The sequence below is a fragment of the Pleurodeles waltl genome, chromosome 10 (genome assembly GCF_031143425.1).
Source record: "Pleurodeles waltl isolate 20211129_DDA chromosome 10, aPleWal1.hap1.20221129, whole genome shotgun sequence".
NCBI lineage: Eukaryota > Metazoa > Chordata > Amphibia > Caudata > Salamandridae > Pleurodeles > Pleurodeles waltl.
The window spans coordinates 102,110,729-102,254,907 of record NC_090449.1 but is presented as its reverse complement, the minus strand read 5'-3'; the positions used below and the strand labels follow the sequence as shown (position 1 = coordinate 102,254,907).

Below are 144,179 nucleotides of genomic sequence, written 5' to 3'. Positions count from 1 at the left end.
TTTCTGGGACATTTACAAGTGACTACAATTGACAAATCTGCCTGACGAGGGTGCTAAATTCCAGTGGAGTCTAAACATACTGTGGTTGTTTGAATGAGAATCAGGCTGTAAAAGACTGACTGGAGAGATAGAAATGTCCCTACCATTTTATCCTTTGCACAATTGTTCCATTCAGTTTTAGTTCCCACAAACAAAAATATTACATTTGTAAGGTATGATATTTGGCTTTGACATTGAGGACTTTTGTAGGAATGTAGGATTATTTAGCTGGAGCCAAAGCTTTAATGATAACATAGTTTCTGTGACTATCTTGTGGTGTGGTCTCCTTGTCCCAATCAAATGTTCTTGTGGCAGCATCTCAATGTTGCAATGTGCTAGTTTTATATTTTCTGGTTCAATATCAACATCCTGGTATCAGTGCCCAATGTTGTTGACCCAGTGATAGTGTATTTTGTGTGTGGTGTGTGAATCCCTCTGTGCTGTAATGCCTGTGTCACTTTGTCAGCCTTCCAATGTCATCACCCTTATTTCAGTGTCACAGTGGCCACAATTCTCTTTGTTCATGTTTCCAGGTCAGTGAACCCAGGTCGGTCTCTCACATCTACACTTGTGTGCTAGAGTGAGTGTCCCTATTGCACTGTCAATGACCCGCATAAAAATTGCATTGCTCAAGGGTGCGTAATTTAATAAAATACCTACTTGTCCACTGGACAAGTTGCTTCATAATTCTATTTGCCCTGTAAAAAATTCTACTTGTCCCTTTGGTGCCATGTAGTGGAGCGACATATTATGGCAGCAATTTCATTACATAGAGCTCTGATTATATACTACAGTAAGATTTGAATACCAGCAATTCCTGTATATTGCCATCTTTTTGCCGATCTAAATACTGGGGCTGGAGGTAGAGCCATAGTTTCAGGATTGGAATGCCCTTTTACGTCTGTGCAAACTTATTAACTTGCATATTTTAGGGTTTTTCACCACCTCTTCTCCAGTCTTTTACCATACTGAAAACATTTGGAAATGTACTCCTAACAAGGGCAGAAATACAGTTTCTTCCAGGGTAGGGAAAAATGTGGTTGGAGGGAAAGTTAACTTCTCCACACTCAACAGATTTTTGTATGAGCATGTATGCTCACGCTAAAATGCAGTTCACAAATATTTTGTGAGAGTATGATTTCCTGGCCTACTTCTGTAAATTCTTGTGAATTCATTAAAGCTGTAAATCAGAACTCATACAAGGACATACACCATGGGTGCACCTCTGTGACTCTCTTTAGGAATTGGGCCCCTAATTAGTTTTAGGGTTAACCAAGACCTTTTGTTTTTATTAAAATGGTGTCTCTTTCTCTATCTATCCATTGACTGGCTTCACTGTGAGTGACGACATTATGCTCTTTCACAAGGAGCATATCGGCATATAAAGTTGTTTTATTCAGTGCCAGGGAAGTTGAGGCAATGTATGCTTTTTGATAACAAAAAATAATTTTATTTTTGTCAGTGTTTGTTACAATGGTGAAAGCCCTGCTGCTGTTTAAAAACCATGTCAAAACAAGACATTCATTGATAAAACCAAAAGGCTGATCTCCAATGTCAGACCTTTTTGTTTTGCCAATATTTGTTTGTTTTCATGTTTTTCATAATCCTGTTTAAACTTGTTACCCTGAATATGAATGTTTTTAGAAATACTAGCATGCATCAACACTTTTACTGAATGATGCTTCAAAAAAACAGTACCTAACATCTCACAGCAGTTTAGCAAAACTTTTTTTTCCCCTAGTTGCATTTTTTGTGAACAATTTATTTTTAAGCAAAAAGAACAGATGACGGACGGAATGCTGAACAATACAAACAGTTCGGGGTGGACTGTTCCCATGGGGAGCAGGGTCAAGACTGATTTGCATATCTCTGGATCCAAACTGGGGTGACGTGGTGAGCAATAAAATGATGGATTAAACCCAGATCTGTGACTGGCGGTGAATGTTTGCATTGTTCAGCATTTCATCCATCATCTGTTCTTTTTGCTTTTGTCCCCCAAGTGGGAAGGATATGCCCAGACATGGATCCTGTGCTCACTGTGTGATTGGATTCAAGCTAGCCTGACTGATGAGGGATCAGGGAGCATCACTGACCCCACCCCACTCAGTGAAGAGTTAGTGAAGGGTGGGTTGCTGTAGGGAAGCTGAGCTCTGGATTCTGCACAGTGTATCAGCTTGAGTTTCAGTGGCCCACTGCGCAGAATCCAGTTCACAACTTCCCATGCAGCTATACCAAGTGCTCTCACAGAATCCAGCTGGATAGACTCTGTGGACTTTAGGAAATCCTATTAGCCCCTTCCTTGACTCTTCCCAGACAATGCGAAAAGAGAAAGCTATGATGTGAAGTGTTGAGGTAGGTGAGCCATCAAACTGGCTCTAAATTCCAGAGCATGACCTGAGTCTTGAGAATATTTGGCAAGCGAAGACTCAAACAAACATTATGCTATACTATGAAGCATTTTCAGAATTCAATTACATGCATATCTTTAACACGTGGAAGTGTTTCAACTTACTGCATCAGATTATTTTGCATGATTGGACTTGCCTATGGGGCAATATTACCAAGACTGAAAAGCATCTGCTTTAACTCCCATTATCTAGGAATGACGCCTAAGGAAAGAAGAAACAAGTGCAACTATACAAAGCACTATCAGACCTCATATTCAGCAAGAGTGTGACATTATTGTGTCATGGACTATATTAACAGCTCTATTTTAAATAGGTGTCTTTACCTCGAGACGGTCATTATTGAGCCTTTATTTTTAGGGGCACATTCCCCATCATTATGAATTCTTTATCTTCCGATGTATCTGGTGATTTTTCAATAACTTGTTTCTTGACCTTTTTGGAATATTTTCTAAACAATAAATGCAGTGTTTGTTGTTAATGTTGGGATTGCAATCATGTAAAAAATATTTATTGAAGTAAATTGTATATGGCAAATCATTTACGTCTGCCAGTTCTTACTTTAGTAGTACAACAGTGCCTCTATAGAAATATTTTACTACATTTTTTTACTATTACAGGCGAACCATATTGGGATGCCTTGTTGGCACTATTGATGCTTCAAATTGTAAGTTGCTCCCTGTTTGAATGATTTGTTGATCTATCCTGCTAGAAGCCATATTTGTTTGACGTTTTTTCTGGACCTAAGCCTAGGCTCTAGAAGGTTATATTGACCTTCACCCTTTCTTAATGTAGAGACTATAGGGCAATCAGGCAGTGTCCAATGGGCTGATATGACAGATCAGTGTGAAGGCCATTTTGAGGTTGAGCATAAGCATTCAACCTCTTGCATACTAAGTATACTTCTGTGGGCTTAAAACGATTTCATTTGCTTGTTTCAGTGCCATTTAAAAAATCCTTGCTTGCTAGTGGTCAGTTCTGCCTCTTTATACTGCCTTTTTCTCTTTGGGAGCAGGGACCCACTACTTTTTAATTGCACTGTTTCCTGTTTATCTCTTCTGTAGGGGACTTTTTTTGTTTTGTTTTTGCCTTACAGTGTGGGTGTGTGTTCCAAAGCAGCCACTTCCTCTGGCAAGGCCTCCACCAGGTTTCCCTCCCCTCCCCAGCTCCCTGTGCAAACATAAAAGCAACAGCAGAGGGGGGCATTTCCAGGGCCTGCTCGCCCTCCGTCTCTTTACCTAAAGCTTCTTCCTAACCCCCTCCCCTCTCCCTCCATGCTCAGGAAAAGGAAACACTTGTTTCATTTTCTTGTTGAACAGATACTTTAATAGTGAGTACTGTAGTTGTATCAAACGCCTCAGAGTTTTCAAAGGACCTGTTTGATTGTATAATTACACAACAGACTGCCGCAGGGTCAAATTCATTAAGGTTGCCTCCTTGCAACTCTGCTCCGGCTGCTGTTATTGCAGAGGAGGTGGATTTCCGTTACCAGGCACCTGTGCCATTTCCTTGGTGTTCCGGCAACTTCCGAGTGTGACACATGAACGACCAAGCCATGGTCTGCCCGCCAGCTATTGTTGCTTTGAAGAAACTGTTTAAATTACTTGATTTTGTCTTCATGTCAGTTTTCCAGATGGTGTGGGGCTTTCTGAAACTGTTGAAGCTTCAAAGCTGCTTTTTAATCTGCAGGCACATCACAAGGACTAAGAGAGCCACCGGCTCCCCGAAGTCTTCGTTCCTCACCAAAACGGCCAAGCTAGGCCCATAATGAAAGCCAGATAAAGGGATTGCCAGAATAAGTAAGAGAGGAAAAACAGTAGTTAATCTTTCTAGTAGCTTTTCAAAAGGGATTCTAAGACAAATCATTGCTTTGGGTGTTTCTTTTAAAAGAGGAGGTAGCAGAGAGAGAGAGATGCTGCAGCGGAATAATGTGACCTTCAGAGGGCTCGACCCAGTGCTTAATTTGTAAATAAAAATGTGCTGGTGCCCAAAGCCTTCCCCTTAAACACACGGCTGCTGCATTTAAATGTGGAGCACGGAATACTGAGGCAGAGTAATCCTGAAGCCATCTCGGGCCTCCTCAATCCATTTAAAGCCACTCCCTGCACTTCAGCACACTCTTGCAGCTTTCTGCTTTCTACCTTTGTGACGCTTTTTCGTTTTTCTCTTCCTCCTTCTTTCCCATGTGTCTTTTGCTCGCAGCAAATGCTTGAGGAAGAAGAATAACTTCCGGCCCTCAAAAATAACTGCCGGTGCTCAGCACCAAAAACAATAAGCACAAATTAAGCACTGGCTCGACCTGGTACTAAGAATGCACGCCCTAAAAGTAAACAATGCATGTTTCTTCTTTCCTGCTAAAGGCGTGCTTGCATAATTATTTGCTTACATGCAAAAGGAAAGAGGCAAAAACATTGTTCTCTGAACTTGCCCGCAGCGGAGGTAATAATAGCTTCGCCTTTTTGAAGAATTGTCCCTTTGTGCGTGCCGTCCGCGCCACAGAGGGAACCTGTGGCTGTCAGATGTGTCTTGCATTTAGTCAGTGTTTTGTGTTTATTTGATATGCCTGTCTGAGGACCACCAGGGGCTATCGCCGTGCTCAGACTCTACATCTCTTTGGTTACAAATGGAGGGGCCCGCGGAGATGAGACGCGCTCTAGTCTCCGCGGGCATATTCGGGACAGAGGGGAAGTGACATAGGGGAGTAGGTCAGGATGTTAGATAAGCGGGGGTGGGTCTAAAATAGGGGATAAAAAGGGGTGCGGGGGAGGGATCGGCCTCTTCCGTGCCAAAACTGGTAGAGGTGCGAAGTTTGACTGGGCGGCCGGAGGGTTTTTTCTGCGGGAGTGAAACGGTGAGAGGAGCGCTGCAGGCTCGCGCTTGCCGCCCCTGTGTTAGTTTTTGGTGCGTTTCTTTGTTTGGGAATAATTAGCGGCTTCGCCGCTTCCGCATCAGCGCCATGGCAGCAAGCCATGATGCTGAAGCTGCGAGGGCTGCGCTTCGCCTGCTCGTCGAAGCCGGCCGAGCCGATCTCCTCAAGCCTGGCGTGCTCGACCTGGCCTGGGTCGGCATGGTGCGGCCGACGCGAATGGCGTCAAGCCGGGTAGCGGCTGTAGTTGCCGTGTGTTCTTCCCCCTTTACGTCCCCTGAGAGGGGAGGGGCCCAAACGGTTAAAAAAAGCGACGGGAGGGCGGGCACGCAGCGTGCCCAGCCCAACACTCAGGTAGTTAGAAGAAAGCAAGGAGCAGCCAGATGAGGAGGCTGGGCAAAGGGTAGACATGGAAGGTATCGGGGAGCAAGCCCCTGGGGGCCCCCTGGAATTGTTGGAAGTCACAGGGCCAGTCCTGGATATGGGAAAGGGTGAGGAGACACTTCCTTGGCCCAGTCAGGACTGGGCCCCTTTGGACCTGTCATGTCAGGCAGGGGGGACAGAGCACAGCCCGGGCCCCCATTTAAAAAAGGGGGCAAGGTTAAAGCCAAGATGAAAGGAGTACAGAGCAGGGCAAAAATGGTGGGCAGACAGGCCAAGAGGGTCAAAGTGTGGGTCAGGATGGGGCTAGCAGGGCAGGTAAAAAAAGGAGGGGCCAAGCAGGCCAGATGGAATCAGAGCGAAGTGGAGGAATTAGAAGCCAGAATTAAGGAGCAGCGCCGCGTGGTGGCAAAAACAGGGGAACGCTGGGCTCAATTGTGCAGGGACAGGGAGGAGGCAGCGACACGCGATAGGCAGTGGGGGGAGACAGCTGGAGTGATAAAGGGTAGGGCCCCCCCCCCACACAGGCATGGGGCCCGGCAGTTGGGTTTGGGTGCCACAGGCAGGGGAAGGGAAGAGTCAGGAGGCTAAGACGGGCGGAGGGCGTTCTGACATGGAAGGTCCCAGTGGCGCACACGGTCACATTGGGCAAGGACATTCAATGCCAGTGGTAGAGGTTGGCGGGAAGACAGTGACTCCAACGGGGCGCAACACGGCCCAACCACGTTGGTCCGAAGCACTAGAGGGGTCATTGGCGGCCTTCTCTACACCGCAGGAACGAGGGGAACGCTAAGGTGGTATGCGCAACAAGGGTCAGGAGGAGTTTTTGGCGAATAAGATGTGAATGGAAGGAAGTGCGGGCCATGCAGGGGAAATGGCTGAGGGCAAGGTGCTTGACCTGGATTACGAGGAAGACATAGATGAATGGGAAGAGGGAGAGATCCGTGAGACAGAGGTGAGCAGAATACAGGGGAGGGTACAAGGGCGCAAGTGCGGCGCAACGCCTGTTTCTGCTTTTGTTTTGCAGGATCCTATGGCAGTTTGCAGACCACTGGAGGTGCAGCGCGGCCCGGCCCGAGGTCGGGGGGCAAGAAAGGTGGCACGGCCGCTGGCCGGTCAAGGCAGAGGTAAGGGGCAATGGTGGACGGTTTGGGGGGATAATTCCGAAAATAGTGAGACCTGCACGAGCAAGTCTATTGGGGGAAGGGGACTTTTCAGTGCACGACCCGGCAGATGGGGCAGGGATACACGGGGCGAAGTGGGTCAGGTTAAGGCATCTCTGACAATGGCAACAAAGGAGACAGGTAATCAGATGGCAGGGGAGGCCACTGGGGCGGAAGACAAGGAGGGGGGGAGGACACAAGAAGAAGCTTCCTTACATGGGTCTTGCCATGCCCTTGGGCTCGCACATAGCGGAGAAAACTAAAGCCAGAATTTGGAAACACGAATACGTAGATGTTTTTAAGCTGTTACATATAGATATTCAGGCCAAAGAGGGCTCCAAGGAGGAGGAATGGGAGTTAGCACGCAGACCTAGGGTACCGATAACGATGGACAACTGGACATCAGCCTTTTGTGATTTTCGCTAGCATATACTGCGAGAAGTTTCCGGACAGGGCCATTGCACTCTTCAAGTATATGGATATCATAAGGAAAGCTCAGATGCATTTTGGGGGTTTTGCTTGGCTGAGCTATGATGAAGAATTCAGGGCCAGGGTGAGCGTCAATCCTGACAAGCCCTGGGGAGATGTGGACCCAGAATTATGGATGCAGTGGATGGCATCAGCACAGTCCACGGCATCTACGCACACAGCAAGTTGTTTGCCTGTAATCTACAAGCCTTTTCAGGCACGTCCCGCCCAGGGAGGGGCGGGCGGGGGACAGCGGTCCCCGGTGTCCACAACAGGAGCTTGTTGGAACTATAATAAAGGTTTCTGTTCCAGACAGCCCTGTAAATTCAAACATGACTGCTCCACGTGCGGGGGTCGTCATCCAGTCACGCAATGTTTTACGCTCTCCAGCCCAGTTGAGCAATGGAGGGCGTCCAAAGGGAGATGCATGCAGGGCACTCCTGCGGCAAAGGGCTCCCACGCCAATTAGGTTGAGGACCCTTCTGCCCTGGTTACGCAAATACCCGGATACTGACGCAGCTTGTAAGTTAGAGTGGGGTTTTAAGGACGGTTTCCGGGTGGGTTACCAGGGCCCGCGAATAAGGAGATGGGCGGATAACCTGCGGTCCGCCAAGGAGATGCCACAAGTGGTGCGAATGAAAGTGGATAAGGAAGTGTCAATCGGCAGAATTGCGGGCCTTACTACGAGTGGCCAAGCGCACGATTGATGATATCACCTATGGGGGTAGTGCCCAAAAAGGCCCCAGGGGAATTTCGCTTGATCCATCATTTGTCTTGGCCAGAGGGTAACTCGGTTAATGATTTCATTGCACCCGAAGACACTAGAGTGTTGTATGCATCTGTGGACAATGCCATCAAGCTGGTTAGGGGGTTCGGCAGGCATGCCAAACTTGCAAAGTGCGACATTCAATCAGCGTTTAGGCTACTGCCAATACACCCGGTCGATTTTGACTTGCTAGGAATGCAATTTGAGGGCGCCATTTATGTAGACAGGGTGCTTCCTATGGGTTGCGCCGTTTCATACGCACTTTTCTAAACCTTCAGTACCTTCATTCAGTGGGTTTTTGTCAAACAGAGCGGTCATCGGACGGTGACGCACTATTTGGATGATTTCCTTTTCGTAGGAAACGCCTCTTCAGGAGACTGCGGGAGGGCGCTAACATTGTTTCAAAACCTAGCACAGGATTTTGGGGTGCCTTTGGCTCCAGAAAAGACAGAAGGGCCACAGTCAGTTTTAACCTTTTTAGGCATAGAACTGGACACGGACACCATGGTGGCTAGACTGCCGGGACCTAAGGTGCAAGAAATGCTGGAATTTTTGGGCACAATAAAGGTACTCCGCAAGACTGACCTGCGGTCAGCGCAGAACCTGTTAGGCTATCTTAATTTTGCGTGCAGGGTCATAAGGGGGGGCAGGACTTTCTGTCGGCGGTTAGGGCTAGCCATGTTGGGAGCTGTGCTGCCACATCATAAGATACGCGTTTCAGTAGGTGTGAGGGAGGATATCAAGGTTTGGGAAACATTTTTGGCAGATTAAAATGGCGTGTCCATGTTTTTCTGCGACACCAATACAGTATGGTAAGTGCAAATTTTTTCAGATGCTGCAGGGGCTGCTGGTTTCGGACTTTTCTGGGATGGGAGATGGTGTGCGGATGCATGGCCAACACAATGGCTGCAGCAAGGGAGGAGCATCGCATTCCTGGAGTTTTTTCCCCTCTTGGTGGCATTGGCGGTGTGGGGACATGAGTTAGCAAACAGAACAGTGGTTTTTCTGTTGGACAACATGACGGTAGTTGATCTGGTGAACAGACAGAGGGCGAGGGATCTCAGGGTTTTGCGCTTGTTGCGACAATTTATGCTTCGTTGTCTATCATTGAATGTAATTTTCAAAGCTGCACACATACCTGTGGTGTACAATGAGACTGCAGATTCCCTGTCTCGTTCACAGTGGCAACGTTTTCGCACTTTGGCACCAGGAGCAGAGCGGAACAAGACCATGGTCCCGGCAGACATTTGGGAGTGGGGGGCGTGATGATCACTGGGCTGGTGGAGATGTCCATAGCGGAATCCACTCTGCGGAGTTACAGGCTGGCATGGTTGGATTTTCAATCCTTTGAGTCCTGTCGGGGCCAATTTTGGTTGCAGGGAGCTGAGGCGTTAGAGTTACGTGCGTTGCGTTTTGTGTTATCATTGATTGAGAAAGGTTTGTCGCCAGCAACCATAGGTGGCAAGCTGGCAGGGGTGTCCTTCTACGGGAACCTCTTTTTTTGGTGTGACCCAGCACACAATGACTTGCTAGAGAAGATTTTAAAAGGCTGGGGAAGGGTTAGGTCGAGTTCAGCGAGACCAGTTAGAGAGCCCATTACTTTTGATCTGTTACTAGAGCTGTTGCATGTTTTGCCAGTATGCTGTGTTGACGAATGGGAATTGGCTTTATTCAGACTGTGCATGGTATGGATGTTCTTTGGGGCTTTTCGAGTTTCTGAATTGTTAGGGGTGGGTAAAGGGTTTGGGGAAAAGGTTAATGAAGTTCACATGCATGGGCATCGTTTAGGGATTTGGCTCAGGCGCTCAAAGACAGATCAGTTGGGAAAAGGGAAATGGGTGTGGCTGGACAGAGGTGGCAATGAGGCAGCATGCCCGGTGGTGGAATGGACAAGCTTTCAAGGGGTAAGGTGCTTGGCGGAGGAGAGCGGGGTTTTCGTGCACAAGTCAGGGGCAAAGCTTACTAGTTTTCAACTGCTTCAGGTTTTACGTATGGCACTGAGGCGAATAGGGCGGCAGGCCATGGATTTTGGCACTCACTCGTTTAGGATTGGGGCGGCTACTGCTGCGCCGCATCTGGGTTGGGACTGGGCAAAGACTAAGGCGATAAGGAGATGGAAGTCTAGATGCTGCGAGCGCTATGTGAGGCCATAGCGAGTGGTTGGAGAAGGGTTACATAAAGGTGGTCAATTTCAGGCAAAGGGGTTGGGGGTTTTAGGCCAAAGGTAGCGACCATTGTTACAGTTCTTTTTCTTTGCAGGATGCGTATATGGACCGCAGAGGGACAAGACGACCACATGGCTGGTCGTCCATTCCTTTATCCACTGGGCGGCAAAGTTTGCAGAAAAGCAGATTTACGGACGGGCTTTGGAACTGCCTAGTGACCAACACAAAGTCCTCTGGTGGGGTAAAAGTGGCATGAGGTGGGGGAACCTGCTTCCATTTATTACTTCAAGTATGCCGAACTGGGGCTGTCCAGATTTATTGTTGATTTACCTTGGGGAAAATGACCTTGTGAAACTGTCAGGTATCACGTTGCTGCAGCACATGCAGAGAGATTTGGAACTCCTTAAGCAGAAGTTGCATGATACTTGTCTGGTCTGGACTGAATTTGTGCCTCGGAGGGCATGAAGAGGGGCAGTTAGGCATGGAGCCTTAGAGCAGGCTCGCAAAAAACTCAATCGAGCCATGAGGGTTTTCTGCTGGTCGCAAGGGATAAAGGTTTTGAAACATGAAGATATTAAAGAACAGGATGTGGCTCTTTTCCGGGATGACGGGGTGCATTTATCACAGTTGGGGAATGCTTACTATTTGACGGAGCTGAGATTGCTGGTAGGAGATCTGTGGGGAGGAGAAATGTGGCTAGGGAGACAAAGGAAGGAATAAGGGCAAACAGCATTATCAAAAAAAAAAAAAAAAACACAAGGAAGAATGAGTTTGGTGGGGCAGCAAAACGCCAAGTGGGTTTATGCTGGATGGCAGTAGATAAGGGAGGGTGGAGAGTCAGATGCGGGCTTGGCCACCCTTCCAGGAGAAAAATAAGCAGGAAAAGGATCACAGCGTGGGGGATGCACGAAACAACTAGGGCATGAAAAGAAAAGGGGAGTGTTTAGCGGAAAAGGTGGGGGTTTTGAAGTAAAAAGATGAGCGGGGAAAGGTTAAAGGGTGGGATCTGTTAAAGTTGGGGTGTATGCGTTTTAAGTTTAAACATGTATTATTGTTACAATCCTGTCCTAATAAATGACCTTTTACACTAACGACTGGTGTCACTGAAATATGTCCCGACGAAAGTTGCTCCGCTTCCAGCCTCTGTCTCGCTTGTCACTCTTTTCAGTACAACATGTGCTTTTACAAATTATTCTCTTAGTGAAAGGTTGACTGTCACATTGCATCACTTGTGGGTTTGCAACATACCTTGTTGTTTCCCAGAGCTGTAAACCAGCGAATTATCTCGACAATGATCTGTGGTATTAAGCCACTTGACAGAGGAGCAATCTGATCTCTCTTGAGAAATTCCAGATAGACGAGGCAGGTAAACAGAGGTGGTGCTTACGCCTCTTTAGCAGGAGGATGTACTAGGGAGCGCGATGCTGACAGCTTTTGGAGTGGGGCGTATTCAAGCTCCTCTTTCGAGCCAGACACTGAAAGAATTGCTTGGCGCCGTAAATGAACAATATTGACTCTGAGAACCCACAAATAGAAGGAGGTGAAAGGCGGAGAGGAGGTGGGCCCAAGAAGGGCAGAATCACAAGGAACAAAGCCAAGGACAGTCACCCTATGATCTGCCAGTAATTTGAGAGTACATAAGTATTCTTTTTTTACAAAGACTGTCTCAAAGAAATTAAAAGGAAAAATATTTCTTAAGCTTGCCTGGCTAACTTAACTGGTCGCATTATTTACTGCATTTTTACACATTTACACATTCTTTACTGCATTTCAAAATAGCCTAGAGAGGTAGTACACCGGCTGTTGATATCTATGTGTCACAGATTAAAATATCTTTACTATACTATGGTAACTGTAGCATACTGGTAAGGTAGCTCGGGTGGTGTATGTACCTGTACATAGACTGCTATGCAATCCCAAGTCACTAGTCTGAATCTCAATAGAACAGTTTAGAGGAGGACTGTCCGTGCCCCAGGCCACTGTCTGTAACTTGCATTTTAAATCCAATCAATCAGGAATTTGTAAAGCGCACTACTCACCCGTGAGGGTCTCAAGGCGCTGTTTGTATACCATGGTCTCTTTGTATACGATGGCACTGCAGGTAACAATTTCCAGTTCTGGCAAAATAGTTTGGTTGTCTCTGTGCTCAATGGAAACAGCTGCAAGTAACATTTGTACCCTTGCAGGTTTTTTGATGCAGTTGTCCTCTTCTCTACTGTTAATAAAATAGAAGTCTTCCTCTTCTCTACTACTAGTCAAGTAGCACAATATCGTTTGTATTGTCCTCTAAATAAGTGATGATTTTATATGTAATTTCACATGCCTTACACACAGATACAATTTGAGAAAGTAACCTGGGACGAAAATGACCGTGTTTATCGTGTGACAAGTTTTGTTTTAAAGTGACAGCCAGATATAATTTTTTTTAGTTCTCTGAATGGGTAATTTCAGTATCAATCTGCACTTCCATCCAGGACCTAACTCTAACAAAAAGACTGAGGGTTCACCAAAGCCTGCAAATTGCAAAAAAACACCGGGTTTGGCAACCGCAAACAGGTAGTTTCTTATGTCCAAAACCCCTTTTATAAATCAGAAAACTTGCAAAAGTTATTTTGTGGTCAACTATGCATCACAAATCGGAAAGACTGCAAAGGGGGCATTCCTCTCCTTTTTCGGAGTCGTAATGGAATGTGGTGATGGTTTCTGAGTGGAATTGCAGTCGTAAGGTATCGATCCCATAATGACACCACCTATGGGATGATGTTTGATTCACAAAAGGGAAGCTGTCTCCATGGTACAGCTTTCCTTCTGGCAATTGTGCTGGCCAGTGTTGAGGGGAGCACCATGGTCCAGTGAATCACTGCATTCCCACCCCCATGTGTTTTCCTAAATGGGATTTTTTTTAATGCCACACATGTTCCTTTCATGGACACAGCCTGCTTTTTGTTTTAAAAAAGAGAAAGCAAATGCTAGCATGATAGTATGCTGTCCCTTTCAGGCCACATCCCTGCAAACACAGCCATTCACAGGGTCACACATTGCGACCTGCCTGAGTAATATTCATGAAGCAGGTTGTTTTGCCACCACCTGTGAATGTACAATTTTTGATGCTATCTGTTATTGCAGACCCATTCACAAACCACTTGGGGCCAGATGTAGCAAAGAAACATTTTGCGAGTTGCAAATAGCGAGTCATAGCGACTCGCTATTTGCAACTCGCAAAATGTTATGCAGAACGGTGTCTCAGGCACCGTCTGCGAGTCGGTATGGGGTCGCAATGACCCACCTCATTAATATTAATGAGGTGGGTTGCAAATTGCGGCCCCATACTGACTATGGGCACTCACTGACATGGAGGCCTGCTGTAGTCAGCAGACCTCCATGTTCGTGACTGCTTTTAAATAAAGCAGTTTTTTTTTCTTTTAAGTGTAGCCCGTTTTCCTTAAAGGAAAACGAGCTGCACTTAAAAAAAAATCCGAAACCTTTAGTTTTGGTATTTTTTCAGGGTAGGTAGTGGTCCCTTGGACCACTACCTGCCCTGAAAAAATAATTTGGGGTCCATTCACTAAGAGGAAGGGGTCCCATGGGGACCCCTTCCAATTTGCGAGTGGGTTACCATTCACTTGAAGTGGATGGTAACTGCGACTCCATTTGCGACCGCGTACGCGGTCGCAAATGGAATTGCATCCCACTGCGAGTCACAAATAGGAAGGGAACACCCCTTCCTATTTGCGAGTCGGAAATGCATTTTGCGAGTCGGAGCCGACTCGCAAAATGCATTTCTGAATGGCAAAGTGGCTTTTGCGCCTCGCAAACGGCGATTTTCGCCGTTTGCGAGGCGCAAACACTTTGCTACATCTGGCCCTTAGTGTGCAGTTTGCATATCCTGGTTTGTGAATAGGTCTTTGTACATCGTGTCCTTATTAATTGCCTTTTAAGTGATATATAAGGAAGTGGCACGTGTAGGGGAAAGACCCTCGAGTCTCCCCCCTCCTTCAGATTCTCATTCCCTTAGACACACTGAATGTGAGTGGGAATTGCAGCATTTGTCCTGCCACACTGTTTTTGGATGATTGACTGGGCCCAGCGTGGAATCTGGTTCTGATGTCAAAATAACTACACAAATGGAAATCCAAATAGTTCCCACTTTACTCCAACACTGATGAGAATAATAGAAAATAATTGAGACACAGAGTTGTCTCCTTAGTGTAGACATGATGATCATCATGCATACAATATAATAAAGAGTTAAATATTATTGCTTTTATTGGCTACTGTATTTCCACACACAACAGTCTATACTGGTAGTTGTACATTTTTGCCATTTCAAGTTAAGATCAGTGCTAAACCTTGGGGATCTGTTCAATATTATTTTACAGAATTTCTCCATCCTATGACCTTATCGCTACTGGATGTAACTGCAATGCAGCTGCTGAACAGGTGTGACATTCCTTTTGCATGATCACAAATCTGCGTGCTAACTTGAGAGGGGTGAAATCGCATTCTGTCTTTTTAAAGTGGATGCACCTAACAGATAATATGGATTTCTTTTCCAAACCTGCAACAACTCAACAGAAGGGATCCCTCGCACAGATTTTACACATTTTGGCCCTCATTACAACATTGGCGGTAAAAGCCGCTTACCACCGTGCAGAAGACCGCCAACACACCGCCGCAGCTGTGGAATTCCGCCACAGCTATTATGACCCACATCTCGGAATCCGCCAAAATTCAGACACCCACACAAGTCCGCCACACCAAAGGTCAGTGATAAACTGGCGAAAACAAAACCTCCACTGTCACGCCAACAGAAATACGCCCACACTATCACAACACACGAATCCAGGCGGCGGTCTTTTAACCGCGGTATTCCATTGGCGGTTCACACCGCCGCGCTCAAAATACACACACATTTACAAAACACAGCCACATTGGACGATTCAAAATACACACACCTGATACACATACACACACCACTCCCACACACCCATTACAATATAAAACACACACCCACATCACCCACAAACCCCCACGACAAAAAATAAAGAAAGAAGGCCAGAGAGAGACACCACCAGCAAGTACAACAGCATCCACAGGCACATAACACCATCACCCACACAACTTCCACGCACCTCACACAACACACCACTACATATCACCACACTTATCACGACACACTCCACCCCACACATCACCTACACCACCCCATGGCACGGCAAAGACACCCCAGGTTCTCGGAGGAGGAGCTCAGGGTCATGGTGGAGGAAATCGTCCGGGTGGAGCCACAGCTATTTGGAGCACAGGTGCAGCACACCTCAATTGCAAGGAAGATGGAGCTATGGCGAAGAATTGTGAACAGGGTCAACACAGTGGGACAGCACCCAAGAAATTGGGAGGACATCAGGAAGAGGTGGAACGACCTACGGGGGAAGGTGCGTTCCGTGGTCTCAAGACACCACCTGGCGGTTTAGCGGACTGGCGGCGGACCCCCGCCTCCTCCCCCACAACTAACAACATGGGAGGAGCAGGTCTTGGCGATTCTGCATCCTGAGGGCCTCGCAGGAGTAGGCGGAGGAATGGACTCTGGTAAGTCAAAGCTTTACTATTACATCCCCGACCCTACCTGCATGCTATCACATACCCCCACCCTCGGCCTCACCCCCATCACACCAACTCCTCACAAATGTACCAATATCACAAACCACCCATCCCAACACCAAGCCCTGCAATCAACAACAAAGCATGGACACCCATCACTATAGCATGCACACTGCACATAGCCATACACCCCCCTAAACCATCATCACACAAGCTCCCACACAGGAATGCCAGCACTGGGGTACACGGTCACCCACCCATTGCACACCATGGCACACACAGATGCAATAATTATGCCTTTCCACCCCTGCAGGACCCCTACCCAACGTCACCAGACAGGCGGGTCCAGACATGTCCACTACACCCACAGAAGAGGCCCACAGTGATGACAGCAGCTCTGTCCAACTGGATCTAGATGACCAGCCCGGACCATCGGGGACCTCTGGACACTCGGTTCCCCTCACACAAGCACAGGCCACCACAGACCTTCCCCCCTCTGGAAACACCAGCACAGTACCCACCCAGCGGGCCCATACCTCCGTCCCCAGGACACGTCAATCAGCTGTGTGTCCACCACTACAGGGAACCCAGGCTAACCCACCACCCCAACAACAACAGGGACCTGGAGGCAGTGGCAGTGGGCACACGGTCCAGGAGACGGAGGCCCAGGAACACTGGGGAACTGGGAGGGCTGCTGTGCGACAGGGGGAGGACAGGCCAAGGGAACCCACTCTCCACGAGGCCCTCTCCTCCATCTTGGGAGCATACCACCACTCCAAGGAGACGATGGCAACCGTACTGGCCAAGTTTCAGGAGACCCAGCGCATGCAGGAGGAACAGTATTTGGGCACCAGGGAGGAACTCAGAACCATCAGCTCCACCCTGGGCACCATCGTAGGGGTGCTGAAGGAAGTACTCAACACCAGGAGGGACACTGTGGCACTACAAGGGGCCCCTGACACTAGCATGGACGATGAACTGCCCGCCACCTCCGCCGGCGCTAGTGGACAGGACGCCCCGCCACAGGACCACCACACCAGCACCCCCTGCAAACGGAGAACCACCCCGCAAATGGTCCCTGAGATCCAGGAACAAGACAGAGAATGATGCCAAGACCCCCACCAAGAAATGAGACCACCCTGATTGTCATCCTACTGTCCCACTTTGTCACCCGGTCCATAATTAAACTGCCCCAGCTCCACTTCCTATGCCCATATGGGCAATGCACCTGTGACACTAATAGACTGGAATCTGCCATGGACACTCCTCCTCCATCACCCCTCACCATTTAACTTCCCCCTCCAATATTTTGCATTTAAATAAACACACCTAAAGCACAAAATGATCTGGAGTCTGTCTGTGATTTCGAAATAGTGTATTTGCAATTACAGTGACAAAATGTTTTTTAAACAGTAATGTCAACATACCTATGTCACACAGCTCTAGTCCATGAGGAATTTAAGCAGATGACACACAGCGGGACCCACATCTGTGAAACTGTAAGGGAAAGAGACAACTCAGTGACCATACACTGGGTGAAAATGACAGACAGGATAGAGGTAGAAGTGTAAAACTACATGTAGTAGGCATGATTGCATTCTCACCTGTGTTTCACTGGAAATATTGCTGGATCACTGAGTCCCTGTTCTGCATGTCTTCTTCCTCTGCTTCCTCCTCATCACTGTCCACAGGCTCCACTGCTGCCACAACACCTCCATCTGGACCATCCTCCTGCAGAAAAGGCACCTGTCGCCGCAAAGCCAAGTTGTGAAGCATACAGCAGGCCACGATGATCTGGCACACCTTCATTGGTGAGTAGAATAGGGATCCACCTGTCATGTGGAGGCACCTGAACCTGGCCTTCAGGAGGCCGAAGGTCCGCTCGATCACACTCCTAGTTTGCCCATGGGCCTCATTGTAGCGTTCCTCTGCCCTGCTCCTGGGATTCCTCACTGGGGTCAGTAGCCATGAGAGGTTGGGGTAACCAGAGTCACCTGCAAATGGCGAGGGACAACTGTTAGACACACACTAACCTGTAGGGATAACCCCAGACAACCATTCCCACTGTCTTGCTTCCAGGGGCTCACCTAATAGCCACACACAGTGCCTCTGGAGTTGACCCATCACATAAGGGATGCTGCTATTCCGCAGGATGTAGGCCTCATGCACTGAGCCAAGGAACATGGCATTCACATGGGAGATGTACTGGTCTGCCAAACATACCATCTGTACATTCATAGAATGATAACTCTTCAGGTTTCTGTACACCTATTCACGCCTGTGGGGGGGGGGCAAAGCCACATGAGTCCCATCAATGGCACCTATGATGTTGGGGATATGTCCCAGGGCATAGAAATCCCCTTTCACTGCAGGCAAATCCTCCACCTGAGGGAAAACGATGTATCTCCGCATTTGTTTCAGAAGGGCAGGCAACACTCTGGACAATACGTTGGAAAACATAGGCTGGGACATCCCTGATGCCATGGCCACAGTTGTTTGAAATGACCCACTTGCAAGGAAATGGAGCACTGACAGCACCTGCACTTGAGGGGGGATTCCTGTGGGATGGCGGATTGCTGACATCAGGTCTGGCTCCAACTGGGTACACAGTTCCTGGATTGTGGCACGGTCAAACCTGTAGGTGATTATCAAATGTCGCTCCTCCATTGTCGACAGGTCCACCAACGGGTTGTACACCGGAGGATGCCGCCATCTCCTCACATGTCCCAGCGGACGGTGCTTATGAAGTACAACAGCGAGCACAGAGTCAAACAACTCAGAGGTACGTACCCACAGTTTACACAGAACACCAATCATACACAAAAGGTGGCCTGTATGTGTGTTGAGACTAGGCCTAGGTATGTGTGACGCAGTTGAACATGAGGCCATGTGGGCTCCTGAAATGGCGGCTGCCTGACCTCTAAAGTGGGACAATGGGATGTGAGGTAACTGCGCTGGCGTTGTACACCGTCGCGGTAGGCGGTCGGAGACCGCAGCACAATGCTGCATTGGTTAACATTGGACCCTATGGGTCCCAGGAGCCAATGACGATGTACGCCTGCGGTGATGGTACGCACCGCCGCGGACGTGACCGCCGCGGACGTGACCGCCATTTTCTATCACTTCAATCACTCAATACCTGATCTTCGACAGGAGAGGACCTACACTGCAAGTGCTGCTGTGACCTCAGTCTGGAAGAGACAATGGCTCGTGCGTCTGGGGAAAGGTCCCCTGCCTTCACATCGGAGGAGTTGGAGAAGCTCGTTGATGGGGTCCTCCCCCAGTACACGCTACTCTACGGTTCTCCAGACAAACAGATAAGTACTAAGGGAGCATGTTGTATGGGCTATGCCTGTGTGGAGAGGGCTGGATGTAAGAAGGAAGGGGGCAGAGTGCTGCGTGCATGTAATACGGTGAGTGCAAGTGCCACATGTCAAGGGTAAGGATGGGGGCCACTCACTTTGACGGTGCAGTTGGTAATGACTTCTCTTCTTCCCCTGTACATTTCATGTAGGTCAGCGCCCACCATCGTCAAGGACGTCCGGACCCTGGGGTCTACCACAGACGGAGCACCCACTGCCGGAAAAGATGGGAGGACATTCGCCGCTGGAGCAAGAAGACGGTGGAGGCTCAGCTGGGGATGGCCTCCCAACGTGGGAGGGGTGCCCGTCGAACCATGACCCCCCTGATGTTCAGGATCCTGGCGGTGGCCCACCCGGAGTTGGATGGGCGGTTGAGGGCATCACAGCAGACACAAGGGGGTGAGTACACTCTCATTCAGCTGACTTTGCGCACAGTGGAGGTGTCTGGGTGGGGGAGGAGGGCTGTGGGTTTCCCTAGGCCAGGGCGAGTTCCGTAGGCTAGGCCCCTCCATTAGGCATGGCCCTGTGGCACCCCAGCCCACCTCTGTAGAGTGCCAAGTACAGCTATTCATGCCCCTGTGTCATCTATGTTTGCAGATGTCGTCCATAGCCTTGTAGGCCATTTCCCAGGAATTGCACTGTGGAGCCCAAGAGCGCGGCGTAGTGCAGGGAGCCTCTGTGTCTGTCTTGTCTGCCAACGGTAGCGGTAATCCATGCAATCAACATGTCTTTCTTCTGTCTCCCCCCCCCTTTTTTTGGTCTTCCTGTTCTTGTGTGCATTAGCATCATCAGGCAGAGGAGCAGTGGCACCGGAGCACAAGGGAGCTGCATCCCACATGGCCCTGGAGGGCGACACTACAGAGTCGGAATTCACCAGTGGGACGGAGGGCGAGGGGAGCTCCACGGCAGGCACAGGAGCTGAGACCAGCGACACGGACTCGTCCTCTGATGGGAGCTCCTTTGTGGTGGTGGCAACATCTGTGCCCCCCGCATCTACAGGTACTGCCGCCACCCCCCGACCAGCACCGCCCTCCCAGCAGCCCCTCAGCCTTTTCCACATGCCCACTCACCCAGAAGGGTGGGCATCACCTTCGCCCCAGGCGCCTCAGGCCCTGCCCAGTCACCCCTGCTGCCCTCAGTGAGGAGGCCATTGACCTCCTCAGGTCCCTCACTGTTGGGCAGTCTACCATTTTGAATGCCATCCAGGGTGTAGAAAGGCAGTTGCAACAAACTAATGCATTCCTGGAGGGCATTCATTCTGGTCAGGCGGCCCTTCTCCGAGCTATTTAAACTCTGGCCTCAGCACTGATGGCAGCCCCAATCCCCTGTACCTCTGCCTATCCCAAGCACACCATCAGACCAGCCTGCACACACCTCACCACACAAGGGAAGCTCAGGCAAACATAAACACCACACATCCCACAGGCACTCATGCAAGCAACACACACATGCAGACACACCAACATCCACTGCCTCCACTGTGTCCCCCTCCTCGTCGTCTCCCTCCTCCCTCCCAGTCTCGTCTACACTCACACCTGCATGCACTACCTCTACAGCCACTACGTCCCTCACCAGCGCACCCACCAGCACACCCCGCTCACGTGCAGTCACCACTCCCACTACCATTCACACGTCCCCTGTGTCCTCTCCCAGTGTGTCTGTGATGCCCCCTCCCAAGATACACAAATGCAGGCACACACCCACCCAACAGCCATCCACCTCACGACAGCCTCCAGCATATGCACCTGCACCCAAAGTCATCAAACCTACACCTCCTACTACCACCACCTCTTCCTCCACTCCCAAACCCCCTCCAGCTACACGTCCCAGTGTGTCCAAAAGAATTTTCCTGTCCAGCCTTGACCGTTTTCCCACACCTCCCCCACCCCGTCCATCTCATAGGTCCCTAAGTAGCACCTCAGCCACAACATCTACGGGACCAGTGGTGCCTGTTGTCACAGGTATGTGGAGTGCACTGGCCACCAGGACAGCCAGTGTGGCACGGAGCCACAGCACAGCCAGTCCCCCCCCCCCCTGTGAAGCATCAGAAGTTGGCCAGTGCCCGGCGGGAGAGGGGGAAGACTCCAGCCACCAAAGCCTCTCCCAGGGGTCCCAGTGGGAGTGTGGAATCAGCTGTTACACCTCCCAAGATGGGGAAGGGCCACAAGAAACCCGGCAAGTCTGGGAAGAGCTGCACGGCGGAGAAGACCGCCATCATCCCCGCTGCCCAGGAGGCCACCGCCAGCCTCGTCCCAGCTGCCCAGGAGGCCACCGCCAGCCCCATCCCAGCTGCCCAGGAGGGCACCGCCAGCCCCAGCCCAGCTGCCCAGGAGGGCCCCGCCAGCCCCATCCCAGCTGCCCAGGAGGGCCCGCCAGCCCCATCCCAGCTGCCCAGGAGGGCCCCGCCAGCCCCAGCCCAGCTGCCGAGGAGGGCCCCGCCAGCCCCAGCCCAGCTGCCCAGGAGGGCCCGCCAGCCCCAGCCCAGCTGCCCAGGAGGGCCCCGCCAGCCCCAGCCCAGCTGCCCAGGAGGGCCCCGCCAGCCCCATCCCAGCTGCCCAGGAGGGCCCGCCAGCCCCATCCCAGCTGCCCAGGAGGGCCCTGCCAGCCCCAGCCCAGCTGCCGAGGAGGGCCCCGCCTGCCCCAGCCCAGCTGCCCAGGAGGGCCCCGCCTGCCCCAGCCCAGCTGCCCAGGAGGGCCCCGCCTGCCCCAGCCCAGCTGCCCAGGAGGGCCCGCCAGCCCCAGCCCAGCTTCCCAGGGGGCCACCGCCAGCCCCAATCCAGCTGGCCAGGAGGCCACCGCCAGCACAAGCCCCACTGGGCCATGAAGGACCGCAAGAACAAGCCCCGCTGGGCCATGAAGGACCGCCAGCACAAGCCCCGCTGGGCCATGAAGGACCGCCAGCACAAGCCCCGCTGGGCCAAGAAGGACCGCCAACTCAAGCACCTCTGAACAGGGCACCGCCAACTCAAGCACCGCTGAACAGGGCACTGCCAACTCAAGCACCGCTGAATAGGGCACCACCAACTCAAGCACCGCTAGCCCATGAGCAGCAGGGGCACTGACGCAACTGGGTCCGTCACGGGGTGAGTGATGCACTCTGGGCACCAGTCCCCCTCCAGAACCAGTGGAGAGATCCATCCACTACCTCTGTCCTTCACAGGATGAAGCACTCTGGGCACCAGTCCCCCTCCAGAACCAGTGGAGAGATCGATCCACTACCTCTGTCCTTCACAGGATGAAGCACTCTGGGCACCAGTCCCCCTCCAGAACCAGTGGAGACTGTTATCCACTTGAGAGACTGTGGTTTTGCACTCCCCAGGATAATGCAGTGGGCAAACCACCCACTGGAGAGACTTGAGAGACTGTGGCTTTGCACTCCCCAGGATAATGCAGTGGGCAAACCACCCACTGGAGAGACTTGAGAGACTGTGGCTTTGCACTCCCCAGGATAATGCAGTGGGCAACCCACCCACTGGAGAGACTTGAGAGACTGTGGCTTTGCACTCCCGAGGATAATGCAGTGGGCAACCCACCCACTGGAGAGACTTGAGAGACTGTGGCTTTGCACTCCCCAGGATAAATCAGTGGGCAACCCACCCACTGGAGAGACTTGAGAGACTGTGGCTTTCCACTCCCCAGGATTGAACAGTGGGCATTGAGCCCCCTCGTGGATCTGGTGTCGTGCACTCATCGGGCTGAGGTGCCCCCCCCTTCCCTTCCCCCTGAGGTGCCTGTTGTGTTTCTATCTGATGCCTCTGCAGTGTTCTCTCTGTTTTGATCAGGTATCGAGTGTGGGCCTTGCCCATGCATTTTGGGCCCAGTGGTCCACGGACTATAAATGGTGCGATACCTGGACTTGTATTATTGGTGTATATATTTGTTTATAGTGTATATATATTTTTGAGTACTGGATTTTAATATATTACAATGGTTACACTCATTTCCTTTTGTCTTTGCATTCTTCCGGGGGTTTGGGGGGTGTAACTGTAATGTATCAACATGTATTAGTGTGTGTGTTGTAGTGGGTGAGGGTGGGGGTGGGGGTGTTGCGTGTGTGTGTCCCTGTTTTTTGCCTCCCCCCTCCCCTGTGTCGTAGGTGCAGTCCTCACCGTGGTCTTCTCCGCCGGCGTTCGTGCTCCTGGTAGAGGAGCAGGAAGACTATCGCAAGTAGAATTTGGAGTTCCGGTTCTATGGTGTCCTCATTCCTCGTGGGGTGTGTAGAGGTGAGCGTTTTCCCTTCGGAATTCCTGTTTCCGCCGTGTTTTTATCCGCGGTGAATCCGCCCAGGAAAAGGTGGTGGATATGCCTGTCATAATAGTGTGGGCTGTACATTGTCTCCCGCCTGTCTGTTGGCGGTGTCCGCCGTGCTGTTTGTTTGTACCGCTGTGGCGGTCGGAGTGTTAAAGTGGCTGTCTTTGTTGGCGGTTTCCGCCACGGTCGTAATTGCAAATTTTTTACCGCCGGCCTGTAGGCAGTCTTACCGCTGCTTTAACACCGTCCGCCAGGGTTGTAATGACCACCTTAGTGATTAACCATGAGAATTGGGTAGGGGCTAATATCCTTCCCTCTTTCTCATGACTTCCATGATTGCTTACATTCATATTTTACAATGAACTGTGTAGTAAGAAGCATGTGAATACAGCACACATATTGTGGGCATGGTGATTTGTCTCCCTGTGGGGCAGGAATCAAGCCATTGGTGTTTTGTGAAGGTGGAGTAGAATGAACATTTGTAAAAAAAAACAAAAGTGCAGGGGCCTATAGTATTTTGTCTACCGGCCTACAATACTTGTCTCAATGTTATTTCTCTACCAGGTTCCTTTTAGGTCAAGCGTGCAAGCGCTTTTCGACATGTTGTAAGTATTCTGTGGGCTTTTAACCACTCCCATCTCACGCCCATCACTTTCACTCGTTTGCGGGCCTGCCTTTCAAAAATCCCTCAATGTCATTGGTAAATGCTTTAAGTTTGCCCCGCCTGTCGGGTACATAGCGCACTTTATAAATTCTTGATTGATTGATTGGGGCGGTTTTGTTACCACCTTGTAGACTGATCCTGTTACATGGATTATTGCATGATTGCTGTTATACTTTAGCATAGGTGAACCATTTTTTTCTTTTGTCTCTCCTCTTCGTGCTCCATGGCGGCCATGGCGCTCAAGGCGTGAACAGCACAGAAAAGCACGAACTCCATCGGTGGTATTGAAGTGCTGGTCACATTGTTCACACTGTTACCTAATCAGAGTAATTTCTTTTGGCTCTCCCCTTCGGGAAACAGCCTTAACAATGAGGCTTGTACCACGCTGTGCATTTACAATGCAGCCCGAACCATGAATGCGTCTTTGCAACGCATTCCTTAACCAGGCAAGTCATTACAATGACGTGTCTTAGGGAAAGCGTTGGACTGATATTGGACCTTAAATCGAGCAGTTTTCCTACTGTGGCGCAGACTGGAGTTGGAATAGTAAATTATAGTAGATTATACTATTCGAAAGTCTAGCAGTTGTAGAAAGACATTCGTGGTTCGGAACGCGTTGTTATGGCAGGCGTGGTAAATGCCTGCGCTGTTCCGACATACAACCCTCCCCTTCACGCACGCTCCATAGCTTTAAAAAAAACACTTGTAATTGATAAATGCTTTACCTAAAAAACAGAGAAATCCTCAAAGCGTCTCTCCCCACACAGTGGGAGAGCCAATACTACAATATACTACAATACTCACTGTATTTAGGAATCTCGCCTCATAATGCTTTGCAGACCATTACTTTTAGAAAACATTTTCCCCATAACTCAGCCTGTGGTGGCCTTAGGACAATGGGACCACCACAAAAATGTTCACGACAATGTGCTCTTTCTGTCAACATCATTTCTGGGTTCCCACACTAGGTTAATGGTTCTGATTTTATTGGGTTTAGATGATACTTGTATATGTTTTATTAATCTCTTCTTATTGCAATTATGACCACGTTTCAGGCCAACTTGACTATGACTGTTTGAACACTCTTGATATGTTTGGTTGACCCTTCTAGTGTATTACTCCTACATTGATGTTTTGTGTCTTTTTTGGGGGAATTATGTTAGCCAGCCAGCAACTCTGATGGTTGGGTGGTGAAAGTGGTATTCTATTGGAATTAGCAAGGAAGATTTAACCCCTTCTGTGCCGCGGATGTAATGGTTACGTCCCGCGGTACAGTGCTCGTGTGCCGAGGACGTAACCATAATGTCCTGGGCACAGAGCTCAGAGGGAGCCCTAGCACTCCCTCTGTGGGCTTCCCTCCCACCCGCCCAAGGCAGGGATGGAAGGGGAAGTCCTTCCCCTTCCACCCCGACCCCCTTGACCCCCCCAGTGATGTCTGATGACGTCAGCACACATTTGCACGCTGACCTCATCAGAGGCCACGCGATCGGAAGAGAAATGCAAAGCATTTCTCTTCCGATCATGGGGTGGGGGCTTGAGAGGCTTCAAAGGGAAGGAAAGGAATTTCCTTCCCTTTGAAGTCTCTCAGAGCATTTCAAAAGCTGGACCGTAAAGCGATCCTGCTTTTGAAATGCCCACTAGACACCAGGGATTTCTTTTTGTATGTAACGGGCATGAGAGGAGCGACCCCTTGGGCAAGGGTTGCTCCCCAGGGGGGCAATATTTTTCAAGGCCTTTTCTGCCCCCCCTGGGGGCAGAATCCACTAGGCGCCAGGGATTATTATTATTTTTTTTGGGGGGGGGGAGCTACCCCTTAGGCAAGGGTCGCTCCCTAGGGGCAAATTCTATTTAGGCCATGTCTGCCCCCAAGGGGGGCAGAAACCACTAGACACCAGTTTTTTGTTTTTTCACGCCAAATTCACGGAAGGGGAGCGATCCCTTAGGCAAGGGTCGCTCCCCGAGGGGGGCAAATTTATTTTAGGCCATTGCTGCCCCCCCTGGGGGCAGATCAGCCTATTGTTATTAGGCCGATCTGCCCCCGGGGGGGCAGAAACCTCTAGGCGCCAGGGCAAATTTTCTTGTTGTGTTTTATTTTTGTTTGTTTGGTTTTTATAGAGATGGGGAGCGACCCTTTAGGCAAGGGTCACTCCCCTGGGGGGCAAATTGTATTTAGATCATTTCTGCCCCCCTTGGGGGCAGATCAGCCAATTCTTGTTAGGTCAATCTGCCCCCAATGGGGGCAGAAACCACTAGGCACTGGGGATCTTTTTTTTTGCGCCAATGTCACACAACGGGAGCGACCCATTAGGCAAGGGTCCCTCCCGGGGGGGGGGGAAATTTATTTTAGGCCATTTCTGCCCTCCCCCAGCCCCCTTGGGGGCAGACCAGCCTATTGTTATTAGGCCGATCTGCCCCCAGGGGGGCAGAAACCTCTATAAGCCAGGGACATTGTTTTTTAGGGTTATTTTTGTTTTAGTTTTTTAGCGGTGGGGAGCGACCCCTTAGGCAAGGGTCGCTCCCCTGTGGGGCCAATTTTTTTAAATATTTTTTTATTGCATTATAAACACTGCAGTACACTACAAAACCAAGAGGGGATCAAAGTCCTGACGTTTATAAACAATTGTACATCAGGGAATAGGAAAAGACAGACGAAATAATAGGATAATGACCTTTGTACTACTAGAACATGATATATTGATAAACTGTTCAAGTTGGACGTGCAGTGGGAGAAGGGGAATAAAAGAAATATAGATAGGGGTGAGAAAGAGGAAGTAAACAAATAGGCGGACAAACAAAGTTTCGTATTGACGGTCACTCAGGGCGTGAACAAAAAAGGATAAGGGAAGGAGACAAATGGACGAGCTAATCGTGCAGCAGGGATTTGGGGGCAAAAGCGCCTGGTTTCCCAGGGGCACAATATAGGTTTATCGCTGTGCCGATGATTGAAATCGGAACAGGTCAGGGAGCGCCGGTACCATGGAGTGCTCAACCTGACATCCTACCCTCAAGGGTCGCGACGCGTATATATTAATATACTCCAGGGTTGTAGATTGTCAGAGGAACAGCATGGTGAAAATAATAGGATACGGGTCTCCTGTTGCTGCTTGGCTAATTCAGGCTGGTGCCATGTATTCTACTCATGGCCCGTGTTGAGGGATCTGCGAAAAAGGTCACCTGAGGATGATGGGAAGAATCAATCAATATGTAGCCTCTGGTGAGGTTAAGAAAGAGAAAGGAAAAAAAGAGGAAGTCGGGATAGAGAAGAAAAGAAAAGAAAAGCGAGGAATAAGAATAATAAGGAGGAGGGAGAAAAAGAATACTAGACGGGGGAGGAAAAGGGGGATAGGATGAAGGTAGGGAGGGGCGAGGGGAAGAGTGGGGGGGTGGATGTAGTTTCCCGATGGTTCGCTATCTTCCCACTGTGAGGAAGGGGGCCCATACCTGAGTAAATACTTGGGCTCGGTCCTGTAGGTTATAGATAATTCTTTCATGTGTGGCCATACTGGTCATGGCTGCAATCCACTCCTCCGGGGCTGGTGGGGCCTCTGACCGCCAATGTCGGAGTATGCATATTTTTGAAGTAGCTCGTGCAGTGTGTAGCAATCTTTTGTGCGGTCTAGAGAGGTCTGGTAGGGAGGTCGTATCATGCAGGAGTATGAGAGAAGGGGGGAGTGGGAACGAGAGCAGCATAGATTCGTCTAGAGTGGAGCTGACGTCCCAGAGTGGTCGAACTGTGGGACAGTCTGTCAAAATATGCTTTAGATCACAGGATGTCTCTGGGCATCTCCAGCACTTCGCATGTGGGAGGAGCCCTGTTCTGTGTAGTTTCGCTGGGGACCAGTGCCATTCGTGTAAGACCTTAAGGAGACTGAACTTTAAGCGTGCCTCCCGCGTACCTCTGTCCAAGGCTTCCAGAGCGTCTTCCCAGTCGGCTGGGTCTAGGACTACCTGCAATCGGGTTTGCCATTGTAAACGTAGCTTATCCGCTAGGGGCTGGGAATAAAGTTGTCGGGTGATTAGGTCATAGAGGCCTGCAATTACTCCCTTATGTTGTCCCCATTGTTGCAAATAAACCACTACGGGGAGGACTGGGACCCCTGTCGGACAACATCACCTTCCAAGGAGATACAGTGTTTAAGTTGCAGATATCTCCATTCCTGGCTTGGCTGGAGACCAAACTCTTCCCCCAGCCTGGGGAAGGGTTTGAGCATGTCATTTTCTAGGACCTGCGAGAGGGTAAGGATGCCAGCCCTCTTCCATTGTAGCCAGTTGAGTACCTCACCGCATATCCGGAGGCCGCTGTTGTGCCATAAGGGCGCTTGGGCATGGATGAGGGGATGAACCCCAAGTAATCTGTGGACCTTTCGCCAGGCTGCCCTGGACGCTTTCAGAATAGGATTCACTGAGGTGACAGATGGAAGATCGTCACGGTAGGGTCACAGCAGCTGTCTTTCCACTGTGGTCCATAGAGGCGGATCTGGTGCTTTTGACAATGTTTGTGTCAACACCAGAGCAGTATGTGCTCTATTGGAGACAAAAATGCAAAAACCCAGCACTCTCAAAACAACGTAATTTATGCATTGTGCTGATATGTTGTGGTTTAACCTTTTGCATTGCAGAGTTCAATCCTGAAAACTTATTTTTAATATGCTTACAAATACTGTTCCTTTGCAATGTATTGCTGCAGGTTTTCAGAGTGTATTAGGGTGTGGCCCCTTTCCCCTTACGTAATATTCAGGTTGACAAGTTATGTGATTTGTTTCCTGAATCCATGTTGTGATTATTCATAGTGCACAATCCTTTTATGGTGTTTACTATATATATATATATCTGCAATATGTGCAATTTATGTTGAAACATTTTAAGAGTATACAGAAGGCCAGAGTTTCTAGATGCAATATTGTATGGTCCTAGTATACATTCTCAAAACAGGATTAATATGACTGGTTTAAAATTTAGTCAGAATGTTTTTTCTGATTCTCATGTAAAGGAAAGTACTTGAATAAGAAAGTTTTCATTTAATTCATCTTGATTCCCTTACAGGTATCCGGCCATCTTGAAACTTAATCATTTTAAACTTAATTCTTAGATTGTTCATGTTTTCAGAATGACTAGGCTTAGAATCATAGTCTAGTATTGATTTCAGGAGATATTATTTTCATATTGTGTGTTCTAACCTTTTTCTTACTACAGGCCTCCTTCCCAGCTGTTCCCTTCCTAATCCCCTCTTCCCCTCTTGGACTCTCTCAGCCTCTGTGATTTATCTATCAGAGTCTTGGAGCTGTTCAGTGGTGGACGTGTTGGGAACGTGCACAGACCCCGAGGATCTGGTGACTCTGACAGTTTTGGACAGTTGGGACAGTTCTAAAGCTAGAGTGTAATGCTCCACCGAAGGGAGCCCCAGGCCCCCGTGTGAACGGCGGGCTAGGAGCTTGGCAGGTGATAGTCGCGGTCGCATTTAGCCCCATACGAATGATTTAATGAGCGCATCTATGCTCGTAGTGTGGAGAGGGGTACCTGTAAAGGGAGGAGTCCCAGGATGTAGGTGAAGCGGGGTACTGTAACCATCCTGACTGCCTGCACTCAGCCCCACATTGAGAGGGCCAATTGGGACCATTTTGCAAAGTCCAGTTTTGTCCGCGCAATGAGGGGTTCGATATTGTCCGCCATCATGTGTACCAAGCCTGGGTTGACTAATACTCCCAAATATTTGAGGCGTTTCGGCGTCCAGCGGAATGGGTAACCTAGAAGTGCTGCCTTTGTGGTTACTCACGAAAGGGGGAGTGCCTCGCTCTTATCCCAATTAATGCGATAGCCAGAGAGGGTTGCGAATTCCCCGATGACCTCTAGCAAGGCTGGTATGGATCTTTCTAGGTCCGTGAGGGTTAATAGGACGTCATCGGCATAGGCTAACGGTAGGCCGGATATAAAGGGGAGGATCGAATAGCTACGGCCGAGGGCTCCATCGCTAGTAGGAACAAAAGGGGCGAGAGGGGACAGCCCTGTTTCGTGCCTCTACGGATAGGGAAAGGGTCCGAGAGGAAGCCTCCACAGTTGACTCTGGCTGCAGGCTGGTCATAAAGCAGCCGTACCATAGAGATAAATTTGTCTCCCAGGCCGAATCTCTCCATAGCCGCGAACAGGTAGGGCCATTCTATGCGGTCAAACGTCTTTTCAGCGTCTAGAGACAGGGCTAGCGCCGTCTCTGGTGAGTCCCTTGCAGTCCATAGGGTATGACATAGGGTGCGCAGGTGGTTCCTAGAGGTGCGGCCTGGTACAAATCCCACCTGTGTATGGTGAATGAAGGATGGTATTACTTTGAGAAGTCTGTTTGCCAAAACGCTTGCTAAAATTTTTAGGTCTCCATTTAGGAGAGAGATGGGTCGGTAGCTACCACATAGTAGAGGGTCCCTCCCGGATTTTGGTATAATGGCTATCGTGGCGTTATTGGATATGGCTCCCAGTGTCTGGGTTTCACAGGCTTCATTCAGGGCCTCGTGTCGGATATCAATCGCTTCTTTCCCTACCCACTTGTAGAATTCTGCTGGGTATCCGTCCTCCCCGGGTGATTTATGGTAGGTGAGGTCGGAGATGACTCTATCTAATTCCTGCCTGCTTATTTCCCCTTCCAGGAGACTGCGTCCCTCCTCTGATAAGGAGGGGACAGTAAGGCCTTCTAAAAAGGTGGCAGTCTGTGTCGGGCTAGCTGTTGTTTCCGGTGTATAGAGGCGTCTGTAAAACAGCGCAAATTCATTTGCAATAGCTTGCGGGTGTGTCAGTATTTCCCCAGAGGAGGATCGGATGTCCGGGATAGCCAAAGCGGCTGTTCTTTAACGAAGTTGGGCTGCCAGCAGTCGTCCGGCCTTCTCGCCTTGTTCGTAGTGTCTCCCTTGTAGCCTCTACAGTGCATACTCAGCCTGGGTGGTGTATAGCTCGTTGAGAGCCATTTGGGCGCGTTCTAGTTTTCAACGCCCTGAAAGGGAGGGGTGTGCTGTATATTGTCTAGTAAGTCGACGAATGTCGAGTTCCAGTGGCGCCTTTTGCTCTTTCCTATCTTTATTCGCCAGTGCGGCATCTCGCATGAGCTGACCTCGTATTGAGGCCTTAGCAGAGGCCCACATGGTTTGGCTTGAATTTACAGTGCCTAGGTTATCCTGGGCGAAAGTGGTTGCATGGTCCTGCAATTGTAGCTTACTCTGGGGGGATCGATAGCGATGAATTGGTAGCCTTCAGGGTTTGAGACCCGGGGATATTAGACCCAACTGGATAGCTACAAGAATGGGAGCATGGTCCGAATGGCCTCCCTCTAGTATGCTATCGTCAACAGTATGGGCTACTAAATTGTCAGATAGAAGAAAGTAGTCAAGTTGGGATTGAGTACCGTGTACCAGTGAGAGAAAAGTAAATTCTCTCTCTGCCGGGTGAGTCAGTCTCCAGTGGTCCACCAAGCCATTGTCCGAGAGTATATCAGTCTGTAGGGCCCTGTCTGTGTTATTACATGTGTCCAGGGGTCCCGTTCTGTCCAGTACTGCATCTCTAGCTATGTTCCAATCACCTCCTATTACATGTCGAGATGCCCCTATCTCGGTCAGGAGCCGATTGAGCTGTAGAAAGAAAAGATGTTTGGGACCCGTTGGTGCGTAGACGGAGCCCACACATATTGTAGAGTCTCCAATCTTCAGTTTGGCGAATACATAGCGCCCGTCGGGGTCGGTCCATGATTTGATGATTGTGAAAGGGAGGGCTTTGCGCAGTAAGATCGCCACCCCACACTTTCTTGGGGTGCTCTCTGTATTGGATAGAGGTGGGTTACAGCTAAACAAAATGGTACGCACCCAGTCCCGTTGTAGCTTGTCCGATTCCAGTATGTCCAAGTGTGTTTCTTGCAATAGGGCAATGTCAGCCTTTTTGGAGTTAAGATAGGATAAGACTTTTTTCCGTTTAATGTAATGGGTGAGGCCGTTTACATTCCATGAAACTATCCGTAGGGGTACTGTCGGTGCATTGTTCGCGTTGGGCATCCCACCTCTTTTGTCGACCCACCCGGGGGTATGAGCGCATGGGGTAGGGTGGCGGAGTAAGGGTAGGGGTGGGGGGGTGGAAATAAGTGGGGACAGGGGTAGGAGTCTTTAGACGGAGAGAGAGGGTAGAGGTAAAAAGAAGGGGGGGAAGCAATAGACGTGTAGGGTAGTAGGAAGAAAAAGAAAGAAAGGGAGAAGGGGAACTTAATAGAGATCTAAGAAGATAAAGAAAGAGATCAGGACTGGGGTCCTGATATCCGCAAGCTTTAACCGGCGGGTCTAAAACCTAGGCCAAGTGAGCATCAACGCTCGGCCAGCGGGCCCCGCGCCGAGAGAGAGGTGGCACGCATGGGGTGCCCAGGCCCCCCCTGCGCAGGTATCATCGCACGTGTACGGATCTGGATCGTGCCCGGCAAGGGTAGGTAGCGCAAGAGAAGGAAAGAAAGAAAAGGGAAGGAGAGGAAAGGGAAGGGAAAGAGGAGAGGGAGGGAGAGGAGAGGAGAAGAATGGGAGGGGGGAGGGAGGGTACTGTGTAGAGGGCGCACACTTCTCCTTCAGCAGCCCAGATCTGGGGGTGGGGTAAGGTTGTGATGTTTGCAGTGTGTCGTGGGTTTCTCTCTCTCCCTCATCCTCCCCCCGAAGTGTGCTGGTGTTCCCTTGCGCCAAATTTGTATATCCGTGGTCTGTTCCACTCCCCACATCATCCACGGTAGGTCACCAAAGGCACTCACTTGAAGACCAGGATCCCAGGTCCCCCCTCAGACCTAGCACCCCATCTTTAGCCAGGATAAACTAGCCGTAAGTGGGAGTAATATGCAGATAAAATTATAAAATAATTCCCACAAGTCTTAGGAAGTGCACAAGACCGGTACTCTAAAGAGGATAAATGAATGAGGTGGGGTAGGATTATCGTTTCTCAGTGAGAGAGAGCAGAGGGGGGAGGGGTGCAGGAGAGGGGGGGAGAGGCTCTGGGCCTCCGAGTGGGGAGGGGGCGGGGAGGGAAGTCCAGGGGCAAGTGGGAACAAGCAAAGGCATAGGTAACAATCAAGAACAATCCAAACAGTCAAAACATTCGAAGTCTGTTAAAGGCTCTGGTACTCAGCGTTAAAGTGTCTTAGAGGTGTACATAGAACCTGTACTCATCTCTCCATCTGGCCATCTCCACTGTAGGGCCTCTATGCGCTTCTACAATAGCCCATGATTCACGACGGCAGAGACCCAAAAGGGAGGATTGTGCCCGTTTTGTCTCAGGCGGAGGGCCCTCTGGGTTTCAAAGGGGAACGGGATTTATCTCTATTGGACAGCTGCGTATACATCGCCACCGCCTGTAGTACTTGACCCCTGTCATCATAGTTTTTTGTTAGTCTCTCCAGGTCTCTCCCCCTGGTTTGAGAATCTGTACCTGTTCTTCTGTCAGGGTCTAGTACATCTTCTGGCTGGCCAGCTCCCAGGGCTTGGCCCTGTACGTCCTGGGAGGGAGAGGAGGACTGTGCCGTTGTTTCCATGGTTTGTGACGTGTCTTGCAGTCCCTCTAAAAAAATTCTTAGGTCCTCTGGGTCATAGAAGGTCCGGGACTCTCCGTTCTTGGTGATCCACATCCTGGCAGGTTCGAATAAGCCGAATTTCACGTCTAGGTGACGGAGGAGAGGGCGGAGGGAGAGAAAAGCTCTCCTTCGTTCTGCGGTCTCTCTGGAGAAGTCGGCAGAGAGCCGTATTTCCAGGGTACCCAGCCGGAATGGGCCTTGTGTTCGGGCTGTCTGTAGCAGTTGGCGAGCCTGTCCCTGACACAGCATGCAGGCTATGATTGGGCGGGGCGGCCCTTCCCATCCTGACTCTTGGGGCCAAGTCTATGCGCCCTTTGGAATTCCAGAGGTGGGTCAAATGTTATGTTGGTTAGTTTGGGGAGCATGTCTCGCAGGTAGGAGGGGATGTCCGCGCCCTCCGTCCCTTCTGGGATTCCGAGAAGGCGGATGTTGTTTCTGCGGCTTCTGTCCTCTAGATCGGTTAGCCTGCTGCAGAGGTGAAGGAGTTCCTGATCTTTGTTGGCCCAGGAGGCAGATTGGGCTTCCACTGTCGTGACTCGTTGATCCAGCCCGGAGATTTGCGACTGGAAGCCTGCTACTTCTAGGCGCATGGAGCTTGTCTCTGCCGTCAGCGCCACCATGGCATCGTCCATACCTTCCAGTTTGCGGCCCACCGCTGATATTTCCTGTAGTATTCGATCCATTGACACACTTTGCGTATCCTCTGTCATGTTGTTGTGCGGGGGGATGAGGGGGTTCACCACAGGGGATAGTTTCTGCTGGCGCAGGGCTTCAGAGAAAAGCAGTTGACGATCTGGTTTACCCGGTGCTTTGCCCGTCGTCTTGCCCCTAGGCATTGCAGACTTCCCAGTGATAGTGGGGATCTGGAGGATACTTGTCCTGATCTTAGCACTAGCTGGCAGCGTAGAAAGTGATATGATGTGATGTGATGTGAGGGAGGGTTGAAAAGAGAGGGAGCCCTAGTTGGGCAGCAAGTTCGAATGAGCAATAGCTGATCCTTCTAGATGACCTCAGAATGTCGACATCCAAATGCTTGGACAAATGTAAGTCTGAGCATGGGTTCGAATGTAGACTGTGCCTCGTCAGTTCAGGGGGGGGAAGAGGGAGAGGCCTCTTGCCATCTTCCACGTCCTGCGTTGGCTTGGGGGCTGGTTGCGGTGAAGGAGAAGGAGTAGGAGTGAGGATGAGGTGCGTCTCTTGGGTTGGGCCTCCTGGCTGCCTGGAGGTACTTTCACTCCGGACAGTCCTGACTTTCTTCCTTCCCCTCCACCCTCCTCCACCGTCCATCCCTCCCCCTCCTTTGCTGTACTTGTGTAGTCTCTTGTTTTGATGTTCCTGCCGTATATTGTTTCCCCCTTCCTCCTGCGTACTGTTGTCTGGCTCTGTTGTATTCCTTGGACTGTTCTGCGCGCTGTTCGTGGTTGGTTGGGTCTTATTTTATTTTGTATTTTTTTCCTTTTTCTTTATTTATTATTGCACTTTTGTCTTTTTATTATGTTTATCTTATGCTGCTCCTTGTTGCTCTTCCCCTTGTTTCAATGTTCGTTAGTTCTCTCCTCATTTTCGTTTCTTTGTCTTTTTTTTCCCCTCTTTCCACTTCTGTGTCCCTTAGTTTAATTGCTCCCTCGTTAATATCTTACTGTCCTACCTGCTGGTGGACTGTGGGTGCCCCCGTTGTTCCCCCCTCCTCCGCTCCACATCCCTATCTCTTGGTTGCTTCCTGTTTTAATCTGTTTTCCCTCCGTTGTATTTCGTCTTGCTGTGTCCTGTTTCTCGTGCTCTGTTTTCAGTTTTCGGGGTCCCCCCGCGAAGGTCTTCGCCGCAGTATACCGCACCACGAGGCCTCCGATCTCCAGCCAGGTGAGATGGGGGTTTCCATCGGGAGAGCCCAACAACGCCCCCCGTCCCCGGGGTCTGAGAAGGGGTAACGTGTGTCTCCGGTGCCGTGTCTCTCCTTTGTTCCGGGTCGTGCAGATCCGTGTCCCGTTCTCTGCTCTGCCCAAGCCCAGGGGAGAGCGGTCGTCGCACACGGGGGCAGGCGGGCGAGGTGTCGGCCGCTCAGCACCTATGCCGGTGACCGCGGCAGCGGGGGCAGAGGGCAGAGGCGCGCCTCTTACCGCAAGTCTTCGAGAGGCGCGGCCCTCCGTCGTGGCCAGTCCGCAACTCTAGGCCGCGGCTCGTGCTGCTGCCGCAGGCCTCAGGTCCGTGCTCTGCTCTCCGCACGGTATATCAGGGGAGAGTGCTTCTGCTTTGCGTCGGACATCAGCCCCCCACCGACTCCGATCCCTCAGACGTGCTCCGGCGCTGCACAGGAGGGCTCCGATGCGCCCCGGGCGCCGCCACCCTCGTCCCGTGGCCCGCCGCCTCACGGAGCTTGGCTCACAGGCGGCCATCCTGGATCGTGGCCGGACCACACCCTCCCTGTGGGGCCAATTTTGTATTTAGACCATTCCTGCTCCCCTTGAGGGCAGATTGGCAAATTTTTTTTAGGCCAATCTGCCTCCAACGGGGGCAGAAATCAGATAGGCACCAGGGATTGGTGTGTGTGTGTATGCATGTGTTTTCTTTAGAGGGGCAGCCCCGTGGGTAAGGGTCTCTCCCCATGGGGGCACATTACTGTTGGCCAAATCTGCCCCCCTTGGGGGAAGATGAGCCTATTTTTGGAAAGCCCATCTGCCTCCCAGGGGGGACAGAAAGCCCACCAGAGACCAGAGAAGTTTTTGTTTCAAAAATAAGAGTGTGGAGGTATGGCCATACCCCCAGCCCAAATAAATGGGGCCAAAGTTGTCCTGCCCACCAGTGGGCAGATGGGGCAATTACCCCTGATCCACACCCTGGGGGATGCAGAAAGTCTACTAGATGCCAGGGAATTTAAAAAAAACAAAAAATATTGGGGTGGTGGCTACCAACCAGTATAGTCCTGGTTATGCCCCCTTCCTAACTGAAGGGGGTAACTGTCTTTCAGCTCTCCCCTGCACTCTAAAACATCTTATCCCACAGCAAGCAAGAAGACGTTTGATTATTTTGGGTTTTGGTTTTACATTTGGCCCATGAGAGCTTGGCTAACTCTCAAAATCGTCCCACTTGGAATGGTGAAGGCTGCACTTTATGGACTTTGGGATGCTGCCATGTAGAAAAATCCACAAGACCTAGACACATCTGAAAACTAAACATCTGGGTGATTCCAGGGTGGTGTGTTTCACATGCACCCCGCACCATTTCATACCCACAATGCCCTTCAAAACTCCAACTTGGCTGGAAATCACACATTTTTCGCCGAATCTGCAGGAATCCTCATCTATACCGATAAAAATTATGCTGCACTTGCCAGCCTAAAATTGTTTTTTGCAAACTGCGCTTTTGGACCCCTTTTGGTTCCCCCTCAATATCGAAATGTTTTTGGCTCTTCCCTTTCACAAGCACTTGGCCCACCTACACAAATGAGGTATCATTTTTACCGGAGACTGAGGGGAGCGTTGAGTGGTATGAAATTTGTCCCACTGCGGTAATCCCACACAGAAATGTTGGAAAAATGTGATTTTTTAGCTAAATTTTAGGTTTGCTGAGGATTCTGGGTAAGAAAACATTGGGGGATCCACGCAAGTCACACCTCCTTGGACTCCCTCGGGTGTTTAGTTTTCAGAAATGTCTGGGTTTGGTAGGTTTCCCTAGATGGCTGCTGAGCCCGGGACCAAAAATGCAGGTTCCCCCCGCAAAAACAGGTAGTTTTCTTTTTGATAATTTTGATATGTCCAGATAGTGTTTTGGGGCATTTTCTTTCGCGGGCAGTAGGCCTACCCACAAAAGTGAGGTACCATTTTTATCGGGAGACTTGGGGGAATGCTGGGTGGAAGGAAATTTGTGCCTCCTCTCTGATTCCAGAACTTTCTGTCACCGAAATGAGAGGAAAAATTGTTTTTGGCCCAAATTTTGAGGTTTGCAAAGGATTCAGGGTAACAGAACCTGGTCAGAGCCCCAAGAGTCACCCCATCTTGGATTCCCCTAGGTGTCTAGTTTTCAAAACTGCACAGGTTTGCTAGGTTTTTCGAAGTGCCGGCTGAGCTAGAGGCCAAAATCCACAGCTAGGCACTTTGCAAAAAACAGTTCTGTTTTCTTTGTGAAAATGTGATGTGTCCACGTTGTGTTTTGGGGCATTTCCTGTCGCGGGCACTAGGCCTACCCCCACAAGTGAGGCACCATTTTTATCGGGAGACTTGGGGGAGTGCTGGGTGGAAGGAAATTTATGGCTCCTCTCAGATTCCAGAACTTTCTGTCACTGAAATGAGAGGACAAAGTGTTTTTTTGGCCAAATTGTGAGGTTTGCAAAGGATTCTGGGTAACAGAACCTGGGCAGAGCCCCACAAGTCACCACTTTTTGGATTCCCCTAGGTGTCTAGTTTTCAAAACTGCGCAGGTTTGCTGGGTTTCCCTAGGTGCTGGCTGATCTACAGGCCAAAATCCACAACTAGGCACTTTGTAAAAAACAGCTCTGTTTTCTTTGTGAAAATGTGATGTGTCCACGTTGTGTTTTGGGGAATTTCCTTTCACGGGCGCTAGGCCTACCCACACAAGTGAGGTACCATTTTTATCGGGAGACTTGAGGGAATGCTGGGTGGAAGGAAATTTGTGGCTCCTCTCAGATTCCAGTACTTTCTGTCACCGAAATGAGAGGAAAAAGTGTTTTTTGGCCAAATTTTGAGGTTTGCAAAGGATTCTGGGTAACAGAACCTGGTCAGAGCCCCACAAGTCACCCCATCTTGGATTCTCCTAGGTGTCTAGTTTTAAAAAATGCGCTGGTTTGCTAGGTTTCCCTAGGTGCCGGCTGAGCTACGGGCCAAATCCACAGCTAGGCACTTTGTAAAAAACAGCTCTGTTTTCTTTGTGAAAATGTGATGTGTCCACGTTGTGTTTTGGGGCATTTCCTTTCACGGGCGCTAGGCCTATCCACACAAGTGAGGTACCATTTTTATCGGGAGACTTGGGGGAGTGCTGGGTGGAAGGAAATTTGTGGCTCCTCTCAGATTCCAGAACTTTCTGTCACCGAAATGAGAGGAAAAAGTGTTTTTTTGGCCAAATTTTGAGGTTTGCTAAGTATTTTGGGTAACAGAACCTGGTCAGAGCCCCATAAGTCACCCCATCTTGGTTTCCCCTCGGTGTCTAGTTTTCAAAAATGTGCTGGTTTGCTAGGTTTCCCTAGGTGCCGGCTGAGCTAGAGGCCAAAATCCACAGCTAGGCACTTTGTAAAAAACACCTCTGTTTTCTGTGGAAAAATGTGATGTGTCCACGTTGTGTTTTGGGCCATTTCCTTTCACGGGCGCTAGGCCTACCCACACAGGTGAGGTACCATTTTTATCGGGAGACTTGGGGGATTGCTGGGTGGAAGGAAATTTGTGGCTCTTCTCAGATTCCAGAACTTTCTGTCACCGAAATGAGAGGAAAAAGTGTTTTTTTGGCCAAATTGTGAGGTTTGCAAAGGATTCTGGGTAACAGAACCTGGTCAGAGCCCTACAAGTCACCCCATCTTGGAGTCCCCTAGGTGTCTAGTTTTCAAAACTGGGCAGGTTTGCTAGGTTTCCCTAGGTGCTGGCTGAGCTAGAAGCCAAACTCCACAGCTAGGCACTTTATAAAAAACAGCTCTGTTTTCTTTGTGAAAATGTGATGTGTCCACCTTTTGTTTTGGGGCATTTCTTTTTGCCGGCGCTAGGCCTACCCACGCAAGTGAGGTACCATTTTTATCGGGAGACATAGGGGAACACAGAATAGCAAAACAAGTGTTATTGCCCCTTGTCTTTCTCCACATTTTTTCCTTCCAAATGTAAGACAGTGTGTAAAAAAGACTATTTGAGAAATGCCCTGTAATTCACATGCTAGTATGGGCACCCTGAAATTCAGAGATGCGCAAATAACCACTGCTTCTCAACACCCTATCTTGTGGCCATTTTGGAAATACAAAGGTTTTCTTGATAGCTATCTTTCACTTTTTATATTCCAGCAAATGAATTGCTGTATACCCGGTATAGAATGAAAACCCATTGCAAGGTGCAGCTCATTTATTGGCTCTGGGTACCTAGGGTTCTTGATGAACCTACAAGCCCTATATATCCCCGCAACCAGAAGAGTCTAGCAGACGTAACAGTATATTGCTTTCAAAAATCTGACATTGCAGGGGAAAGTTACAGAGTAAAACGTGGAGAAAAATGGCTGTTTTTTCCCCCTCAATTTAAATTTCTTTTTTATTTCAGCTGTTTTTTTCTGTAGGAAACACTTGTAGGATCTACACAAATGACCCCTTGGTGAATTCAGAATTTTGTCTACTTTTCAGAAATGTTTAGCTTTCTGGGATCCAGCATTGGTTTCTTACCCATATCGGCCACTAACTAGAAGGAGGCTGAAAGCACAAAAAAATAGTGAAAATGGGGTATGTCCCAGTAAAATGTCAAAATTGTGTTGAAATATTGGGTTTTCTAATTCAAGTCTGCCTGTTCCTAAAAGCTGGCTGGGAACATGGTAATCTTACCACTTCAAATCCTTTGTTGATGCCATTTTCAGAGAAAAAAACATGAGCCGCCTTCTGCAGCCCTTTATCCAATTTTTTGGGAAAAAACAACATTTTCGCTGTATTTTGGCTAATTTCTTGGTCTCCTGCAGGGGAAACCCACAAAGTCTGGGTACCTCTAGAATCCCTAGAATGTTGAATGTTGGAAAAAAAGTACGCAAATTTGGCATGGGTAGCTTATGTGAACAAAAAGTTATGAGGGCCTAAGCGAGAACTGCCCCAAATAGCCAAAAAAGCTTGGCACAGGAGGGGAAAAGGCCTGGCAGCGAAGGGGTTAAATTAGGATGCTAAATGGCAACATTTTCATTTTTTGGCTCTAGATAAAGGACGAAGGTAAATGGAAGTGTTTTAGTTCTTTGCAGGGCCACTGGACTTATGTGGCAGGAAAAGACCAAATTATGAGGCAGGGTTGACCACATTATGTGCAAGAAAAGTCCAGTTATGAATTTACAACAAAATGGCTCTAACTCAAGCAAATGTGAGACCTATTGCATTGCAAATGCATGTTTTAGCAATGTGTGGGCCTGACCAGGTGAGTCTTTACTTATTGCTGATTTCCTTTATCTTGACACAAGCATTTCCAGCAGCCAATACAAATGCATGCAGTCTCCCATGCCTTGCAAAATACCCATATAGGATACCTTTACGAGTTCAAAACCAGCCTAATTTGCAAATATGTTCCATGTTTTTAGCTGTCTGGTTCCCTAATGATGGTAATTTTTATTTTGGTGCCCGGGCCTCTTTTTTTCCCAGTCCTACTCAGTTGGGAAGAATTAAGAAAAAGTGAGTTTTTAAATGTGAACTGAGAAACATCCTGTCCAGCCACAGTCTGCCCTTAGGGGCTGAGGGGTCATGCCCCAACACCTTTTGCCCCTCAAGAATTGTCTGTCAGGCTGAGCAAAGGTCAGCCTGACAGACACCCTCATTTTCAGGTCAGGAAGCGTAGACTCCTGGCTGTCTGAGCTGAATTTTGCTGGTCTGAGAATGTCACAGTTCCAGTGGACGTGACCTCCTCAGCTCAGCAAAGGTGCTCAAGGCCCTCCCCCTCTGTGACGAGGGGTGGCGTCACTCATTTCCTTGGACCTGGGTGCTTCAGCTTTAAGCCCTGAAGCGCCCAGTGCTGAGTGTCAATCAGTGACACATCGTGTGTGTGTGTCCCGTCCAACCCCCCTCCTTCCTAAAATTACTAGCTGCCCCTGTTCATTCCCCTGCCCTGATGACAAAGCAATTACTGAACTAAAATGCACTTTAAGTAACTTTTCATGGCTAGCGACCACTCAGTCAGTGCTGACGATTGATCACACTGACAGGCAATCAGCAAGTCACCCATAGCCAGGTCTGGGAGTCCAAAAATGTTGTTTTTCGCTTTAGATTCTGTTCCAAATGCATGTCTGAACAGGTGAGGGTGCTTTGTCCTCTTTTGTTCTTGTTCTTGCAGTTATATATCGCATAAACTCCGCCCCGGGGCACTAGGGCGCTTTACATGAGAACCACATGTTTTTCATTATGTAAGTTAAAGAGCTCATCAACTTGAGATTAGAAAAGCAGGGGAAGGTACTGCACTCTGCGCAGGGCCGGTTTTAGCAGTGGTTGTGCCCGGCGCAGAAATCTTTTTTGGCGCCCCACCCAATGGCCAACTCCAACATTAATCACAAGAGTTATCTTGAAATTGCAATTGTTTCCTGTAGGCTGGACGCACAAGGATCTTTTCAGCAGGTGCTTTTATATCGCAGTTTTTGTAAGTTATTGTTAAACACAGCGCCCCTCTGAGGTCAGCACCCCCTCATCCAGGTCAGCACCCGGTGCAGCCGCACCGGTCTCGCCGCCCTGCCGCTGGCCCTGACTGCGGTTATGCAATTGGGAGGCACAAGGATTTCCCTTTCCAGCAGCGTGAATGCACTTCTGGCTTTGAGTAAAAAAGTGTGCATCACGGTTTTAGTGTTATCACTAGTTTAATTTAGAAAAAGTGAACCCACTGAAAGGAAATCCATAACCTACTTTACCTTGTGGGCACATCATTAATCCCCTTCACTTTTCAAAACACAAGTAATTTAAACAGACCCTAAATAGAGTATGCATGGAAATCTACTGTAATTTAATTTCTAAAAATCTAACTACCTAAGACTGTGTTTAGCAGGGGTTGTGGTATTGTACATTTTTATGAAAAACATGCTAGCAAAACACTGTACATCTATGTGTTCAACAACTGCATGGTCATGCCTCAGCATACAGGTTAACACTGTCCTAACAGTTTATAGTGTATTGGCACACTATGAAGTTGTGCTCCTGAATGTAAGTGCATTATTCCCACATTTAACTCCTTTATTTTAATAAACCACTCCTTGTCCCAGAGCACTAATACTCTCCCGTTCAAAGCATTGGATAAATGCTGAGAAATGCCAGCACTATCTCTTCCAAGTTATGCTTGCAACAAAAAACTCATCCCTAACTTTTACATCCCACCACTTTCAAATGTCACCAGCTGCCACTGGTGAAATGGTCACCTCAAATATGTTTAGTGTACATTGAGCACTGTCCTTAATCAGAAGAGTGATTGGATAAAAGCAACAGTGGCCTGTCCATATGGGCTCAGGGTCACGCCCCAACCATTTTCCCCAAAAAAGAGTGCCTGTCAGGCTGAACAAAGATCAGCCTGACACACATTTTTTATTTTCAGGTCAGGCAGCAGGGAGAAAGACATGCACTAAATGTGCAGACTCATGGCTTCCTGAGCTGACTTTTACCAGAATGAGAATTTCACAGCCTAGCAAATGTGCCTAGAGGCCCGCCCCCTAATGACAATAGGGAGGGTCGCTGATTGTCTCCGACCTAGGTGCTTCAGGTTTAAGCCTTCATGAACCCAGGGCTGAGCGTCAATCAGTGACTGCTTGTCACAGAGTGGGATGGGATCAGCAGTCTCACTGACCCATCCCAATCTCTGCCCGGGACCTCTGAGGCTTCCCTCTCGGAGAACTGGAAAGATTTTATGCTTTTTGATGTTTGGTGCTCGTTTGCGCCTATGTATGTATGTGTATTTGTGAGTGAGTGTTGTGAATGGGTGTGTGTGTGTGTGTGTGTGCATGCGCATGGGTGTAAAAGAGTGTTTATGTTTCTGGCCCCTGCCCTCTCTGTGCTAAAATTGCAGGCTGCCACTGGATAAAGGCTTCCATCAGCAGGCCTGGTGGTGGTAGAAATCTGTCTCTTTTCCAATCTCTCAATGGGGCAGCCAATGCATGAGTATGGCTAGAGATGCATCAGGTATGGATGTCTGTTTTTTTTTAAAATGTCTGCTCGAACAGGCATCACTTGAATCTATTTTGGACCAAGTAAATCACCATCTTACTATGTAATATACCCCTAGGGGAACCTTCATTCGAATAATAAATATAATCAAACAGATGTCCGCCCAATGAACTGTGCTCGTATTTAGAGGTTCATGGGCTACCAAAGTAACATTTGTTTCCGTGCAATCTTGCTTCTTACCTTGGCGTTTGGTAAAACAATAGCTACATACCGTATCAGAATGTCACCTGTGGCACATTACTCCCATCATCTAGCACTTCTGTGATCACACAGTCACCCAAGTATTTCGAATGTGTTAAGGGAAAAAATGAGAAACCTGTAGAATTGTCTTATGTTTTTTTTCAACCAATGAAAAATAGTCATGCAGACCCAAGGAAGAAGTCTCAGCGTTTCTTGGGATGTCAAGAATAGCCTAATAAATAAATGTAATCAAACGGTTCATCACAGTACTTGAAATTGATGATAACTGTTTAAACATTCCAACGAAGTCTATACTGTCAGAAGTCTCATCCTTTCTTGCTTAGGTCAACCGCGTGCAGTTCAGGAATGTGCAATAGAGGTTACTGAGAGCAGGCTGGGCTAAATACACACAGCAAATCACCAACAGATATACACTGATCGATCGTAAAAGCCTGTTTTTTGTATATATATGCTCATTGTCACTCCGAGGTTTCACTGTCACTGAATCATGCTGCAAGGATGCCAGTAGGATGCTAGTACTTGTCAGCCTAACTGGGCCATGCTCACGCAGTTCAACGTCACAAAACCGATATACTAGTTGTGGTAATTGGTTGAATTACAAGTCGTCCATTATCTGGCCAAAGGAGATTGACCTACCTCGAATTCCATCAAACTAAGGAAGGATAATAAAGGGTAAGATGGAGAATGAGGCCTGTCTAGGTTTCCTGCAGAGAGTACAAGCCACATACTGACCTAGTACCTGCCTGTCTAGACTATGGCAACATTATACAGCTTTATGCCCCTCCGAAACATATCCGCAAACTACAGATGAATTAGAACACAATTGCATGACAACTCCATAACCTACATATCCAGGCTAGCATTCAAGAGCCCTTAACAACTGTCTGTGCTTAAACATATTACTTTTAAAGAAATATGCATTGTATGCCCATTCTTCCTCAAGACCTAAACAATCCAATTTCAGCATAAATGTAATACCTGCCACCAAACTAGCTCACTTTACTCTAGATTGACCCCCACCACACATCCTTGACCATCCCTTCTTCAAGAAATCGGAAACTGGCTAAAACACTATCTCGGTTCACACAGCTAAGACAAGCATCTTGGTATCCGATAAAACCACAATAAACAAATCACAATAAACAACCATCACCTTCCGTTTCAGACGGTATTTAATACTTGGTTTTCCCTCACCTTCAGTTTATTATTAAACTCAACGCTTAAAAAGATAAGTATTTGCATGAAAGACCACAATTACTTTTCTGCAAGACCTCATGGGTATGTGCTCTCTCTTTTTAGCACCCCTTTCCGAACATTAAGCACTTGGCACAACACCCCAATTCAGGTCTACCTACAACCAATGCTTTGTCAACCAATCACTCAAAAGTGCACCCAAAGGCATTGTCGAAGCATGAAGCACAATTCTTATTCTGTAAACCCTACATTGTGACTTTGGAGTGGAAACCTGGTGGTGATGAGCCCACACACATGAATTCATGAGCAACAATCAGCTTCTTGCTTTTCCTTGTCCCTAGTATGCTGTGTTACAACATCTAGAACATTTCTAAAAACTAGTAACAAATATTCTTTGTGTGACTTGCAGTTTGCCCCTGGTTTCCTTCTTGTAGGTGAATTCCTCCTTGATGTCTTTATGCATTTTCCTTTTGCATAAAAGCTCTTGTGTGATTTACATAGGCAAATTGTTCCTCTTGTAAGTAAACATTGCTCTTTTACGGTAGTCACCTCATGAAGCTGGATGGCGATTATGGGTGGCTTGCAGTGAAATTCAGAGGTTTGCTCATTATCCTAATTTCCCTTTCCTCTCATTTCTTGCTTCCAAATCTGTTACTGCAACTGAGGTTGGATTCATAATATGACCTTTCTCTTTTTGAATGGGCCCTGCCTCACTCATGGCACTTGAAACCTTTTTTTGTGAAGGGCCCCCTACGTTTGGCTGCCCTTTAAACCTGTGGCAACATCCGTACAAGTTGTTTGTGGTAAGAGTGCTGGAAAGGACATGGACTCATCATTTTCTTGAATACTTTTACATTGTTATGGAAGGCTCTGTAGCATCCGGGGGGGCGGGGGGCGTAGAAACATTAAAGTGGGAAGGGTCAAACAGGCATGGAAGTGATTGACCTTGCAATCTTTTACATGCAGACATCTGGTTGCAACTGAAATAAATAGTCTTTCGAAAAAGGTGTGCCAATATTAAAACAAAATTCTAAAGTTTCAATGAGGCTATCCCATCTGCCCGAGATACAATAGTTCCATTAAAATGGTTACTATTGACTCTAACTTCAACAATTGGCAATAATTTACTCTTGAATAAAAGATAAGTTTATTAAAATAGCCTTAAGTCATATGGCATAAAATGGACAAACAAAAGAGGATAAGACTGGTATATCAAAGTTATGCGGAAACGTAATTACATGATTCATGTTGCAAGGAAATGGTGTTATAAAGAATCCAAAAACACCACAGAGGAGATTTTCAGTGCATGAGATGCTGAATCGTCTTGACGCCTTGACTGAAAACTCGCTCTCTCACAAGAATTGGGTAATAACTTTGCGAATTCCTTCACTGAGTTGTTTTCAAAGAACTATGAGTAACTTACAAATGACCTAGGGAATCCATTAGGGCAGGACACGCCTGAGATTGCCCACCTAACTGTTACCAATAGAAAGTATACTCAATAAGCAATAGTCTGTCCGCTACCTAAGAATCCTGGGCAAATTTTGGGTGAATCTCCTTTGGTATCTCTTCCTATATGAACCAACTAAATTAGCTTAAATAGATTTTATTTAAGTTGGCATGCATGTCCCAAAGGATCTGCAGTAATTCTTGATTCTGCTTCTTGCTTAAGAAATTTACAAAGTACTCATAGTCACTAATCGTAAGATCACAAACACCCTTTCACAATTCCATAGAGTAAAAACTGAAAGCTAGGAGATTCTTCAGGGTTCAGATGACTGATGCATGTAACAGGACCTCTGTAACTATTCATTCCAAGTCAACTTTACCTAGGTTCAGGAAAATACTGAAATGTTATTCTTCTCTCCCTGAATAGAGTCTATTGGCCTTCTTCTGCTTTTTCATGTTTGTAGATCATTTAGAGGAGTTCTTCTGAGAGACCCCATGAGAGCGAAAAGGTGCTTTAGAAATAAACTAAAATAAATAGAAAGTAGTGATTCTTACTTCAGCTACCCTGCTGCCAGCCCGTTATTATTCATTAGTGCAGTTGATGTGAAATATTACCTTAAATAACTACCAATTATCTGGATCCCTATTGCATAAGGGTTTCGCAAAGGAGTGTACCAAAGTGTGTAATGTGTCCTTCTTTAAATTTCTCAAAAGTTTTTAAAGATTTAGGTGGTCATTCTGACTTTGGCGGGCGGCGGAGGCCGCCCGCCAAAGTCCTGCCGTCAGAATACCGCTGCGCGGTCAAAAGACCGCTGCGGTAATTCTGAGTTTCCCGCTGGGCTGGCGGGCGACCGCCAGAAGGCCACCCGCCATGAGGATGCCGGCTCCGAATGGAGCCGGCGGAGTGGAAGGGGTGCGACGGGTGCAGTTGCACCCGTCGCGATTTTCAGTGTCTGCTTGGCAGACACTGAAAATCTTGGTGGGGCCCTGTTAGGGGGCCCCTGCAGTGCCCATGCCATTGGCATGGGCACTGCAGGGGGCCCCCAGGGGCCCCACGACACCCGTTACCGCCAGCCAGGTTCTGGCGGTCAAAACCGCCAGAACCAGTCTGGCGGTAAGGGGGTCGGAATCCCCATGGAGGATTCCCTTGGGCAGCGGGAAACCGGCGGGACATCGCCGGTTTCCCGTATCTGACCGCGGCTGTACCGCCGCGGTCAGAATGCCCATGGGAGCACCGCCAGCCTGTTGGCGGTGCTCCCGCGGTCGTTGGCCCTGGCGCTCCATGACCGACAGGGTCAGAATGACCCCCTTAGTGATAATATGTATTTTTGGGTGAAAACTTGCAAGCAGCATGACATTTACTTTTGCCATTATTTTAAATCTTGTGCTGCAAAATATTTTCATGAATTTTGTATAAAAGGATATTTGTAATATTTGGAATTCCGTCCAGATTCAATTTTACCTGAGAAAAAAACATCTTCAGAAGGGTAGAGACCTAACAAAGCATGATTTTAATTGCATTGATCAAGGACACCTGTGCACCACCAAGGTCAATGCCCAAACAAGGTAGAGATTTTGAGAAACAGAATAACTGTTTACATAAATTGACAATAATCTTCATATTTCCAATAATACACCACAAGTGTGCTCGTAAATGTGCATGATGCAGAAGTGTGTTTCAAATACTGCATGACCTGGCGGTTTAACATAAAATTAAATAGTTGTCAGAATCTTTCTACTTTAACTTTGATCAATTATATCCTATAGTGCCGTAGCAAGATGACCTAACAGAGTGTCAGGCTGAAATAGTTTTTTGCAAAAGAACTACTTTAAAGAAATCCTTTTCACTGTCACAATTCTAAGCCTACCAGGGGGCATATTTCTAATGCCCTAGCGCCACCTTGCCGCATTAACGTCATTATTTTTTATGTTAATGTGGCCCAAAGAGGCTAAAATCCCTGCACCGTATTTACAGAGTGGCGCGATGCATGCATTGCGCCACTCTGTAATCTTTTGTGCCACATTATGCCAAAGGCATAATGTATGCAAAGAGGGCAATCCCCCGTTGGGGGGGCGTGCAAAAAGGGCGCAAGGAAAGCTATGAGATTTCCTTGTGACATTTTTGATGGCACTGTTAACGCCTGCTCAAGAACACGCGTTAAAGTGGCCTTCCATTCTTCAGAATGGACCCTATGTACTCTGCAGGAGTAGTGCCAACGTTTTGACGCTACTCCTGCAGAATACATCAATAGCGTCATGAAAAATGACGCTATTGCCCCCTACTATGCGCCATGGTGTGCTGTATTTTAAATACGGCGCACACCTGGTGGCGGTAGCGGGGCACTAGGGGGCGCAAGGAAAGTGGCGCTGTACTCGGTAAAGAGCCACTTTCCATAAATCTGCCCCTAAGTTTACAAATGCAAACACACATTAATTATGATAAATACAGGAATCTTGTTTGCGTCTGACTGGAAACTGAAACAGTTCGAGCCCCAGGCTGTTTACTGACTTTCACTGTGATCATTACCTTAGAAGATTTGGAAATAAAACTACTAGCTTTTGTCCTTCAGACCTTGATCCCTGAAAGTTCACACAGTCATGGCATGTTTGAAAATAGTCAACAGGTTTTTCCTCTAGTTAAGATCACCATTGCTTTTAATGTACAAATTAATTAATAAGACTTGATGAACACATTGTAACAGCAATCTGAAATGTTTAAAAAGAGGTGGTCTAACATGCCTAGGGTCAGAGTGGATCATGTAGACAGTGAAGAAGGTGCTTTGAAGGCAGAGCCCTCTGCAGGAGTAAGTACAGGGCAGCAGAGGTACCCCTAGATATCAATGACATTCACAGATGTTTGGGAGCACACTAATGGAATTTTATGACTCATCAGCAAGCCCTTAATATATTCATCAAGTACGAATAAACCGGAAAAAAAAGATTTCAGTTTTTTAACAAACGCTTATGAGATGGAACCTTCGGTTGCTATTGGCTGTAAAAAGAACTGGCTGGATGAGACTCACATGAAATGGGGCCAGTGAGCAGCTATGTAAAAATTATGGTAATTTCTTATATATTTTTGTCCCTACCAAACAAGCTCTTTTTGTCTTTGTTCCTTCCTTGGAGCACATCCTTTCGATTGGTTGACCTATGTCATACAACTGCTCATTTTTAGCTATTAACCTTTTTTTGGTTCAGCTCTCCATAAGAGTGCATGTGTTTTCCAGTGTCCATCCCTCATATGCTTTCCCTTCAGCAAAATATCCACTCTGCACTGCGTGTTGTTCTGTCCTCATTTTCTTTTCATATTCTCTCTTGTGTGCTTCAGCTCTGAATAATTCCCCCATGCTCCGTGTTGCTCTCTCTCGCGCTGCTTTTGCCCTTAACCCAGCCTTACCTTTATGTTATCCCCCATGCACATCCCCCTGCTTCCTCCACCCCCTCCCCAATCGCTCCTCCATTGGCCCCTAGCGCTTTAATCCTCTTTTCACAGAATTGCATTTTTTTGTACACCCAGGCAAGAAATCGCTGCTGGCCCATTTGCCTTCAAAAACAAGCTCCTTTGAAAAACTTAAATTTGATTTTTTTAAATTTATCGATTAATATCAGATTAGGAAATTCAAAAAATGGCACCAATGTCATGCCATAGATCAACGCATCTGCTTAAGTGATGATGCATGCAAGCATCAATGAAAAGACATATCCAGCAGTAGGCTCAGTCACATTATGGTGCTTTAAAAAAAAAAAAATGTTGCACTTCATTGACAAGCAGCATTGGCAAAGCTAATGGGCCCAAAAGGCAAGTAATAATCCGTCTTCTGTTTTGTTCTTTTGTAAACAGTTAATTTCTTCTTTAAACATGTGGTACCACTGCTCAACAGTCCCATCACAAATTTACTCAGATTCATTTATTTATTCAGATTTAGGCGGTAGCAATATACACCGCTTGAACTGAGATTATAAATAATGAGAGAACATTTCATGCCTGAGATTTTTATCTAAGGACATTTTGGAAGGTGAATTGTGCGGGAGAGAGACACATCCACGTATGGTAAAAACATGAAGGAATTGATGCATAAACGCTGACTTAGTATATGATTTTTCTAGGACAAGCTTGTAATTGGCACTTATCCGGGAGAAAGACGCCTGCAAATGGTAAAACGTGGAAATAAACACTAAAACTCTGATTTTGCAAGTTATTCCTCATTTTGAAAAGTAGGCCTGTAATTGCCTTGTACTCTTAAAATCCATGAGCATTGATCTATGTGTTAGCAGTAAAGAGCAGTTATACCTGTGCTATATTTCAGCTTTTCTCATACTCAAAGCGTTAGATGTACATTTTTCATACAAAAATTAGAAGCTTCCTCCCTACAAGCAGCATTCATCCAGAAACACGCGTTCTGCAGCGTCCACTCTTGTCTACACAGCTGGTTTTCGAACCACAGCGCAGACCGCGTGAGGCTTTGGGGACAAAGTAAAGCCGACCTCCTCGGTCAGGTCAAGGTCCGCCTCCGCCACTCCAGGTGGTGCGTGGAACGTGAACTTCTGAAGTAAACCGGCAAAGAAGAGAAACAGCTCCATCTTGGCCAGACTTTCACCCACACAAGCTCTCCGCCCTGCAAAAAGAAACACATTCAGTTTTTGTGCAGTAAGGTAAAGTACTGTTTCAAAGAATTTGCTGCATGTCTATGGTGTATCTTTGAATGTGAATATTTTAATAGTGATGGACTTGTGATGTTCTCCGCCACAAGGCTAACCTGCTCCCTTATTTTCAGAGGCGGTGTTTTTTGAAGTACCAGGTATTTTGCAGATTCCCCCTTCTGCTCTCACACTTGAGACTAAGGTAATTTCTGCCATATCTAATTACAATTTCAGTACAAATAGAGGGTAATCCTACATCCCATAGGACCTAGGGAAGATTGCTATTAAACAGTAAGGGCCTAATTCATGAAGGTAACTGCACACTTTTGTGTATCTTTTTTTTTTTTTTTTGGTCTTCATGAACTATGAATTCATAGGATGTTCAAGACTGTGAAGACTCAGCAGTAGTGGCGGTGAACTCCACACATAAAACAAATAGGGCAGGTCTATCTTTTTGTGTGCAAAGTTCTCCACCCCGACGGCAGAGTCTCTGTCATCATAAACTTACTATTAACTTGCAGTTTGAGAATACAGAAAAAAATGTAAGTATGCAAAAACAAGATGCAGCAGGCTCATAGACAACGCACCAATCCCTATAAGTTCCCAACCATCCACGACGGGAAAACGTTTTTTTTAAATATTCAGGTATCTAAAGTGTGCAACTCCACTCACTCGAGCTCCTGCTGCAAAGGAGCTTAATAGGTTAGAAAAACCTAATAATGGAAACTATATTGGCGGTGCACCACTTGGTTAGCAATTATTAAATAGAATATAGAGAAAGTCCAATTCTTCTATGGTATAAGTAGAGCAAATCTTCTTTTTCTTTTCTTCCAATTCCATAAAATTCTTCCACAATGACCTTGTTACAGCATGAAATACATAATAATGACAGCCAACATGTTTCGCCCTTCAACATAGGACTTCTTCAGGGCTGTAACGTAACATGAAACAATGATATAAGACAATGATAAAAAATAATAATACAAAACACACCAACACCACTTGAATATATAGTAGAAACGGAACAAAAACAAAATCAGAAACTGGCAAAGAGATAGGTTCAAAGCCAAGGAGTAAAAAGTGAGTTAAAGAATAAGTGAAGTGAAAGAAATGTCTCAAATCATTATGCATATAGACCCATTCTAAACATTTTCCTCAAGAATACCTCAATCATGACCTACCGGATAACATATAGGTATGCTCATGTCTTTTTCAGATAAGCTATTGCATAATGATTTGAGCACCAATTAGATCTTTATACTGGGTAAGATGTTACTTTCCCTAGTATATGAAACATTTCTTTCACTTCACTTATTCTTTAACTCACTTTTTACTCCTTGGCTTTGAACCTATCTCTTTGCCAGTTTCCTGAACTATACTATGTTCGTTGCATACTGGATAATCTCAGTATACTTTTCGGACCTACTGCTATGTACCCATTCACATATATATATGTTTACACACGTTTATGTCTTGTCTTATGATTTTGTTCCATTTCTACCATATATTCAAGTGGTGTTGGTGTGTTTTGTATTATTGTTTTTTATCATTGTCGTATATCATTGTTTCATGTTACGTTACAGCCCTGAAGAAGCCCTATGTTGAAGGGCAAAACGCGTTGGCTGTCATTATTATGTATTTCATGCTGTAACAAGATCATTGTGGAAGAATTTTATGGAATTGGAAGAAAATAAAAAGAAGATTTGCTCTACTTATACCATAGAATAATTGGACTTTCTCTATATTCTATTTAATAATTGCTAACCAAGTGGTACACTGCCAATATAGTTTACAGAAAAAAATGTAAACTTACAAAAAAAGTGTGTTCACTTTTGTGAATCAGGCCCTAAGGGTTTTACGTTATAATATGTTGAAGTATCAGTTACAGGGCCAGCTTTGACCCTGGTGGTGCCTGGTGCGACATTCTCTGTTGGCATTACCCTCCCATCACCTTCTCCACAGATTCCTTCACAACTACCCTCCAAAGAATTTCTTTTATAGCACTTTTCAACCCAATGTAGGCAGCCAGTGCGTTTACATCACACACAGATATTATACAGAGACAATCAGGGGCGGCTTCTTCGCTATGGAGAAGGAGCGCCACCCCAGTGGCTGAGCCACAAAGAGACAAATAAAACGATAGTTTACTATTTGAAAAACAATAAACAGGTTTCATGTTAGAAAAATGTTTAGTGCTGTATGGTTCTATTGTAAAGCGCTCTATTGCCCTCGGGCTAAGTTCATAGTTGTGTTTTCTCTTAGAGGCTTCAAGAATAGTTACTTCTGCACCGCACAGACCGGAGTATGGGATAATTAACACTAAAGTAATTTGCTGAGTGCAGTACTTAAATTGTAAAAAAAATAAGTGGCAGGCTTTTGTCAGAAGGTCACTACATCTTGGACTACCCATGCATACAGCAGTGTCAAAGGGTTTAAAACAACAATTTTCTAAAGCAGAAATGTTTTTTGATTAAAACAGGAATTGTCCAGTATTAAAAGCTCAAAGAAAAATCAATTTTTTGCAAATTTACTATCCTGTAGAGATTTGCGACCTTCACATTGTTTTTTGAACCTTTTTCCAAGAAAAATGCAAAGGACATGAGAAAAAACCTTTGCCGCTTCACCCTCGTCCTGTCATTACCTATAGAAAATGGCATAAAAGCATCCTTCTTCACAAATCGGCCATTGGCATCGAGGAAGTGCTGGGGGTTGAACTCGTAGGGGGTCGCCCACTGGGTCTTGTCTTGGAGCACGGAGATCAGCAGGGGCATCACTTCTGTTCCCTGACAAAAGAGTACAATGTTACTTTACCACGAAAACCCACCCACAGAAAGGCTCAGATTCCTTTTCAGGTGCCCTGGATGCTAGAACTTTACTTCTCCTTGAGATACACATCGCCGTCTTACCTCAAATGTTTTCAATCATGTTCAACAAGATTCAAATATCGTTTTTTATCATCAGTTGGGTGACACTCATTGTGAAAAAGGACCAATGAGGCAAGTTGACCGCCAGACTCGTAATGAGGGCTAATGTGTTAACATTGTGTGAACTCATTTTTCTGGAACAAGACACACATATAGTGAAAATGTACACACATACATAAATATGTATGAATTTGTGGTGGGAAATGGCTGTCATGAGTTGTCCTCTGTCTATGTTTTTGGGACACTACAGGGGCAATTCACAAAAAAGTAGCACATCTGCAATAGGACTCCTAAAAAGGGTGCAGATTTAATACTTTTTATAATTCTCAAACATTTCTGGCACTATGCTAGAGTTGAGTCCACTGTCTGGTTGGCTCTAAAACCCCTGCATGAATAGGGCCATGATAATGTTTGCATCTGAGGGCCTGAATCACAAAGATAAACGTACAGTTTTGTTTCAGTTTACTATTTATTGGAATTCATAAATGATGAGTTTAATTTTCCTAATAGAATGCTTATGACTGTGGAGGCTCAGCACATAAAAAGATAGGTATGTTGTTGATAGCATCACTCTCAGACACGCAGCATCTGATGTTGCTCAATAGTTGAGCTGTCCTGCATCCAGCTAGTGCACTAACATGCTATTCTTAATCTTTGTACATCTAGCCCTTAGAGACATAAGCTGGCAGCGGTGGGGAGTAAACAGTCCAACTTCACCCCCTTCTCAGTGGGTTGCCAGATTTGTCTCTGCACATGTCTGTGGGGAATAGTGGAGGTGTGGAACCAGAAGCTGCACTTCCACAACACTAGTGCTCTTCATCATAGTTTTTTTTCCTTTTTCCATCAAAGTAAGTTTAGCCAGACAACATGGTTTCTATTTAGAAAGGTTGATTTGTTCAGTCCACTACTAAGTTGCACATTTGTCTCTGATTCACCAGAAACATCTCCCTTGAGTACATTTGGAGCATCAGGGAACATCCAAAGATTACAGCAACTGCCATGTATTTTAAAGGATTTTCAGTGGGACATATTTGGAGAGGCATAAAGGGGCCCTGAGATGCTCATATGAAACTGGAATGAACAGATATTTGTTCAGCTGCCCCTTGGTGATGCTGCAAACATCTTTATCTTTATTCTTGAGCAGGTTTTTATGAATATGGCTTACGATGGCTGTTATAAATTGGAGCTCCTCTCAGGCATCTCCAGAACACAAATTTGTAAATCAAATTGATTTTGTTCATTTATAAAAGAATAATGACAAGTACAAATTAAAGTCTGGGATTTGCCACCCTTAGAAACTATCACAACATGTATTTCTACTTCAGATGTCTTAGATAATGATGTTTACCCTCATTTAAAGGGAAAGGTTTGAGGAGCTCTTCATCCCCTCTTTTCCTTGTTACTGACAAGAATTTCACATTTTACATGTGGACTGTTTATAAAGGATAAGATAACATGCATGTGAGACTGCATGATCACCCTTTGTGGTATTCTGGTGCTGAATAGCTATGATTATTGATTCCCTTCTTAATAGTACTCATTTTAGCAACTGAGGAATAGTGAAAGACGGAGTGGATCGGTCGGGATTTAAAATCTTGAGATCAAGCGTATCTGATTGAAGTGGGCTGGTTGGATGAAAGGATTAGCACTAGATGTTTAATTAACTCTTTCTTTACGCAGTCAACATTCTAAAACCCCGTGCTGCAAGTTCATTACTGGGGACCGGAAAGTGTCAATAATGAAATACTTTTGAGTTGAGAGTGAGCTGCATGAGTATGTTGGAATCCCTAAGTTACTTATGAATAGCGCTCCTCCACAATGACCTATGGGGGGTGCTGAAGAGATCTATGGTGACGGGGTGGCTAGTATGTTGAAACATCTTCTCTTGTCTTTCAGATAAGCTCATTCACAGGCTGTAAAGCCTTCAGAATTAGGCTGCCAGAATCTGCTTGAACTCAAGTAGGTGCCACATACAATGTAAGCACTGAACTCGCATCAGTGGTTCTACACAAATCTTGTGAGGATCACGTCTCTCCTTCATTCACAGAGCATTTTGCGCCAATGCAATATCAAAAGACCTAAAAAACTGATATCTAAGACGAAGTGGCCAATATCCCTGTACATACTCTGATGGCCTCCTCTAAAGACTCTTGAGCCTGTGTCACAACAAATCCCAACCACTAAGCTGAACCAGAGGTTCTAACAGGTTCTGTAAACAAGAGTCAGACATTCAAATATCATTTGATGTCTGAAAGAAAGGGAAAGTTCTACTCAATGAAGTTACGTGACAAACAACTCAAGGGATGATACCTGATCTTCCATCAAGCACCATCTTCAGGTTGTCAACATGCCAAGGAGAAGGTGACAAGGCAAGGCTCACAAGTATTTGTTGGATCTGAAATCCAACTCCTCTTAAACTGAGTCTCAGCACTGAAATCTGGAAAGGGCAAGATGTGATTGTTGTGAACATGCAGGCCAGGTCACAACACATGCTTTAGATTCCTTCCAGTTAGAATACCCCCACACCACTGCTGTAAATAGACAGTCATTTTAATAGAAGAGTACTGGCACTCTCCCGTTATAAATGAAGGAACACAATATGACTGAGTCTGAAGAAGGTACAAGGGTTATACAGTCCAAAAAGCAGAACCTGTACTCTTGCAGGTGATTGCTTGTAAGTCAGAATGACCAACTCTCAATTGCACTGCAGGGGACAGCGACAATTGCAGTCTCAGGGGGTTACCTAGGACTTTTATTTCAAATAGAGTATTTGAGCTTAACTTTCCAAGAACTGCCTATTGTCTCACTAGGTTCTCCCAGCTGTGTGCCTATTGTCTTGCAGTAAGACTAGTTTACAACAGCAACGATCTAATGGAGAGGTGTTGGGACAGTTAATTGAGATAGTACTAGAAAGTACACAGACATCTGATTTTCTCCAGGGTCATTTATACCTGTTGCTATTAGGATCTACAGAGCAAAGACAGTAAGCACAAATGACTTGCTGTTTAACAGTAAACTGCTATATAACAATATACAACCCACCGAGACATCAGCCACAGGGGCTTCTCACCTTCATTAACTTTGACACTGATATTGTTGGTAAATTTAGTATTGCCAAATTGGGTAATAGCAATATCTGTTATTTACAGTCCTATGAAACAATAGATATGTTAAACAAAGTTATTATTGTTATTATTATTATCATCATCATCATCATCAATAAGGTTGTAGTTGTTGTTATTTTTATTATCGAAGATTCTTCAGTTTGCGTCTTATCTAAACTTACCTTAGGTATGCAGTATCCTCTGAAGTGCACATCAGTGGTGGTGCCACGAGATACATTCAATGGAAGAATATTTGCAAATCTCTGTATTTCATGTGCCACTGCATCTGTATAGGGCATGTTTTTCCGATCTTGTACCCTGGGCACTTGCCCTGGTTTAATAACACGAGTAATTTCTTCATGAACCTTTCCTTTAAAAGAAAGCAAGCATTTCTTTTACATCAGTGCCATGACAAAGTATGCTTACATTCTTATTTAGGACCTGATTTAAAGTTTGGCAGACAGGTTACTCTGTCACAAACGTGATTGATATCCCGTCCTTAGTAATACGATCCCATTATAGGCTATGGAGTTCGTAATACGGCGGGTGAGATATCCATCACATTTTTTAGAGTAATCCGCCCGCCAAACTCTAAATCAAGACCTTAGTCTTGGATTAGAAAATACTTAGCTAATTGCTTGATTTTATTTTTCTTGTAAGCAAGGTCTTTATTTTGGTGCTTCCATAAAGAATGGCAAAAGAAGACTAAACAACATAAAAACTGGTTAAGCAATTGATAATGATTAGAGAAAATCAGTAGCTCAACTCAAATATATGACAGATGATTTGCAGGCACAGTGTTACTCTGTTTGACATGTGATATCTGTTTGTTCATTGGTATACCTCGTACCTAAAAAACATTACCAACTCAGAATATCCCAAAATTGTCCTGGCTTCTCCTAAATGGAGTGATGTAGAATACGGAGGCTTGGAAAGCAATTTTACTCTCCCTCTTGTAAGGGATTTCCTCAATATCCTGGTTTTCAAGGAAATGATTGTAAAGTTAAAAGTATTACAAAAATTTGAAACAAATATACATAATCCAAAAAGGGAAGCTTTAGTTTCTTCCATAATGAATCATAATTAGCTTAGTTTGGGTAATCTCCCCTGGGCAGCTTCTAATCCATACCAGTACATGTATTTCATATTTTAATAACTGCCACTATACTAGAAGTGGATTTATTCAATAAGTCGTTGTTAAACCTGGCATCCTTAGTGTGGTTCCCCTGACTTTTTTGCATGCTAACCTACTGTTTGCTGACTTCGTTTTTGCTGGCTTTAGGGCTCTAGGTACTTCACCACTGCTGACCAGTGCTAAAGGACATTTGTTCTTTCCCTAAAACATGTCGCCATTGTCTTTTTCACAACTGGAATAATTAATTTACTTACAAGTCCCTAGTTTGGTGTTTTCATTGTTTTCACAATGTGTTGCACAAACACTTTACACATTGCCTCCTCAGTTAAGCCGGCCTCCTCTGTGCCAAACTACCAGAGGGTGAGCACAGGTTAATTTATGGTGTGTATTTGACTTACCCTGACTAGGACTGTGGTTCCTGTTTGGACAGGGTGCATACCTCTGCCAACCAGAAACCCGATTTGTAACACTGGTAGTCAGCAGTGAGGATAGGACTTGTGTTTGTGCAGCGACTTATAGTAATTTGATGTATACTACCAACTACCATCCACATATAAGAACAATTCAAATCAATTGTCTTTGATTCTCACTGACCCTCTCTGATTGGCATTTAAAAAATTTCTACTCTCCCTGATTGCCATTTTTATTTTTCTCTAAAATCATGTCTTTGACTTGAGGTCTTACATCTGCACCTGCAAAAATGGACTGTGAGCTGACCCAGCTGTAGATTTACACTATGGTCCAGCTCGAGGATTTCTGTAAGGGGTTTGGGCTATGTACACAAGGCTTAACCAGGAAGATGGAGCTTCAAAAATGCACTAAGTACCTAGTTAGCATCCCTGTGACCCCAAAAGAGGAGGATGACAATATAGAGGATGATGTGGAGCAGGACCAGGATTCTCTGGAGCTGCATGGGGCAGAGAGCCAATGAGGTGGAGGTTCCCCCAGCACAGGAAGGTGCATTTAATCTAGAGGCCTGTCCCTAGAGGGGTTGAAGGACAGGAGGGAGGAGTGGAAACTAAAATTGGAGCTGGCTAAGCTCAGATTGGAGAAGGAGAGAGCCTTGGAGGAGAAAAGGCTGGCCACAGAGGAGGAGGAGAGGAAAAAGAGATTGACCAAGGAGGAGAGCGTGCTCTATAGTTCTTGGCTCATGAGAGCAACCTGAAGGAACTGGACATAAAGGTATGCAAGTAAAGTCCAGTGGTGGCAGCAATTATTCAAGGCCCTCTGACAAAAGGGCCAACATACCCAAGGGTTTGGTGTCTGACTTTGTGGTGGGAGGGGACACAGACAGATGATTTGAGGTCTATGAAAGTGTTCTACAGATGCACACGGTCCCTGACAAGGATTGGGGAGCTAGTCTGTGGAGGCACATTCCCAGTGAGGGGAAGGACACTCTACTGGCCCTAGGAGGGAGAGACAGGATGAGGTTTAACCCCGTGAAGCAGTTCCTAACCAAGAAGTTTGGTCTGACACCAGAAACACGCAGACATAAGTTCAGGGACAGTCAAAACCTATCCTAACAGACCTGAGTGGATTGTGTGGATTCCTTTTGCAAGGCACTGCTTGGGTGGGTGAAGGACAGTGGGGTAAATGATTACCAGCTTACTAAGATGGCGTACCTCTGGGTCTACAAGATGGTATCTGGTGAGGATCACCACAACAATGGACAGAGTGATCACCAGAAGAGGGGGTGGACACAAATAAAACCAAGGAGTTCTGTATAGGGCCAAAATCTAGTTCTGTGGGTCAGGGCTTCCACACCCCTACTGAGAAGAATAGAAATGGTTTCCCAACAGTAAGCCTTCAGGGAAGGCACCCCCTGAGTGATCTGAGTGTCAGCAGGAAGGACACTACATAGGGGAGGCCAAGTGTCCGAAGCGGGCACACCCCCCTTCCTAGTGGGCAGAGTCTGGGGTTGGCGAGTGTAGTGCTTCAGAAAGATATTTGAAGGACAGTGTAGAGGTTACCCTAGTGTCCCTGGGTGACGGAGAGATAGTGCAGAGACCCCACATGCTTGACAATACTAGGAAGTACAGTCAGTGGGTCACCATCAATGGGACTAGGGTGGAGGCTCTGAGAGACACAGGAGCAAGTATGACTGTCAGGTGTCATCTGGTGCTTTCAGAGCAGATAGTTTCCAATGTGTTCCATGAAGTTGTTGCTGCTGATTACTGCGAGAGTCTCTACCCAGTGACTTTTGTTCCCTTTGAGTGGGAGGGGGCCTCAGGCCCCTTGAGGGCAGATGTGAGTCCATCCATGCCTGTGGTTTGCCTGCTTGGTAACCACCTGGAGCATACCGCCAGGAAGAAGGTGGAGCTCAGGTCACACTTGGGAATGTTGGTGTTGCCTGAATGGGTTGTCCATGGCAGCTTGAGAGGATGATTAGAAGGACCTAAAGCCTGTAAGAAAGGCCTGGGTTCCTGCCAAGAAGAGGAAGGACAAGAGATGTGGGAAACACTCTAGAAACTTCTACTGTCCAGGAGGAGGCTGATCCTGAGAAGGACATCCGGGTACCTCCAGGGGAGGATCTAGCCGAACTGCGTAACCTGCCTGAGCTATCCAACTGGCATCAGGAAAGGGGTCCCACCAGGGAGGAATTCTGCAAGGTGCAAAGGGTATGCCCACTCTTTTGGGCCTTTGGCAGCATGCTGAGGCTCAGGCAGCTTGTGATGCATCTGGCAAGCACATGACATACTGGGAGAATGATCTCCTGTATAGTGAGCTTAAGGCTCCTGAGCCTGGTGCAACACATATGTTTCTGGTTGGTTTCCCAGTGCTACAGGGCCTTCCTACTGCGTCTGGCACATGATCTGCCTCTGTCAGGCCATTTGGCCTCAAATGAGGAAGGCTTGTTACCCAGTTCTATTGGCCTCAAATGAGAAAGGCCACAGATATGTTCTGTAGGTCCTGTTCTACCTGCCAGGTGAATGGCAAGATAGGGAGGGACGTGTAAGGCCTCTCTACAACCATTTCCTGTCATGGGCACCGCCTTTCAGAGGTCAGGCATTGACATTGTTGGGCCTCTGGACCCCAAGACACTCATGGGCAACAGATCTGTTATGAACCATGCCACCAGGTACCCAGAAGCTATCTTCCTAAGGAGTGTGACAGCACCCACGGTGGCCAGGGCACTGATGGGGATCTTTCCCCGAGAAAGGTGTTATCTGACCAGGGTACCAACTTCATGTCCAACTTCATGTCCAATTACATGAAGGCCATGTGGAAGGTGTGTGGGGTAAGCTACAAGTTCTCCACTCCTTAACATCTCCAAACCAATGGATTCGTTTAGAGGTTAAACCCAACCCTCAAGGGCATGATTATGTGTCTACCCAAACCCATGAGGCATAAATTGGACATCCTCCTGCCATGGCTGTTGTTTGCCTACAAGGAGATACTGCAGAAGGGGATGGATTCTCCTTTGAACTTCTGTGTGGGCAACCTATGATAAGGCCACTCAGTATGGTAAAGGAGGGTTGGGAGCAAGCTGCTGGGAGGGCCCCTCATGATGCGATCAGTTACATGCTGGCCCTCTGCAACCAAACAGCTCCCTTCAGAAAACCCACCCAAGAGAACCTGGAAGCCAGCCAGGAGGGCATGAAACGCTAGTAAGACCAAAATGCTACTCTGATTGAGTCTCAGCCTGGCCAAAAAGTGTAGGTGATGGAGCCCGAGGTCTACATGCCTGCTGGTCGGGGCCCTATGAGGTAAAGGATCAAAAGAGTGATGCCACCTACCTGGTGGATCTCAAGACTCCTAGGAACCCTTTGAGGGTCCCACATGTTAATCCCCTCAAACCTCACTTTGAGAGGTCTGAAATTACCATTCTCCTGGTCACAGATGATGGGGTTTAAGAGGAGAGTGAACTTCTACCCTACCTCCTATCTTCCAAGGAGCAGGCTGGGTCAGTAGAGGGTGTCAGCGTCTCCCCTACACCGACCTTAGACCTACAGAGAGACTACCACCAGTTACTGGGCAGTTTGCTTCTGTGTTGTCCCTTATCCTAGGACTCACTACATGGTGTACCCATGAGCTTGATACTGGGGGCAGTACACGTGCAAAGAACAAAATGGCGAGGTTGAGAGACAGCACTACGGAGGAGGTCTCCAAGATTCTGGTGTTAGAGGTAAATGAGCCCTCTAACAGCCCTTGGTCAAGTTCAGTGGTGTTGGTCTACAAGGCAGCCCCTCCAAGTGTCACGCCTGAATTTAGGTTTTACGTGGACCACAGTGCGTTTAATGTGGACTCCAAGACTGATGCACACCCATCCCTAGAGCTGATGAGCTCATAGTTAGGCTTGCACCTTCCTAGTTCCTCAGCATGTTTGACTTAATGTTAGGGTACTGGCAGATTGCCTTGACCAAAAGGGCAAAAGAGAGGTCTGCATCCTCTTCACCTTCGGGTTAAAGAATGTCCCTGTCACCTTCCGGGATGTGGTCAACTGGGTCCTAGCTGGATTGGAGAGCCTCAGTGCTACCTACATAGATGACATGACGTCCTTCAGTTCTAGCTGGTAGGTCCACCTCTGCCACTTTAAGGAAGTGCTTCAGGCTAAGCAGAGGGCAGACATGACTATCAAGGCCATTATGTGCCATATAGGGCATGGTTCAGTGGTCTACTTGGGTCACCCATGAGAGGTGGCACAGTGCAGCCCCTCCAGGCCACAATTGTGACCATCCTAGTTTGGGAACCCCCTAAGATCCAGACAGAGGTGAGAGCCTTCTTAGGCCTGACTGGTTATTACAGGGGATTCGTCAAGGGGTATGGCACCATTGTTGCGCCTTTGACAGAGCTGACTCCCATGAAGCAGCCAGGTCAGGTGATCTAGACAGAGGAGTGCATAAAGCTTGTGACACACTAAAGGAAGCCATGTGCGCGACACACGTGCTCAAGGCATCTGACTTCTCCCAAGAATTCTTTTGTCCAAACAGCTGCTTCCAACCATAGTGTAAGGGCTGTGCTCTCACAGCTAAATGAAGAGTGCCTGGATTAACTGTAGCCTTTATGAGTAGGAGGCTACTTCCCAGGGAATAGAAGTGGACTGCAATAGAAAGGGAAGCCTTTGCTGTTGTCTTGGTGATTTGGCACTCACTTTTGGGTTCAGACAGACCACAGGCCCCTAATATGGTTAATGCAGCTGTGAGGTGAGAATTCTAAACTCTTGAGATGGTCCATCTCCCTACAGGGAATGGACTTTATGGTGGAATATCATCCTGGAACAGACCACATCGATGAGGACGGTCTCTCTGGGTTCTTCTGCCTTAGTAAAGAGAACTTCTAAGTGGTTGGGTACCCCTCTCCACTTTCAGCTGCTGGGGGGAGGGGACACGTGTAAGCCCTGGCATTCTTGTCATGGTGTCCCCCGATTTTTCTGCCTTCTGACCTCCAGTTTGCTGACTTTATTTTTGCTGGCCGTAGGACTCTGAGCACCTTGCCACTGCTGACCAGTGCTAAGGAGCATGTGCTCTTTTCCTAAAACCTGTTACCATTGGCTTATCCACAATTGGTATCTTTAATTTACTTATACATTACATGTACCCAGGGAATGTAAATTAAATGCTACTAGTGAGTCTGCAGCACTTGTTGTGCCACCTACTTAAATAGCCTTTTAAAACATGTTCAGGCCTGCCATTGCAGAGCTTGCGCGTGCAGTTTTAAACTGCCAGGTTGACCTGGTGTCACAACTCAATCTTGTGCTCTATGCTCGGTGGGTATTTCGCGCTGGCCTCATGTCATTCCTTCTACTGTGGTGCCTTTCTGTTTTGCAAGCTGCCTGAATCTCCCCTCCTGGTAGGACTGAACAATTGAACCTCTTGTATGCAAGTTCCATCTAGTTTGCACCTGCAAATGTCACATGCCCTGTTGGGATAGGCCCCTTTCCCCTTTAACCATTAGGATGTACCATCATGCACTTAGATTCCGTTGTATTTGTTATTGTCAATTGCGGTTTGCACCTACTGCTTGTTAAGACATGCTTGTTTGTATGCAACACATGATTCTTCCCAGGTTCCTTTGGAAGCCTCCACCTGCAACACATGCTCTCCTGGAACACTTTTGACTTCCTGTATAAATAGCCCCTCCGAACTTGCATCAGAGCTGTCCTCGTACCTGTATATGGACCTGCACGAGTCTCCTTCAGATCCTGTGCAAGCAGTTTCCCTGCACTAACCTCCCAAGTCTTCTGGATCTCCTATGTTCCTATTTATCGCAAGCTTTGTTTCTGCACAATCTAGCAAGTCTTCCAGAAACCACCTGATGTTCCAATCTTCTAGGGCCTTTCCGATGACTCAGAGAGCCTGACTCCCGAGAACCCTCAGTCTCTTCACCAAGAGCTACCATTCTGTCTCAACTTTAACTTCTAGTAACAATCCGCTTACTGTCTCTGAACTCCCATAAAGTACTTCTCAAGTTAAGTACCTGATTCCAGGTTAGTGCGCACTAATCTCTGGTAGTTCTTGCAGGCCTGTCGTTTACCCCTTGCTTCTGTCATTGGATATCTTCTCTAAATCTTGATTTTCTGAATTGTAGCCCATTGACTAGGCACTGTCTCCTGAATCACCCTGTACCTCCAATTTTTTAACAAAGTGTTATTGTGTTTCCTGGCATACCTTGGGAGTGTTAACAACTCTAATCTGGAACTGAGGGTTATTAAGACTTCTAGTATATCTAGATTCTTGGGAGAGTCTCTCACTCCAATCCATGTTCCTAATACAATCTGAGAAATCTCAGCGATTCCAACCTTGTATCTCAATGCAATCTTGTTTGTAATATTGTTGTGTTTTTAAGTGTCAACTAATGTGCAGAGTTTAATCCTGCGAGTGTCGATAACTTCAACATTGCATCTAGAATAATTGTGATTTGTGTGAACGTACCTTGTTGAGTCCTGACCTATGTGCTGTATGCAGCCTCTGGAATGCTGGTACCCCTGCCTTTTGACGCTTAATACATATTTGCGTCCTGACTTATTGTAATGCAGAACCTTGGGAAAGCTGGTATCCCAACATTGTGTTCCATCATGTCTGGTTTCAATTGCAATCTAGTCTCCAAACATACCTTGAAAGTTGTTTCACTTTTGACCCATGTGCTCCCCGAAACTGGTTTCCTATTCATATTTGAATGTTTCTAATCTTAAAGATACATATCATGTACTGTGTTTGGAGTGGCATTAACTACAGGCAATGTTCTGAGTTTCTCGTGAGTGACATAACTAACTAGTACTTCCAATTCATCTTCAAAGGTTCCAAATGATATCTCTAGAGTATCTGATTCATCTGCTCCCATGTTATTAGTGTTTAAGAAACCTGTAAGTTTGAAATATTGAAGGTATTGTAAACTGTAGTGAATCTGTGCACTGTTGGTACTTACCTTTTCAGGTTGTTTTCAATGCACAGTGTTTTCAGAATAACTAGAAGTACTGATTTGCAACACCCAGCACTGACAGGGTCAGAAGATCAAGAAGTGTAGATCCAGTTTGGCAGAGTAGTTCTGTAGTGGAGCAGAGCCAGTATCTCAAGTTTCTCATTTGTTATTTTGTCCGTTCCCCCCTTCCTCCTTCTAGAAGTTGTTGGATACTAGGGTACTATCACTGGACCTGACTTCTTCTAGATTAGGGAGTGGGGGCCTAGCACTGGCTCCAGTGTCGTCCCCACGGTTTGGATCCATGGGAGTGTGTGGCACCGGGCAAGTTAACCCTTTTGTCAGGCCCTTATGTTTTTTTTTAATACATATAAGTTACCCCTAAGATAGGCCCTGGACAACCACAAGGGCAAGGTGAAGTGTATGTAAAAAACTGGAAATGTACTTTTAAGTTTTACATGTATAGGTAGTAAAAAAAAACCTTACATTCATTTTTCACTATTGCAAGGCCTTTCTCTTCCATAGGTTAATATTGAAATTGCCTTATTACATATATGTGTCATTTCCAGTTTGGAAGAGTTGGGACTCCCGAGTTTGGTGTCTCTGGAATCACAATTTAAAATTGCAACTCATGGTGAAATCAGATGTTAAATTGCAATTCTGAAAATGTAACTTTTAGAAAATTTGCATTTTTTTACTTTAAATCATCTAGTGCCTTCTGCCTGTCTCTAAATACACATCTGGGTGGGTGATAGCTGAGCTCTTGTGCTTTACCTTTAGACAGCCACACACAGCCACACACAAAGGGAGCTTAGGGATGACTGAGTGGCCATCTGCATGTTGAAGGCCCATCCTGGGCAGGATGGGAGGGAGGAGCTGACACATCTGAATGGGTTTTGTCCTGAGCCCTCACGAAGAGCTGCATAACCCCCTGTAGTGTGTCTGGAGCCAGGGCAAGACGGGCAGGGACTTTGTGCACTTCAAAGTCCTCTCTTTGAAGTCTCCCTCACTTCAAAGGCACCACTGGGTATATGAAGATTTCTGACCCCACCAAATCAGTACACTCCTGGACCTGAGGACATTCTGTCAGGAAGCAGGGCTACTGTGCTGCTGAAGGGACTGTTACTCCCCAGGACTTTGCTGGACTCCTGCTTTGCTGTGCCTGCTCTGCTGCCTGCTGCCTGCTGCCCTCCTCTCTACACCTCAGGAAACAAAGTGACTAAAGGAGCTTGCAGGTTTTCCTCCTGTTCGGAAGTCCCAGAGACATTTTGCCACAGCTTCTGGACTCTGCCAACTGGGAGTTGTACCCTCCAAGTGGTGCCAATCCGGCCCTGGGCCATTGGAAGTGGGTTCTTCAGCTGTTTCTGCAGGAATCCATGCATCGCCATCTCTGTGCCAATCGGAACGTCGCATCGCTCATAGAAGCAATGCATCCCTGCTGCCGCTGAGGATAAAGACATCGCAGCATCAGTTCGCTGCTAGGAACTGGAGCATCACCCTCAGCCCCAACGCATCGCCTTCACATCACCGGCTGCGCAGCTTGACGACGCATCATCTTCATCACAGAGAAGTCAATGCAGCACCACTGGTCTGAGTCATCTCATTGATGAATGCGCGGTTTTTATGACAACACCTCCAAGACTGCGCAGATTGGAACTGACGCATCACCTTTGTATCATCCCCTCTGCTCTGCTTCACAGAAGAACTTCAATGTAGACCCAACCCTCTACATGAGGTACTGTTACAACTGGACGAGGTTAATCCCGATAGCCTGTAGCACGACTAGATAACCCCAGTTGGTGCTTTCAGTTTCTAAGCACTACATTTGCATACATTTTCTAAAAACGTATATCTTGACTTCTACTTATTCGATTTTTGTCGTTTAGGTCTTGTGTTGTTCATTAAATTAAGATCTATTCATCTAACTTGGTGTGGATGGTTTTTGTGTGGTGTTTTCACTGTTTTACTGACTTAAGTATTTCACAAATACTTTACATATTGTCTCCTAAGTTAAGCATGCCTGCTCTGTTCGAAGCTCTGAGAGGGTGAACACAAGTTAATTTATTGTGTGTATACGACTTATCCTGACTAGAAATGTGGTTCCTGCTTGGACAGTGTGCATACCTCTGTCAGCAATAAAACCCAATTTCTAACAGTCTTGGTCATTTTTATTACAGTGAGTTTATTGGATATTCACCCAATATGTATAGCAACATCACAATACTGCATAGTTGGCACATCTACTGATTAATAAAAACATGAAGCCAGTAAACTCATTGGAATAAGAATTACCAAGACTTATTGAATAAAAAATCTTCTATCTTTGGAGATATAAACTGAAGAAATAAGTGTACCAATATAGATTAGAAGCTGGGAGTAGGGGATAATCTAACTGAAAAAAATTAATATTTCCTACTCATCACTATCAATCTCCCTTGGCAGTGCAAAGGAACATGTCATGCAATAAACGATGAAAATGTAAAATGAAAAACATAATATTTGCATATAAGTTACAGATTAGATATTATTTGAAAATCACCTTCTATTGTAAGCAACATGGTTGAGCATTATATTTTCAGCAGTATGTACAACATTTGTGACAATCAGACATCCCCAAATACTGCAATATTTGAAATGACTAAGCAAGTGCCAAAAGATAGCAGTGCCACTCTTTATCTGATCACATGAGGATCATGACCTAAATAAAAACACCTGCCTCTGAGGGAGAGAGAAAGGCATTATGTAAAGGTAGAAAAATCTTGAAAATTAATAATATAAAATAAGCATTTGCAAAATAACTGAAAAATATTACCCAACATAAAAATAAACAAGCATTACAAAGAAGCATGCAATGTAACACAGTTGAAAGGGAGGAACTTATTAGAAAAGCAAAATAGCCCTGTAAATTGTGCAGAGAGAAAAAATATCCAAAGCCACAGAAGAGCTAAAATAACATTTATACTTCAAAAAAGAGCAATAGAAAGTGGGTCTAAGGGAAAACCACACAGGCACAAAAAGAGAATCATAGTAAAGTGCCAGAAGCGTGTGTATCATATAGGAAAGAAAAGGAGGTAAGACATAACACAAAGTAAAATAAGATGTGGAAGAACAGAGGCTGAAATAGGAGATAGGAAGAAGGGAAATAGAAACAAAGTGGGAAGATCAAGGGGGGATGGAGAATGTTCCCTTTACAAATGGGGAATTGCAGTAGGAGAATGCAAAGGAAAAAAAGTAACACAGATGTGATGCAGAAAATGGGAAGGCTGACAACTACCCAAGCTTAAATAGTTCCACACATTATGTGAGAAATGTTGAATACGATCTAGTCAACATTTTATGCCTTATTCCGGAGAAAATAAATTATGAGCTGCTAATGTATATTATAATGCATCAGCTGTGCACTCCTATAATATTTTCAGATTGATCTTCTACACACTTTTAGCACCTGTGCACAGGCTGATCACGAAGATATTTTATTAATTGTAGACTATTCAGTTGACTGCTGGAAATTCTCTATTTGATAACTACGATCAGCATTTATATTTAAAAGTTGCAGGCCCCATCCCAAGAATCTGAAATGGTTTGCCTTAGTTCTTAATTTAACTCAGGGTTTGAATGGTCAGACAGTCATGTTTCACAGATAAAATTTAAAGGATTTAGTGGCAAGGAGGTTTGCACTGTTTATCCCCTTTAACACTGGGCATAAGCTCCTGTGTGTCTGATATGAGGAGTTAATCAACAGGTGGAGAGCAACACAGACAAAATCAGATTACGGACATTCCTGTGTGGCTGCTTATATTTAATTATTATAAAGGGTCCTATTTCAATATGTGGGATACTCTCTATTGAATTGGGGTTTCAGTGCTTAGGTTTCGCTGCTTTTTTTAGCTGGTCTCCCAAGGCTGAACCAAGTCAGAAAGTCAGCCCTCACGCAACCTACAAAGGAAATCTCGGAAACAACAACCAGAAAGGATATATATTTTAAGAAATCAATTTCTTAATGTTACACAAGGAAAATCATTGAATTGCTTACTATACAGGCTTTATTCATTTGCACAATGAGCAAATGAAGTTGACTTGTGCCTCCTGATATTGGTGGATCTCTCAGCTACCTTTGACACAGTCGGCCAACCCACACTCATACACACCATGAAATCTTTAACAGGATTTACAGGCACACACCTTCACTGGTTCAGCTCCTACCTTTTTTAACCAACACCAATTGTTTCACAATGGTTGCTACAGGTGACAAAAATTCCATATCACCTTTGGAGTTCCACAGGGCTTGAGACTGAATCCTACCATCTTCAGATTATACATAGAGCCGATCAATGCTCCACTCGGATAATAGCAAGGAGATTCATCAATATACCAATGGCACACAACTCTACTTAAAAGTCTCCTCTGCGTCAGAATTCCAACGTATTATGCACAGTTCGCACTATATCAAGTCCTGGATGTTCAGTGCCTACCCAAAGCTCAATACAACCAAGACAGTGCATGGACCACAAATTGAGGACCTCATTACAAGTGACCAGCGGTGCAAGCTGCAGGGCGATATCTACGAGGCCACGCAAAGCCATTTTGCGTGGCTTTACATGGCCTTGTAGATATGGCCCCCTTTCACACATTACTCTGCGTTAAAGGGGCATTCCATCAGCATTGTTGTGGGTGTTCCCATGGAATCTGTTGTATTCTCAGACTTACAAGGTTTCATAAACCTGGGAATGAGCCAATTCCTACACCTCCTAGGGGTGGCATAAGGGTCGCGCAACAACATTCTGCAGCACACATAGGAGGAAAGCAACTCCATTGATTGTTTTTGTCCAGGAAGGTGTCCCTTCCTCCACAAAAACAATCAACCTCGAAACGCAGGCATTCTTGCCTCATGGTGCAAGAGTGCCTGCATTATAGCTTGGCAGCAATTTGCGTGCCTGCACAGGGGATGGGAACAGGAATGGGCCGTATCTTGTAGATGCAGCGCAATCCTGCCATTTTGTTTTGATAACTGTCAGCACAGCAAAAAGGCTTGCAATGCTGCCCTGCGCCAAAGCTTTGTACATGAGGCCGTGAGTGTTTACTATCATGATACATAAATATTGTGCCAAAAATATTGTTAAAACAGAAATATTGAGTCACCGATTATCACTGTGAAGAATATCATATTAATTGGTATAATATTTTTTTAAATGATACAATTTTATTTAATATTATTCACTTAAATATAGTAGTTCAAAATATTTTTTTTTGTTTAATTAAGTATATATTATTTAAAATATTAATTTTTAATGGTAGTATTGTAAATATGATTGCTGTTATTTTTTGTACTATAGTTTTTAATTTAAAATGTTGTTTTTTAATTTGGTTAGTAATTTATAATGTAGTAGCAGACTGTAGGAATTGTAGTGGAATAGGGTGGAAAGTAATTTAAATGATAAATATTTTAATTTTACCCTTAATGTTGTAAATGAATATATAATTGGTTAATAATTATTTAAATCTTTTTATGGTTTAATATTAATGGTTATTTTAAAGCACATTACATTTTTTAATGTTTGATTGTTTATATTTACTGTAGTAGTGGGCTGCTAGTGTTTGGGGAAAAAAGATAGTTCATTTTCTAAATTACTAATACTTTTCTATGAATGCTAATTAATTTGTCATGGTTTATTAATTTTGTGATTAATTATGAAGTAGTCCTGGTACAATGGACACACAAGGCCCACTGTAAGAATTTACAGATGATTAGTAAAGTACTGCAAGGACTTTAAGAGCTGTTGATCAGATTATGGGGATGTTGAAATGAGTTCCCAAGTTCTGTTAAAGACCCAGTTTCATTCCAACCTTGTGCTGTTGGCTTAGCCTTGCTTGGTCCCTAAGCCCTACTGACATTTTATGATAGACTTTTGGGCTTATTTAGAGTTTGGTGGAAAGGGTAGTTTTTCAACCGCAAACTCCCACTTTGGTAGTTTCTTTTTGAAAATCAAAAACTTTTATGTGTAATAGAGTTCCTTTAGTGGTTATGCAATAGGGACACTCTGCTTAAGGTACAGAGATCTTTTCAGGGGACATGAAAATCTCTAAAGTTGCTGGACCGTAGGCTGCCAGGGCAGTGGGTACATCCTTCGGCTGGCCTGGTGGAATAGAGTACAGCTCGACAAAGCCCATGCAAGCTGTTTAGTATTTTTTTCAGGAATTGCACTGTTCCCATCGATTTCCCTTAAGCAAATTCCAATTATGTATATGTATGTCTGTTTTACTGGGGGTTATTCTAACTTTGGAGGAGTGTTAATCCGTCCCAAAAGTGACGGTAAAGTGACGGATATACCACCAGCCGTATTACGAGTTCCATAGGATATAATGGACTCGTAAAACGGCTGGTGGTAAATCCGTCACTTTTCCGTCACTTTTGGGACGGATTAACACCTCCTCCAAAGTTAGAATAACCCCCACTGTCTCTTGAGACTCGTGTCTGATTATTTTGTAGCATTGTATTTATTATACTTATATTTCTGTAGTTTCTTTAATAAGGTAGTATTTGGTTGGATTGCCAGCATTTCTTTGAAGGTTGCCGAGGTACTCAGGCTAGTTCCCCAAAGATCAAACAAAGGGAGTCTCAGGTAACATTGATTGGTCCTCATGTTTGGATTGGATTGGAAACCTGTTGCTGCTTACATCACACCTCTGGCTCTGCTAGTTGTCTGCACATTGGATGTCATGCCTTTTTTCTTGGCAGATGGATTGAATTTGTGAACTACTGGACAGAAAACAGCCCGGGGTTTGCCAGCGACTAAAGTTATGTTTTACAAAAAAGGGTTAAACTTAAGCCATTGATTTGAGAAAATTATTTGAACTCATTTTAGATATATACCCTATCATCCTGGTAGACAATAACTGCACATGGAAAGTAGCTGTAATTGTGAGTGACTGACTTCCACAAAGCGTAATGGCTATTGTTAAGCAGTTGCCAAAAACTGAGCTCATTTTGAGCTTCATGTATGTGCAGATTTTGTTGGTAGAGCAAACATAAAAACATTTTTTTTTAAAAGCAACCAGTCTGGTGTAATCAGAATGTAGTACTGATGTAAAACACCGTGCATGCTTTTATAATTCAGCTCTTACTCTGTATCTCTGGATATTTCATCATTAATAGAAGACCCCAGCGAAGAGTTGTGGACGTTGTTTCTGTGCCCGCTGCAAATAGGTCCAGTGTAGAATACTCCAGGTTTTTCTCATGGAAATAGGTGCTAGAATTTTTGGACTCCTGAAAAAAAGCACAATGCTTATAGAGTGAAGAGAGTAATTAACTCAATTGATTTCTGTGTCGTATCAACAGATATATACTATCCAACCCAAACAAAAACAATACAGTGTTAAACTTTGGTAATTGTGCCAATAGAACGTGGATGTGTTCAAGAAGCATTCAATTGCAAATGTTTCTATAATGTTTTGTTTCCAAACACTTGTTCAAAAATGAAAAGAAGACAAAAGTGTCAGGACAAAAGTTCATGCATTCCAGTTTTAAGACAAGCCTCGTATTACGGGATTTTGAAATAAAACCTTCAGAGACAAAAATGAGATTACAAGTATGCATTATATTGCCTGTTAACTGTGTACATGTCCTTTAATGCATCACATTAACTGGGGAAAAGCCTGTATCAGTGCTCTTGTCTTCTCTAGACCACTCTGCCTCCAGGAGCTTCGTGCTGTCCTGTCTCCCTCCTCTCTGACATTCTTAACTCCGTTCACAGACAGGCCTGTCAGAAGCGAGGAGCAATTACTCATCAAGATCCACACTTTTTCAGGGCCCTGAATTCATGCTCTGCCCCATTTACTAACGACTAGACTGTTAATAGCTGGGACACAATGCCCACTGGAAGAAATTGTAGCTGATTTGCAAACTTCTGCAAGGACTCTAGGAGCTGCTGACCAGATTATGGTGATACTGAAATCAATTCTTAAGATCTGTTAATCAGCCGAAGGCCCGATTTCGTCCCAACCTTGTGTGCACTTGGCTTAGCCACGCTTGGTCCTCAGGACTTACTGAATGATTATGATAGACAGAGAGGCTTCATTGGAATTTGGTGGACAGTATAGTTTTTCAACAATAACCTTTGGTAGGTTGTTTTTAATTAGCAAGGGCTTTGATGTTTTGGCACATTGAACATCGTACCCATACAGAAAAGCTGCGGTGCCTTCAGAGGTTCTGCAATGCAGATGCCTCTGCTGAAGGTGGGGAGGTATTTGCCAGGTAGGTGAAAATCACTAACGTTTGTGGACTGTAGTTACTCCAGATCTTTACACTCTTCCACCCAGAAAAGAACACATTCTGCCAAGTCCTAATTTTACAGTTTGCCTAGCTGAGGTGAACTCAGTACTGATTACACATCTGAGCTGGAGAAATAACAAATAAACCTTCGCAGATGGGTCTGGCAGTTCACCTGTGCTCTGCCGAACTTCAAGGGTTTCTTGGACAGTGGATGGATTGGGGTGCAGTAATGTAGTACTGCTGTGGCCTGTGGAATGTTCAAAGGTCAGGTCATCAGTGGGTTTGTTTGTGCATCTGATGCTGCTTATTTGAGGGTGAGAGTGGTGGACTTACAGGTAGTTGTAGACCTCCCACAGAAGTTGGCATTGAATGGGAAGGGAGTTAGGACTCACAGAAAGGTTACTTAGTGTGCCAAACCTTTTGGCACAGAGGGTGAACCTGACAATGCCACTGGGGAGGCTGGAGTGGATGTTCAGTATACTGCAGGCTTCGGAGAAAGTCTCACTACACCATGGTTATCAATGCAGCACACCATAGATGAGTGTTCAAGGGACCCTCCTTGAGTGAAGGATTGCTAAAGCCTAAACGTATCAATAGCGTCCACAAAAATACCAAGCTGCCATTTGCTGGAGGGTAAGCAGATGGGGGCATAACCCTCAAACTTAAGTTCATGGATCGGAGTAAATCCAGTGACAATCAAGAAGGAAATTCACACAGTGAAATGAAGGGTCGGTTTTCCCTACAGTTCCCATGAATGGCAAGTGTATCAACAAAGGCACATCAGAGGCACACAAAAACATATATCAAGTATATCAGAAACACACAAAACCTAATCAACCGGCGAGGGTCTACACCCTATATAATTGATGCAAAATGGAGTGAATCTAAAACAACAAATGCTTCTGTACAGTCAATGGGACAAAATAAGTAGCTGCACATCCATCACAATCAACAGCATGAGGCTGCCAGTGCATCATCTGACAGTGCACAGAGACATTTATGTAAACGTGCCAGAGGCACCACCCCACTGCAGTCTAATCCCCTCCAACCTCCCTGCCTCCTGTTAATGGCTGCTGGTTTTTCCTTTAATTATAATGGGAAAGATTAACAGTGTTGCAATGGTAACACAATGTAATGAAGGGTCAATAGCTGGTATTGAAAGTAGAAGATTTATTCAGCATCTTCATACAGAAAAGACAACTCAGCCATCCTCATCAGGTCAGCCACCGGACATTCTGTTCAAACCTAAGCATTCCATCAGAATCTCTGTATGATTATTCTGGAACTTGTTGGTGCTGACCCAGGTTACCACATGTGCCAGCCCTTATTACCACACACCTCCCTTCCATATAATAACAAATAATGAAATGCCCTTAAGCAGACCACAACTATATACATAGATTAAAACACATAACAATACACTGTAAGATACATGTGAAGATGCAGCACCATATACGAAGATTAACACACAACAAAATACTGTAAGATACATGTAAAAATGCATGTGAAAATGTTCAGGTAAGCCACATAGTCATCCAAATGTGCAGGCCTCTGTACTTTTCTACTGGACTTCCTATATGTGGTTATGTCCTCCGAGTTAGCTTTAGTATTGCTTTTACCTCCTTCTTCACATTTATCCTTCTCATCCCCTTCCCTCTAAGAGTACATTTCAGCTTCCTCCAACTTTTTTCCTTCATATACCACCACACTGTTGCGATTCCACACACTGTGGTCCTCAGGCCTAATGGCGTTAGTGAACACTTTTATAACCGTCATAGACTTCATCAACTTGGCCCCAACCACATTCCATCCTGGTTTTTAAATCATGTCCAAGTCATTTACAGTGACACTGAGTGCTTTTCATTGAACCGTGTTTTGCTGTTTTTACTCTTCATGTCTTCCTTCATCTTCTACCTTTCTATTCCTCCTCTTATCACACAAAAACCTGTTTATCCAGGATGGTTCCAGAATGGTATCAGCATGCCTTCCTCAAAACAAAACAAATAGGGATCCACCTGTGATAGTGTGGGGTGCGAATTGTATACCCCAGCCGTCTTGGATACTTCATCTTTCCAATTAAGGCGACTGTTCTCTGCTAGAGAGATGGATTCTTTTAAAAGAGGATTGAACTTCTCCACCATCCCATTAGATTCCGGATGATAAAGAGCACATTTCTTATGTATAATGCCACACCCTTGAAGAAAACTTTCCATCTCCCTGGACACTAATTGCACCCCATTATCTGTTAACAACGTTTCAGCAAGATGCTCCCTTGCAATAAGATCTTTCAAGAAACTGATCACGTGACATGTCTCTATGCCCAGAGAAAAACATACTTATGGCCATCTGGAAAGCAGATCCATTACAACAATAACATAACTCGCATGACCTTCCCCATGGATGGGCATCAAAATATCCAGTGCTATGTCTTTCCACCGCCCATCAGGGCACTTCTGAATCACCAACGGTTGAACCCTGGGCTTGATGCTTTTCTCACTCAAAGCACAATGTATACATTCTCTCCAAGTATTCAGCATGTAGATCCATTCCAGGCCACCAGTATGTTGAGTGGACCCTTTCCTTTATTTTCGAGATACCTATGTGACATTTAGGTGCTTTATCCTGCAATTCTTCCCTTAATTTCACAGGAGGAGGTCCCTCTCAACAACAAATCATTGTTAGAAGACAATTGGTCTTTAACATACCAGAAATCTTTACAATTCACGCCACCCTGTTCTTTATGGTTCCAGTCCATACAAATTAGATCCATCACCTTTTGCAATACTTCATCCTCCTTCGCTGCTTCCTGGCATCTTTCCTCAGAAATTATTTCACAATCAACTTCACAGACAAACTCTGTGGGATCACTTGTGGCTAAATCAGAATCTTGTTCTATTCTTGTCTCAGGCACTAACCCCAATAAGGTATCCGCTATCACGTTTTCTGCTCCTGGAATGTATCTCACATCAGAATTGTATTCCTGTAAACTCCCTACCCATTTTGAGATTCTAGCAGAAATAGTGCCAATTCCTTTTGATTGGAAGATTTCCTACAAAGGCTTGTGATCAGCCCTCATGACAAACCCACTGCCCCACAAACAGTTCTTCAATTTTTTGATTGCCCAATGAACAGCAAGCCCCTTTCTGTGACTGTGTATCTACATTCCACCCCATGTAGACTTCTTCAGTTGAACATTATAGCATTTTCAGGGCCACACTCTCCTTGTTGCAAAACTGCCCCAGCTCCTTGAGACTGGTATCTGTGGAAATAATCAAACTTTTATTGAGATCAATTTTTTTTATTTTGGGTGCCTGTGCCAGTATAGTTTCTAGATCATTAAAGACCCTCTCACAGTCAGAATTCCATGGAAAATTAGCTCCTTTCTTTAATAAATACCTTGCATTGGAGCTGACTTCAGCAAAATGTTGGGTGTACGTATTATAATAATCCACCATTCCTTGAAAGTGCATAAGCTCTTCCTTAGTAGTCGGAGAAGTCATGTTCTGGATGGTGTTGGCAAGCTCCACTTTGGGAATCACTGCTTCACCTGTTATGGCATGACCCAGGTTTAAATGGTTTTAGTGCCAAACTTGCATTTTTCCAATTATATGGGAAGATCATGATCACTTGGTCTACACACAATCTGCCTGACTCTATCATTATGTTCTGCCTCATCTTTTTCATGCACCTCTATGTCATCTTGGTATACACAAACACCATCCACCACAAGCAATGTTTTCCCTTTGCTCGTTGGACGACTGATGCTGCAGTTACAAGACCAAAAGGAAATCTGGCATACCTGAAAGTTCTGAATGGCGTTATAAATGCAATGAGGTCTTTAGATGACTCATCTAATTGTATTTGATGATAAGGCGAAGTAAGGTCTATAGGGCTAAAGACCCTCGCTCCTCCTATCATCACTGACAACTCTGAAAAATTGGGAAGAGGATATTTGTCAAACAGCACACATCTAGTTAGTTGTCTGAGATCTACATTTAGCCTTAGGCACCCATTCGGTTTTCTGGCTCCTATGACCGGAGCAAGCCATGCTGTCCCTTCAACCTCCTCTATTATTCCCTGAGCTTTCAGTTTCTCCAACTCAGCCTGCATGTCTTCTCTTACAGTTATGGGAATACTATGCGCACCTTGCTATAATAAGGCAGTGAACCTGGAATCCACCTAATTTGTTACACTATCCCTTCATGTAGTCCAAACCTTCTCTGGGAACAGGTGGAAATTCATTAAAATCCGAATTCAGACAGTTTCTCTTCACCTACCTCCTTCACATCCTTAGTTTTCTTTAAAATGATAGAGAGAGTGCTTTTAGGATCCAGCATGACACCCAAATCCCTTGGATGTAGGCATGAATCTATATACTCCAACCCTCCTGAATACTTCATCTTTCCAATTAAAGTGATTGTTCTTTGCTAGAAAGATGGTTTCTTAGAAAACACGATTGAACCTCTCCACATCCATTAGATTTGGGATGATAGAGAGTACATTTCTTATCTATAATGCACACCCTTTCTTTCCAGGTCCCTTCTAGAGACCTATATCTTGCCAGAGGTATACCGCCCTTCATGTTCAGTCAAGCCCACAAAATAACTGTGTAATTCAAAAGCTCCCCCCATAAGCACAGAGTTTAAAGTCAGGATTCAATAAAGTCACATCCTCATCAGCCACTGGTCACTGTGCTCCAACCTAGGCATTCCATCAGAATCTCTGTATGATTATTCTGGAATGGGTTAGTGCTGGCCCAGGTTGCAACATGTGCCAGCCCTAGTTACCACAAACAGGCTGCTGGTGGACATCAGAAAGATACTGATTATATCCCAGCCATGCCAGTTGGACATGCAGGGCTCCCATTTTGGATTTTTATCTGGCAGACACCCCATGAAAAACTTGGACTCACTCCTGCACTCCTGTGTATGCATGGTACTGCTAAGGAGAATTCCAGGTACTGCCTTTTTTGGGTGAAGCCCTGGAATCCTTAAAATTACCTTCCCTTGGGGTGTGCAATCACTCTCTCAGCAAAAAATTGAATCCTGAAATTTCCCTTATGAAGGTGGCAAGTGAATCACCAGGATTCCCATTTTGCCAGGGGTGTTTGCACCCCTTGAGAAAGGTAAACCTATAAAATACCAGCATGTCCTCACAGTGCATGAGTGAAGAAAGTCAACAGCCCCTCCCTGTGGCAGAGCTATCCAGGGGTAGTAGGCAGACAAGAGGGGAATATGCAGGCACTACCTGAGCCCATTGGCAGAGTGGACAGGGTTACTACTTACTCAGAGCTGGCAGGCCTCACCACCAGCCTACACCTATACTTCAGCACTGTGTGGCTCTGTCAGAACCAAGCAGCGAGTTCCACCACATTCTGACACAGTGGGTCGTGGAAAGATTACTGGCAGAGATGCTGGTAGATATCCCAACATCTGATTGGGGCATTCTGTCTTGCGTCACCACTTTGTAATTGGTGGGTGAGAAGCACAGGAGGGACGTTGGTGGCTGGGAGGTTACTGTGGGCCTCTACCAATGTCTAAATGGACAATGTCTGGTTGGAGGCCATACCAACTAAAAAAAAGGACCTAAAACTCTAGAAGATCTTTTGTGAGGAAGACCATGTAAAGTTCTGCATTTGTTGGCAAAAAATCAAGCAGTGTAAAATGCACTAGGGCATCTGTGGTACAATCATACATAAATGTACACACCTGTTCCTGCTTCAGTAAGTATGCATCAATGAATCCTGTGATGTTGTTCGCATCAAATTCCATTTTGTGTTCTTTGAAGAAACCCTGAAAGAAAGCAATTTGCTGATCCGTGTTTCTTTCCACAGTCTTCTGAGCCCCGAGTAAAAACCCAAGTTTGGGAAAAAAATTAAACAGCTGTAAGAAAGAAATGATTATTATTGAATAAAACTGAATATTGAATGTCCCCATACATAACCAGCTTGTTGCCCGCATCACATTGTTCTTTAAACTGCAGCTAACTTTCCTAGTAGTTTTAGCCCGTTTCTGTCCAAGGTCAGCAGCCTTGACATCAACATGTCCTAAACCAGTGGTTCCCAACCTGTGGTCCGGGGACCCCTGGGGGTCTACGAAGCCTCCTCAGTGGGTCTGCAACTGCATAGAAAATTAAATATTATTAACAGATTAGGTCCCCAGCTTTCAGTAATGACTCAGTAGGGGGTCCCTGGGTTCCAGTAATGATTCAGTAGGGGTCTCCGGGTTCCAGTAAAGATAAAGTGGGGGTCGACACATGTCAAAAGGTTGGGAACCACTGTCCTAAACTATAGCTCACTGATCTGATATTCCCAAATATCCTTGAAGTGCCGAAATGATTGGTATTAATTAGATTCAACCGTTATTTTGTTTTAATATTCATGTACAAGTGCCAAAAACATTGCATGAATGCCATTTTTTGCCTTAATATACATTTTTATAAGTATAGATAAATACAGTACAAGGATTATAAACTGATAATGTGTTTTAATGAATCATGCAGATTAGAATGAAGCGTACACCTCAGTTTTACTTTAAAACATACTCTTGTAAGCTATGTTTTCCTGACCCGGGAGTAAGATTCACCTAACAGGGAGGATGCCAGGTTAAATATTTTCACACAACAATATTATGTGATTAGTGACCACATACATACTTTTAAGATGAAGGAAAGGGCAGGGAGATCACCAGGACATGACATACCCCTGAACTGGCCCTTTATAGGGTGGAATGAGAGGAGCTGATGGGGATGGCCAATGAAAATTATCATCCTTGGCTAAAGTATGTCGAATATTGGCTATACACTTTAGGGTTAAAGAACCATTAAGATAACTAAAATGGTATATCTACAATGCTTCCGAAAGCGCAATAATGGTAATACATCTCTGAGCAATGGCCCGTGAGGGCAGAGGAAGATGTATTAATGGATAGATTTCTGAATTGTAGAATGACTATGAAATTTGAGCCATAGTTGGATAGTGTCTTTTCCCCTTATGCTAAATTTCTCTATGTTAACGTTAGGCACCTTACTGGTTAATGCCTTTACTATCAAATTGACTTTCAAAGGGTAATAACTCTGACAACTGCCCCTTCTGTACCATGTAATTGAATCTGAGGAGAATTTAATATTTTTTTGCCCACGGTAAACGCAGATGCGAAGCAAGTCGATTCGCCCGATATGCTTAATTTTGGGTATGTGGAATTATATGTTACATGATTTGATTTTTGCACAGAACATGGATGATTAGGATAAGGAAGGTCGCCGTAACAAGGACCTGTGGTAAGTAATAATTTTTTTTTTTTCAAGGGAACATTATGGTCTAATATATGAATTAAAATTGATGTTACTGTCAATCCACTGTTTTTTTCTTTCTTGCGATTTATATTTATATGAAATTTAAGGGATCATACACATAACATAAAATATTGATGTAAAAGGTTAAAATGCAACAAAAACGAATATTTTAGTGTAGTTCACTCCTTTGTATAGGTTACTTCAATGAATACAGTGTTGACTCTAGAAATATACTGGCTAGCCCCTTCTTTCTTTTATATGATCTCGAGTGATGTATTTGCATTTATTATGTTTTTGCATATGTTTTATGGATGATGACTTATCTGAAATAGACTTTTATGATGATGATGACAGGACTAAGGGTGGGCATGTGTTTGTGGTGTCTGTATTTGTGAGTGGCTGTTTACTTGCAAGTGTCTGTGGATGTGTAGTGTCGGCTACAGTCCATATGCATGCTCGCTTGAGTTTGGGTTGTCCATGTACATGCATGCATTGGTATATTTGTGTGGGCGTTTTGTTGTGTGCCCATTGTGTGCATGCCTGTGTATGTATGTACGTCGATGGTGTGTGTGTGTGTGTTTGTATTTGTGAACGCACGTGTCTGTATATGTGTCTGCGTGTGTGTTTACATGTCTGTGTGGTGGTATATGTTAGATTACCGAGTACCAAACTATTGTGCTAAAAATAACATAGCCGGAATATTGACGCCCAAAATATTGAAAGTATGTATAAGTAAGTATAGATTCACTCTTGCTAACTCCACATCTATGTACCTTTAAAAAAAGAATATATATATATTTATATATATACATATGTATATTCTTTTTTTAAAGGTACATAGATGTGGGACAGTAAATGCATACTCACCTATATACACGTACCTTTGAGATATTTAGGCAAGTGGATATTCCTGCTACGAAATTGTTTGTAGAACAAAATTGAAAACTCTATATTCTGTATGGGATCATGTGGAGGCTTTTTAGGACTCACTGTTTTTTTGTTACTGTTGAGGCAGCGTAGCTCCACAGAGCAAGCCCATAAATGTGCTTCCGAACATTAGCATTACTATCCAAAAAATATTTCCGGCTGCACTGCATGTCATTATAAACACACAACTTCACCACAGTAAACTCACCTGCTACGAAGGACACGGGTAATTTTGCTAGGAATAAACCATCCGTGCCAGAGAATAAGGCCCTCTGTTCAGAGCGGAAAAGGAGAACACTTCCAGAAAATATATCTAAATAGCTAAGATAATTTCCCCAACTGCAGCACAATCTAAGCACAACCAGAGAGAATTGGCATTTAAAGGGATTGTTAACCAATTGGATCGTCCCCTTGAAGTTCTGGGAGTTTCGAGATTTGTTTTTACAATATTATTGTTTCTACCACCTATGGTGATGAAAAGGATAATGTCCATCACTGATCATTATTCACATTGGTACTTATTAGTGTTGCATCAGACTAAATGAATACATTTCTACAGCAGAACTAAAGCACCATGGCTGTCAAAGACGATTGCACGCTCTACATGTGTTTTCACAGATATCCCAAACTCTGACTTTGCACATGTATGTGTTGAACATTAAAGCATTTTGCCAAGACAAACTATAATGATAATGTTTTACTAACAATATGTATACCATTCGGTAATGTCCATTCTTTGCTTTGGAAATGTGTATAACCTTATTTTTTATTGTTTAGTGCGACTCCTGAAGCTGTAAATGTGTCTACTAAACATAAACTTCAAGTGCCCTAAATGCCAGACTCTTTTGAATACTAAAAATCAGACACAACTCTGGGCAGAAGGGCTTTTTGTTTTATCAGATGGCTGTTTTTTGCAATATGTTAACCCTTATCTCAATAGCCATTGAGAACTAGTTTTCCCTTAGAAGGACAGTGGAAATTGGCATTAATTATCATAAGGAGTCATTTGTGGTGTATGAGCATTCTTCAACATCCACAAGCTTTACCAACAGTTGCAGATGGAAAATAAATAGGCCTCCCTCACTCCCAATGTCTAGCAGCATTGTCTAGGGCTCCATGCAGGGCCAAGGATTACTAACTTATATGTGGGCTCCAGCAGCGGTAAAGGGTGACTATCGCAGCACCCAAAGCTTTTTCAATAAGGCTACAAAATGGCCTCACAACTAGCTGAAAGACCACCTCAGGTCGTGGGTCAGTCCATATGCAGGTGTTCTTCTAATAAACATATCCTGCCCTACCTAACACCTTTCTTGGGTTAGTCCTGCTTTTCTGTTCCCATAGGCCACTAAAGAAACTCTTAGCTAATTCATAAGTGTGCATGACTAACATGGAAAGCCCAGTCATAGAATGCATAACTAAATCTTGATGGAATATATAATTATATTCCAGGAACATAGATGTGGAGTTAAGAATAATATATTATTTACCTACATGCACTTACACTCTCGAAATTTTGGTCTAAGATATGTTGGTTATGATATTTTGGAACACAAGATGTTGCTATAGAGCATATTTTCACACAGAATCTGATGGCACACAACTCAGAGGCTGATTGCACCCATTGGCTGAGAACATCCCCATCTGCCTTCAACTCTACAATAACTTATCATAGTTTCCCTAGAGATTCCTCAGGCCCACATATTTTGTACAGGATCTCCTCTATGACAGTGTGGCTTTTCCCCATTGCCCACTTATTCAGTTGTTTGAAATCACTGGGGTTCTACAACCCATTTCAGCTCAATTTCAAAGACCATATCAACCCTACAAATTCACAAGTCAGACCTGAATGAAAGAACTCAAGGTGTGTTCCCACCTGTGATAAAGACAATGTCAATACAGAATTTTTGCTTCTGCTGAATATACTTATATATTTGCACCCTAACATTCACCAGTCTGTACCCGCTACCTAATCACTGGGTAGAAAATTACAACCTTCCAGGGGGGATTTGTAATTGTCACTTCTGTGTCGTGTTGGCCATTACTGGATTTGCCCTATCAGTTCTTATTACATTTGTTACAGCTAGAGTTCATGGCTTGAGTTTTTTTTATTTTCCGTTAATGTTGGATCAGTATGAATGTAGAATGTTAACAACAGGAGAGTCTGTGCAGTAGAAAGTATGTAGGAATTTTCTATGTTGTAAGATTGTTAGGGCACTGAAATCTTGGATGCTCCATTAAAGGAAATAGAATTGGAGAGAGTCTGTAATGCCTGATATATAAATAATTACGCTTTACCTTTCCCCTGCTTACCTTTCTGTTTTATCATGTACAATTTAAAACATTCTGGGCCAGACGTACGAAACATTTTTCCAGTGCAACCAAAAAATGCTTTTTTCTATGTACCAGAGCAAAATGCGACTCTGTAGCTTGTTTACTGAATTAGGGGCCGGATGTAGCAAAGGGTTTGCGCCTCGCAAACGGCGAAAATCGCCGTTTGCGAGGCGCAAAAGCCTCTTTGCTATTCAGAAATGCATATTGCGAGTCGGGACCGACTCGCAATATGCATTTCAGAATCGCAAATAGGAAGGGGTGTTCCCTTCCTATTTGCGATTCGGAGTGGAATGCAATTCCATTTGCGACCGCCTATGCGGTCGCAAATGGAGTCGCAGTTACCATCCACTTGAAGTGGATGGTAACCTACTCGCAAATTGGAAGGGGTCCCCATGGGACCCCTTCCACTTTGTGAATGGACCCACAAATATTTTTTCAGGGCAGGGAGTGGTCCTCGGGACCACTCCCTGCCCTGAAAAAATACCGAAACTAAAGGTTTCGTTTTTTTTTTTAAGTGCAGCTCGTTTTCCTTTAAGGAAAACGGGCTACACTTAAAAAAAAAAACTGCTTTATTTAAAACAGTCACGAACATGGAGGTCTGCTGACGACAGCAGGCCTCCATGTTTGCGAGTGCCTAGACTCGCTACGGGGCCGCAATTAGCGACCCACCTCATGAATATTAATGAGGTGGGTCATTGCGACCCCATAGCGAGTCGCAGTCGGTGTCTGAGACACCGTACTGCATACCAATTTGCGAGTTGCAAATTGTGAGTCGCAGGGACTCGCAATTTGCAAGTCGCAAATTGGCGTTTTGCTACATCTGGCCCTAGATTTGCTTTTGTGATTCGGTATTAGGAAGGGGCATGTTTAGGCCATCCCTTCCTAATACCGAATCACACTGGCAAGTAGGAAGGTTTGGCAACCGTGAATGCGGTCGCAAAACATTTGCAGTTACCACCAACTTTAAGTTGACTCCTTCTGCTTTGTGAATAGGAGTGTAAATATGTTTTCAGAGGAGGTAGTGGTCCCACGAAATGAAAATAAACTTTTAATTTTTTTGTGTGAAATGCATCCCGTTTCCCTTTAAGGAAAACGGGCTGCATTTAAAAAAAATATATATATTTATTTAAAAGCAGTCACAGACAGGCCACCATCCCTGTGAGTGCGGCCATTCCCAATGGGGTCGCAAATTGCGACCTACATCATGAATATTGATGAGGTAGTTCCATGTGACCCCATTGGGAATAGCCAAATGTATCTGAGACACATTTGTTCATTTAATTTTGTGAGTCTCTGATTGCAACTCGCAAAAAGTCCCAATAAGAGACTATCAAAATTAAATGGACACACATCTGACCCTCTATTCCCAGTGTGTGGAATGTTCTGATAGTATTATAGGCCTTCTGCCTCGGTCCATACCAATTCTTATAGGCCCCTTCCCCTATTATAGGCCCTCACCTGTGGCTCAGACCTTTAAATCAAGGATAAGGCTTTCATCAACTACTACGCGGCTATGCAATCGTCAGTAATGTTATAATAGTGAAGGGTCAGTTCTCCATGGTGGGAAGGAAAAGCGTCTCAAATTTATCAAGATGTAAGAGTAGTAGTTTCTCAACAGGGATATTTTTTTCTTGAGGTGAAAAAAATGGTGCCATTACACAAAGCAATCACATATCAGCAGGCACAACCACACACTATGTACAATTACACTAGAAGTAATACCAACACAAAATCACAGCTAATAATTCACTAAACCTTTCTTGATGAGTAGCGGGAAAGTTGCCATTGACACAATTTTCACAGCCTAACCTGGAACATTTTGTGAACTGCAGAAACTCCTACATTTTCTCCCATATAAGGATGTACACTATGGGTGGAAATGTACAATCCTCTTTCGTGGAAATGACCCTCTGAGTACAGGAGAGTGTTGGGTAGTTTTGAGGAGTGAACATTAGGAACAGACAGCATGGATGAGTGAGAGAAGATCAGGGAATTTTCTAAGAGCCTGAAGACGTATATTGAACTAAATAAGATTGAGCCCAAGAATGAATGACTATTAACATTACAGTCAAAACCTGGTGGACAGAAGAGACTATAGGGCACCTTTCAGATACTTTTATCCCAAAAGTCGCTTTGGTTCCAAAGAATGTGTGCCTTTGAAAAGTATTTTAAATGCCCCTACATTAACGTACAAAAAACTGAACATAAAAATTATATTGAATGAAGAGACTGATAGTTACCTGCACCTGAGGAGCACCCAGCAGTCTGACATTTTCAGCAAGGAGATCGATCAAAGTCAGAAATGTTGGATCATCATACTGGAACCTCTTTCCAAATATTATGGAGCAGATGACGTTGGACACAGCGCTGTTCAATATAATCCTGGTATCAAAGGGTTTTCCTAGATTTCAAACAATAAATATCAGAACCTTAAAATACTTTAACACTTTGAGCATATTAAATCCTGATTTTTGTCTGTCCCTCTGTCAGTTTCACAAGCAGGGTTATAGTTTTTTCACTGAAATTAATACTATGTAAATGTCTATGGATGCTCTCATTCAATACGGGCAGAGGCGTCGTGAACCCCCAGCTCTCACAACAGAAACAGGGGGTGGTGTTGGCACTAATGCAGCTCTGCAGACAAACAGAACAGAGATCAGGAATGCAAAGCCAGTCACAGTAAAGGATGCCCAAAAGGTGAAATGATGAGAGAAAAAGAGAGTGAATGGGCAGAGGTAGAGGGCAGTGTAGCTTCCATTGGTGAAGCTGGAGAAGTGGCTCTGGGGCCCAGGGGCCTGAGGGATCCACTGAAAACAGATTATTTCTGTATGTTGTAAGTCATATGGCGCTGGGGCCCATTTCTTTCCTTGCACTAGGACCCACGACACACCGTCTCCACTACTGCGAGTGTGAGACAGGGAGAGAGATGGAAGGTAGAGTGAAATAAAGGACACAATTAAAAGAAGAAATAAACTGTGGCAAGAATGAAGGGCACAAAGCAAGAAGAGATGGATTTAAGTGTCACAGGGCTGGTGGATGGAAGTGCAAAACACAATTTGCATGATGAAAGGCTGGATGAAGAGTTGTTTGAATGGATGGGTGAATTGTTAAAAGAAGGGTGAAATGATGGATTAAAAAGAAACGATCTATGGATGAAAAAAGTATGGATGAATGGCTAGAAATGGAAGAATAAAAAGTATGGATGGAAGAGTGTAATGTTAAAGGGTGGATAGGCAGAATGGTAACAGAAAGAAGAATGGAAGCATTAAAAGATTGCTAGATGGATGGATCCACGAAAAGTGTAACGGATGGAGGAATAGATGGATGGAAGGTGGAATGAGGGGACCTCCTCTAGAGTGGGTAGGGCATACTTGCTTCACTCACCCGATGGCGTTCGAGGTGTGGACCAAAGTGGGGGGTACTTTAATTTTCTGGGTACTCCCTTGAATACAGAAACTCAATAGTGTAGATCATTACTCCAATTAATCACATCTAGAAGTATTGAGCGTGTAACATGGAATGCTGAATGAGACAGGGTGCAAGTAGTGGCTCATCATCATGGAGGATGAAGAGGTTATTCATACACAAAATGATAAGATGTGAAACAAATGGGTTGTACCTTAACTATCTTCTAGTCTAACAAAAGCAATAGTGGGGTCCTTAAAATGTGAAATATAAAAATATGGACATTTGCGTTATTCATAATGCAGATTTATTAAAGGTTTCAATTGAGTTACAGTCTGAAAGATTTGAGCTGCAGAAAAGATTTCGCACCACTAAAGGGACAACCCCCAAGGAAAGCGGTTCGAGAAGAGAGGTTTAAGCAGCTGACAGTGAGTGCTGACTGCCCACCTGACTCCCAAACTCTCTTGAGCCTCGTTCTCCAGTGTGCCCCTTCGTGGTATCACCACCATCTTGTACTTCACCTTCTTTGTACAGCACTCTTTTGTTTCGTAGCAAGGTTGACACTCTATACATCCCATTTACCAGGGATGGCTTTAGGGCTGTGCGAGCAGTGCAGTCGCACCGGGTGCTGACCTGGATTGGGGGCGCTGACCTCAGGGGGCGCTGTGTTTAGCAATGACTTACGGAAATTGCGATTTATAAGCACCTGCTGAAAAGTTCCTTGTGCGCCTGGTCTTCAGGAAGCAACTAAAATGTGAAGATATCTCTTGTGAATAATGTTCCTGCTAGGGAGAGAGATGGGAGTTTTGTTAGCGGGAGCTTTGACTTGCCATAAAGTAGCGTAGAGGGTTAAAATCCCAGCTGCAAAGAAAAGAACTATATTTTATGTGGATAGCTGAGTGGATTAGTAAAGCCAGCCTTTACAAGCACTTAGAAACAAATTAATGTATGTGAAAGGGGGGCCATGGAGAGATGAGGGCCACATTTGCCCGGTGATAGTAAGGGAATCCAAGTAGGTGGTAATGGGGTGGTGGGTGCAAAAAAAGACTGTTGCATAGGGCGCCACCAGCGCTAGAGCCGGCCCTGCCATTTACACAAACTTTTTTCTGGGGCTTGTCTGCTACCAATACTACAAAGACCGCCTGCTCCATTTCACGTGGACCACGTCCCTCAAACAGGAGTAAGACATTGTGTCTTCTTTAAACTAATGAATTGCAAACCCACTAATTTAAAAACAGTGAGCATCACCTACTCCTTTAATCTAGCTGATCATCAGGTCCTGCCTGAAAAAGAAGCCATTTAATCACCTTCAGGTGAATGGAAAGAGAGTGCAAACTCTGTGCTATATGTCTGAATTCCATGCCCTAAGCCAATTACCTTGATGACACCTAGCAATACGAGGAGGTCATTGCTATGGGAGGTTAGTGAATAAGACAGACAGCGTCCAAAGATTGGGCATGTCATGTTATAAGGGCCTGCGCCTTATATGTAGGCTGATGGGGACGAGGATCCCTATGGTACTAAAACCTCTACAGTGTCATGGGCATGTATTTTCACCTTTTGCACGGACTACAATCAAAGAAGTAGAATGTTTTATTAAATCTTATCTGCCTGGATACCGAATAGGAAGTTTGCGTTTAAGATTATATAGAGAAATTGTTCAAATTTTTCCATTCCAGGATCTCTAAACCCACCCAGTTAACCATTTTCAGTGTAGGTCTACATCTTGATTTGACATGAGCGCTTGACAGCAATGATTCATGATGAGATAAACTTTTGTTAATCACAAAATATCATCTCTTCTTAAAGTTCCATCAGTTGAACATGATCTTTTGGGAACGAATTCTAGCTGTTACCAACATGCTCAAAATCTGTTTTCAGTCGTGTGAAAATCATGCTAAGGGAACCTACTATTTACATTGTTCATATGCACTCCTATGAATCTTGAGACTTTACAAGTGTATGCAAAAGAGGAGTTCTTGTTTCAGGCGTTCCTTTGAGAAAACAGGGACACGTAACATTCACTTACCTTACGAAGATGTAAATATATTTTTTGTGTTTTTAGCTAATCATGTGAAAAAGACGTGTACATATCACATCTACCTAACTTCACAAGTATCACAGAGTTTTCATTGTTACAAACAATCTTTTTCTAAATCAGATACATACCACCTCCATTTAATAAGCAAGCAACAGTGAGTTAACGTTTGTCGTGAACTGATGATCACAAGTTCACATTGTAGAAGGGCAGGCTCCAGTCGGGTTTTCAGGGGTGGCTCCTCCGCTATGGCTTAGGAGCATCACCCCCCTCCCCGCAAGCAGCAGCAAAACTTTTACTATAAAATGATAATAAACAGTGTTTATTATCATTATATATTGAAAGGGGCGGGGCAATGTGACTGTGATGGGAACGAGGGGGAATGCACAGCACTCTCCCTCAGTGTGCATGTATGTTTAGCCGGCTGTCTCAGGTCGGCTAAACACACATACGCACTTGGCTCTCTCCAACCCAGCAAAGCAGGCACTGCGTTGCTGGGTTGTAGACAACAGGCAGAGACTTCCACTCTGCCACGGAGCGCCCAGCCAATTCTAACGCTGCTTTCATGCTGCCAGTGTTAGGATTGGACGCAGGGCAGGCTGGGAGCCTGTGCCTGCAGTCCAGTCTAGGAGTGGCGAGGCATGGCACAGAGCAAAATGGTATGTTTTTTATTCATTATATAGACTTTTTTTATGTTGTGCCCCCCCCCTCGGCCCCTCCTCCACGCCACGTGCTGTGTCGCCCTGCAGCACCTAGAAGTGGCAGAAGTTTGTTTTGAAGTGTCATAGACATAAGCTGCTATTCCTATCTTTTCCTGGTGAAATAAATATCAAAAACACATTCAAACACTATCTTACAGGACAATGCTTCTTTATACTTGTTTCTTCAAAGGTGTACGCTTATATACTCTTTCATCCTATGAAAGAACCTGTGTTCCGAGCACTGAGTTGCGCCATTAAAACTCACAATGACCATATTATAATTAAAAAAATACTCCTGGCTTACCCTTATGAGATTCGAAATTCTTAATAAGGGCCTGTAACTCATCCAGAATTTTGTCTTCTATGGTTTTCTTGCCCATTCCAAAATCACGCAGCGTTGATAATGTAAACCTCCGCATAACTTTCCATGGGTCCCCATGGCTGAAGGCAATTCCTTGAAGAGATACATGAAACATGGAATTGAATATTTCTCTCCAGATGTGGATTGAATAAAATATTACACTGCAGATCATCTCCACCACACACAATGACCAAATACCAAAGGTCTGATGTGCAACTGCTTTGTGTTAGGACCACACTTGGGCAGCAGCAGGATATAATCCTCACAAAGCGCACACACTGGATCCTATTTACAAAAATAAAGTAAGTTTACACTTGTAGATTTCAATCTACTTCCTAGTGTAGATGTTCCACCTTTTGGAATTTACAAAAATGTCCAATAGTCTGCAGAGAAAGCTGTGCCAAATATAGCCCCATGAGGATTCCTGGAATAGTATGGGGTTTATTCCATTTCCTACCCTGAAAAAGGTATTTATGCGAGAACTGTGCTGGAGTAAAAATCCAGCCTTGTGCCGGTTGGTAATTGAGATGGTAGTAGCTTGTGAATGCCGACAAATAATAAGAGTTTGTGGGTTTTAACCACACCTTAGAATGCCCAGAAATGTCTATTTTCTAACCTCATTGAGTAGTATTTACAGATGACTAGATCTATGCATTCATCAGGCGTTGACTGTGGAATCAAAAGCAGTTTGGTCTCAAATATTCAAAACAGCTCAACTAACGTCCTCCTCTGTCATCTCACTCTCATTCTCTCTCTCTCCTCTCTCTCTTTTTGCTCTCTCTCTCTTCTAAACCCCCAATACCGAGACCACACCTGCTAAAGAGTGGTGAGTTGCTATGACGCAGCCCCGACATCTGTGGACATACACTAATAGACTATCCTCCTACATCCTACAGGGACCACTCTGGCATTCCTGGGAAGCAAAAGAAGCAGCAGAGTGGACCAGGAAGGCCCCTGCACCCCACAAGGCCCCTCGCACGCTGCGAATATTCATGGAGGACTGTGCTTACTGCAAGCGTGGGACAGCGGCCATGCAATTTAGCTTTCACACAGTCCCAACCTCAAGGGCTATAAGGCAGTTGGACCAATGATGCATTAGAGGCCTGAATCAACCAGACAATCAATCTGCATTTATAAAGTGTGACTTATCACCTGGGGGATCTCAAGGTGCTAGCTGGGGGATGTGGGTCAGTCGAAGAGCCAGGTCTTGAGGTCCTTACTGAACTGCACAAGCGAGTGGGACTGCCTGAACAGCAGTACGGGGGAGCTACCCGGAGATGATGGTCACTAGTGCATCATCCTGACACACGGTTTCCTGAAGGCCTCCGCATACTGGCTGGACAATCAGTTGAGAATTGCAAGGGATGACGATAAATGCACCGGGTATGGAATAGCCTGGAAAAGCTGTCACATGCTACTTCTTCAGATGTACTAAAGCCAGAACAGACACTCGACCCCCATAACTGGCCATGGTGGTAAGAGGGCCATCCCTGACAAAAGAAGACATCAAATTGTGCCTAACTGAGATCAAGCAAAACCTGGAAAAACCTTTCACAAAACCCTACAAAACGTGTGCTTCAAAATTGAAAAAGATGTAGTGGAGATAAAAACTTGCAAATTTCGGGATAGCGAATTGAACGTGCAGAGGACTTTAAAGCAACAGCAACAGAAGTGGACCAAGCGGTCACTACCACCATATGCAATCTGGAGTCCCAAGTGTATTGGCTGACAAGCAAATGTGAGGACTTGGAAAACAGATCCAAACAAAAGAATATTTGCAGTCACAATCTAAATGAAGGAACAGAGGGAGACATTATAATTAACTAAGTAACCGAATTATTCAGAGCTGTCCTTCAGGCAGATGCAGGCCTATCCAATGGCATAGAGCGAGCACACAGAGTGTGACCTAAAACCCCAGACACAAGAGAGACACCACAATACATCGTGGTGAAACTCACAAGCTTCCCCTGAAAGAATGCACAGTGATGATGGCTTGCAAATCAAGGAAAACTCCATATGGAGATAGCTAAGTATCCCACTCTCAGGATCTCTCACCAACTACGCTCCATGAGCACAGAGCCTTCAAAATGGTGACTATGGAACTGAACATATGGATGGATAGGGCTCATTCCGGAGGGCTTACAGTTCATGTGGAAAGGCTCAGAGATCTGTGAAAACTCCAGAAGAAGGCAGCAGGTTTTTGGGCATCTTGGCTGAGAGGGAAGAGATCAGTCACAGAGAGAGGCCATCACATATAGCAAGGAAACAACAAAAATCCACACTGAGAGGTGATGAAGAGAGGACTCTACACTAACGCCTCAGAAAGCACAACTGAGGGGGTCAGCCTCGGGCAGAGGAACTGCAGAAACTAAAGAGGTGAGATGACCTTTGAGCATTACTGAAACCTCCCCACATGAAACACCATCTCACGAGGGGGTAATAAGTGGCTAAACTGAGGGAACAGACCTTGCATAGGGGAAAGCATAGGTGGGCAGAGGGGGTGTAGTAACCAGGGAGATATAAAGGACCGGGGTTACTGTATACACCTTACAGACCTGGGTGGCTCAAAGAGATACCAAGTGGGGGTGCTGGGAGGGTACAGACCTCATGCACGAAGTAGAGGCCGAGTAGTGCATCATACTGACACATGGTTCACTGATCGAACCCGCACAGATTTAAGGGTCTTCCCTACCTATAACAGGGACACTTTAGTCATGTTAGTTAATCCAGATTTGTTATAAGGGACTAATTGCATCGCTCTACTGCAAATATCACTCTACTCGCAGGGAGTGAAGCAGAAAGGGCTATGGCCTTTATGGCTACCATACCACAACATACCCGATTAAATGCATCTCTTTGAATGTACGGGGTCTGAACTCACCATGATAACAATGTCTAGTCTGGCCCTACTTGAACCAACAGCAAGCTGATATTCTCTTCTTGCAAGAAACACATCTCTTGAAGCAGGATCAGTTAAGACTGAACCACAAGCCCTACTCAACATAATACTGGGCCTCAGGGAAAACTAAAACAGCATGAGTAGTGATTCTTTTCAAGAGGAACCTCCCTATACAAATACCAGCGGCACAGAAAGACAAAGAAGGCAGAGGCCTACTATTGTAAGCTTTGATAGCCTATTCCTTTTATACTCTCATCAGTATATATATGCACCCAACACACATCAGGAAGCCTTCCTAGGACAGATATTATCCATGCTAGCAGGATCAGCTGAGGATAGCATTATCCTGGGAGGGGACTGTAATCTGATTTGGTACCCAAACACAGATCTTGGAGACTTCAACCTGATATTGTGAGGGATGTGGTTCACATGGAATGATTGGCTCAAAAGATACACAACTACTTTAATGATAATGTTCCAAAAGACACTTTATACGAGACACACTGGGATCATATCATTAATGGCCCACAAGAGGAGACAAGCAAAACCTAGTGAAAAGCAGCTCCTAGTGGAGCTGGAAAGAGTAGACAACCTGCATAAATGTTGATCCACTAGGAAGACAGAAAGTGAACAAAGTAAGCTACAGGGGCAACCAAGGGCCATAAGAATTAAAAAGAATGAAATGAAGGAATACATCCCCACAATGACCACACCTGAGGGAAGGGAAGTGCATGACGATGAAGTGAAACTGGAGATCATACTTAACTTTTATAAAGAATACTAACCCTCAGGAGGGGAAGACACTGTAGTGATTGCCTCCTACCTATATAACCCAACATTGTCACAAGTTCCCTCAGAGTGGAAGCAGTGGCTGTAGGAGAATATCTCACCCTGTCTCTCCCTGCTGCATGTGAGAATAATTTGAGGGAGTACTGTCCAATAAAATGGGCAAAAAATGCAATACAATACCTAGGCATTCAAATCCCCTATTCGATAGACACCTGGCCCAACGCTAACTGACCTACACTCAAGGTGATAATAACTGATGACTTAACAAGGTGAAAGGGGCAATGTATCTCATGGCTAGAGAGGAGCAATGTGGTGAAAATTGATACCCTTCCCTGGCTGCTATATGTGTTTCAAACTATTCCCACAGCCATTCAGAAAAACAAGCTACAATCCCTGCAAAACCACACTGTTAAATATGCTTGCAGAGGAGAAAGAGTAAGACTCAATAAAAGAATACTGATGGCTCCATTAGAGAGCGGAGGCTATGCACTTCCAGACATCTCCAAATACTATTGAGTGGCCCACCTCCACATTGTCGTAGAATGGTCAATGCACAACTCCAAAAAGCGTTGGCTTTTTATGGAACATGCAATAGCGGGCAGAGATGTATGGGACCAGCCCTAGATTTTCAAACCTCAGCAACCTAGATCACTCTATGCATCTGCATTCACCAAAACAACACAGAAATTTGCGACAATGCAATCATGGCACAAGGTCTTACCACACCAGTGGCACCAAAAACACACATCCACGCTAGTCCTAGCTTCATTTCAGGTCTAGACACTGGTATGTTTTAGAACTGAAAAAAGAGGCGTGCCTTGCGATAAGGGACACGTTTAATAAGGGCAAAACAAAGTCCTTCAATAATAGCAAGATTTTAAGCTGTCTGAAATGGAAAGACTTCAATATGCTGAACTACGTCATAGGATCATGCAACTGAGTATGAAAGCTCAAGGAACTAAAACCCTCAACCAGTTTAAATAACCTATTATACCACAAAAGGACTCATAAGTGCACTGTACAAAATCTTGACGGACAAAACCGTGGGGCGGCAGTGGACCTATAGAAGGGCATGGGAAAATGAGCTGGTGCATGCATATGGAGATAAAATGTAAACCTCACTGTTGCAAGTAATAGGTAAGACATTTAGGAGCCTGCAACATAGAAAGGCAGAGTATAAACTACTTATGAGGTGGTATCTCACACCCAGCAGAGTCAAAACCATATACCCATCCACCTCGGGTCACTGCTGGCACTGTGGAACAGACAAGGCACATATACTCACATCTGGTTGACCTGTCCGACAATTCAGACAATCTGGAAAGAAATCCTGAGCTGCATAGACTCCACATTAGGGTCACAGTGCCTAGAGAGCTTGCATTGACCTTGATTGCCGTGGCAAGTTGAAGGAAAGAGGAGGAAGGGGGCAGGGTTGTAATGGACGGTGGAGTAAAGGCGCTTCTGGGACATTTTCTAGGCACAGCCAAAAGGCTGATCACAGTGTACAGGGAAAAACAAACAGCGCCACCCACAAAGGTGTGGATAGGTAATCTGTGGCCCCAGAGAAACTAACCTATAATCTGATGGAGAACAGTTGAACATTTGAGAAGATCTGGGCCCTCCTGAAGCAGTACCTCTCCTCCCTACAGGCGACACAGTCCATACCGGGGTATGCCCTCCTTTGGCCATGGGACACAACTGGTCACCGAGGGAAAACGCTTGAGCAGGGGGTGTATTGTGAGGACGAGAAACGTCTATGGCAAAGGATGTGGACCATAAGCAGCCCGAGAGTATGTGATATAGGATAGAAGGAGAAGAGAGGTCAGTTGAGTGTTTTTTTTACATGTAATGCAATGTAAAAGCGCTAGGGGCATGGGGGCATGGCCGCTAGACATGGTAGCTAATGAGACATGTGCCATGTCATGCCCTGTTATGCAGCAATGCAGCATGATAAAGTGTTCATGAAATATCAATAACATTTGGTACTCCAAAAAACCTAAAAATGTCGTCATATTTGCTTCGATACACTATATACTTACCCAGTATCAAGGCGGCGAGGAGCTAGAATAGTAAAGACACACTCCATTGCGGTCATGTGTGGGTGTGTATGTGTGAGAGAGAGAAAGGTTGCAGGACGTCAGTGTAAACGATTCCAGTAAATCAATGAAACTTTGGGCTTGTAAGATTTTCTTGCCAAGTTTCTTTTGTGCTTGGCATCAGTTAAATTACAGTGACCAGTGATCTGCATGCCTCCATGACACTCATGCTAAAAGTTATTTCTGACGTACAATATCTTTCCCAATAAGGTCGCAGTAACAAATATAAGGCGGAACATATTTTCAAGTGCTACCCCTGTTTATTAGCTTGGTGGAAGAAAAGCATTATATTTCTTGGGCGAAAACCAAGCCAGGTGAAATGCTTATGAGAGCAGTGTCGGCTCTAGGGCGGTGCGACCAGTCCCACCGCAGCGGGTGATGACTTCTGGTGGGGGCGCGGTGTTTGCAGATTTATTATTGTTTCAAAAGCACCTGCTGGGGCTGTTCCTTGCCTCCAGCATTTTTTTTAGGCAACAATAAATATGTCAAGTTGTGATGAATGATCTGCCTGGAGACAGATCAGAGCTTTCTCTAGTGGAAGTTTTAAGGTAGTGCAGAGGGTTAATATGTCAGCTGGAAAGATATTTTACCATGCAGAACACAAAGTGCATATAATGGAAATAGGCCCATAGGTTACTACTTTTGTCAGAGTGGTCCATTTGTTACCTGCAGTTTATAAGTTAAAATCCTAAAATGAACAGTGAGCTATGGCATCAAAGAACTACATGCATACTGCAAGGTATAGATTAGAGTGTTGTGATTTTTACCCAAGTCTTTCATTATCTTAATGTTGCAAAAAGGGTTAATTTGTGTAGAAATCATTTCTTATTATTAAAGAGAACCGCCAACCATAGTGTTACATTTAAATTCTGAGTTTGTGCTTCTCCAAACAAAGCACTCTTAAACCATACTGCTTACCAGTATGGATGACCTGTGACTCCTACACCTTGTAGTCCTCTGTCTTATGTACCATTTCCTATACACTGATTTACACATGCACGATTGATTGTCTCTCTGTAATGTGTGTGTGTGATGTAAAGTGCTCTGACACCCTACACTGGTATGAATGGCACTATAAAAAAAATTAAATGCATCCAAGAGAGTGCTTATGGATACTTGAGGGGCACTGTTAAAGGGTGGTAGTGAGGGAATCCATGGCGGAAGTGGTCATTGAGGGGCTCCAACAAACAGAGTCGCACAGGGTGCCACCAGCGCTAAGGCCCGCCCATATGAGAGGGACCCCTGGACAGATATCAAAGCTAGCCCTCACTGACTACTCTCTTGGACAGGACAGGCATCATGGCTATGCCTCTCATGTCAAACACTGCAGAGGTGCATCTCACTTGCCAAAGACAGGAGCACTGTTCATCCATTCCACATACAAGATACCAAAGCCAGGTGAAATACTTCATTATGAGAGCAGGGCCGGCTCTAGGGAGGTACGACCAGTGCCGCCGCTCCAGGTGATGACGTTTTGTGGGGGCGCTGTGTTTGCAGGTTTATTATGGTTTCAAAAGCACCTGCTGGGGCTGTTGCTTGCCTCCAGCAATTTTTTGGGCAACAATAAATATGTCAAGTTGTGATTCCACCCCCCGTCTTTCATTATCTTAATTTTGCAAAAAGGGTTCATTTGAGTAGAAATCATTTCTTACTATTAAAGAGAACCCCCAACCAATGTGTTACATTTAAATTCTGGGTTTGTGCTTCTCTAACCAAAGAACTTTTAAACTGTTAGTCCTCTGTCTTATGTAACATTTCCTATACACCGATCTCCACATGCATGATTGATTGTCTCTCTGTAATGTGGGTGTGATGTAAAGTGCTCTGGCACCCTACACTGGTATGAAAGGCACTATAACAAAATTAAATGCATCAGAGAGAGAGTGATTATGGATACTTGAGGGGCACTTCAGAGCTGCCTCTCACTTGCCAAAGACAGGAGCACTGGTCATCCATTCCACATACAAGATACCAAAGCCCGGCTTCACAGATTTATATGTCTGCACATCCATTCCGTCTATCTCGCTTTGTCTATGTCTATAAATCCTTGTAACCTCAGTAAGGTGTCTGGCTCACTCTCACTCTCAAGTGGCATTTCAAATACTCGCACCCGGAACCAATCTCGCTTTTTTATTATGTTTATAGGTAATTATACATTTCAGGTGGATTGTTATTTTAATGACAATTTATTATTTTCTAGAATGTCCAGGACCCAGGGAGCTAGGCGCTGACACCAGGAGCTGCTGGGCTCAGTTTGCATTCAGTTGCCCTCATAGATTTCCCAGGTGCAGACTCGTTTTGCAGTTGCCTGGTAACACGCCTTGACCAGGTCCCTTTGTTGAGTATAAGAAGCCATTTAAACAAGGTGGCCGCGTGTATATGCAGCAAATGACGCGTTTAAAACTATCCTGTTGAGGCCCTTAAGCCCGACTGACTTGTCATTTTCACTCGATCCAGGTAAATTAAATGTTTTCTAGCCTTTTAAGGATATCTCCCCCTCTATTTCAGCAGAGTTGTTGCTTCAGTTTTCCACAGTACCAGACCGCTGTCTATCGATGCCTCCATCTTCTCCCTCATCTCAGCGTCACTCTACTACTAATTCAAAGTCTACTTTGAATCCATTCCTCTACTACGCGCTAGTGAACACGCGCTTGTTACCCCAACACTCACTGGAGATTCATAAACTTGGATGCCAGCTGGATGTCCTACTCACTACTACATCCTTGATGTAAGAGACCGCTGTGCCTCATTTACATGCATCATGCCAGCCGAATTTCAAAGCTTGCTATGCTCCCTGTGTAGGCAGGCAAGTAGGAGGCTTGGCAAAAATTTACAGGGATTCCCTCAATACCTCTTCCCTACGCCTAGAGGCCTTTCCATACTCTGAATGTCATTTTCTTTTTAATGATCCTTTCTCCATCCAACTCTATTGGAAGCCTCCTCTGCTATCTCCCACCAACACCCTACACTAATCTTGGCTGACTTCCTTGCTCCTTTAAACATTATCCACAAATGTTCTTAGTTTTAGACTACTTCAACATTTGGGCTGAAGCACCAGGGAAAACAGCCTCAGGCCTTTTAAGACATTCATTGGATGGCCTCAACCTCATTCGAATAGACTTAGGCCCCACTCATATCGGTGGTCACTGCATCGATTTAACTTTTATTGCTCCAAGTTTAGCCCACTGTGGTTGCTAACCTGTATTTGCTAACCTGGACTGAACACTTTCTGGTCCAATTTGCCAGTAATTTGCCTATCACCTCTCAAATTTCTAGCATGCCTCATACATTACCTGGCCCCTAATGTGTTTAGTCTAAAATCAATATTAATGAATTCCTGAATGCCCTTGTCAATCTGAACTGCCCCCACTTAAACTCTTCCACCAATAATGATGCTCATGATTTCAATTGGTGGATGGAACGAGGTCTAGACAGACCCTACCTACACCAGCACCACCCAAGTCCCACTACCTCCACCTGTCTGCCAATTGGCACAGCACAACCTTAAGGGACGCCAGGAGAGGATCCAAAAAACTAGAAGGTTCATGGAGATTAGACTATTGTACAGCCAAATACAGTGACCTGTGCAATGCACAACACTCTCACAAAATGCTGGTGCTGTCTTTTAAAGCCAACTATTGTGGGGAGAAGATCCCCAAGGCATACAATAGCACCAAGGAAATATTCAAGATCATGAATTTGCTCTCTTCTCAGGCTTACACTGTCTCTAAGCTTGAACCTCCTCAAGCTCTCTATGGTAATCTTTATCATTTCTTTGCAGATAAAATCAAGCAGATGTGCAATACTTTCACCTCTAATTCCTTTTATCACACTTCAGGATCCCAATTATCTACCATCTTCCCCCGCACTTTTTGATAGTCACCCATGCTTCGTCATCATGGACTCTTCCTTATAGGGCACTCCAGGCTCACCACTGAATCCTGCTGTAGAAGCATCCCTAAATGAATATGCTTGCATCCCAAGTTCTGACTTACACAGGCTAATGTTGTCTTTGACTTCTGGGTCTCCTTTAGACCATTGCCTTCCTTTATCCAGTATTTGTCCCCTCTTTCACTTATCAACATGCTACTGACATTGTGTAAGAAATCCATTTCTACTTCTTGTGTTCTCTCCACCTGGAAGAAAGCCCTTTATGGTTCCTCTTTTAAAAAAAAATCTTTCAGCCAGTCCTACAACACTAGTCATTTTTTGACCTAAATCCCCACTTCCCTGTCCTGTTAAGCCTATGCTGATGGAAATACTTATTAATAAGAAACTCTCTTACTTCCTTGAAACCAGTAGTCGTGTGGACTTTGCGCAACCTGGGTTCCAACCCGGTCACAGTATGGAGACTTCTCTGCTGTCAGTGCTTAAGGACCTAAGAATGCTGGCTGTCTAGGGCCAGTCTTCAGGTCTTCATTTTATATTGGCTAGAGGAAGAAGGCATTCAAACCCAGGTCTTAACATGGAGTAGGTCTTATATTTCTGATCGACTTAAAGCAGTCTTCCTTGAATCCTTCCAATTTAGTTTCAGACCCTCTCATACAGAGTTCTACAGGGGTGTGTTTTAACCCCAACCCTTTTAACTTGTACGTGCGACCTCATGTTCATCTTATCCGCTCATTTTGCTTCAAATTCATGTATTATGCGGGCGACACCAAGTTATTGCTTTCCTTCAATAAAAATCTGTAGGATTCTTACCATTTTTTACAAGCCTGTCTTCTCGATGTTGTGATTGGATGAATTGTAGCTCATTGAAACTGAAGACCAACAAGACAGATATTTTCATCGTTTCAGCCAATAGCTCTGCTTCCCTTTCCCCAACTCCCCTTTTGAATCTTTGACCCGCACAACTCCATCCATACCAACTCCTATAGCTCATGTCCATAACCTAATAACCTTTTCTTCAAGCAAGATTTGTCACTCTCCACTCACATCAACAACATTTCCTAGACTTTCTTTCTTTTGCTAAAAAAAAACTTTGTGGGTCCTTTGGAAGGCTATTCACTGGAAAAAAAGAGGTCAAGTGGTCTCTGACCTTCAGAGGGAAGGCTCTGGAAGGCTTCCCATAAATTTCAGCATGAAATTAAAAAAATATATACATTTCTCATCTACAGGTGTGTAGCAAGAACCCCCAGCACCTCTTTACAGCAAAACCACTGTGTATAGTCCCTTTGGACCAGGGTGTCCATTGTAAGCCTGGGAGGGATGCACCAACAACTGATTTTCAATGTAACTGCTGACTTCATTTAGAGTTATAGCTTGTTAATGTATCTTATGTGAATATCCTGAAAATCTGTCATGGATGGATCACAAGTACTAAGGAATGTAAAGGGCACAATTTCAATCAAAACATCAATTTAAAAAGTGTGTTTCTAGAGACAATTCACCCTTGCCTTTCACTGAATACACCTTCACCCTTGTAGGAGCTGTTCAAGATGTTAAAGAGAAACACTCAACACTTGTATGACGAAGCAAAGATCAAATGGAAATTAAAGTCAAGGGGAGTTTGCTGTGAAGTAAGAAAGTGCTGTTAAGTTACCATGTCCTCCAGTTATTCTTTGAAATATTGGTATTTCTGCTCTGTCTCCAAAATCATCTGCATGATTAACTAGAGCATCCTTTATGGTTTCGTATCCAGTCAGCACCACCATTTTCTTGGGTCCAAAATGTACGGTGAACACGTTGCCATGTTTCTCAGAGAGCTGGAACAAAAAGATGAAGAGAATGTGAACGGCTCTAGTTAGACATGTTTTAAATAGGAAACAATTTCATGAACATACAACATTGACACTGGGCGAGATGTACAAAAGTCTATTGTGATTGCAAAACTTGTGACTCACAAAATTCCAGTCTTTGCAATTGTACAACATAGTCACAATCTACAAATGGTGCTCTGCAAGTTGAAAATTACTATCCAACTCTCAAAGTATAATTTGCAATCTCTTGCACATTGGATGGTTGAGGGGGTGTGAAATGCCTTGTTGCAAATCCTGCCATGTCTGATACTAAGAGTACTTTTAAGACTAAGCATGGCTTTGTCAGTCGAGTCATTATGATGTCTTTCTGGGTCCAGCTGATATCCTCATACCTACGTCCAGCTATTACAAATATTCAGTCCAAAATGGGGAAAACAGAGCCTGACCTGGTTTCACCAGTATATATTCCAAATAACATTGACTCTTCAGGGATACATTTGATACAATCTCTTTTGACAATAATATATCAATTATTATTGTACTTACTAGTGATTTATTTCACATAATTTCTTTAGATTCAATCATCTTAATCATCAAACTCAATAGGGTATCTACCATTTATCTCCACAGGATTACGACACCAAAAATTCACTCATTACACATATCACAGACAAGGACAAGGCACACATAGGGTATATCATATGAAATCATCTGTACAGAAACCTTATATACAAACATTTCTACAACTGATGGCCACATATGCCATACAACTATTATTGTGGTCCATCACATTTTACACCAATCGCCTATGCCTACTATTACTCTCTTATATTGTGGACCAAGGCTGATGGTAGTATTATTTAGTTGTCTCTTTTATGATTTCATAGAGGACTCCACCGAATATGTTGACACGATCCAGCCTCTTGACTTCTAGCCTCTTCAGGACTGTATAAGGATCACGTATCAATAGCTGCCATGCAGACGTAAAGGGCTTAAAATCCCCTCAGATGCGGGCTCTCCATACTGTTGGTCATCAATCAGGCAGGGTCCTGGGGAGATGATAACTTCTGTCTTGCGAAACTTCACTGATACCCCAAACAAATGCCGAAGTCAAAGGTTCAGCTGTCACAGCCAGTTGTTCAAGGGAACTTCAGCATGGAAGCTATTTATACGTGATCATATGCCTCCCCTTGACATCAACCGAAAGAAAATGAAGTGAAGACATTTGGGGGAGTTGATTTCTGATATGCACAAGTACCCTTGAACACAAAGATATACTGGCAACCTGATTCACAAAGCCAATTTTGCTCATAAAAGTACAGGAATTATCACTGCTAGATATTCAAAAAATGTGACCCTGTAACCACAAATCTGTTTACTTCTGCATAATTTCTACCCCAAAATTCCTTTATAATAAGCATTAGTAAATTCCACTCAGTGGGGTGAGTATTGGGCAGTTCAAGTTGAATAACTCTTGAAGGTTTACGAACCCTCCAAAAACTTAGGCCCTCTTTTTGACAATGGCGGCAAAAACCAAAAGACTGTCGCTGCGGCTACCAGCCGTGTGCCATATTATAACCACAGCCAGATTTCCACCAGAAGGATGGTGGAAATCCAGCTGTGGCCATGCCGGCAGCTGGCAGTAAGGTGGTGCTGCTGCCACCAGCAGTGCCACTCCATTAGACCACGCCAGCTGTATTATGACCCATAATACGGCCTAGCGGTGTTCTTCTGGCGGACGCTGGTGGTGGCAGGAGTGCCCCCTCCCGTCTCCTACCGGAGGACCCCATGAACACAGGTAGGTTGGGTCTCTGACAGGGGAGGGGGTGGGGGCATTGTGTGTGTGTGGGGGTGTGTGTATGTTTGTGTGTGTGTGGATGCGGGTGTGTGTTGTGTGTTGGATGCGAGTGTGCATGTATGGAGGTGTGAGTGCGTGTATGTTGTGTCTTGTGTCTGCGTGTGTGCGTGTATGTATAAAAGTGTGTGCGAGTGTGTGTGAGTGGATGTGTGCATTCGTGGATGTTTGTGGGAAAAGGGTGTGTGTATGTGTGTGTGTGTGTGTGTGAAGGGGGCGTGAATGTAGGGGGGTGGGGGGCATTGGAGAGGCAAAGGGGTGGGGGGGTAACTGGAGAGGGAGGGGGGGAGACCCCTATCAGTGACAGGGAAAGAATTCCCTGACACTGATAGTGCCTACTGCCATGGTTTTCGTGGTGGTAAGGAAGCCACGAAAACCATGGCGGTAGGCGGGGTCATAATCCGGCAGGCAGAACAGTGACGGCCGACGGGCTGGAGATGGATATCTCTAGCCCAGCGGCTGTTACCGCCGTGGCGGTCGGAGTGGGACAGCCAACCCGCCAATGTCATAATATGGCGGCAAGTACCGCCAGCCTGTTGGCAGTACTTACCGCCATATTACCGCCAACCGCTGGGGTCGTAATGACCCCCTCAGTTTGTGAATATCCAAAAACTTCACTCTGACACTTTTTCACCCTGGAAACAGTCATAGATTTACTCCTCAGCTGGTGTAAGTCTCTTTCAAAGTGGAACAGAGAAAGGAACACAAGCAAACCTCATCTGCAACAGGTACAAGTTTATAAGCGTACTACTGGGATGTTTTGTCAATTGCCTAAAGTCTTAAATATACACATGCACAAAAGAGTACCTATACAGGAGTAGATTTGTGTTTTCTTTGTGACTTGGATCCTACCAGTATTAGAAAGGTAGTAGTAGACTCACTGGTTAATTCCAGGTCGGACTATTCCAATTAGGTATCATCAGTGCTTAATTTGTAAAAGAATGAGTTCTGTGCCCAAAGCTCTGCTCAGAAGCCTGAGGCCGGTGCTATTAAATGTTGGCACACCAGATATCAAGGATGTATAGTCTGGAATTCACCTCATGCCTCTTTAGTCCACTTCCAGACACACCTTCTTGCAGGTTCCTGCTTTCTCCCTTTGTGACAGCTTATTCGTCATTCTTCAATCCCTTTTACCCGGTGTTTGTTTCTCTCTATATTGCCCTTGGTCAATGTCTCATGAGGAAAAATAAGTGCTGGTCCTGAAAAATTAGTGCCGGTGGGTCCAATTAGCAACCACTAACTCAAATAAACTCTGGGTAACATTAAGAAATAAGTCCAACACCTTCAGGTATCTAAAAAGGCAGGGGTGAGGCATCTGGAGAGACCAGACTACATATTCAATAATAGGCATAATATGCATTGGTTTCAAGTTAAAGACAGGGTTAGTTTGGTTTTTTGGTGTTCTGCTTACTCAGCTCCACCGGAGCTACCTCAGGAATAAACTCATTCATTCTCAATCAGTTTGGAAGATCAAAAGGGAGGAATCTCCTACAACAATTTCTAAAGGTCTACCTTTGGTGGATGTTGCTTTTCACTCCTGCCGCCCAAACTATATAATGCAATGCCACACCAATATACTTCCCGTCTTCTCACCTGAAATATTGCAGCTGACTTAGGAACGATTTGTCCTCTGATTAATCTCCCAGTATTATTCCATGCAGGCAATTAGATGTCCTGCATGGAGATGTTCTACTTTAAGAGACTACTGGCCTCATTATGACACTGGCGGTCTTAAGACCACCAGGGTCGTGGTGGCGATCCGACCTCCACATTATGACCACACCGGTATTGCCACGGTCGACCACCAGCACTGCCACTCTACCGCCACAGGATGGTGTGCCGGTGCTGGTGGTCCTAGTCCGACAGGGCAGCGCTATAGTACTGCATTTTAATGGATGGGCCGAAGTTCTTCTGTTCGGCAACACCACCTCTCCGTGGAATGACTCCTGGTGGCCCCTGGAGCTAGAGACTTCCCACTTCTACACCGACAGAACACTCCTAAAACCTGGGAGTCATCATAGGAAAAATTAGCCATGAAGGTCCAAGTCAACACAACATTCTCTTCCTGCTTCCACATCCCCCGACTACTACATACGATTTTCAAATGGATTCCCACCAACTCCAGGCACACAATCACACAGGCTCTTGTCACCAGCCGCCTCGATTACAGAAATATTCTGTACGCTGGAATTGCAACCACCTCACAAAAAGACTTCAGATAATCCAGAACACAGCAGTCCAGTTCATCCTCTAACTCCCAAGGTGGACCAACATTTCTTCACACCTCAGAGACCTGCACTGGCTCCCCATACACAAACAATGGCAATTCAAGTTGATGACTCTCACCTACCATGCCCTACATAACCAAGCTCCAGCCTGCCTCAGCCACCAAGGGAACTTTCACAGACCTCCCAGACACCTGATCTACACCTCCCTCTACCTCGCCCACACACCCAGCATTTGCAAGAGCAACAACGGAGGATGATATTTCTCCTACATGGCAGCAAAATCCTGGAACAATTTCCCCATCCACCTAAGATCATCTCCTTCCATCCAGGACTTCAGAAAGCAGCTCGAGACCTGGCTTTTCAAATGAGCTCTGTCTGAGACCCATGCAGGTGTTATGGTGCCTGGATACCCTAACAGGTGATAAGTGTGCCATACAAATGTTTGATTGATGCCAATAGTCACATAGGTGCACATTTTATTGCAGGGCGTGTGTGCACAAAGCTTGTTTTCTGCTCAGTGTTACATTGTTTATGCCATGGCAGTGAAAATAAATGTGTCCCAAAAACATGTTATTTAGAGCACCTGCAGTGATAAAGGTACATTCACATATTTATTACTAAATTGAAAGGTCAGTTTTGAGTTCATTGTTGCAGTACAGCAAAATTGACAAGAGGAAAGCATTTTTACCTCCACCACAGATTGCACACATTTGTTAGACCAAGTACACGTGAAACAACAACATAACATAATCCATATATGTAGATTTTCAAAGTACAATCCATTTATTAGCATTGTTGAGGGAGGGCAGAAGAATCATTTCTCAATCGATGATTCACTTCTTGTGAGTTAAGGGCCCTTCCCCATACTCAACAATGATAATAAATACCATATTTCACTTTGCACCTTTGAATTTATGATATACATATTTTTACACTATCTATTTTGCTCTGGCTGCTAGAAAGGACACCGTTGATCTAATGATGTTCCTGTGCTTCCATAAAAGAAACAATAATTAATTATTAATGAATTGCATTTTTGATAGAATTTGCTGAATGTGTATAATGTTCTTTGCTAAGCAACATCTTGATTGCCAATCTCTTTCATGACAATAATTGTATGTCTTAAATTGTGAAAATTCTGAAATGTAATATCACAGAACGTGTCTAATAATTTGGATTTAATGGCATAACATGCAGCAAAATTGGCCTCCGTGTTGCAGAATTTAGTCAATCCAGACACATAACTTGGTCCACCACTTTAACGTCATTCCTGTGACCCAAAATATAACCAGTAATTTTGCTAGAATTCAATAATCTGAGCAGCGGTCTGCCTGTGAAACTCTATGGAGAACCATGCATTTGCGGTGTTTCCGAACTTTGGACATTCAGGCCAACTGCTGGATAATTTTCTTGTGTTTATAATTGCCTCTTTGTAAAAAAAAATCTCCAATTTGATCTTTATTATGCAAACAGACATTGGGGAGATAGACGCCAATAATTAGCTCTAACTATCTTTAAAACAATTAGTGTGGGTACACTAAACGGTAAGGGGCATGGTGAGTTAGATGACGTTATGGATTTTTTTAATGAAAGATCTCACTGAGAACAAATCACATTGCATCTAACAAGCATATTAATCTTTAACAGAATTTAGACAAATAGGTGATGTCTAATCAAATTTCTTCTTCTGCAAACTGCACTAGCTATTATTACAATCCACTCCCAATAAGCCACACAATAGAATATTTCATGTGTATATTGAATGGATAGATTTGTATTTTTACACCTTTATATTAACCATAAAAACAAACAAGAAACATTTTTTTTTCTGCGGCATTTTTCTACGACATAGTACGATAGACACTAGGGAAGGCAATTACTTCATGTGCCTAGAATACGTATGTCCACTGTTTACTTTGACAACAAATACACTCTAGTGGAAAAAAGCAATCGATATACTGTCCAGGCTTAAACATATATGAAATGGTCACTATACACATTTCTCTGAAAATAAGATAAATAATGAATGCCTGGTTCTCTGATTCTCCGCCTCTGTCATGTGACTCTTACCTCCATTAGTGATTTGTGCATGTTTTTGAGGTCCACCACGTTGAGGTTACCAATGAAAGGCAGCGGGGCTGGTCCGGGGGGCATTTTGAGCACTGACTTTTTAGAGTCATTCCAAAAATAAAATAAAAGTGCTATACAAGTGACCAAGCACAGCAGAGAGCTGGTGCTCATGCTTTGTAGAAGAAAGCTTAGGACAGTCATGGTTGCAACCAGAGGACTCCACTGTGCACTCGACCAGCTGCTGGAGTGTGGAAACCTTACCTGGGAAGCCTTTATATAAAGGCACATTCCATCCTGCAAGAAAACGCCCTCATCCTAACAGGCCACACACTTAACTGTTTCAGAAGGGGGTGGTCATGTCTGCACTCTTTCATTTGTTTTTATATTGAACATTCTCATTAAACCATATGTATGTATAATTTATTTATATATGGTGTTCTTGCACGCCATTGGCTTTAATTTAGCTATCTTTTGCTTGTAAGCTTGAAACACCCTGCCTTCGGATTTCATTAGTGTGGTTTCTGGTATGCAGGTCTACATTTATTTTACATGTTGAGGTTCAAATTCCTTTCTAACAGTCGTGCTGTACATAGCATAACGACGGTATTGCATTGGAGGTGTTACATAGGCACAGTATTAAAACCCAGGTCTCATACAAGACCCTACGGTGTGGAAGGGCCCTCACCACTTCAGAGGGGCTCCAAACCTTCAGTGGGCCCCCTTTTAGCCCAAGGCCAGAAAATATCATCACATTCTGCAGGTCGGCCCTTTGATTTTGCGTTATGCCACTACATGGACACAATTTGTCTGATCACATTAACCCATAGCGCCTTTGTATACAAAAAAGGTTCGTCAATGAGCAGTCAAAGAGTAAAGAATCCTAATATTGACTCTGGTCAAATAAAACTGTAGAAAAATTAGCATCCGGCAATTAATATATAATATCACCCCCTCACCTGAGCAACGTCCACCCGCTTTATATTATCACTTGTGACAGAAATATTGGTCCTGGTACACACCCTCCTCTCAAGTGATGCTGCAAAGTTACCATTTGAAGTCAAGGTGACCACAAATTACTTTGTCTGAAAAGCCAGTATTCACGACATACAAGGTGCTCAGGCAGAACCCCAGTGGCAATAAAAGTAGCCCCCTTCCAAACTCATACAGTTTTCCACCCAGAGCATGGATCCGCTTTGCAAGTCTTTTTCTAGGCTTTCCAAACCTACTAGAGATTGAAGCACCAGGTCAGTAGCATCTGCAATGAGATGTCACAGGCTTGAAGACAATGACTCTGCAGGTGAGAAAACACAGAGGCAGACACCAGAATATTTGAATATTTCACCTCAGTGAAAACCTTAGTTTTGCCTTTAGAATGGAAAAGTACAAATGATTAGGATAAGTTTCTAGTTCCGCCCCAATGATAAATTGTACCAGGGAATGTGGGAGTAAGTGAGGCTGCCAAAGGCATATTGCCCAGGGTGCCTGCCAAGGGGCAGTCACCGGTCTCAAGGATCTACGCCGTGTGTGCAGAGCTCACCTTTTTCCACAAAGCACTTCCACAATGGTTGTTAGGTCTTTCATCATGACCTGGGGTATCCAGTGGCCCCTGGGGTAAACACTCAGAGGGCCCCCAGACTCCATCTCACTTCAGGGAGTGCTCCTCAGACCCCGATGCCAGGGAGCCAAGCCTTGCTTAACTGGCGCAGCTCTTCCCAGACATCTGGGGTCTCAAGGCTGCCAATGTGTTCCCTACGTAGATCGCAGCATCTACACTTGGGGGCACTGACAGGTCTTTGCACCCTCAGAGCTAACAGTTATGATCTGCAGTGTTTATTCTGGTCTGGAGACCCTTCAGATGTCAGCAACTACATGGTGTAGGATTGTCAGCTGCAAGGCAAGAAATCTGCTCTCAAGTGGCAATCTTATTTGATTCTTCACCCCTCCGATGTGAAATATTTTAAATTTACATGTGTTATTTCTATAGCACGAACCTAGCCAAAGGGCAGTGGAGTGCTGGGGTCAAATACAAGCATACAGTCATTGAGTGGTAGAAGAGGTAGCTGGTTTGTAGATTGTTAATGCATTGTTTGTAGTGTTCTTTTGAAAAGGTGCATTTTCAACACTTTCCTAAATTGGAGCAGTGTTGGAGGGTCCTGATGGATACAGGGATTTAGGTCCAGATCCCGGATGCATAGATGGAAAACACCTCTGTCTCGTTTTTACCCCTTTCACACTTAGTATGCAGTCTGATAGTGTCTTGGCTGTGAAGAAATCCATTGGACATGGTTAGTTTGTCTCCAAGATAAGTGGGATGCTGGTTGTGATGATTTTGACATTGTAAATAATGCAGCAGGTTTTGAAGATGATGCGGTCTGAGAAGGGGAGCCAACGAAGTTCCATTAGAATGGTGGTGATGTGTTCATATTTCTTTAAGGCCGTGAATGAGACGTGATACATCGTGCAGGATACCCATAAGGTGTGCCAGTATGGAGTCCCAGAGCCAATGGTAAAGAGTGCTATCATCATAAAGATATAGGGCCTGATTACGAGTTTGGCGGTCAGACGAGCCGACTGCCAAATTCGAGGGGGTGAGACTGCCGTTAACCTGGCGGCCTCACCCCCAGTCATTTCAAGATGTTCCCACTGGTCTGATGGGTGGGACGATATTCCCTCCAGTCAGCCCGGTAAGAACAGTGCTCTACAGTATTGGCCTCAGCTCCCCTATGGGAGCCGAGGCCAATACTGTAGCTCAACAGCACCCTTGGAATCCACACTGTCTGCTTTGTAGACCGTGCACATTCCAAGTTTGCTGGGCAGGTTCGTCGCTGTAGCCCACAGCACTTCCTTTTCACAAGCCTTTTCATGGTGGTTAAACTATCATGAAAAGGCTGGCAGAAAGGGGACTCGTGATCAGCGAGGTGGTGCTGAACTCAGCACCGACGTGGCTGACCACCTATCCGACTGCCGTTTTCCCATGGGGAAACATGTTTTTGGCGGTAATGGCAGTCGGACAGGTGGTCAGATATGTCGGTGCTGAGTTCAGCACCACTTCCAGTCGGACTACCTGGAGTGTGGCAGTCCAATGCCAACGCAAGGCTGGAGGTCTCAAGACCACCAGCCTCGAAATGAGGCCCATAGTTCTGAATTTGCTTTGTGAATGAAACTATTTCAATTTCCTGAGAAGAGAGCAGGAGTGGTGGTCTTTCTGTAGTAATCACTCCACATAGATTACTAGTAGTTACTACTTTATTCCTAAGGTACAGAGCATAGCTAAAACAGTGTTCACAGCACCCAGTTTCTGTCCAATTTCCACACACCGAATCCCATGACATCATGGAATTCAAACTATTTACAGAATACAACAATACTAGACACGAGCCCATTACATGAGCCGACAATATATCCCCCTCCTTTAAAACAAAAATCATTTAACACCACATCCCCCTAATTTGTATTCTTTTTAAATACAAACCAAAGTACCTAATATTTATTACAATACTTAATTACCTACAATGCATATTTGATTAAAAAAATGAAAGAAAGAAAACAACCAAATCAAAGCATGAAAAAACCTATTAGCCAAATGAATAAAATCTTCTATCTATTTTGTGGTTTCCTGACTCTTCTGTCCGCTTGTTCTCCTTTGCTACAATTCTGATTTCCTAGGGATTGATTCATTTTTTTGTTCACACTTGTCCAGACCCTTCATCATTTAATTCCATACCACCACTAGTATTGTCACTATTTCTATTGCTACAGGGATGCAGCAATTCACTTTCGTAAGAACCTCCCAGAGAATTCCTTTCTTTCAGCATAGAATTTTCATCTTCCTCCTTGGACCTTCCATCCAGATCCCTCTGTGTACTAATATCAACAATTATGTCATCCGTGTCCAACCAATTGAACTCTCCTTCTTTCCTGTCCTACTCACATCCTTCCATCCATTTATATTACTGAATGCTACCTGCTTAAGGTTCCACACCTTACCATTGCTTAAACGGACCACATTGTGTAATACTTCCACCACTTCTTTGGGGGACATAAAACCCACTGTTACCTTTGGTTACAAAGCCTGGTTTCTTTATTTGAACCAGACTTCAACTCTTACACTCTCAGGTTTTGGGCTATGTTTAAAATCATAGTATAGTTTACTTTTCTGATGGCTCTTGAACATAGAGTCTCTGAATGTTTCCACTACCATGTCTCCACACATGTACCAATAAACCACCCAGGGTTGAATTTGGTCCTGGTATTCCTCCCACTAATTATTTTAAAAGGTGTAGCTTCGAATTTAGCGATCCTTTAGGCCCTTACAGCTTTCGATAACTGGACCACCCATTTCTTATTGATGGCAATCGCAGATTGAATTATGCCCTTAATAACACGGTTGAACCTCTCAACCATGCCATTGCCACTAGGATTATACAGGGAAGCTGTCCGGGCCTTCATTCCAATCCTGTGACAACATTGTTTAGAAGCATGAGATTTAAATTGCACACCATTGTCACTTAAAATAGTAATGGGATCCCCTCAGAACTAAAACACAATCATGAAAAATTAGGATAGAAACAATGTCTGCATTCTGCACTACTCTTAACACTGGCCACCTCGAGAACAGGTCTATGACTACAATGATATAGTTTTGCAATGTTCCCACAGGTCCCATAATATCAATGGCAATGAAATCCCAAGGATTTTATGAATCTTGTTCATCACCCATCAGGGTCCTGAGTTTCTGAAGAGATGTTTCAGCTCTGCAGCATTCCATACGATTCCTGACCATGCGCTCTATTTCTGAGTCAACACCACTCCGCCAGAATCATTTCTTAACAACAGATTTTGTTAACCCTATGCCAAAATGGCCTTCATGGCACTAATGCAAAATATTGCTAAAAAAGCCAAGTGGAGGTACAATTCTCTCACCTCTTCAAATTATTCCATTATCACAGGCTAATTCTGACTTTACTTTACGTTTTATAGTGTCCTGTCTGTTCATCTTGACGGCCACCTACTTCCAATAAATTTAGACACATCTTGTAACACCATGTCATTCCTATATTCTTGTTCCTACTCCTCTTTTTTATTGCAGGTAATCCTTTATCATGTATAAGGAAAACATGAAAGTCATTCCATTCCTCATATCCTCACTTAACTGTATAAACATTCTGGAAAGGAAATCTGCCACTACATTACCTTTTCCTGGCTTACACCAAACCTTGTAAATTAAATCCTGTATGTGCATTGAAATTCTAGTTATCCTAGCAGATGCATTTATGGTCCCCTCCACTATCAATAATTTCAACAAGTGGTTTATGATCACAATAAACAGTGATTGGCTTACCCCACACAAATGCTCTAAAATGATTTCACACCCGAGCACAGACTAAAGCTTCCTTTTCTTCTGTAGGGTACTTTTCTTGAGTAGGCGTAAAAAATCTAGATGTAAAAGCTATTACACCTTCCTCAGCTTTTCTATTAACCTGTATGAACATAGCACCAAGTCCTTTGTTACTAGTGTGAGTTCTTATGATGGAATGAGCACTGGGATCAAAACTATATAATTTGGTTGCACTAGTTATACAGAAGGGCAGCTCCTACGCTATGTCGGAGGAGTGTGCCCCCGCCCCCCTCCTCGCCAGCAGCAGCAGCTGCAAAATTTTAATGGTAAAAACATAATAAACTCTGTTTATTATGTTTCTACTATAAAAGGGGCAGGGCCATGGGTGTGACAGGGACAGAGAGAGAGTGCACAGCACGCCCCCTCCATGTGCATATATGTTTGGCTGGCTGTCTCGGGCCGGCCAAACACACATGCGCACACGGCTCTCTCCAAACTGGCACTGTGTTGCCCTCCCAGCAAATCCTAACTCTGCTCTGAGCAGTGTCAGGATTGGCCGCAAAGCAGGCAGGGAGCCTGTGCCTGCAAATGCAAAACAGAATGGATGGAGCAGTGCGGCGGTGTGGCAAAAAGGTACTTTAATAAAAAAGTATTATTACATTTGTTTTGCACCGCCACACGCCGCAGTGCCCTGCCCCTTTTCCCTCCCATGAGCCGCGCTTGTGTATACTGTTTTTTATGTCTGCAAAATCATTCTCTCACTGTTGCAACCACACCAATTAGTTTCCATTTCTCAAAAGCTGCCTAATGTGATAATAGTTCTCTGCAAACTTTGATATAAACTTCGCAGAGTACTTAGCAATACCTAAAAATGACCTTACACCATGCTTATTCTTTACCACGCTGCATTCTTAATAGCTTGCACCAATTATTGTTTAGGTTTGACTCCAAATTCACCAATCACATGACCTAAGCATGTAGCACTTTTTTCTGCTAATTTACACTTTGCAAGTTCCACTGTCAAACATTTTGATTACAGAATAGATAAAAGGTTTGTTAATTTTGAATCATATCCCTTTCTTTTCTTGTCATTTATCAAGATATCATTCTAAAAAACATTATGCCATGTTCCTTACGAACTAGATTAAACATTAATCTATGAAAGCCAACTACAGCTGATGCTAAAGCTCCTTGTTGCCAAATAGTAGTAGTTATTCCACACAGGTTACTAGCAAATACCACTTTAGTTCTAAAATACATAGCAATAACAGTGTTCACAGCACCCAGTTTCCGTCCAACTGCCACCTGCCAAATCCCCTGACATCATGAAATTCAAACTATTTACAGAATACAGTGCCTGACAACACCATCACATGAGTCCACAATACTGTCTTTGTCTTTTTGAAATGTGTTCCTTGAGTCTGAGGTTGCTAGCGTGCAGAGTAAATTCAAGTGACTGGCATTCAGTGAAAGTTGTGGTTTGAAGCCATTAAGGTGCATGCCATTGAGTCAGGTTTGTTCTTTTTCTTGTTTGTTGTTCTCGACAAATAACATTCATTCTCTCCTGGTTGGTTTGAACTTCAAATAGATGCTGGACATCCAAGTGCATATGATTTGCAAGTAGTGTTTGAAGCACTGGATGTCTAAAGTACAGGAGACTTTCAAGTACAGTTGTGAATCCTCAACATATTGTTGAATCCTAATGGTTTTTCTGTGAGTAGAGCACTTAGCAGCTCCATATAAATGTTGAAGATGGCAGGGGGTTGAATGAAACCCTAAGGATCTCTGCAGGTTGAAGGGATCTTTTAGAACACAAGGTTGGTCATGTGAATAAACTGCTTGGAAAGGTAGGAAAAGATCTAGCCAAAGACATTGCAGGCAAATCCTATTTGAGAATTCCGGATACAAATAAGGTGGGATGCTCAACTGTGTTGAAGGCAGCTGAGAGCACCAGCAACATCAGGAGGTGGGAGTTACCTTCATCTATGATCAGGAGGGCATTTCCTACATGTGCAAGGTAACAATCTCCGTGCTGCGGTCATCTAAAGCCAGACTGATTGCCATCCAGGAGGTAGTTAGCATGATTGTGATCTTTGTGTGATTGAGTGATCTTTGAATTGAACATAACCGGCTTCTTAATGATCTTGCTGATGAATGGTAGGTCAGCGATGGGCCAGGATTTGACACGGCCATAACATTGTTGTGTGGGTTTCTTTAGAAGTAGATGGGTTTGGTGTATTTTGAGAGCTTTTGGGAAGGCACCTTGAGTGAGGGAAACATTGAAACAGGAGAGTAGGTGTGAGAAAGTGTTATAAAAAGAGCTTTGATGAAGGGCAAGAGTAGGAAGTCTTCATGAGAAGTGACTTTCAGAGTGATGAGTATTTTGGCAAGATCTGCAGTAGAGAGCGCTTTAAAGGATGACCATTGTGGGATTCACTGGGAAGGGGTAAGAGATGACTTAGGCTTGGTGTAGTCGATGTGCTGTCAAATCTCCTTTTTTGTACGTAAGAAGAGTTCAATGGCATTGCACTTTTCTGAGCACTGAGGAATAGTTGAGTGTGACAGGTGGTTGAGACAGCCTTTGATTGTCTTGAAAAGTATTCTGCTTTTGTTGGTGGCTTCATTAACAATGTTGATATAGTACTTTGCTTCTCCTGATGTGATGAGCTGTCTGGGCCTTCAGAATTATGATTTCAAAGAGAGTTTTTTTTCTGTTTGCTTTTCTGTCTGCCGATTGATCATATATTGTCAGCAAGATCTTTTAGAGTTTCAGGGTACTGAAAGCTTTGGCTTACACTTGCATGTTTTAATGTGAGTGTGAATATTTACAGAATTTCCAAAAAGTTGTTTAAAAGGGTGTTGGCATCGTACGTAGAGCTCATAGTCTGAGAGATAAGTTCAAGCGTTAGGTTATCTACGGAGATGTCTTTAATAGATCCAAAAGTATGGTCCTCTGTTTTTGGTTGACCCTGGTCTGTTGGTATGATGCTGAGCAGGGAGACAGGGATGGAAAAGAGGTTGCACTGGATTGTTGGTGTTGTTGAGAAGATAAGGTTGAAAATGTGGCATTTGGAGTATGTTGGTTGTGTGACATGCTCTATCCTGTTGAGTGTGTTGGTGAGTTTGAGGACAGTGTTCCTTGTTTATTTTGAGCTGGTGGTCTCTGAAGTAGATTGGCCATGCCCTTGTAATGCACTATAAGTTTGCAACAATTATTCTATGTTGGTGGGTTTGCTCCATACACAGAAATAGAGCATACGATGATTTAGTAATGAACATCAACATAAGGAGCTCAATATGATGGTACAATACCACAACATACTTATCAGCTTCAAAATGGTAAGTCGCAATGTACCTAAGCTAAAATGAATTAAGCTGATGAGATACGAGCAGATCAATCTAGGGATTGACCGTATTGGAAAGAATAGAGAAAAGAAAACACACCAAAACAACAAAGCCAAAGCAAAGTTCAAGAGCACGTCAGTTGAACAAGGCAAAGGCAGAATATTGAGAGAGTGTAAAGGAAGAAAATAATAAAAGTGAATTAATTCCATGGCAAGCAAAAAAGCCAGTCCAACACAGAATGTTGCCAGACAGCTTCCATTCACCTTCATGATGGTTGCTCTATCATTCATGGCACCCCAGCCGCCAGAGGCCGGTTCACCACAGCCTTCAAGGGAAACGCTTCACAGATCTTCCTTCAGAGGACTCAGACCTACTATCCTCTGCTGATTTCAAACAACTCCTTAATAGGACTACTAAGGAGTAGTACTTCCTGTACTCATAAATATGTTTGTGAATGAGCATCAATGTCTTTTTTTGCTGGATGTTATTAACGTGTATGGTCTATCACAGCCTTACGTACCACACTTTCTGGTGGCCAGTGTCGCACAGGACTCTTAATGCAACGATTGTCAGCTCTTTCAATAATATTACAGGCTACAAGCTGCACTGTGTTGCCACAATCACTTCACAACCGCAACTGAACTGTACCTTCAGATTTTTCACATGTAGAAAAGAAAAAGCAGTCCTCTCAACCTTTCATCTTTTTTGAGGCTCATAAAATCCATACCATTTTGAAAGAAATGTAAACTCTTATTATTCTAAAGCCAAAACACAATTCACTTAGTGGATTGCACCATGGAAATGCAGGTTTATGATTTTATATAATAAGCTGCCCGGATGAGCTCATGTACTTAAATGCCAGGTCTATACAAACTCTCTTAGTTCAGTAGACGTGCTCACAAGCACTACTAGCTCAGAGATTACATCCATGTGGCACTGTAAATACAGGTTTTTCACTGTGGATGCAGAGGTGTTGCGCAGTCAGGCAGTGTGGGTCCACGGGGTCCTCTTAGCTATAGTCCATTAATACTAGAGTTGGCTCAGTCCTTTATCCTAGAGTCACCACACTGTGTGTAGAGCTTGCATAAATAAGAGGGATTTTCAGCCTGAGCAGGTTTCAGATGTTGAGCTGTCAGAGCAGCACTGCAGTCCAGAGTTTCATCCCCAAGTGACAGCAGCATGCATGTCTGAAAATACTGGAATAAAATGGTGCTAACCGTTGCTGCAATGTGGGCATCCACGTCATGATGGTGCACACTTAGGAGTAGATTTAAGAAAAGTGGCACTGCAGCCAGTGCAGCACCACTTTCCTTGCGCCCCTTAGCGCCCCCCCTACCGCCACCAGGTGTATGCCGTATCTAAGATACGACGCACCATGGTGCAGGGTAGGGGGCAATAGTGTCAACATTTTTGACGGTATGTATTTATTATATAGGGTTAGCTCCAAAATGTTGGTGTTAACCCTGAACAGTATACAGGGGCCCATTGTAAACAATGGTGTGCTCTGAGCAGGTGTTAGAAGTGCAGAAAAAAATGACACAAAGAAATCTGTTGGAGGAATGCCCCTTTGCATAAATTATGCCTGGCGCCAGCATGATGTAGCACAAAGGGTTATAAAGTGGACAATACATACATGGCTCCACTTTGTAAACAAGGCACGGAGAATAGGCCACCTAGCGCCACCTTAGCATCATAAAAATGACGCTAAGGCAGTGCTAAAGTGGCGCTAGGCCCTCTTAAATCAGGGCCAATTTTGAATGCTTTGCCTAGCATTTGCACACTCTGAAATACTCCTGGCATAATGTCAGCCCCAGCACTTTGATGTTAATTCTCAGCATATCGATGGTACTTGTTGACATAATGTGGGCATTGTGGTGTGATGGTGCCAACCCCTAGCAGGATGCTTCTTCAGGCATAGTGATGATAATTTTTGGCGTACTTTGAAAATCTATGACATCATGGTGCCCAGGTCTCTTGTATTACTTCTCAAACCATTTCATTACGATGCCTAGTTCTGCCATTTTGGCCAACTCACACCCATGCAAGTATACATTGATTAATCTTTTCACTCTTCCTCTCTTTCATCAATCCATGCATGCATTTGCTCTGCCATCAAGTCTTTAAAGCATTTAAGCATTCTTGGGTATACCTGGAATCCACACAACCACAACGGTGATCAATGATTTAAGGGAGAATTTCAATTATATGTCGACATATTGGCTATGCCAGTGCTTGTTTTACTTGCTTGCATTAGGCCCTATGGTATCCTTGCCACCCAAGTGATTGTATGGTGAGGTCTCAGAAAGCTGTGGCAAATGTTACTTATATTTGCTTCCAGGAAGCCATTAAATTGAGTAAAAGAAAATCACTTCTTAGGAGACCACAAATATATGTGTACCAGTCTTTGAACAGCGATGTACAGATTGTGTTACTCATTTGCTGTTGATAAGTTGAAAGCCTAGTTTCCAAGAGTTTGCTAAGCAGGTGTTTGTGTTGGACATGTTCTGTATGTTGTCAAATGCAGAGATTTACTCTGTGAAGTACACATACCTTGGTTTAGAGTTCGTTTCGAGGTTATAATTATCATGGTAAGCTCTTTCATTTTACCTTCTAAATCGCTATCTTATTACATTTAAGCCTGTTGTAATTTTCCTTTTGAATAGACAACATTGTGGATAATGAAAAAAGCAAATATTGTTGTTAATCGGCTCAGTATACTAATGACCTATTCATAATAGTTCTTCACCACTTGTTCTGAGAACATGTTGAAGAAGTACATTGGTCCAGCCCTTCTGCCATTCTCACAAAATAAAAACCAATGCAAGATCTTATTTTGGTTCCTTTCATGAAAATCACGAAAGCAGAGTAGAAGCAAAAGTAATTGAGCCAACCCATGTACAACCAATCAGGCAGCTTTCGAATCCCGATGGACATTCCCTATAACAGAACATTAAGGGCCTCATTACAAGTCTGGCTGTCCAAGGACCGCCAGTCTTAAGGTGACGGTCGGACTGCCTCACACCAGGTGGTCTGACCACCACATAACATCCGTGACAGTCGGACGACCATCCCCGCCATGAACATTGTTCCCCACAGACTGACTGTGATCTGACTTGTGCTCAGCCACCTCGGTGCTGAGTTCGGCACTGCTGTGCTGAGCGCAAGTCCCCTTTCTGCCATCCTTTCCATGGTGGTCTCACTGCCATGGAAAAGCTGGCAGAAAGGCTGTGCAGGGGGCCATATGGGGGTTCCCTGGCATGGGCAGTACAGGGGCTCCCTGCCCAGCACCCTCAGAATGCACACAGTGCACATTCCGAGGGTGCCGGAGGTGGCCTTTGTGCTACAGCATTGGCTTTTGCTCCATGAGGAGTCAAGGCCAATGTGCCTACATGGTTTCCACTGGGCTGACCAGCCAAAACCTCTGATTTCAGAGGTTTCTTCGGTCAGCCAGGTTGAAACCTCATAATGGGCCCTGGGGGGAGGTCACCAGCTTCACAGCAGTCTCCTCTCCGAGAGTTTGGCGGTCAGTTTGCCCAACTGCCAAATTCGTAATAAGCCTCTAAGTTTTCATGGCCCAACCACTTAATACCTAATACCCATAGAGCAACACCCCTGTCTAACTCAGCATGAGCCTGACCACAGCAAAGCCACAACAAAAGTGAGCCCAACCATGGTCTAAAAGACAGCAAAGCAATTCCCCTTGGTGTACTAACTGCATGCTGGATCATCAATGTACCAAGCTCACACAAGTGGCTCACATTTCTAGACCTGGGAGTAAATTATGCCAGAGTCATTTTGGTCATTTCTGGTTATTCTTCGTTGTGGAATTATCAATAGTTACCCAGTTAGGACTACTGCAGTGGTAATTCTCACCGAGTAATTTGGGGAGGAGGGGATTAGGAATTAGCGCAAAAGCAACACATTTTGTGACTGAATTCTCAGACTGCTGTTCGTGTTGTTTTGAATTTAGCACTATTTTCTAAGCTCAAAATGCATCCATGCAACCAATTTAGATATAAGGGTCCATTTTGTGCTAAGAAACTAGTTGCTAGTGGGAAATCCTACCCAAGAGCACATTTAGCAAAATATTCATCTGCTGTTGCATTTAGTTCTATTTCTTAGGGCAAAATGCATCTTCGTGTCCCTTTTGGGGCTTTTTATGTAATTATTTACTTTTTTAAAACCCTAATGTTAAAGGCCCTTGCCTGCTACTAAGCGGTCCTGCAAACCTTTTCAACTGCTTGAGGCCTATTTGAGCCATGAATACACTAAGAAATTGGTATATGGTGAATGTGTATATTTAATGATCAGCTAGACAAAGCAAAACGAATCTGCTAGCCTCCTTGTATGCTACAGCACTAATCACATATTCCTGACCATGTGAAAATACTCCTTGAGCTTACCAATATCTCACCAACAACAAGAATGGGTTTTCAGAACCTGTCTGTGATCCACCAGCTCAGATCAAAAGTCCTCCCTCCTGATTCTAGATATTGGCCCTCATTCTGACCTTGGCGGGCGGCGGTGGCCGCCCGCCAAAGTCCCGCCGTCAGGTTACCGTTCCGCGGTCGAAAGACCGCGGCGGTAATTCTGACTTTCCCGCTGGGCTGGCGGGCGGTCGCCTTCAGACCGCCAGCCAGCCCAGCGGGAAAGAGGCTTCCACGATGAAGCCGGCTCGGAATCGAGCCGGCGGAGTGGAAGCTGTGCGACGGGTGCAGTTGCACCCGTCGCGTATTTCACTGTCTGCGCAGCAGACAGTGAAATACATGTAGGGGCCCTCTTACGGGGGCCCCTGCAATGCCCATGCCAGTGGCATGGGCACTGCAGGGGCCCCCAGGGGCCCCGCGACCCCCCCTACCGCCATCCGGATCTCGGCGGTCCGACCGCCGGGATCTGGATGGCGGTAGGGGGGGTCGGAATCCCCGCGGCGGTGCAGCAAGCTGCGCCGCCGCGGAGGATTCAATGGGGCGGCGGTACACTGGCGGGACCCCGCCAGTGGTGCCGGTCCGACCGCAGCTTTACCGCCGCGGTCGGAATCCCCATTGGAGCACCGCCGGCCTGTCGGCGGTGCTCCCGCGGTCCTCCGCCCTGGCGGTCAAAGACCGCCAGGGTCAGAATGACCACCATTGTGTTTCTGAGTTGTAAATTAAACCCATTGAATATGATGTTTTTTACATCAGTATATGTGTAAAAATGTAACGAACATTATTATTAATATTAAAAAAGTCAAATAATTTTTAAAACAAGTAATACCTCTTTAAGGTGTATATATGTACATGTATATATATATATATATATATATATGTACAATTTATTAAATGTAACAATAATTGAGTAACTTTAAAAACATCTAATTGAAATACATGTAACATTAAAATACAAAAAAATAATATACAATTTTTTATATTACATTAAAAATTGAAATGGTTTTGTTATACTAACAAAAGAACTCTTAAATAAAAACGATCATATTATTAATATAAAATAAATAATAAAACAAAACAATCAACTTAGGTAAAAAAATAATATTTGTTTTGAAAAATGCATATGTATTTAAACATTTTTTTTTTTTTAACATCTATCACTAAGGCTACACTTTATTAAATACTAGAACTGTCAGGAACAAGGCTGTGCGCGGTCCAGGTCCCATCCGAAGGTCCGCTGCGTGGATTTGTGGCACTTTATACGCACCACTGGTCATCCCCGCTTGTTCCAAGAATGGCCAGCAGCGTTGTTTACCCTGTGGTAAAGCTCACAGAGCAGGTTCAGGCCATTGGTGGTCAAGATGCACTTATCAATGCTATCTTATGAAGGGTCTACATTTCCCATGTTTTTAGAGGCGGCGGCCATCTTGGGGTGTGGCTGGCCTATAAACCCCAGCCACACCCAAGCTCGTGGCTCACTATTTTGAAGACTTCGATGCAGTCAGACCTCGAGGGACCTTCCTCTGGAGCAAAGCAGAATTTCTTCAAGGCAGCTTGGCAGTAACTCGAAGGTTCCTGGTTTTCCATTTGGAATTCAGACACGAGTAGGTCGTACTCGTTGGCGGTAAGGTCGTGAAGAGCCCAAGCCAGAAGGGAGTTGTTTCTTCCTAACTTTCAGCATTCCCCTAGCCTAACGAGCATGGCATTTTAGGCCACTTGAATTTAGCGCTTCAGTTCACGGCAGCAACGCGCTTTGATAAATCGCTTCAGTTCACGGCAGCAACGCGCTTAGGAAAAGCGCTTCAGTTAACGGCAGCAACGCGCTTAGGAAAATCGCTTCAGTTCACGCCAGCAAAGCGCTTTGATAACACGCTTCAGTAAACGGCAAAAAACGCTTTGATAACGTGCTTCAGTTCATGGCAGCAACGCGCTTTGGAAAAGCGCTTCAGTCCACGGCAGGTAACGCGCTTTAGTACAGCGCTCCAGTAACCAGGAATAAAGCGCATCAAAACAGCGATCCAAATTCACAGGAATAACGCGCATTGGCCTAGCGCTCCAATCAAGAGGAATAACACGCATTGGCACAGCGCTTCAGTTTCAGAGAAGAAAAAGCGCATTGGCCTCAATGTTCGAAAGCGCTTTTAGTTCACAGAAAGTAAAGCGCCCTTGGCTCAGTACTTAAAGCGCTTTTAATTTACAGAAGAACATTTATGGAAAAAAGTTTCAAGGATAAATAAATTGCAGTTTCATTGTTTTAGAATGCATGATATGTGAGATACTTATTAAGGTGTTTTATATTATGTGAGAAAACTAATTTAAGTGTTTACGAGTTTCTAAACTGAGATCTAATATTTAGAGTTTATCAATGCATACGTGGTTCCATGATTGATATTTAAGAGAGTGTCCATAGTCAAAAAACTCTAGTCTTCTCGCGACTCTGAGGTCTCAGTTCATTTTGGTTTCATGATTTACAGAAAGGGCTATTGCCCAATTCATAAAGAGTTTCAATCTGGTATTATAGAGATGCTTGTACGCAAAGGCTCTAATGGTGAGTTAGATTGTCATGAATGAGTATATGCATATTTGTTCTAACTTTTTCCTTTCAGATCTCTCTATCAGCTGTTTCCTACCCTAATTCCCTTCCCCCCACCTGGCTTCATCATAACTCTGTGCTATTAAAGCTTTCTGAGTTGGTGACGCCGGTAGGTTGGCCTTCTTGTTCGGCAGCGTGCAGATCCAGAGGAAAAGACACTGTGACAAGAATACAGAAGAAGATATATGAAATAGTTTACAAAAACAAAACACAATAAAACAAATAACAGACATGTGATTATTTAAAATTATATACCTTTAAATAACACGCCCTCAAAATATTTTATAAGAATACAAAATTAAATTTAAAAAATGGCTGCAGTCTAAAACATGCAAAAACAAGGAACAATTGAAATACACATACAACCCTACAAACATCAAGAAAAACTCTGTGGTGTGTAGGTGGTGGGCAGGAATGAGATTTCTATTCTATAAATCCAATGTAACAAGTGTTAGGGAAAATACATTCATGGGGGTCAAATACACTATTTTAACTCCAGTCCCACAAACAAACTTTTCAAACAAGAAAAGTGCGAACATGGGAGGTCTGAGTTATAACTCTAACTATAGTCTAGCAAATGGAGACGGTTCATAATTTGTGGGAGGTCATTTGTAATATTCTAACTCCAGATTAACACATATAAGGGAAAGTGCATGCATCAGAGGGTGAAATTTAGTATTCTAACTCAAGTCCAAAAATACTGGGGTAAATCCATAGATTAGGGGATCTGATTTACTACTCTAACTCCAGTGAAAAAATGGTGGGGAAGTTACATATTAGGGAGTGTGAGACAGAGTAATTTAACTCCAGTCCACAAACATTGGGTAAAATGAAAACACTTGAGTGGTGGCAAGGGGGTCGGATTTACTACTATAACTCCAGACCAAGAAACGTTGGTGAAAATGCATACATTTGAAGGCAGAGGCAAGGAGGTCAGATTTCATATTTTAACTATAGTCTAACAAACATTACAGAAAGTACAGACATTGGATGAGGGCTCCGTCTTACTATTCTAATTTAAGTCCCACAAGCTTTGTAGAAAGTGCATACAGTTTAACAAACTTTGAAAAGGGTGTTACATTTACTATTTAAACATCACTCTGCCAAACATTGAGAGAAGTGCACATATCTGGTTGGGGGGTGGGTCACAATCACTACAACATTATAATATAACTAATAAATAAAACAGTCACAAAATATCATGAACAATTACAAATAACAAATCATTTTGATACAATTTATTTTTAAAATAATCTAAAATGTAACTGACATATTACTAAACCATTTTAAATAACTTGTATACATTAGACTCCCCCATTAAAGAAACTCATACCTAAAACGTATCTATAACATAGAATAATTATATACATACCATTCATTTTTTAACACTTTTATTTTTGAATATATCGATTTTACTTAGGGCCTTATTAATAGTTTGGCGGACAGGAAGACCCGTCTGCCGAAATTCTGACGGGGAGGTTGCCACCACACTGGCTACCTCCCCACTGGACCCATTAAGACTTTCCTGCTAGATTGACTGGCATAAACCGAGAATTCTGCCAGTTGGCCTAGTGGGAAAGTGATGGCAGCATTGTCTTTGGCTTGTAATTGAGCCAGCAGAAATGCTGTCGCCTGTAGGGTGCACCAGCACTCTCGCAATGCTCACTGTCTGCAGAGCAGACAGTGAGCATTGCAAGGGGGCTGGGCAGTGGGACCCCTGCACTGCCCATGCAAAGTGCATGGACAGTGCAGGGCCCCCCTTGTGGCCACCTGCAACTTTTCTCCACAAGCCTTTTCACGCAGTGCCTCCTTGGCTGATTGCAACCTCAGCCGCCATCAGCCCGACTGGATCACTGATCACGGCGGAGACGGTGGTACACTGATGGTCTGACTGCCAGGGTCTTACTGTGGTGGTCGGACCACCAACCAGCGGCAGCCCTGACTGCCACCACAAGGCTGACGATCTGAAGAACGCGAGCCTCAGAATGAGGCTCTTAATTACATAATTTCAATTGTTATGAAACAAGCTCAACCAACCCTACAATATCCCCCACAACCATTAAAAATAGTTTTACAATGATATAAAGGATTAATTAGTAAACACAAATATTAATTCAAATTTAACATTTTTACAATTAAATATACAATTATTTAGTTGCCAATGCAAACATTAGCATGATTGACACATTAATCATGCTAATCTAAATTTATAAAATATTTTACTTACAATATCACATACCCACCCCCATTAAACTCCACAACCCAAATTTAAAACTGAAAACTTCATTTTACACACTTTTACATTTAAACATGTAAATAACAAGATACTATCAAAATGACAAATGCAGTAATTAACATTAGTTATTATATTATTTAGGAAGACACTATCCACTAATGGCTCAATAAATGCCACAGCCTAAATTAAAATGTATCATATAATTTAAAAATTTATTAAACTAGAAAACATACAATTCAACACTAACAAATAACAAATTCAACACATAAATTAATTAACAGTCAGTAAAATCTAATTATAAACAACTCAAAATCCCCCAGTGAAGTCAACAATTATATTTAATTCCTAACTGAAAAATGTTAAACATTTTAATAAATAACAAACATAGAATATGAAAAGTAAATTAGCTAACCGATCCCCAATGAACCGAACAACCAGAAAACAAATATTAGAATAATATTTAAAAAAATAATGACATTTAAAATAAAAAACTAACACCAGACAATGACAAACATAATCGCAAATGGTATTAAAGTAAATTATCTTTATTAATATTATTATTATTATTATTATTATTATTATTATCGGTTGTTTAGTAATGCAATTAAGAAGTAGTCTACTTACCTTCAAAATGTTGGTCCATGATATATTTGTATTCACAATATTCTGACCATAATATCATTAGGAGAGATTTATGAATCAATATTTTGGTGGAGCACCAACTGCAATTCAGGTTATTTCAAAGGCCACCATCAGTCTCTCCTTGACTGCATTTAGCCTTCTCTGCATGTTGCTTGTTTCCTATGTATTTCTGCATCTCTCTTACCTGTTTCCCCAAGAATTCTCCAATCCACTATATGTCCACTTTCTAAGGGTCCATTCCATGTTAACACCAGTACTGTGTTTTCTATCTGCACACTTGGGCTGGTAGTTCATTGGAAATTATATTTGGGCACAAGCACAGTTTCTACCAGTAACCCACTGGTGAAGTGCAACTCCAATGCATTTTATTTGGTATTTTTTTAAAGTGGCACCAGTGAGGAATGTTGAGCAGAGGCTGACTGCCATCCTTTATATCATGTTGTGATTTGACACTGTTGAGAGACTGCCCTCAGCCTAAAGCCAGGTGCTGGCCAATGCACGCCTATCTGAACTGCCTCCTCATTTGCTCATTGGCAGTGCAGGTTCAGCAGCGATGGGCCTTGCGTGCTACTGCCTTCCAGATGTGCTCTCTTATCCCCTCTTCTCCCCTCTTGAATGCTGTAGGCATTAGACCAGATAGGGTCTGTTCTCATCGCCCCCCCATGGAGCAGTAGTACACTGCACCCTCCAATCTGCAACAACAGTTCCTGCACCAAATGGTAAGTTGCACACAATAGCAGTAGGCCCAAAGCAAAATGGTGAAGAGGGACTAACCCTCCTCTTTCATCCACAATATCAAGGCTGATGACATCTATCACCCTCCTTGAAAGTGCCGGATGGCAGAGTACCTGGGCTGCAATTGGCAGAGCCTTCACAGCAGACACATCTCCACATCTAGCATCAAGGGCCACAGACCACACAGGAGTTGGCTCCTTTTCCGCCCGACAAATCTCTTCATCCACTTGAACAAGGTCTAACCCCAACATCAGTGGTATGGTACTTGGCGCCAGATGTAGCAACCGGTTTGCATGTCGCAAACTGCGAAAAACGCAGTTTGCGACATGCAAAACGGCCATCGCGATGCTCATCCTCAAATTGCGAGTCGCTACCGACTCGCAATTTGAGGGTGCGGCTCGCAAATAGGAAGGGGTGTTCCCTTCCTATTTGCGACTCGCACTGCAATGTAGAATTGCTTTGTGACCGCGAAAGCGGTCGCAAAGCAATTCGCAGTTAACACCCACTTGAAGTGGGTGGTAACTCATTCGCAAACGGGAAGGGGTCCCCATGGGAACCCTTCCCCTTTGTGAATGTCGCAGAAAATATTTTTTCAGAGCAGGCAGTGGTCCAATGGACCACTGCCTACTCTGAAAAAATGAAACCAAATGGTTTCATTGTTTTTTTGAATTGCAACTCGTTTTCCTTTAAGGAAAACGGGCTGCAATAAAAAAAAAAACTGCTTTATTAAATAAGCAGTCACAGACATGGAGGTCTGCTGTCTTCAGCAGGCCACCATCCCTGTGAATGCATGGACTCGCTATGGGGTCGCAAAATGCGACCCACCTCATTAATATTCATGAGGTGGGTCTTTTTCGACCCCATAGCGAGTCGCAGAAGGTGTCTGAGACACCTTTCTGCATACAATTTTGCGAGTTGCAAATTGCGAGTCGGTATGACTCGCAATTTGCAACGCGCACACATTTTTTTTGCTACATCTGGCCCTTAGTTCTTCACCAAACCTAAGGCTGCAGACTAGAGCCATTGACCAGAAGCAACATTGTAGTGAAGGATTTAGACTCCTCTTCCATCTGCAGTCTGGTGGTTGCTGCCTTGAGTGTGTATGCTGTGTGGTCTCCGTAGCACTGAAAGCTCCTGCCCCCAAAATATCATTGCCAATATCACTTCAGTTTATACATTTTACATCCCCCAGTAAATAAAGTACAGAAGAGAGAAGTCTTATTGATAAGTCCCTTATGCTGTTAAATAGCCAGTACATGTGTGGTAATTACAAGTCTAGATGGAAACCTTGCCCTTCATCTTTAACCAAAGTAAACCTATTTTAGACTGTAATATTGTTAATAGCAGAAAAGAATATTGCAAATCCACTTTCTAGTTATTTGACATTCTAATTATTGACCACTTTAAGAAAAACTAACTTCCACAGAAGCAACTGTACATTTGGAAAACATCATCACCTCTGTAAGTAACCACATCAAGATTCAAAATAAAGCTAGATTTGTTCTAGCCCGTGGAAAACCAAGCGGGTTACTCTAAAAGTGCCAAGTGATCATAAGCATTATATGCACAAGAATCCATCAGGATTAAAATATGTGTCAAAGTACCATGAGAAATCCTTCAGCAATCCAAATAAAACCAACACACGTAAAATTTATCAGGACAAAATAAATGCATTTATCCTGCCCCAACCAAGACCATACAGGTTGCTTTAAAGTGCCAAGTGATTGTAAACATTATATAAATAAAATCCATCAGAGTTAGAAGATACATCAGAGAATCATGTGGTTCAATACAAATGATGTCCTTAATTGATAAAACCCATGACCTATTCAGGCAGAGACAATTGTATTTTCAGACAAGTGCTGAATGCATTATCCTGTGAAAGTATCTCAACCCAACCAAACTTAGAGGTAAATATTTTAAAAAGTAGTTTCAAAACTTATCACAGAAAAACGTTATGATGATAAAAATACAAACATTCTTTCTACCGTGGTCAAAACCATAATCAACTGAAAAGTCAGTGAGATTGAGACACCTGATAAGCATAAAATAAGGACCTGGCGAACAGATCTCACCCTAGCATCAAGAAATGAAGGCTTTAACCATATGCGACGTGCAGTAAGCAAGTTTGGGCAAACACACACAATATGTAACAGAGTTTCTTGCCAGTGCCCACACAGTCTACAGACTCTATAGATGCCCATTGCTGGATGCATTTTGGGGTGTAATCCTTGGTGGGAAATCTGCCAAATCACAATTTCAGAAATGTGTCCCTCATATGTGTTGGGAAATAGGTGGTCAAATAAGGCTGGATTTCCAGTCTCGGATAAGAATTTATAACTGACCAGGCATGCTTCTTTGTAGCTAAGGCCTCTTGAACAACATTACATGAGTTTACATTTATCTTTCGGTTTAAACACTGTCTAAAACAAGGCTTATTTATCTCAGGAAACCCTAACTGTAAGTCGAAACTTTGTAAGCACTCTGAAAGGTAAGATCTCCAACCACCAGCATGTTCAGAATGATTTATTTCATACCAGCAATTGTTTGCTAAGGAGCTAACTTCTAATAAAAACAGAGAATGTATACATTTCAAGAAAGATCCCTCTCTCACTATAGTTTGTCTTCGGAGACCAAATTCCAAACGTATTTCAGCTGGGCCAATCACTTTTGGAATTTTAAAAACAGACTTACAGGCCTTTAAAAGTCCAGCAGTTTTGGCATCCTTTCACTTCAAGATAAGGGAGCCATAGGAAAACGTCGAAAGCAACTTGGCTCCCAAAAACTTTAAGAAAATGATCATATGATGTGAATTTTTGTGAATCTCGTAGAGACCTAAAAGCGAATATTAAAGATGATGTTTTTGCTCTTAGTATGGTACAACGGTTTAAAAAAAAGACTTTATTATCAAATAGGGTACCCAAATATTTATATGACTTTAGAATCTCAATTGGCCTTCCTCTTGCTTGCCCAGTTGGAAGTATGGTAATCGATGGACCTTTTCCCAATACCTTGGTTTTCTTGATGTTCCGTTCCAAATGATTGCTGTAATATATTAGTCAAATGCAGCTATTCCTCACTGTAATCGAATATGGGTTTTTCTAAGTCATATCGTATCATCAGCATACTGATGATATTTAAGATAGTAGTTGGCAAGTTTAAGAGAGTGAGCATTGATGGCATCTAAGTGCTGGAACAAATGTGACATAAAATATTAAAAAGACACAGGACCAACACACCTCCTTGTTAAGGCCATTGCAAGTTTTGATTCCCCAAGACAGACTGGAGCCATCACCTAAATTAACTTGTACCCATATATTTAAATACAGAAGTATAGTAGCCTCTAACAATTTCTCGGGGATTCCCCACCAGCAGGTTTTCACCATAAAATAACTTGTGGAACAGAATCAAATGCAGCTTTTAGATCAATAAAACAGATATGTACTATTTTGTTTTTTTAAAACAGCAGGGTAAGGGTCAATAAAGTAGTAATACTGGACTGGCCCTTAAGAAATCCATATTGGTTAATTGGAATTAGTTCCCGTGTCGTTGCACATTCTTCCAAGTCGACCAGTAAACAGGAGGCAAAAACCTTTGCCTCGACATCAGTTAAAGCAATTAGCCAAAAGTTTGAATGGTTATCTACTGGGCCACTTATGCATCAGCAACAAGATACTTCCTTGCCATGACTTCGGAATGATATTCATTGATAGAACCTCATTGTACAAGGGAGTCAGGACTGTGGCCCACAGATCAGGACTGGCTTGGAATTTAGCATTGGGAAGACCATTTGGGCCGGGGGCCCCATTTGCTCTAATCCAGTGAAGTAGGGTGACTATTTCTTTTTTATTCAGTGGTTTAGGATCATATAAAGATGAAGATGCAGGGTGGCTGCTCACAGTCATTTCAGATGTTATATTATTCTTGATAATTCATTGTTGGGCCAGTTGAGTTGGCAGTATTAAGGCCATACAGATTAATAATGAACTCCTCCCATACATTTCCTGTAGTGATGATGATATAGACCCTGTTACCTCCTTTCCCCAATGTATTGATTATTTCCCAAAAAGCTTTAGCATTGTTAGACTTGGTGGCACTTATTAGCCTGGTCCACAAGAACCATGTGACTCCCTAGATGATCAGTTCATCTTCTGGCTAAGATCTTAGAGGGTCTACAGCTCTCTACATCTTTCCATTTGGACTTTGCACTGTTCAGAACACGAATCAGTGTTTATTACAACATTGGATGAAATGTGGACTCAAATGGCGTGGCAGCACATCTATTATTGGACATTTTTACAATACCCCTACCTTGCTCCTGAGTCTCAAATCTACAGGAACACACAGCTTCACTTCATTGAATTGTCTTCTTTCTTATTAGCAGAGTGTAACCGGACGTCTCCCGATGCCGGTTCTCAGGAAAGTGCGGAAACTGACGAGGAATACCCCGGGGGCACCCGAGGAACCCTGGACATCATGACGTCAAACGTCATGTACGCCGGAGGGAAAATTGAAAAGGAAGACGCCGCCGAAAACCCGAGGGACGCGAAGGAGCGAAATGCTCAGAGAGCAACCAGAGAGGAAAACGAACGGCGAACCGCCCACCACAACGAAGCGAGTCCCCGCGAGGCAGACGAGCAACGTGGAAGAGGAGCGATATGAAGGGAGCCTCCCGCCCCTGACCCTGTGAAGTCGGGAGACCGTCAGGAAGCCGGCCGCGTCCCTGGAGGGGCGTGGCCTACAGAGGTACGGTCGTACCGCAAGTGGGAGTGGGGCACCGGGTGGTTACTGGGACTACGGGGCACTAAGGGGAAGGGGCTGAGGTCCTATAAGGAAGGGGAGACGGTGTAAAAGGGAAACCATTGTACCCTCTAACCTCACGGAGACCCGACCCTAAATAACTGCTACCAAAACAAAGGGGAGCTCCACGAACGCACTGGGGCAGGGAGAAGGACGTGGTAAAAGAAGTAACCCCTCACCTCCCTGCACTCCTACCTATTCCCCACCACCCTACTAAACCTAAATAACTCTACCTATTTACTTAATCCCCACTTACCTGTTTTTCTTTTCTTCTTTATTCTGGGAACCTGGGCCGCTGACATATGGGAGGACCAGAACCTTCTTAAAGCCGGACCAGACCCCACCAGGAACCTTATCCGAACCCTGAAAGAGAAAATAAATAAATAAGAGACTTTATTATTTTCATTGAGAGACTAAACCAACCCTGACATTGTGAAAAGAGGATAAATTTATCTTAGAACCGTAACGGAAATAAATTAGTTAACCCCTTGAATACGCGTCTGTCGTCTTAAACCAATATCCCTTCAACCCGGGATAAAGAACCCGCCACACAGAGCCCTCATTCAGTTGCTGCATCTCTTCCACTCTGAGCCATGTCCCTCAGTAGCCATCATTCCACAAGGAATCCACCACTGCCCCGTCCTCTTCATTGTGAACCTTTGACCAGTGGAGGAAATGATCTCTCTCTTGAACCTTAATTGCTGCAAGTACACTGATGCTTTAATTGCTTCTTATTCATTTTTGTTTTTGTTTTACACAAAGTCCAGTTTTGTTGGTTTACATATTGTGCACGTGTTCTTGTGTTCAGAGCAGTCAACCACATTATCTTTTACAGCATCAAACAAACTCAAGCAAAACTCTTCGTCCATCCTTTCAATTTATTATTTGAACATTTATGTTGATCTGAGTGCAGGTTTATGTTTAATGTGTGTGTGAGAGGTGTTCTATATTACTACTACCTTAACTATCCCATGAGTAAACATGTTTGGTTTCCCATCTTTTTTGCTTGTTTCGGGTGTCCCACCCTCTGCCCATTCTTTGTTTCTTTTCTTTGTTTGTGCTGTTCTGTCTCTGCTTCCACTTCCTCCTTGTTATCCGCCCTCCCTCTCCTGCCAGTGGTTCATGGCCTCTTGGTGGCCGTGTTTTGGATTTTTTTCCAGATGTCTCTGCTGGTTTATTATAGCTTTTCTCTCTGTATTCACCCATTTGCCAAATCTAAGATTCTTAGTAGGTGGGAAAGTAATCGCAAAGAAACATAATACACGTGCTGCCACTCAACACCTTTTTGTGTGGGAGCGTAGGGTGCTCCACAATTTCTGCAGCTTTTAAGTTCTTTGGGTTGGACTGGAGAGTGTTTTGATATGTAGTGCTGCGCAGTGGAGCTCGCGTATTGTAGGAATTCCGGGGCGTGTCAGGGGATTTCCTCACCTGACACATGCTCGGCGAACTCCGGGGATCCCTCCGAGCGCAGCCGGCGCCTGATTCAGTGGCTTTGTCGGAGTCAAGCTGGAGTGCTGAGGCTGACTCTGGAGGCGAGCGCGGGCGTGCATGTAGCCTCGCCCGACGTGACCTCTGGGTTAGGTCTCGTGCTGCGAGGAAGCGGCTGGAGACGGTGGCCGATGGCTGCTCCGGATGCGACGAGAGGAGGCAGTCGACGGCTCCGGGGCCCAGGAAGCGGCTGGCTAGTGGTGCGGGCCCCGGCCTGATGCACGGTGCATGTTGGGTGGTGTCGCTACCACTCCCGGTAGGTCCACCTCGTCGCCAAATGTAAAGTCGCGCGGTGGGCACGCGCGGCCTGGAATAATGACGCTGAGCCAGTGTGGTGTTACTAGCTCATTTATTCACTCGTTTTGTCACACACTGAATTTCCCGCTTCTCCCCTGTCATTTATACCCTCCCCCCTGTCGTTATGGTGCGATCCATCTCGCACCTCCAGCGAGGGGGTATCTCTCTTTTCCCCACTTCCGTTCCTGCTCTGGTGGTGTTGGCTGGTTCCGGTGTCAACACTACAGGCCCCACTGACAACCACCGGTTCACATTGAGCACTATTAATGTGTGTTTTTTACCAAAATTGTGATCACAAACCATTGGTACATTCCTTATTGAATCACAACCAGGATGGGACAGCCCATTCATGCCCCGTCCTAACTGCGATTTGGTATGGGTCAGTAAACCTATTTGCATGGGTTTCTTATCTACTAAAAAGCCATTTAGGGGTTGCAAAGCTCGTCAATTTGTGAATCACAGGGTTTGCAACAGCAAAATGACTTGGTAATCAAGCCTATAGCGTTCATGAGGAGTTCCTCAACAAAAAATACAATACATAAAAAATGATATAAATTAGAGTATAAGGTGAGCTTGCTATCCACTGGAGAAAGGGGGGAAGGGCAAGGCTGAAAAGGAAACCTTATAGTATAACCTATCCTACCGCATTTGTGACTGTCAGACATACATATGGACCACATGGCCCCCTGCTTGATGCAGTGTGGCCCGTTAACAGTACTAGATGGCAAAGGCAGAAACTGCATTACCTTTTTCATATATCTGGGTCTGTGTTACCATATGTCTATGGCTGAACAATCGAGCTTCAAGGAACAGTAATCCATCTTCCATCAATAATCTGCAGAGTTGGACTTCCAGGTGGATGTCATGACAGTTGCTAGTGGATTGGTCTCTGCGGACTCTGCAAAGTTGGGTGTATCTGAAAGCAGTAGTAGAAGAGGCCAGCACAAGCCAACAATACTCCTGTAATTATCTCAGAGCTGGCTAGTATACTATGATTAGGTTTGAGAGTGTGAGAGCCTTTTGTATTCTTATACCGTAGTGCTAATTTGAAAAAATATATATAGAAGTTTATGTGAAGCTCCAAAGCTAAGGAGAAATGGGTGGGGAATAAGTAGGTTGTTCATAATGGGCTATGCTTCCCAGACAAGAAGGCAACCAAGTTCATGGACCAGAGTGCAACACCAAGCCCTCTTACCTTTGATGTCTGGGTTTTGATTCATCCTTCCCAGTGATGCTGTGGGCACTTGTGTAACCTAGCTTAAATTTACAATGTTGCATTCTACGTTAAGGGCTATGTGACGAAGGGTCCCTTGTGCCGATTTTGCCTTCACCAGGGGTCTGTAACAGGAAGTTCTGGAGCTACCGGTAGCAGACTAGTGCCCTGTAAACAGCTCCCTGAAGTTCCTTCCAGCATAGTATGTAATTCAAGTAGTCTGCCCACATTTATGAAGCACTACACATCCCCAAACCCATAGAATGTCAGCCAGAAAAAAACAATGTCAATGCCACACACAAACATGCACAAAGATCTCCTCTGACAGCCTGCGGGACTTGCAACATGACTCAATGTCTCCACTCTTAATTTAGCAAAGCCACAGGGAGACTTGTCATTTTTCAAGCCCCACTTTTATCAGTCATGCATGTGTGAAAAAGACAAGATGTTCCTGGAGTGTATTTGAGAACGTGGCATGCTGATGTTTGAAAACAAATAATTGAAAATCCAAAACATATTTAAAGTTGTTCAGTGAAGGAAGAGCAATATTGTTTGGTAGATCTATAGCGAATATTATTTATTTTTTTGCGCCAGTGTGCAACTGTGTTGTTATTTTATTACACACTACCATGAGGAGGCATTTAATATTGAAAAAACGTTTCCCAACATTGTTGTAGGCAAACCCATGAAAGTAAATGGATAGGTAATTGAGGGGTTAATAAATCAAAAGACACCATGCCTTAGTGAGAACCCATGATGAACTGCAAGAGCCCAGTTGTGTTCTTCACAGGACCAAAAGACAATGGAGTAACGTTCACTGTTTTTATGTGTTCCAGAACCTTTTTGGATCTACTGAGTATCTGTTGTTTCGGTGCCTGTTTCTCATCCATGTACAATCCAGGAGCCACACAATCCGAAAGGAAAGAGACCTGAATCATATTTTCAGTGTCAAAGGATAAACTGAGGTTTAACAGAAACAGTCAGGTTTAAAAAGAACCTTCTGAAATGTTTAATGATACAAGACAAGCAATCTAAGAATTTCGTGTCCTCCTATCCCTAAAGGAGGATGGTCTTTGTTGTTTCTCTGATTACAAATAGGTCTAACAGAACACTCTACACAAGAGTCACAAAAACTTCACAACAGAGAACAGCTATTTGTCTTATCCTTTTCAGACCCAACAGGGGACCTCTGGCTATTCTAATGCATATGGTCATCTGGGGGTAGTGAGGTTGATCCTGCAGACTGCTCCGAACCTCTGGCAGTAGATGGTATTGCTAAACTTCTGACCCTTTGCTTCTCAGCCTTCCTTTCTTGCAATCTATGTTCAATAACTAAGAAAAGATCTTTCAACTTAAGCAAAGAAATTGGATGGCTTGCACACATTAACTCTAATATAATTTCTTCTTAAAGACCTCTCCAGTAAAGAGTCAGTTGGGATCTCTCAACCTAAGTAGTCACAGGAGCGAGTTGGCAAATAATTCATGAGATATAGGTGAGAACATCCAAATTGCCTTGACTTAGGTCACATAGGCTTTATTCCACAAATAATTCCTTAACTAGTTGTTCAAACATTTAATTTCAAAATTGGTTAGAAAGGTGGCATAATTATTTAGCCATGGTTCCTCTGCAAATCCAATGGTGTCACTGAGGTTGGTAATATACTAATGCCCCAACATATTAAAACTTCTTCTGAGGGGTGGGGGGAAATTTCATTGAATACAGGATACTGTCTCCTTAACTGCTATTATTTCAAAGATATCCTATAACCATTCTACCAATATGTGGCGCAGAAAACTTAAAAAACTAAAGTGCAACAGCCCAATAATTTTTTTTATCATTACTCACACACACCCTGTTGGTGTCATGCTTCATCATCAGGTCTCACCCTGGTTTTATAAACCTTCTCAACCTTCTCCCAAGAAGCACTTATGATGATTTATCTGACGGGGGTCTACTCGTGAAATATAAAAATACCTGAGGACAACCAAGCATCCCTTTGGGTGCCTTGGGTATGGTTTAAAGTTAGAAAAGCAGGTTTTCTCAAAAGGATACAATGGCCCTTCATCATTATGTGTGTCAATATGCTTCAGCACTCATGGTTATGCCGCACAGAGTCTGGGGCTTTCTTCAAGCCCAGTGTAGTAGCTGCACTGCTTTGATTCACTTTGACTGGTTATCCTTGCCCTTCAAGTCTGCATCTTATAAGATAATACTTGATGTACCGCACTTGAAACATAACATGTATGCAGGTCTACTTGCCTGTTTATTCTGGATGAACATATAATAATTACTGTGGCTGTTTTTGTTTTTAGACTATTTAATTTATTGCTGTTTTACCCCTCTGAGTCACAGTTAGACGACCAGTCAATCTGGCAATACATGCCCTTCAACTGTGTCTGATGTACTGGTTTGGTGATCTAGTCTTCTTGTGTATATGGCTTGAGCTTTGTATAAGACGAAATTTTGATGTCTTTTTGCAACCTAGTAATCTTCCTCTGCATTACAAATCGCTTAAGGATTGTTATTTCCTCACTGGTTGCCTCTAATTTTGTTTTGAAAGTACTAAACTGTAGCTGGCTTCTTAGGTGGCCGTCACATGTTTTAATTTTTATCAGCATTGCAACAGAGAGGTGATTTGCAGTATTTATAATTGGAATTAGGCAATCTCTTCTGCAGTGTCAAGCTATGAGTTAAATTGTTTGTCATCAATAAATATTTTCAGTTCATTGCTTACAATGAGCCCTACTGAGACAACATTTGCCACAGATACTCCATCATTATTTCTCCATTGAGGGCTGTTTTTGCCTGATCCTTTTTTAGTTCACTAAGGGAGACCGAAATCTCTACCCGTGACAATACCTGTATTATGTTTCCATCACTACTCAATTAAGGTGCTGAGAGGACAGACAATGCCATTTCATCTGAATAACTTAAACATGTTTGTTCCACCATACTCTTATTTACAGTAGGTGCTTTTTATCCTTCATGGTTATGTTAAAAATATTTTGAATTATTTTTAACAACTAGAGAAACCCTAAAGCTATGCTCTGCACAATCCAAATATGCACTAATGTCCTAGAGTTTCATACCATTCTCTAGGAGGGGGGAGGGAGATGTAGTAGGGGTATAGGGGCTCCCTAAGTGTTAAATATCACTTCAAAGTTACCCATTAACACCTGGGCTTGATTGTGGTCTGGATACCCTCAAAAAGCTCGAATATGATGCCACAATTCTGCTTTTTATGACCCCTACTCCCCCTACTGGTGTCATGCTTCATCATCTGCTCTCATCATGTTCTACATAAAAGGATGGGACCCCTTATCATAATTTATCTGATGGGGTCTTTTTCTGAAAAATACCAATACCTGGAGATGCTTGAGTATCCCAGTTATACATAGCCCTCAATGCAGGGTCACCCAACCATTTTGCCTTCAGGCTCTTCCTTTGCTGACCCTGTTTTTGTTGGCTTCAAGATGCCCTGCACTTTACCACTGCTAACTAGTGCTAATGTGCTTGTGCTATCTACCTAAAACATTGTAAAATTGACCTACATCTGATTAGTACATTTAATTTACTTGTAATTCCCTAGTATATGGTACTGCAAGCGCCCAGGGCATGGAAATAAATGGTACTAATGGGCAGCAGCACTCATTGCGCCACCCACTTAAGTAGCCCTTTAAAACATGCCTCAGGCCTGCCACTGTACCCTGTAGTCCCATTTTAAACTGCCATTTCATGCTGGCAAAATAAACCCAATATAAGTCAGACTTAAGGTAGGCCCTAAAGGGTGCATGGTATTTAAAAAGTAGGGCATGTTTGTTGAAGTCTTCATGTCATGGTAGTGAAATACTTTTAAAGTCATTTTGTCTCTGCTTTAATGACTATCTCTCCCATTGGCTAACACTGGGTTACCATATTACACATAATAAGTGCTAACGTTGAATTGGGAACAGATAGAGATATGCTGTTTGGACTCAAATTGTAATTTAAAACCTTTTTTAATGGTAAAGTTGGATTTTAAGACACATTTTTGAAAATGCCACTTTTAGATATTTGGCATTTTCCTGTCACAACCGTTTGTGCCTTCTGCCAGAATCCTGGGTCACATGCCCTTAAAGGCTCTTCTGTTGGGGTTTATGTTTTCCTTTCAGACAGTTATACAAAAGGGGATTAAGTGTGGACAAAATTGGACATCCTGCCAGGATGACTGGGGGCTGAGCTGTGCCTTGGCCCAATTATACTTCAAAGGGCTTGCCTCCAGCCAAACCAAAGGACCCTAAAACAAGTCTAATGTCATCCCAGACAGCTTGGAGCCTTGACAGGGGAAGGGAAGAACATTCCAAGAATCAGATATGGAAATAGGTCAGGGTGTCCCCCCTAAAGACAAAGATAGGCATCATGTATAAATATTGGACCCAGAGAACAACTTTTCCCTACATTCCTGGATCTGTGGATACTACAGAATAAAGACTGACTTTAGCCCCCTGGAACTGCACTGTTGCTTGAGGCATGTCTGGTCCCCCAGAAAACGTATTTTCTGCTACCAGAGGACTGCCTTGACCCCCAGAGAGTAGCTTGCTGCTTGAGGAATACCCTACTCTCTGAGAAGGAAGACTGAACCTGCTCTCATCATCCCATGCTAAACTGAATGTCAGTTAGCCGACTTTCTGTTTTAAGCTACAGCGACAGAACAAGCTCTAGAGTCCTCCTAGCGACTGCTCAGCTGACCTGCTCCACAATGCAAGCAAATGGACTTGTTTGAGCCTTGCTGGCCTATGCCGGAGTGAGATTGTGAACCCCAAGAGGTACCTCCCCAGGTCTTGGACCCTTGGCTGCCATCAGCCAATCTCCTCTGGTAAACAAGGGAGTAATCACGCAGCGGTTTCTGTATTAGGGCTTTGGGCCTACGCCCTTTTGATTTTGAGGCCTGGAAAATGTTCCCTCAATCTTATCCTAAATAAAGGCCTTGCTGTTTCACCTTTAAACTGAACATCCAACATCCTCACAAAAGAAAGCCAAGTAATAACAAGATAACCCTTGCCCAGGGAAGGGAATGTCATCATTAAGGCTTATCCATTTACAGCCCATAATTTTAGTTAAAGAAGTTGTGCAGGAGTGGCTCCATCACGCTGATAAAATTCAGTCTTACAGGGTTTTGCACACTGAAGCCCAGCATCATGCAGTCTTTCTCATTAAGTAAGAGAAAATATGTTTTACAACAGTCTCTAATGAGTTTTTCACAGATGACAGACTGCTTGATTGGAATGTGTTGTGCCTCTTCGCAAACCTCTACTAAATACCACCACACCAGGTACTTTATTTATAGATTATTTATAGTTTAATTAAAATTGGAATTGGAAATGTTACAATCAAATAGTGCCACCTTCTGGCAGGTTGCCATTAATTTTTAATTGTATCAAAATATTATGAAATTAATGCATGCTGTCATCAGCTCTCCATGAAATTGTTGTTATAGCGTGAGATTAAGTTAATTTGTCCATTGTATTTACATGCAGGTGGACAAATGTGGATAAACCGTCCTGTGTAGAGTTATTTCCCATACTAGTCTGGAAATAGACTACATACTGTACTATAGCACTTGTAGTTGGAGAAACAACCCGCTGTTGCCCCGCTCAACCTTTCTTTAAAGCGTTGAGGTTGTGTCCTTCACTTAACTGTGCATTTCACTTTGATTTGTTTGGCCCCACCATTTTTAAATGTCCTCAGTTGCCTCTGGAGTAATCCAGAAGTTTTGGGCTCTTTGTGACTACGAACATGCCGGCTCATGCTGAGACTCTGCCGCCCATGGTGACCACCAGCACAAAGCTCTAGTGAACCTGACTCTTCGTGATACAATGACGACCACCAATACAATATCTACACTTCATGCTACAGAGACTAGGGGTGGATGGAACTCGCTGATTTTACTTCATGGAATACCGCTGTGTTATGTAAAAACTCAGTGAGATTCCACAGAGTTCCACCAACGGGCAGAAAATATGCACATTGTGCTGCTCACGTTGCAATTTAGTACTAGTAGCGTGAGAAGTGCTGAAAAATCAGCAAGCACTGTCATTGAGGACTGCACCATGCAGTACACAAGAGCACACAGCCATTTGAGTCAATTTTGCTGCTGCCTGAGTAGAAAATCTACTCAAACGGCAGGAAATGTTTTCTAGTATCTCAAAAAAAGCCTGTCCAAAAAATGACCAATATAGCAGTACTTGAATGAAAAAAAGTACTTTTTAGTTTGGTTACATACAGGGACTGGAATTAAAAATAATCACAAGAATAGCTTTGGAGTGGAATCTATAGAAATTCCACGACTGTTTAAGGTTCACCAAATGTGTATATGTAAGGCACTGCCTCTTTTTGTGCAATCACCTCCCAGTTATTTTTTGGACTGGCGCGCCGGGTTTTCAACTCTGAAGGTACACTGAATCCTGCGAAGCAGGTCTCAATGCCAGTGCAAAGACCCTTGAAAGGTATATGTCTGATTGGTTCACCAACAACTGGCATCCATTAACTTACTTATAAGTCCCTCATATGTGGTACCAGAGCTATCCAGGGTCTTTAACTTCAAGCAGCTCTTGTTGTGCCACCACAATTGTAACAAAGTTAAACATGACTCCCAGCCTGCCATTGCTGGCAGAACAGTTTTTACACTGCTATCTCAACCTCACCAGTTAAGGTAATGGCAAATCCCAAAGCTTATTTTTTAATATTTATAAGTCACCCTGAAGGCAGGCCTAATGAGCCCTAAGGGAAGGGTGCATTAGTTTAAAAAGTTAGGCATGCATTTTCCAGCTTTGCGGATCCTGACAGTAAAAACATTGCATTGTCATTTTAACCACAGAAAAGCTAGTAGTCTCTGGTGAGTACAGAGTTACACATACACAACTCAGCAGTGCTAACTTCTGAATGGGACCACTACATATTTTACTTCGAGGTATCAAAAGATATGTTGCATTTTGCCCAACTTGATGCTCAAGTCAAATTTAATGTAAATATAGCCCAAATGGCTACTTTAGAAAGTTGCCCCTTTGTGGCCCAAAAGTTACCATTGATCAATTACGGTTACACATGAGTTACTATCTTGGAGAGAGCCTTCTTCCCTCCCCATGATTCTATGGAAAGAACACAAAGGGCCTGCTGTTGGAAGAGGTGTGACCTCCTCCTGGCAGGAAGGCCAAACAGGGCATGACTCCAAAAGACAAACTTCAAGAGGAGGCTTTCTTTGAAGGGCAATGGTAGTAATCAAATACACGAGCAACTAGAGAGAGTGCCAAAGAAGGACTACTCTGCTGTTCCCTGGGACCGGCAAGGAGAGGCACCAAATATTAGACTGCACCTGCTTCCCCTTGGGCTGGCAAACAAAGCACTGTGCCTGTGGTGCTCCACTTGAGGAAAGGTTATCCCCGAGCACCAGACAGGAAGGTGATTCCAAGAATCAGTTGGATGATTCCTGTTATAGCTACAGGGCTAGAGAAGCTAAAGAAGCCTGCCCTGGTGAGTTGGTAGCCAAGAACGCCTGACTGCTCAAGTGCAGCCTCAGAGAGCAAGTCTTGACCATCCAAAGTTACACCTGAGTCTGCCGGACCAGGAGAGTCATCAGAGGGTAGTTTTTTTGCCAAGCATTGAAGTTACTGCAAATTAAAGGGAACCACTGGTTCAGCTGCAAGTGGGGACCAGTAGATCAGTAGCAGATGGTTTTTGGCTGGACTTTGCCCAGACTTTGAGTGGCATCAACCTCTGAGGCCAAAGAACCTCACAATTGTTCGTGGATGGAGAGTTGGCCCCAGGAAGACCCCAACACTTGGCTCAGAATCCTTGAGTATCCTGTATCCTTTGCTTCAGGACCACTCAATTGATTCCTATAGTGATTTGCCAATAGAACCTTGAACTGGACTGAAGACTGCTTTCCTTGCAAGACTACTGTTCTGCTGGAACTTGTAGGTCCCTGGTCCACACAAGAGTCCTCTTATAGCCCTTTTCAAGTTAAATGTTATAGGTGATTCTAAGCCGTGAGTCGCTGTATATTTCAACGATTTGTTGAATTGAATGAGAATTTGTGATTTATTGTTTCTTTCAAAATTCATATCTCCAGAACACCTCAGTGGAGTTAAGTCATTGATATATCTATTTAAAGATAAACATAGAACCTATTTTTATAAATTGGTGATGGATTTTTATTGTTTTGTGTTTTCTTCTTATACAATTGTTTTGGTACTGTTTTAATGGTTTACATGTGTTCCTTTGATAAGGTCTGACAGCTCTTAGCAACAGCTAACCAAGACTGAACTAAGGTTTTAGAAAAAAACCTGACTAGACCTGATATGGATTTGTGACTTTATTACACTGTGAAGTCGCACAACCACATTGTAAAATAAACCTGTTTCCTCACAGTATATGAATCTGTAATCAAAGCATGATTGGAACCTGATACCTCATTTTCACATTCATATGTATCTTATTTAATCTGAGGTATTTTTATATAATGTACTCCTAACTAATAGACACACAAGATCATTTTGCACAGGGCAGAGAGGG

General features: G+C 44.4%; 1 protein-coding gene across 1 annotated transcript; it reads right to left on the bottom strand.

Annotated features, from left to right (window-relative positions):
* Positions 1-49,856: 49,856 nt before the first annotated feature.
* On the bottom strand, positions 49,857-108,751 carry LOC138261161 (cytochrome P450 2K1-like). The gene is made up of 9 exons (XM_069209862.1): positions 108,518-108,751; positions 102,208-102,370; positions 90,825-90,974; positions 86,617-86,777; positions 79,534-79,707; positions 72,679-72,820; positions 57,248-57,435; positions 53,679-53,820; positions 49,857-51,012 (listed from the first exon to the last, which is right to left on the bottom strand). The coding sequence occupies exons 1-9, from the start codon at positions 108,716-108,718 to the stop codon at positions 50,816-50,818; spliced, it is 1,518 nt and encodes a 505-aa protein (XP_069065963.1). The 5' UTR covers positions 108,719-108,751; the 3' UTR covers positions 49,857-50,815.
* Between the last annotated feature and the right edge of the window lie 35,428 nt (positions 108,752-144,179).

Coding starts and splice junctions, on each gene's coding strand:
- LOC138261161 (XM_069209862.1), bottom strand. CDS start 108,718: ATGACTGTCCTAAGCTTTCTTCTACAAAGCATGAGCACCAGCTCTCTG. Junction 72,821..79,533: donor ACTTACTGAAGCAGGAACAG/GTGTGTACATTT, acceptor GCTTTTTTTCAG/GAGTCCAAAAATTCTAGCAC. Junction 51,013..53,678: donor TTTTATGCCATTTTCTATAG/GTAATGACAGGA, acceptor TTCTTTTTGCAG/GGCGGAGAGCTTGTGTGGGT.